At 36.4% G+C, this 144,179-nt stretch overlaps 5 protein-coding genes and 1 long non-coding RNA gene across 18 annotated transcripts; 3 read left to right on the top strand and 3 right to left on the bottom strand.

The window, feature by feature from the left end:
• Positions 1 to 17,588: 17,588 nt before the first annotated feature.
• Positions 17,589 to 27,100, bottom strand: LOC145069836 (uncharacterized). 4 transcript variants are annotated; one of them, XR_013689695.1, is made up of 4 exons: positions 26,811 to 27,100; positions 26,563 to 26,632; positions 18,088 to 18,181; positions 17,589 to 17,972 (listed from the first exon to the last, which is right to left on the bottom strand). It is a non-coding gene; the product is annotated as an uncharacterized LOC145069836 (long non-coding RNA). The 4 variants fall into 4 exon arrangements; XR_013689694.1 differs by lacking the exon at positions 18,088 to 18,181; XR_013689692.1 differs by lacking the exons at positions 17,589 to 17,972; positions 18,088 to 18,181 and adding an exon at positions 19,405 to 20,166.
• Positions 27,101 to 30,353: 3,253 nt separating this feature from the next.
• On the bottom strand, positions 30,354 to 32,663 carry LOC145070172 (Integral membrane Yip1 family protein). The gene is made up of 6 exons (XM_079017118.1): positions 32,392 to 32,663; positions 31,621 to 31,660; positions 31,432 to 31,512; positions 31,169 to 31,331; positions 30,825 to 31,098; positions 30,354 to 30,733 (listed from the first exon to the last, which is right to left on the bottom strand). Exons 1-6 carry the CDS (start codon positions 32,446 to 32,448, stop codon positions 30,542 to 30,544), a joined length of 807 nt encoding a protein of 268 aa, XP_078873244.1. The 5' UTR covers positions 32,449 to 32,663; the 3' UTR covers positions 30,354 to 30,541.
• Positions 32,664 to 40,311: 7,648 nt separating this feature from the next.
• LOC145069261 (folylpolyglutamate synthase-like) lies at positions 40,312 to 43,828 on the top strand. 3 transcript variants are annotated; one of them, XM_079016208.1, is made up of 15 exons: positions 40,312 to 40,630; positions 40,766 to 40,908; positions 41,128 to 41,253; positions 41,337 to 41,446; positions 41,533 to 41,593; positions 41,702 to 41,842; positions 41,989 to 42,049; positions 42,158 to 42,204; positions 42,295 to 42,372; positions 42,459 to 42,611; positions 42,707 to 42,913; positions 43,004 to 43,082; positions 43,156 to 43,317; positions 43,428 to 43,528; positions 43,634 to 43,828. In XM_079016208.1, the coding sequence occupies exons 3-15, from the start codon at positions 41,218 to 41,220 to the stop codon at positions 43,691 to 43,693; spliced, it is 1,296 nt and encodes a 431-aa protein (XP_078872334.1). In that variant the 5' UTR covers positions 40,312 to 40,630; positions 40,766 to 40,908; positions 41,128 to 41,217; the 3' UTR covers positions 43,694 to 43,828. The 3 variants fall into 3 exon arrangements, with proteins under 3 accessions (XP_078872334.1, XP_078872333.1, XP_078872335.1); XM_079016207.1 differs by having other exon boundaries at positions 40,748 to 40,908; positions 41,188 to 41,253; XM_079016209.1 differs by lacking the exons at positions 40,312 to 40,630; positions 40,766 to 40,908; positions 41,128 to 41,253 and having other exon boundaries at positions 41,432 to 41,446; positions 41,533 to 41,624.
• A 1,103-nt stretch (positions 43,829 to 44,931) lies between these two features.
• NEDD1 (Transducin/WD40 repeat-like superfamily protein) lies at positions 44,932 to 48,727 on the bottom strand. The gene is made up of 9 exons (XM_079013604.1): positions 48,271 to 48,727; positions 48,017 to 48,129; positions 47,629 to 47,889; positions 47,320 to 47,490; positions 47,018 to 47,239; positions 46,410 to 46,925; positions 45,812 to 46,333; positions 45,566 to 45,739; positions 44,932 to 45,479 (listed from the first exon to the last, which is right to left on the bottom strand). Exons 1-9 carry the CDS (start codon positions 48,425 to 48,427, stop codon positions 45,372 to 45,374), a joined length of 2,244 nt encoding a protein of 747 aa, XP_078869730.1. The 5' UTR covers positions 48,428 to 48,727; the 3' UTR covers positions 44,932 to 45,371.
• Positions 48,728 to 54,104: 5,377 nt separating this feature from the next.
• LOC145069718 (protein DA1-related 2-like) lies at positions 54,105 to 97,824 on the top strand. The gene is made up of 13 exons (XM_079016667.1): positions 54,105 to 54,395; positions 54,500 to 54,577; positions 54,711 to 54,800; positions 94,209 to 94,296; positions 94,397 to 94,493; positions 94,569 to 94,689; positions 94,838 to 94,921; positions 95,494 to 95,613; positions 95,695 to 95,907; positions 95,980 to 96,042; positions 96,156 to 96,268; positions 97,161 to 97,219; positions 97,302 to 97,824. The coding sequence occupies exons 1-13, from the start codon at positions 54,300 to 54,302 to the stop codon at positions 97,598 to 97,600; spliced, it is 1,521 nt and encodes a 506-aa protein (XP_078872793.1). The 5' UTR covers positions 54,105 to 54,299; the 3' UTR covers positions 97,601 to 97,824.
• A 4,460-nt stretch (positions 97,825 to 102,284) lies between these two features.
• Positions 102,285 to 106,757, top strand: LOC145068601 (protein DA1-related 2-like). 8 transcript variants are annotated; one of them, XM_079015591.1, is made up of 18 exons: positions 102,285 to 102,553; positions 102,642 to 102,731; positions 102,816 to 102,905; positions 102,982 to 103,071; positions 103,153 to 103,215; positions 103,353 to 103,442; positions 103,504 to 103,591; positions 103,710 to 103,756; positions 103,856 to 103,943; positions 104,048 to 104,144; positions 104,220 to 104,340; positions 104,422 to 104,505; positions 104,976 to 105,095; positions 105,167 to 105,379; positions 105,460 to 105,522; positions 105,610 to 105,725; positions 106,049 to 106,107; positions 106,212 to 106,757. In XM_079015591.1, exons 1-18 carry the CDS (start codon positions 102,458 to 102,460, stop codon positions 106,511 to 106,513), a joined length of 1,917 nt encoding a protein of 638 aa, XP_078871717.1. In that variant the 5' UTR covers positions 102,285 to 102,457; the 3' UTR covers positions 106,514 to 106,757. The 8 variants fall into 8 exon arrangements, with proteins under 8 accessions (XP_078871717.1, XP_078871718.1, XP_078871715.1 ...); XM_079015592.1 differs by having other exon boundaries at positions 102,286 to 102,553; positions 103,353 to 103,415; XM_079015589.1 differs by having other exon boundaries at positions 102,286 to 102,553; positions 103,153 to 103,242.
• Positions 106,758 to 144,179: the final 37,422 nt, after the last annotated feature.

The raw sequence follows: 144,179 nt of genomic DNA, 5'->3' as shown, positions 1-144,179 counted from the left end.
AATCAACTTTTTTGAAAAGTCAGGAAAACCTGACTTTTTGCAACTTTTCCAAAAAGGAATTTTGCCCTCTAAAAAGCTAAGCCAAACACCCCCTTAGTCCAAACCACGACTTATTTGGATTGGTGGTCCTTTTAAGATGATTTCGTCGTGTTTTTGGTCCTTCCAAATAGTAAAATGACTGTAATATCCTTGGGGTATTTATTTTCCATTTTCCTTTCATTTCTTTTAGGGATAATTTCGTATATGCCCTTACTAAAGATCTAAATATCGTATTTACCCGACCTAAACTCTAATTATCATATTTGCCCTTGTTAATGTTTTTTAATATCATATATACCAAAATCTAATTTTTTTGATAATTTTTATTGATTTATAATTTTTTATTTCATAATTTTTTAATCATTATAACTAAAAAAACATTGTAAATGGACAATAATGCCCTCATTTCTAATTTCCAATACAACACATGTTCACAGGAAATTTACCATCGTTGCTTCCATATCTCACGTTTTTGCCCCTGTTGATCATTTCTTCCAATCACAATCTTCATATTCAGCTCTGTTGTCGCACACGCTAGCATCACGCTAGCATAGGTGATTGATTGAACCATAATCCTATTTTCTATCTCTCCAATTTCGTTGTTGATTTCGTTGCTGTTGATCACGCTAGTTGCAATATTTTCAGCACATGAAGGTATGAATGAAGAAGATTCACTATCTTAAGATGTTTAGAATACTGGGTGTTCACATGTCTGTAAAACATTTGTACTCCTTACTTCTCCTTCAAATATCTGTAAAATACTTGTACTCATTCTTTCTCGATTACAAGGATTTTTTGGTATGTGGTTTGTCTTGAAATTATCATTTGTGTATCGACATTTTGGGTGCTCACAATTATGATGGCATCAGGTAACGAACACGTGTTTGTGTTGATTTTCTTTGATTCCACAACTGAGGGCAATTTTGGTATTTGTAGATGAAATGGGCTAGCCGTGGGTTCATTTGTTGCTTCCAAAAAACCCCTGTTTTTCTATTCTATCAAGGAATGGAACAATAAGATTGAAAATTGAAAATTTGTATTAAAGAAAGAAAATAAAATGAAAAATTGAATGCAAAGAGAAAACTTAACTGAATGAAACTCGATCTCCAAGCTCTATTGTTGTTTTTTGCTGGTATCATGTGTCTTGAGTAGGCTCTTAGTTGAAACCGCATGAAAGGGATAATCCATTCAAGTTTCTTATATGTCAATCGATCATCACAACAGCCAAAAGAGATTCTTGTGATGCATGATGAGTGTGTGCGACACCGGGGAAACAACGATCAGAAGCTTCGATCGAAAGTATAAGGGATAAGCTCGATCGTGATTTTGTGATGAGGGAAATGTGATTTGAGGAAGTAAGTACCAAGGGCAATATTGTCCATTCAAAGTTTTTTTGAATTATGATCCTTTAAGATTATGAAAATGAATTATAAATTGAATTATGATGCTTTAAGATTATGAAAATGAATTATAAATTAATAAAAATTATCAAAAAAATAGGTTTGGGTATATATGATATTACAAAACATTAAGAAGGGCAAATACGATATTTCAAATTTAGGTCGGGCATATATGATATTTAGATGTTTAATAAGGAGATATACGAAATTCTCCATTAAATCTAATACTAATTTATTTATTTTAATAGTTAAAAAAAATAATAAGGGGCCCACCTCTCTCTCTCTCTCTCTCTCTCTCTCTCTCTCCCTCTCCACACAACCTCATCCCTCTAGTCCTTGATTCATCGACGATCACAGTGACTGTCGACCCTCATTCGTCTTTGCTTCGGTCAGACTCCACCACCTTCCACTGCCCTACACCGCCTTCCTTTCCTTCACCTTGCAAGTTGCAACTACTGCTTGCGATCCCACCCTCGACGACAAAACCTATTTCATCAATTCACCACCCTCCACAACCTTCCTCTCGTCATTTGCAACTCGCTACAACCCCCTCGACGATACTATCGCCAACAACAACGAGCGAATATGGGAGAAAACGATTGAAGCAAGAAAAACCCAGCAGTAGGGCCGCCACCCACTGCCGACGCAAACCACCACCACCCACCGCTGCTACTACTGTCGAAATCTTTTCCTCCGACTATTTGCCACCTTCCTCATCCCTATCTCGTCAATATCGCCGACCGAAACGCAAAAGAGGAGCAACGGAGCTGCCACTGTGTGCCACCCATCACCACTCGCTACCATTTTTTTTGGTTATTGCCACCGTGAGGACTTCGACTAGCCACCACAGGCCATTGTGAATATTCGACCAGCACCACCATCGTTTCCTTATATTTATTTTGTGGTTCTCGTATCTTGATCATTTGACACAAGAGACTTTCCAAAAACTTTCATTTGATTTAAATACATTCAGTACCTCACTTAATTTCCAAACCCATATTAAGTACCCTATTTATTTAAAATAAATCATGAGGCCTCTCCATGGATAATTGTTTACAATGTTAACTTCATTGTAATCTACAGATGTAAAACGAGATGGAAGAGAGAGAGAGAGAGAGAGAGAGCCCTTCTTATTTTTTAATTATTAAAATAAATAAATTAGTATTAGATTTAAAAAGAAATGAAAGAAAAATAGAAAATAAATTCCCAAGGGTATTATAGTCATTTCACTATTTGGAGAGACCAAAAACACAACGAAGTTAGCTCAAAATGACCATCAATCCAAAAAAATTCATGGTTTGGACTAAAACCTCAAAAAACTGCATACCACATGAACCATTTTTGCAATTTTGTCTAAAATAAACAAAGATTGTTAAAATAGGCGCTTCATGTTGGCTAAGCCTAATTTGAGAAGTAAAAAAGAAAATCCAATTTGTGAAATTTTGAACATAATTGAAAGATCTAATCTTAAAACATCGACTTAATTCATAAAGCTCCCACCTTTATGACTTTCCATGGCTAAAAAAGGTGCAAAAGCTAAAACTTTAACTTATTAATTCATTAAGGCATCATAACTCTTGCACGGAAGGGATATAAAGACCAATATCACATTTTTATGGTTCCTAATAGCTCCATAATGGATAAAGTTTCCAACTTTATCCATTATGATGGTCCAAATAACCAAGATCTAGTCTTTAAGTATCAAAGGGACCAAAAATACATCTTTCTCAACTTATTCCATTAAGTCTAAGTCTCTAATCTTCAGATCTGAATCAATATGACGATTAGATGGATAAAGTTTCCAACTTTATCCATAACAAGGTCACAACTTTCAAGATCTAACCTTTATGAACTAAAGTGACCAAAAGCTCACAATACTCAGAACTAGCTAGATCTAACAAATGCATCATCAAGATTCAAACTTTATACCTCCAAAAGAAAGATCAAGGTGAACAAGGTCTGGATGTACAAGCTCCAATGCAACCAACATCTCTCCAATGAGCTCCTTCTCCAAGATGCACCAAGAACACTCCAAAGCACTCAAAAACTCCAGGACCTCACAAATGGGGCTAGAGTTTTGAAATGAGATTTAGAAAGGATGGAGGTTGAATGTAATAAGGGTTTGGAATGAGTTAAGGTCTTTAAATAGGGCCAAAAACCCAAATATTAGGTCTTGTATCAGGCTTGCGTACACCTAACATACACCTGGTACGCCCATCGTACTAGGTTGGGCCTCCGTGCTTAGCCATGCCTAATACGCCCAACGTACACCCTGTATGTCGAACGTACTAGGCTAAACCCAAAATCTTCCTAACTCCGTTCTAAACAGTCATAACTTCTTCGTTCTAACTCCGATTTCGAAAATCTTTATATCCACAAAAAGGTATTGAAGATCCCCATAATATTTTCTATATATCTTGTACTAAAAACTTCTTGAATAAAAATCCATATTTCATGTAGGAACTCGCCCTATGAATTTCCCCTTTCTATCTTCCGGCCCAATATACAGTTCAAGGGTTAAATCTCTTAACCATAATTACCTCTTTCCATAAGGACTAAACTTTACCTCCTTAAGGCCCAAAGTCTTTACACATTCGACTTCCAACCTACGATCCTTAAATAAGAAATGTTAGGAAATAAGATGTTACACATTGGTCTTGGGCATTGTGCCCCAATGCATGGCGTGGTCAATACATGTAAGGCGATCATAGAGAGTCGACGGTTGTTGTAGAACCATTCTCATCACATGATCTTTAGATATGACATGCATTCTTTCATCCAACTAGCGTAAAAACAACATGAATGATCTCTACTAGTCGTTGGTATTCAACGGCATCTACCTTGGAAAGTCGCACAATGTACTGTTTGAAGCAAATGAGGTAGCATATAAGCGTGGGTACTATCTTACTGATGATAAAAGGAAAAATTTTACGTGGACATAAGAGTCAGCTAGAAAGTGCGTGGAGCGAACATTTGGTGTACTCAAGAGGCATTGACAAGAACTACAAGTCGGGGGCACGATCATATGAAGTGAAAAGGTTGCCACACGTAATGTACGCATCCATCATATTACATAGTATGAGTCTAGAAGACGAAGGAATAGTGATGTGTCACTACAACGAAAACAAAGTCCTGTCAAACGTCGAAGGAGTAGTTGTTGGTACATAAGAGTATAGGGAAAATATAAGAGAAGTACATGATCGCGACATTCATCACTCCCTTCGTGCAGATTTGGTGGAACACGTTTACAGGGTTCACATACGAGGCCGAGTATCGACATGATGATTTGTTTGATTAATCAGATGAAGATCCGAGTATGTTCGTTGAGGACTCAGGCGAGGATTCGGATAACTAGGATGACGATTCCGAGTGACGTACTTATTTAATAATGGTTTATTCTTTTTATTGTATAATTTTTAATTATGCTTTTAAGGGTTTATTATGTCATTTTTTATTTCCAAGTAATTTAAATTTTGTGTTTATTAATCATTTTTAATTAGTTTTATTTATTTTTTTGAATTATAAACTTTAAGATTAAGTTATTATTATTTTAAAAAAAATAAAAGTGAAGGTAGTGAAAGGTGACCATTTCCTGTCTTTTGGCGAGTGAGTGAAAAGCTGACATAGTACTGAAAAAGTAAGTGGTGGGGTGTGAGTACAGCCTCCAGTTTAATTGGCAACTTGGAGACATCGGGCTTCATCATTGTTCGACTCTTAGTCCTTATGAATGAAATATATTGCAAGATTATAGATGAAATCTATTGCAAGATCCAAGAAGGGGGATATAGCGGCTAGAACCAAAAATCTATTGCAAGATCCAAGAAGGGGGATATAGTGGCTAGAACCGAAAATTGGGATTCATTTTCTTTCTATCAAGCCAAAACATCAAAATTCTCAAACTCTTGCACACTTATATATGCCAAAAAATCAAAACCAATGTACCTTCCGAGGTCGCTACTACAGGTGTTAAACCGAGCTCGTTTGGTATTTTTATTCCTCAAAGCATTATAGAGTCGAATTGTTTCGTCATTTTCGTGAGAAGTGGATCCGGATGCCCCATATTTCATATTATATCATTGAATATTTTTTGAACCATACTTTAATAAATAAACTTCAAACAAACTTTGGAAAACTTTGTTAAATTTTAAAATTTCCTTTGATGCAAAATCTATGTCATCTTCCCGTAAAACCCAAATCGTAAGAAATATTTTCAAATAAAATCTCAACCCCCCAACATTTAAAGTCGGGTTCAAAGCAACTACACAAGTTACAACGAGGCATATTGTAGCACCCGGTTCCTGGTATGTAAATCTTATTTGAGTATTTCCCTTCTTTTAGCCTTGGACTCGGCGAGTCATAGGTCCGACTCGCCGAGTGGATGCGGGACCCGGGACAAGTTTAAGTTGGCGACTCGACGAGTCCATATCCTGGACTCGGCGAGTCACAGCTGTTGGATGAAACCCTAAGTTTCAGTGGTTTGCACCCTATTTAAACGACTTATTTGCCCCAAGCCAGCCCCCATTCACCCTCAGAGCCCTGTATCTCTCTCTAGCCTTGTTTTCTTGTGAGTTTGAAGTGTTTTGTGGTGTTATTGAAGTTTCTTTGAAGGAAAAGAAGAGGGAATCAAGAAGAGGAGAAGGAGGCCAAGCATCTCTGTATCATTCCCACGTTTCCCCTAAGGTATAGCTCGTTTCCCCTCTGTTTTTAAGCTTATAGCTCCATAAAAGTCCTTTTTGAGCCATTTCCAAGATTGTGTATGCTTGAGGGTTTGTATTAAGTTGATTGGCCTCTAGATCTAGGCAAGATTGAGCTCCAGGAGCTCAGATCTGTTAGCTTTATGGCCCCATGTTGCTTGTCCACCCTAGATCTACCCTTTTGAGGCATTTTGAGCCCTAAAATCAATATTGGTGAATATCTACATGTAAAGTTGGAAACTTTACGTGTGATTCATGTCCTAGAAGTCCAGATCTGTGAATGGCATGGACTGGAATCGAGCAAATCTGTGTATTTGGTGGGTGCATGGCAACGACTCGGCGAGTCGTTCATGTGACTCGGCGAGTCTGTTCGCAAGTCTCTGAGTTTGTCCTCTTTTCGTAGTTTCGAGTGAGCAGTGAGTCACGGGGTGTGACTCAGTGAGTCTAAAGCTGAACTTATCTATGGAGGTGCTCAGCGAGTCAATGCCCTGACTCGGCGAGTTCAAGGCAATCTCCTTAGATCAAGAACAGACTCGACGAGTTGTTCATACAACTCGGCGAGTCTTAGCATAAGTGTTCATCGGATGAAGATGAACTCGACGAGTTGTTAATACAACTCGGCGAGTAGGATGAAGGACTTGAGTATCTATTAAGAAGGAGAACTCGTCGAGTCGTCGCCTAACTCGACGAGTAGGAACGGGATTCAGGGCAAACGTTTGGGTAGGGACTCGGCGAGTTGGAAAGCCAACTCGGCGAGTCGGGTCAACTGAAAGTTGACTCTGACTTGGACTTATGGCATGACCAGGGGTAAAATGGTCATTTTACCCAATGGACAGTTAGCAGTGATTGACTGAGTGTGTGGTGGGATTTGCAGCCGGAGGATTTCCGGAGCAGCAGAAGGCAGTCAGTTCTCAACCAAATTAGCAGCTATTTCGAGGTGAGTTTCCTTTCCAGTAGGAACGGGTCAAAGGCACCAAGGCCGACCCGTGTATACGAGATGTTAGTTCTAGAGTGTGGGCCAAGCTCGTATCTCTGGGTTTAGTCAAGTATGATATATGGGTCTCTATGATAGAGTTTCTTATACTTGTTGTCTGTGTGATACTTGTATGTTATGGGTTAGCGGTTGAGTGTGAGCAGGGCCCGTATCTCTCCGAGGTTGGAGTGTGGGTTGGGCCCGTATCTCCCAGATAGTAGAGTGTGGGCGAGGCCCGTATCTCCCGGCTAGCGAAGTGTGGGCAGGGCCCGTATCTTCACAAGTGTGGGCGAGGCCCGTATCTCCCGGCTAGCGAAGTGTGGGCAGGGCCCGTATCTTCCCGAGTGTGGGCGAGGCCCGTAACTCCTAGCTGAACGTTGTTTGTTATATGCTTGCATGGTATGAGGTATCATGGGGGAACTCACTAAGCTTCGTGCTTACGGTTTTCAGTTTTGGTTTCAGGTACCTCCTCAGCTAGGGGAAAGGAGTCGGCGCGGTAGCAGCATGTCACACACACACACACACTCTCTGGTTTCCGCATTTACGAGATTCTCTGGGATTTATACTCTGATATTTTGATTGGTTGTATGATCTGGCTTTTAGACGTGGTTTATGTTGTGATCAAACAATGTTTTAATTATTAATGTTTTCTAAAGTAATGTTTTTAAAACGAAATTTTTGGACGTGAAAATTGGGTCGTTACAAGTTGGTATCAGAGCCCTGGTTTGAGGGATTCGGACACACCTTTGGGGGTGTCTGAACTCAAATCAAGGGATTAAAAGGTTTTCTAAAAGAAAATGTTTTCTAAAAACTGAGAGAAGAGTTTCGAGAAAGAACGAAGTGTGTGATGTGCGCGACCGGCCGAGCTCAAGTAAGTATTCCCCAAAGTACCCATATAAGTTTATGTTATGTTTACCAGCTTTTGTAGAACAGCATGCTAGAATAGGACTAAGGATCTAGGAGTGATGCCTTATGTGCCTGCTTTATGTGCTTCAGCTGTATGAGAATTGCATGCTAGTATTGAGTAGACAGCAAGTAGGATAGCCTGATTAGGTTATGCCTGATGGTATGAGCTTAGCATTATATGCTAGTACAGTTCCTGTAAGCCGATAGAGTTGAATGAGATTGTTCCCTTAGTTCGAATGTTGCTTGTTTTGTGCTTTGTGGGACTCTGAGTGGTGGGAGTTAGCCATTAGGTGAATACGTCATGTCACATGTGATCAGGGTTGAATAATCTTAGAGTGCTGGATTTGGCCCTATTGCGCAACTCTTATTTGAGTCTAACCGTTGTAGGGGTGAACCTGTTACTCGAAGGATTATCCGAGCCTCACCGCATGTGATAGTGTTCAGGTAATGGTTAATTGGCACTACTAAGAGGCCTTCAGCAGTTGAGGACCTGGTAGGGTGGAGTCTGAGATTTCCCTAGGGCAAGCCTAGGATGAGTATAGTAGTGATCAGCCGTAGTGGAAGGGATCTGGTGGAGTCGAGGCAGTCCTTGAAGAAGGTACGGATAGATGTGGAAGGTAGTATGGGCCCGTACTACTGAAAGCAGAGGATCCGTACCCGAACCAAGGAAGGCCAAGATAAGACCAGGGAACTTATAAGTAGTTGTGATCCCTCAGGAAATATCAGTATCACTAATGTGCGTTATTATGTATTGCAGAATGGTGGTACTTCGATCAAGGACGGTAGATGGCGGTTCAGGAGAGGGGTCAGGTTCGGGATCAGGTTCCGAGCCGGTAGATAAGGGACTACGCGAGTTCATCGCGTCGGAGATCACCAGGGGTATCCTTGAGTCGACTCCCGTTATCTTCGGGTCGATCAAGGAAGGGATCATCGAGTTGATGGAGGATCGCCTCAGGGCGTTCAGGAGCGACATGGCATCTGGCCAGTCAAGATCTCGCACACTGTCCTTTAAGGACTTCAGGGGCAGTGGTGCGCCGGATTTCCACGGGGTGAAAGACCCCATTGCTGCCAGGCGATGGATTGCAGACATCGAGTCTGTACAGTTGACTAGCTTCTGCCCCGAGGGGTCGAAGGTGAGGTATGCAGCAAGGTGCTTACGAGACCGAGCCCGGGATTGGTGGGAGTCAGTGGGTGACTCATTGGGAGCCTCAGCTATCGAGGCTATGACCTGGTCGGACTTTGTGACCAGGTTCAGGGCAGAGTTTGCACCGGCTGTCGAGCTTCAGCAGCTGGCCAGGGAGTTTTTGGACATGAGACAGATGACGGAGACTGTGGCGGAGATCACCGCCAAGTTCCGGGAGAGGGCTTTGTTGGTGCCCCAGTATGCTGGTGACGAGGATATGAGGAGGACCCGTTATCATGATATGCTACGATCTGACATCCGGGAGCATGTTAGCTTTTCAGCTTGCCATACCCTGGAGTCCATGATCGCCAGGCAAGGGAAAGGGAGATTGATTTAGAGCACATTCGGAAGAGGAAGGCAGAGGCGGGGCAGGTGGTTGGGGCTTCAGGAAAGAAGCCCAGAGGATCAGATGGGAGGCCGAAAGGCCAAGGAGGACCCGGCCGCTGCGGGAAATGCGGCAGGACGCATGAGGGAGCATGTAGGATGGGATCAGTAGGCTGCTACAAGTGCGGAAAGGCGGGGCACTTTAGCAGGGATTGTACTACTCCAGTTTCGGCTATTCAGACGTCTGAGTTGCTGTGTTTCCACTGCAACCAGAGGTGCTACAAGAAGGCCAATTGCCCCCAGTTGACAGTTTCAGCGCCAGTGAAGGCGCCAGCTCCAGCGACCCTGCGGATCACAGATGGCCGGCAGGGCAAGGCAGAGGCTCCGGTGGTGAGGAGCCGAGCATTCCAGTTGACTACCGAGGAGGCACGCGCCGCACCCGATGTGGTGACGGGTATGATTCTTTCCATCTATCTTATTTTTATGATGTTATGTTATTGATATGTGCTCCGTATGTATATGTATGCATTAGGATCGTTCCATGTGAACGGCCTTCCAGTTCAGGTGTTGTTCGACTCGGGTGCGTCCCGATCATTTGTTTCTCTTGCGCTTAGCAAGAAGTTTCATGAGTCATCGGGCGAGTTAGACTGCCCTTTGGATGTGGAGATTGCTGACGATCGATCGGTACGAGCATCGATGGTATTTCGAGATTACGTGATGCGTTTGTTTGAGGAGCGCTACTTGGTAGACTTGGTTCCCATTCCGTTGCGCGGGAACAAGGTGATTATTGGCATGGATTGGTTGAGCCCTAATGGGACGGTGATAGATTGCGCGCAGCAGCTAGTGCGAGTCAGGACCCCAAGCGGGGGAGAGTTAGTGATTCATGGCGAGAGGTCATAGGGTGGACCCACTGTGTGTTCAGCAGCGAGGGCTAGGCGCTATCTTCAGCAGGGATGCGCATGATATGTCGCGTATGTGATGGATACCCGGGAGGCGGGTAAGGCGACAGTGAGCGAGGTTCCGGTGGTTTGAGATTTTGCAGATGTTTTCCCGGAGGAGCTACCTGGGATACCTCCGGAGTGACAGGTGGAGTTCAGGATTGACCTTGTTCCTGGTGCGGCTCCGATAGCCAAAGCACCGTATCGGTTGGCTCCTCCCGAGATGCAGGAGTTGTCTACGCAGCTGCAGGAGCTGTTAGACAAGGGATTTATTCGTCCGAGCAGTTCGCCTTGGGGAGCCCCGATCCTATTTGTGAAAAAGAAGGATGGGTCGCATCGGATGTGTATAGATTACCGGGAGCTGAACAAGGTAACGGTGAACCGTTACCCACTCCCGATGATTGATGACCTCTTTGACCAGCTTTAGGGAGCATCTTGGTTCTCCAAGATTGACTTGCGTTCGGGTTATCATCAGATGAGGGTCAGGGAGGAGGATACACAGAAGACCGCGTTTCGGACGCGCTACGGCCACTATGAGTTCGTGGTGATGCCGTTTGGGCTCACCAATGCTCCTGCCGCGTTCATGGACCTCATGAACCGCGTGTGCAGACCGATGCTGGATCGGTCTGTGATAGTCTTTATCGATGACATCTTGGTCTATTCCAAGACCCGGGAGGAACATGAGGAGCATCTGAGAGAGGTGTTGGAGACCCTGAGGAGGGAGAGCTTGTATGCCAAGTTCTCCAAGTGTGAGTTTTGGTTGCGCGAGGTGCAATTTCTTGGACACCTCGTCAACCAGAACGGGATTCTGGTCGATCCGGCCAAGGTCGAGGCCGTGATGAGATGGGAGGTTCCGAAGTCTCCATCTGAGATTCGGAGTTTCCTGGGATTAGCGGGTTACTATCGGAGATTTATTCAGGATTTCTCCAAGATAGTTGTACCCCTGACGCGGCTGATGAAGAAAGTCGTGGTCTTTTGGTGGGGACCCGAGCAGCAGGCTGCATTTGAGACGCTGAGACAGAGATTGTGCGAGGCGCCGATCTTAGCCCTGCCAGAGGGCGTAGAGGATTTCGTGGTTTACTGCGACGCGTCCATTTCAGGGTTGGGCGCGGTATTGATGTAGAGGGGGCATGTCATTGCCTACGCTTCGAGGCAGCTCAAGCCTCACGAGGCGAACTACCCGACGCATGATTTGGAGCTGGGGGCGGTGGTTTTTGCCCTCAAGATTTGGCGACATTACCTCTATGGGGTTTGATGTACCATCTACACGGACCACAAGAGTTTGAGGTACCTCATGGATCAGCCGAATCTGAACATGAGGCAGCGTCGGTGGTTGGATGTGGTGAAGGATTATGATTGCGAGATCCTTTACCACCCGGGGAAGGCCAACGTGGTGGCCGATGCGCTTAGCCGCAAGGCGGCGCCGATCAGGGACGTTTGCATGAGGATGACCGTGGTGACTCCCCTGTTGGAGCAAATTCGGGAAGCTCAACAGGAGGCTATCAAGGAGGAACATCGGAAGAGCGAGTGTGTAGTGGGCCAGGTTTCCTCATTCGATTATGATAGTCGAGGACTTTTGACCTTACACCGTAGGGTGTGGGTGCCGTATCATGGAGGCGTGCGCCAGATCTTGATGGAGGAGGCGCACAAGTCCCAATTCTCTATTCATCCTGGGGCAACGAAGATGTATAGGGATCTTCGTCTAGATTATTGGTGGCCCTGCATGAAGCGGGATGTGGCATGGTTCGTCGAGCGGTGTTTGACCTGCAGGAGGGTCAAGGCCGAACATCAGAGACCGCATGGCAAGATGCAGCCGTTGGATATTCCACTGTGGAAATAGGAAGATATCACGATGGATTTTATCACGAAGCTTCCCAGGACCGCGCGTGGAGTGGATTCGATTTGGGTCATCGTGGATAGATTGACCAAGAGTGCTCATTTTATTCCGATTCAGGAGAGCATATCGGCCGAGAAGTTGGCCGACATTTATATCAGGAAGATTGTGGCACGGCATGGGGTGCCAGTATCGGTTATCTCGGACAGGGATGTGCGCTTTACTTCCAGATTTTGGAAGAGATTTCATGACGAGTTGGGCACTCGTTTGCATTTTAGCACCGCCTTTCACCCGCAGACGGATGGTCAGAGCGAGCGGACCATCCAGACTCTGGAGGATATGTTGTGGGCGTGCGTGCTAGAATTCGGTGGTAGCTGGGATACCTATCTTCCCCTGGCCGAGTTCTCATACAACAACAGCTACCATGCAAGTATCGACCGTTCCCCATTTGAGATGTTGTACGGAAGGAGGTGCAGGACCCCGATATGTTGGGGTGAAGTTGGCCAGAGAGTCTTGGGGAGCACCGAACTGGTGCTCAAGACGACCGAGAGGATCCAGCAGGTCCGGAGCAGGCTTCAGACTGCTCAGAGTCGGCAGAAAAGTTATGCCGACAAGCGTCGATCCGACTTGGAGTTCCAAGTCGGGGATATGGTTCTCCTGAAGGTGTCGCCTTGGAAAGGCGTCATTCGATTCAGGAAGCGGGGCAAGTTGGGCCCACGATTCATCGGACCGTTCAGGGTCGTAGCCCGGGTGGGCAAGGTGGCGTATAGACTGGATCTGCCAGTCGAGCTCAACCAAATCCACAACATCTTCCATGTTTCCCAGTTGCGGAAGTGCTTAGTGGACGATTCAGCTGTAGTGCCTTTGGAGGATATTCAGGTTGATGACAGCCTGAATTACATTGAGCGCCCAGTCGCAATCCTCAACAGGAAGTCGAAGGATTTGAGGAACAAGAGGGTGGAACTAGTGAAGGTGCAATGGCAGCACCGCAAGGGTTCGGAATGGACTTGGGAGCCGGTGGACGAGATGATGGAGCATTATCCTGAGCTGTTTCGGGATCGAGCAGCAGACTTCGAGGACGAAGTCTAAAATAAGTGGGGGAGATTTGTAGAACCCGGTTCCTGGTATGTAAATCTTATTTGAGTATTTCCCTTCTTTTAGCCTTGGACTCGGCGAGTTATAGGTCCGACTCGCTGAGTGGATGCGGGACCCGAGACAAGTTTAAGTTGGCGACTCGATGAATTCTATCATAGAGACCCATATATCATACTTGACTAAACCCAGAGATTCGGGCTCGGCCCACACTCTAAAACTAACATCTCGTATACACGGGTCGGCCTTGGTGCCTTTGACCCGTTCCTACTGGAAAGGAAACTCACCTCGAAATAGCTGCTAATCTGGTCGAGAACTGACTGCCTTCTGCTGCTCCGGAAATCCTCCGGCTGCAAATCCCACCACACACTCAGTCAATCACTGCTAACTGTCCATTGGGTAAAATGACCATTTTACCCCTGGTCATGCCATAAGTCCAAGTTAGAGTCAACTTTCAGTTGACCCGACTCGCCGAGTTGGCTTTCCAACTCGCCGAGTCCCTACCCAAACGTTTGCCCTGAATCCTGTTCCTACTCGTCGAGTTAGGCGACGACTCGACGAGTTCTCCTTCTTAACAGATACTCAAGTCCTTCATCCTACTCGCCGAGTTGTATGAACAACTCGTCGAGTTCATCTTCATCCGATGAACACTTATGCTAAGACTCACCGAGTTGTATGAACAACTCGCCGAGTCTGTTCTTGATCTAAGGAGATTGCCTTGAACTCGCCGAGTCAGGGCATTGACTCGCCGAGCACCTCCATAGATGAGTTCAGCTTCAGACTCACTGAGTCACACCCCGTGACTCACTGCTCACTCGAAACTACGAAAAGAGGACAAACTCAGAGACTTGCGAACAGACTCGCCGAGTCACATGAACGACTCGCCGAGTCGTTGCCATGCACCCACCAAATACACAGATTTGCTCGATTCCAGTCCATGCCATTCACAGATCTGGACTTCTAGGACATGAATCACACGTAAAGTTTCCAACTTTACATGTAGATATTCACCAATATTGATTTTAGGGCTCAAAATGCCTCAAAAGGGTAGATCTAGGGTGGACAAGCAACATGGGGCCATAAAGCTAACAGATCTGAGCTCCTGGAGCTCAATCTTGCCTAGATCTAGAGGCCAATCGACTTAATACAAACCCTCAAGCATACACAATCTTGGAAATGGCTCAAAAAGGACTTTTATGGAGCTATAAGCTTAAAAACAGAGGGGAAACGAGCTATACCTTAGGGGAAACGTGGGAATGACACAGAGATGCTTGGCCTCCTTCTCCTCTTCTTGATTTCCTCTTCTTTTCCTTCAAAGAAACTTCAATAACACCACAAAACACTTCAAACTCACAAGAAAACAAGGCTAGAGAGAGATACAGGGCCCTGAGGGTGAATGGGGGCTGGCTTGGGGCAGATAAGTTGTTTAAATAGGGTGCAAACCCCTGAAACTTAGGGTTTCATCCAACAGCTGTGACTCGCCGAGTCCAGGATATGGACTCTGATTATACTTGTTGTCTGTGTGATACTTGTATGTTATGGGTTAGCGGTTGAGTGTGAGCAGGGCCCGTATCTCTTCGAGGTTGGAGTGTGGGCTGGGCCCGTATCTCCCAGATAGTAGAGTGTGGGCGAGGCCCGTATCTCCCGGCTAGCGAAGTGTGGGCAGGGCCCGTATCTTCACAAGTGTGGGTGAGGCCCGTATCTCCCGGCTAGCGAAGTGTGGGCGAGACCCGTAACTCCTAGCTGAACGTTGTTTGTTATATGCTTGCATGGTATGAGGTATTACGGGGGAACTCACTAAGCTTCGTGCTTACGGTTTTCAGTTTTGGTTTCAGGTACCTCCTCAGCTAGGGGAAAGGAGCCGGCGCGGTAGCAGCATGTCATACACACACACACTCTCTGGTTTCCGCATTTACGAGATTCTCTGGGATTTATACTCTGATATTTTGATTGGTTGTATGATCTGGCTTTTAGACGTGGTTTATGTTGTGATCAAACAATGTTTTAATTATTAATGTTTTCTAAAGTAATGTTTTTAAAACGAAATGTTTGGACGTGAAAATTGGGTCGTTACACATATATTCATAATATTTTTAAACTTTGCTATCATTGGTTTCACCATATTAGCAAACATCGCGCCTCTAATTTCAAACTCATTTGTTTTCGAACACATTAAAAAGATTTGATTAAAACCAAACAAATTGTATGACAATAAAACCCTAAATAAAAAAAGTTGTTTTTTTTAAACTCCAAACATTTCCAAAACATGTTTGATAATATCCCAACTCGACCCAGAATAAGCCGTAACCCGATTACATTCCGCAAGGTTGTCATGAAAATTTTTCAAAGTGTCTTTTTGACGTAAGACACATTCAAACATGTTGCAAGTAGAGTTTCATCGAGTAGGTACGTCCCAATTCAGACCTAACCTAAGGGCATTCATATCGGCGCAAAACTTCATATAATTATGACATTGGGCATTACTAGAACTATAAATATCTTTTAGCATTTGTTTGAAAGTATCTTTTACAAGTTCAATACTAGATAGTCAATCTTGAACAACCAAATTAATGATATATGCAACACATCAACTATGAAGAAAAAAAACACCGTCGCAAACCGATTTATATTTTACTTTTAGTTGTCCAACCGTGAAGGTGTTATTTGATGCATTATCAAAAAATACAGAACAAAACTCTTACTTTAAGGTTATAAGTTTTGATCACATAATCTAAAATTTTATATAAATTTACACCGGTGTGCAGGTATTTAAACAATTCAAAAGTAATCGTACGCTACATCATTACCCAAGTTTTGGGATTTACCCAATGAATGGTAACACAAAGGTACACATCCGGTGAATTGTGAGGAGTCGTCCAAACATCACAAGTTAAATTTACACCGGTTTCTAGAACTTAGAATCCTAAAATCATTTCATTTTTTTTGTAAGTTTCTATATTTCGATATTTTTGCGTCTTAGAGAAATACGACTTAAATGACAATATCGTGGTTGGAGAGTTTATTGGATGAGTAAAGTCGATCTTTTGTTTTCGAAGTGGTCAAAAGGCAAGCATTTTTGAATCAAAAACTTTGTCATCCTATCTCGAACTTTAGCCGTCTCGTAATTCCACAATGTAGTATCTTTCGTCATTGTTGTTTAATTATACCTCGGCCCAAATTTTACCGATGGACATCTCTTGTTTAATTGATTTTTCAATGTTGAATTCCCTTCTTACTTAAAAAAAGCACCACATTTTTTGCATCACGCTTTATTCGGACTGCTCGATGTTATACACAAATCATAATTGCATCGAATCTTTGGGTCTCAATTTGTTTTTTTGATGGCAACAACAATAATATTGCTCGATGAATCTCCAACACTAATCCGAATCTATTTCTTGAAATGAAAGCATTTTTTTATTAAGAGAGTTTTTTAGTAGTTTGCTATAATAACGTTAGAATAAAACAAAAACGGTAATGAAAGTACAGTTTTAAAATCATACAAACCGGCGGATGGGTTCCTCTTGGATTAGTTTACGTTGAACCCATTTTTTGTGCACATCCAATCAAGAGTGGTCGCCACTTGGCCACTCAAAAAATACACTTACGTCATCGTCACATTAGTAGTACTTCCTACCATTTTCTTATCACAATCTTATAGAAGTGGAAAATGGTCACCACTCCACCTAAATAATATCAATTAAATTTTTATTAAATTTAGTATAACATTTAATAAACTAATATGTAATTTCATAATATAAAATTAAATAAACATAAAAATTACATAATTAAAAATACAAATGACAATTAAAAAAAATAGTGATTTCTAATCATTGTCGTCCTCATCATCATCATTCATATATTGTTGTTTTCTGTATATATGTTTCGTCAAATCATGACAAAGTTTGTGTTGTGTATTTAAGTGCATTCCATTTATCTTTTATGACCTTCTTCGCTGTTTCTTGTGTTATTTTGAACAATTTTCTTTTTTCATCTTGTGGATATGAATATAATTTGGAAAATATAGCGTACTCAGGATATATCTCATCATCAAAATAATAACAATACTTGTAGTCATTTCTTTTCACAATAAAAGATAACTAGGTGCTTTGTCGTGCAAAATTTGGTTAAATATCGACAATGTACCAAGAACATTTCGGTTGTTATTTAACATGGCATACCAAACTATGCATGTCAAAATCATAGATCGTGTAACACCATTGCCTTTAACATTATCATAGGATATCCATGATCATCGTGTCTGCATTGACCTCGCTATGCATTCATGCAACTTTCTCATACCCAATACATACAATCAATGCTTCTAGTCATTCATACGAAAGCATATTTATCACTATGTACCACATATAATTTTGTAATATCACTTCTCATCGGTTGTCGCATAAAGCTCTATCACGTATTCACAAAATAAATACATATATTCTCATGTTGATCTCCCTGACATCTTCACATATTCATTTATGACATTCAGAGTCATGCCATATGCCAAATGCCAAAGTTTCATCATACATTTTTGTATCGTTGTAAACCATCGTCTACCTCTAGCATCCCATCTAAATTCAAAGATCCTGCAATTCTTGTTAAAAGCATTAGCGATAAGCATAAACGAATTTCTACTCAAACGATACTGATGCTGGAATATATCGTTATCATACAAACAATTAGTGACAAGTATTCACATACAAAATGTTCATTTGCAGCTTCACGTTCCATATTTAGATATCTCCTACTTCTCTTGGGGCATTCGAACTTGCATCTAATGCATTGGAACTTTCACCTAGTACATTAAACATTGTATCTAGTAGTAACTTGAAGGAAGGCATGGAAAAAAAATATCGTCCTCATCTGAAGATGATGTTGAAAAATTTTTCATAGTGTTTGTGCAAAGTATGGAGTAAAAAAAGTGAATTTTATGAAATTGGTAGTTGGAATTTATAGATATTTAAAAAAAATACAATAAATAAATAAATTTTAAACGTTCATATAAACATTGAAAAAAAAAAAAAAAAAAAAACCTCGGATACAATGGTTTGAACAACAACTCTTCACAATGATGACATCATCAATAGGTGGCATTTACTCCGATAACAGGCATGTTGTGCATTCCTCCATCACCCACTCCCCATAGCATGTACAAATCATAATTTTTTGAGATTTTTATCAACTTTTTTTCTATTTTTATCATTGCTTTTTTTATTTTTTCGATATTATTGAAATGATTGTTTATCGGTTTTTCTAAAATAAATAATAATAATTATTATTATTATAATCATAAATATCAATAATAATATAATAAGAATACCATAACATTAAATATCAATAATAATGATAACATAATAATAATAAATATAAAAGTTTCTCAAATTACAATGGCTTTGTCCAAAAAGAAAGAGAAAATTTGGGTTTTACAAAGAAGTTGGCTAAAAGTAGGGGTGTAAACGAGCCGAGCCGAGCCCGACCAAGCTCGAGCTCGAGCTCGATTCGAGCCTTAAAATGAAGCTCGAGGTCGGCTCGTGAACAATTCAGTGGGCCCGCGAGCCTAATCGAGCCTAAACGAGCCTCCATATATATATATATATATATATATATATATATATATATATATATATATATATATATATATATATATATATATATATATATATAAGCTCGTTTAGGCTCGCAAGCCCATTAATTGAAGCTCGGCTCGAGCTCGGCTCAGGCTCGTTTAATTCGATCTCGAGTCGAGCTTTTAACGAGTCGATCCCGAATAGTTCACGAGTAGCTCGGCTCACTTACACCCCTAGCTAAAAAGAGCACACTATTTTACCATATAGACATCTTTGCTCGGCTATTAAAATTATTTTTATTGATTGGATTTGTATTGTTTTTCAAAAAAGATAGTTATAAATAGTTAATTAGAGATTGATTTTTGGTAAAGAATGTTTATTTAGCAACACCTTTGCAAATGCATTCATGAATTGTTATGGCATGTGGGTTATATCAAGTCACTATATAAGCTTTCATGCAAAAAAAATCCGCTTTTCAGGAAATAATAACCCATCAAAAAGGCAATTGTTTCTTTTTTGTAACAAGGCTACATAATACCCAAAGATTATCATTAGTATGCCCTTATTGTCCGGTTTTCTTGTAGTGAGCATTAATATGCCCCTATTGTCCGGTTTACTCGACGTTGTTGTCCTAAATCCTAATTAAGAGGTCGCCACAAGATCTTAATAGATGACTTTGAACCATGTTTAATCGCAAAAATGGGACTAGATTTATCTTTCTCGTCCCCAAATTCTGAGGAATCTTTTGCTGTTTTCACTGGATCATCTTTACGTTTTGTTTTAGGAACGAGTGAAACTCCTATTCGATTTGCAGCTTGAGAAGCAGTACTCCAACTCTGACGCAAGGAAACTAAAATCACACTGTATATTGAATTCAAGTTCAAGCACGCAATGAGCCTCAATGAATTAAAGGAAACATATCCCACATATGTGGATATTATTCGGCAACGGTCCATTGCATTATAATTAGACTCATGCGAAAACCTAAATGGAAGATCTTCATCTGGCTTCTCCTCCTTAATGGTTATTTTAATATCCGGACATCCATCGTGGGTAACGTGTATTAAGAACCCATAAAAGTCATTGTGTCAATCATGTGGAAGACACAATCTGAATGTGTTCCCCTTACACAACCTACCTACAAGTACATACTCCTTTGGAATCTCATAATCAAGAATCACACTGATAAGGTGATCTCTTCAATAGCATGCCCCTGCCATTGAAATAAAGAATGATTGAATTGCAAATATGCGTAAGTAGAGCAATTTATTTACCCACATTCTCTCAACATTGTTGTATGGATGCGAATGTTAGCCGATCAAGAAGGAACAAGAGGATGATAGAGGTCGCATACATGAGAATGTTGTGGTTGACATGTGGTAGAACATTGTTACACATAATATCAAACACGACTATTAGATAAATCATTAGGACTGGCGACGATCATCGAAAAAATGAGGAAAGGAAAATTATGGTGGTTTAGACATATCTATAGCAGACAACTGATTGTTGTTAGGAGGGTGGAGTCGATTATAGTCACGGGTACGAGGAAAAAAGGACAACCAAGCAGAAAGTGAGAAGATAGCGTGGAGTTACACTTAGAGGAGTTAGCCTTTACCAGAGACATGATCTCAAATAGAAAAAGTATAGACTTAGAATCAAGATAGAATAGTACTAATAATATAATTTAGGGTCTAGCTTCCACCATTTGTAGTGCATGTGGGCTAGTTTACACATTCTTCTTTTGTTTGACTATTTTATTTTCAACATGTATATCGATCTAGTATATGTCTATCTGCTTCCACTACTTGTGTGTTTAACCATGTTTTACTTGCCGACCTTGCCACTCTTCATGTGAAAATGTTCTTTCTTGTTTGTAGGTTGCTTTGCTAACACTTATTTTACTTTATAATTCATCACGGGTTGTATATCTAGTATACGTTTTCTATGTAGATATCTTATGCCTAGACTACTTCAATTAGGATATGACTACAAAAAAGTTCAATACTTTAATTAGGTTGACTAGTTATAAAGTAAAGTCCTCATATTTCTAAAGAGAAATATGCTTATGATAAGTATATTGAAAGTGAATGCTATAATTAGAAGATTGATAAGTATCTTTTCAAAAAATACAAAGTTGTAATAAACAGAAAACGAAAAGTGCAATACTTTAACTGGGTTGATTTTTCAAAAAGAAATGAAGTATATCATAAGAAAACTGAAAAAAAAATGCTATAGTTGGTAGAATTTTCAAAGTATGATGCATAGATAAGAAAAAAATTGGAACTATTTTTTGAAGTAAAATGTATTGAAAAGAAAAAATATGAAAAATACAAAGTTGAAACTAAAAGAAAACAAAAATGTGCAATAAACATAATAAGAATCAAAATGAAAAACAAGACCGTATAATACTAAGTATTACTATTTATAACGAAAGAGACATATTTTAGACTACCCACTTTCTGACAAGAAAATACAGTTAGATAATACATTATATCAAATAAAGAGACATATTAATATAGTGAGATAATATCCCTTTGATTGCCCTAGAAAAAAAAAACAGTTTAAAGCGAAAAGAAACCCCAAAACTAATTACGATGATACCTCAAGAAACTCGAGCAATAAACATAATAAGAATCAAGAATAAGATCAATCAACAAGCAAAAGAATCACAAATGAATAAAGGCAAAGGGTTCCAAGACTATTTTAGTTGTAAGCAAAGGACAAAATGAAAAACAAGAAACTCAAAGACCCTAATTTTCAAAGTAAGAAAAAAACCATATATGGAACCTTTGGCTTTCAAAAACTAAATCCCTGGGAAAGTTCAATCTAAAGAAGAATCAAGAACAAGACCAATTGACAAACCAAAGCATGATGTGCACAGACATGTAATATCATAAAAGATAAAATCTGTAAATTGAATATGCGAATATAATAGTTGAAAATAAACCAAAACTATGAAAATCAGGATTTTTTAGGTCAAATTAAAATGTAGATCCACATATATATTCCACTCAATAACTAAATTATAAAGCCATGACATTTAACAGAAAACAAATAAAATGTAGAGAAACATAAAAGGGAATACAGAAATTCCTGATCACATTAAGTGTAGGGTGATCATGATAACCATAATAATTTAATTGAAAGATGATTTGTAGTGTCTTGATATATCAAGTAAGTTTTTTGTGGCTTAACCCATTAAGTCATTATTATGTACAGACTAAGTGCTAAACTCATAAAGTGTATTAAGTCAAGTTGTAATAAAAGGAAAACAAAAAGTACAATGCTTTAACTGGGTTGAATTTTCAAAGAGGAATTTTTATAAATGGTACATTTGTCAAAGTAAAATGCCTAGATTAGAAGAAAAAAAGTAAGTGATTTTTATAGTAAAATATGTTGATAAGAAAAAAAATACAAAAGATGTATCCGAAAACAAACGGAAAATGCAATGCTTTAATTGGATTGATTTTTAAAAAGAGAAATGTGCACATAACAAGAAAATTAAAAGTACAATGCTAAAATTTGTAGAATTTTCAAAGTAAAGAACGTTGATACGAAAAAAAAAAAAAGTATACTTATCTTAACGTAAAATTTCTTGATAAGAAAAAATTTGAAAAATACAAATTCGTAATAGACTGCAAACGAAAAAGTGCAAATGCTTTAATTGGTTGTTTTTTCATAAAGAAATGTGCTTATAATATGAAAACTAAAAGTACAAAGCTATAATTGGTAGATTTTTCAAAGTAAAATCACTTGAAAAGAAAAAAAAATTAAAAATACAAAGTTGTAACTAAGTTGTAATACAAAGAAAACAAAAACGTGCAATGCTTTAATTGGTTTGATTTTTCAAAGAGAAATGTTCTTATAATACGAAAACTAAAAGTATAGTGTTATAATCGGTAGATTTTTCAAAATAAAATGTTTAAAAAAATATATGTAAAATGCCATGAATGAAAAAAAACAAAGTTGTAACAAAAAGTGAGAAATTACAATGTTAGAAATGATTAAATGGTAGATTCTTTAAAGTAAAATGTAAAGATTTTTTGTAAGATGTCATGATAAAAATCTTTATGAAAAATACAAAGTTACAACACAAAGTAAATGAAAAACTGCAATGTTTTAATTAGGTTAATTTTTTATAGGGGACTGTGCTTAAAAGAATAAAACTAAAAGTACAATGCTATAATTGGTAGATTTTTCAAAATAAAATGTTAAGATAAGAAATAAATGTAAGGTGTTTTTACAGTAAAATGTTTTGAAAAAGAGAAATTTGTAATAGAAAGTAAACAAAAAAGTTCAATACTTTAATTACGTCGACTATTTATAAAGAAAAGTCCTCATATAAAAAAAATAAAATAAACAAATAAAACAGAAAGTACAATGCTATAAACAGTACATTTTTCATATTAAATGCCTGAAAAAAGTGCAATGCTTTAAATGGATTGAGAGTTCATAGAGAAATATGCTTATAATAAGAAAACTAAAACTACAATGCTATAAATGGTATATTTTTCAAAGTAAAAAGCATTGATAATAATCAAAAGTAAGAATTTTTTAATGTAAAATGTCTTGATAAGAAACGCTTTATTGAGTTGAAATTTTAAAAAGATATATGCTTTATAACAAGAAAACTGAAAGTACAATGCTATATTTGGAAAAAAAATTCAGAGTAAAATGTCTTGATAAGAAAAATACAAAGTTGTAATAAAAAGACAAAAGAAAAGTTGCAATGCTTTAATTTAACTGGGTTGATTTTTCAAAGAGCAATGTTCTTACACTAAGAAAACTTATAATTGATAGATTTCTCAAGTAAAATACCTAGATAAGGAAAAAGTGCAATGCTTTAATTGGAATGAATTTACAAAAAGAAATATGCTTATAACAAGAAAACTGAAAGTGCAATACTATAATTGGTACATTTTTCAAAGTACAATGTTTAGAGAATAAAAACAAAATGTAAAGATTTTTCAAAGTACAATGCAATAATTGGTAGATTTTTCAAAGTAAATTGTTAAGATAAGAAAAAAAATGTTAGGTGTTTTTAAAGTAAAATGTTTTGAAAAATAGAAACTTGTAATAGAAAGGAAACAAAAAATTTCAATACTTAAACTGTGTTGACTATTTATAAAGAAAAGTCCTCATATTAAAAAAACAGAAAGTACAATGCTATAAACAGTATATTTTTCAAATTAAATGCGTGAAAAAGTGCAATGCTTTAAATGGATTGAGTTTTCAAAAAGAAATATGCTTATAATAAGAAAACTAAAACTACAATGCTATAACTGGTATATTTTTCAAAGTGGAAACCATTAATAAGAATAAAAAGTAAAGATTTTTTAATGTAAAATGTCTTAATAAGAAATGCTTTATTGGGTTGAAATTTTAGAAGAAATATGCTTTATAATAAGAAAACTGAAAGTACAATGCTATATTTGGAAAAAACTTCAAAGTTAAATGTCTTGATAAGAAAATACAAACTTGTAATAAATACAAAAAGAAAAGGTGCAATGCTTTAATTTAATTGGTAGATTCTTCAAAGTAAAATACCTAGATAAGGAAAAAAATGTATAGATTTTTTAAGGTAAAATGTCTTGATAAGGAAAAAAAATTTGAAAAATACAAAGTTGTAGAAAAAAAAAAACTGAAAGAACAGTGGTATAGTTCGTAGAATTTTTAAAGCGATTAGTGTATATAAGAAAAAAATAGAGATTTTTTAGAGTAAAATGTATTGAAAAGAAAAAAATATGAAAAATACAAAGTTGTAACAGAAAGAAAACAAAAAAAATGTAATGCTTTAATTTGGTTGTTTTTTCATAGAGAAATGTGCTGAAAAAAGGTGATGCTACAATTGGTAGTTTTTTCAGAGTAAAATGCTTAGATTAGAAAGAAAAAAAAATGCAAAGTTATTTTAAAGTAAGAAAGTCTTGATAAGAAAATATTTAAAAAATACATAAGTTGTAGCAGAAGTAAAACAGAAAAGTGCAATGCCTTAACTTTTTATAAACAAATATGCTTAAAATAAGAAACTGATAGTAGAATGCTATAGATGGTAAATGTTTCAAAGTAAAATGCCTTGATTACATTGGATTAATTTTTCAAAAAGAAATGTACTTATCATAAGAAAACTACAAGTACAATGCTATATTTACAAAGAGAAATGTTCTTATAATAAGAAAACTGAAATTACAAAGCTATAGTTTGTTGATTTTACAAAGTAAAATATCTTGAAAAAAAAGTAAATATTTTTTAAAGTAAATTGCCTTGATAAGGAAAATTTTGAAAAATAAAAAGTTCTAATAAAAACAAAAAGGAAAAGTACAATGCTTTAACCGATTGATTTTTCATAGAGAAATGTGCTTATATTAAAAAGATACTGAAAGTACAATGCTATAATTGATAGAATTTTTAAAGTAAAATGCCTAGAGAAGAATAAAATGTAAAGAATGTTTGAAGTAGAATGTCTGATATGAAATAAATAAAAAAAAAACAAAAAAAAAGTTTAACAGAAAAAAGTTGAAAAGGTGCAATGCTTTAATTGGGTTGATTTTTCATAAAGAAATGTGCTTATAAAAGAAAACTAAAAGTATAATACTAAAAATGCTCGAATTTTCAAACTAAAAGTACAATGCTAAGAATGTCTTGATAACAAAAAAAAATTTAAAAATACAAAGTTGTAACAAAAAAAAACGGAAACACACAGTACTATAATTAGGTTGATTTCTTAAATAGAATTAAATCGTAGATTTTTCAGATTAAATGCCTTGTAAAGATTTTTTAAAGTACAATGTTGGGAAAAGAATTAACATTTAAATACAAGAAAACGGAAAAACAAAATGCTTTAATTGGATTGATTTTTACATAGAGAAAAGTGCTTATAAAAAAAGTAAAAGTGATGAATTTTACATTAAAATGTTTTGATAAGAAAATTTGATATAGAAAAAAAAAGTAAATATTTTTTAGATTAAAATGTGTTGATAAGAAAATTTTGAAAAATACAAAGATGCAACCAAAAGAAAACAGAAAAGTACAATGCTTTAAGTGGGTTGATTTTTCATAGAAAAATGTGCTTATAATAAGAAAATTAGAAGTACAGTGCAAAAATTGGTAGATTTTTCAAAATAAAATGTCTTGATACGAACAAAAAAAAAATTATAATGTAAAATTTCTTAATAAGAAAAAGAAAAAATAAGATCATACAACAAAATATACAGATGTTTAGTATCACTCAGTTGTGTCTTACATTGTCAATGAGAGCAAAAATAAATACAAATGGGCAAAAAGGTAAATTTGGATTTATACCTTCCTTCACATAGTCTACTGAAGTTTGGGCAAAAATAAAACCCTCCCTCCCCATTGACAAAATAGTAACAATTAAACAATACTGAGCAAAAAAACAATGATCGTTTCAAAGCCACTTTGATTGGATCCATGGAAGCATCTTTGTCTATACTATTCATAAAATAGACGAAGTAATATAAGCCAAAATCAAACTAAGTAGAAACAAAACACTCGATAGGTATAACCAGTATGATAAACCAAATCAATATACGCAAGGGATCAAAATTGATTTTATTCAAAAAAGAAGATGAATGACGAAATTAATTACCTTCTTAACTCAATATGCCCCTTCTCCCTCTGTAGCTTTTTGATGGAAGCCCCAAGCCATGGGAGAAAACCTAAAAAAATCGAAATCAATAAAATACTTGAGGATTTAACTAATAGAACACGAACCAAAACCATTCAGAAATTAGTATTTAACAAAGTTCAGTGACAAACTAGGCTAAAGACCTTAAAACAACTATTAGAATGGAAAAAATGAAGAGCGTGAGAAGGAGAACAGCCAAGAATTCTTACTCTTCGACATCATCGGCTTCTTCCACTGTCGCCAATTTCTACAAATTAGTTTGCTTTGGAAACCGGAGAAAACATCTAATAACCATGGAAAGAACATCAACGTATAACGTGTTTGAAACCCTATAGAAAGGCATGTGTATAGAGGAGGACGAACACCGATCAAGAAAACAAAGGTTGATGCGATAGCCGAGAGATAGAGGAGGACGAAGAAATATGAAGAGTGGCGCTCTTTTGTAGTCAAACGAACCGTTTCTGAAAGAATCAAGGATCTTACGCATTAAATGTGACAAGAAAATGGAAATTCTAGTTAAACCGACGTTACCAAATTTTGATTCAATTTATTATTATACGGATGGAGTGATATTTTTCGATAATAAAAGTTGACAAAATAAACTTTTTTAAACTTTCCAAGTTGAAAAAGTTGAAAAAAAATAGTTAAAAACTCTCCAATTTGACAAAAGAAAATGTTCTAACCTGATAGAGAAGGGGGAAAATGTTGATATTAAAATTTATTTTTTTTGTTTTTATTTATGGTGTTAAGGATAGTTTTTTATATTAAAATTTGAAGCAAAAATTTTATTTTTCCAAAATAATTAGTTGGATCTTATTAGAAACTAACAAAATATTATTAAGGAAACAGCAAAAAAGTGTTTTGGAGCCGTGGCTCCAAAAAGCTCAGGTTATTGTTTCTATTATGTATCACATAAAGAAACAATCAATTATAACTTTATTATCGAGCAACATTTTTGTAATAGTGATTTATCATAAAAAATGACCTCATTTCAAAACAACCACACCCATGATAAACTCCAAAACCAATCTATTTGAAACCGGAAGCCAAAGAACATCCAACCGACCAAAAACATCAACCAAATTATCTATCATCGTAGGAACTACATCGACCCATGATAGCTTCATTTTGTTACTTCTTTTCCTAGTTTATTTTGGTTCATTCCATCTCATTTTAGTTAATCTTCATACATATTTTCTCTTTTTGTTATTTTTCATCTTTATTGGGTATTTTCTAGTCTTTTGAGCTTAATTGCAGGATTTATCGATGACTATTCAACATGGAGGGAATATGGGACCTTTGGAAGCTTGCGGTTTACTTATGGGCTTGAAGTGGTGCAGTTGGGCTTATTGTCAACATGATGATGGAGCAAGTTGAGATTAATCTTTGTTGAAGAATGATGATGATGTGAAGAGAATTTAAACTATAAAAGATCAAAGGAGCAATGGACCATCTTGGAAGAGTTTAGAATGGATATTTGGGCTATCAAGAATATTGCAATTGGGATGGATCAAGATTTGAAGCATCGGAGAAAGAGGCCCATTTAAATAAATGATGGACCATCTTGTTATAATTTTATTGTTATGGTTTTGCATCGGTAATGGTAATGGTATTTTCGGAATTTGGTGACCAGCTTGTGATTGAGTTGTATACCATCTGCATACCCTGGATTTTAGAATGATAGTTAGAGGTCGTTCCCTTTTAGAGCAGGTTACTCAAGATGCAGTAACTATAGCATGAACGTGTGGGACTCGGGAGTGTCTCGCTAGTTTCGGGGGTGGTATCGTTTAGGAACAGGTCGGTTAGATCACCAGCAGTGGTAGTGTGGGTTGTCAGCTGAGTGTCCGATAACATGTACAAATCATAGTTTTTTGAGATTTTTATCGGCTTTTTTTTTCTATTTTTATCATTGTTTTTTTTTTGGTATTTTTGAAATGATTGTTTATCGATTTTTCTAAAATAAATAATAATAATTATAATTATAATCATAAATATTAATAATAATATAATAAGAATACCATAACATTAAATATCAATAATAATGATAACATAATAATAATAAATATAAAAGTTTCTCAAATTACAATGGCTTTGTCCAAAAAGAAATAGAAATTTTAGGTTTTACAAATAAGTTGGCTAAAAGGAGCACACCATTTTACCATATAGACAGCTTTCCTCGGCTATTAAATTATTTTTATTGATTGAATTTGTATTGTTTTTCAAATAAGATAGTTACAAAAAGTTAATCAAATATTGGTTTTTGGTAAAGAATGTTTATTTAGCAACACCCTTTGCAAATGCATTCATGAATTGTTATGGCATGTGGGTTATAGCAAGTCACTATATAAGCTTTCATGCAAAAAAAAAAGATCGGCTTTTTTGGAAATAATAACCCATCAAAAAGCAATTTTTTCTTTTTTGTAACAAGGCTACATAATACCAAAGATTATCATTAGTATGCCCTTATTGTCTGGTTTTCTTATAGTGAGCATTAATATGTCCCTATTGTCCAATTTTCTCGAGGTTGTTGTCCTAAATCCTAATTAAGAGGTCGCCACAAGATTTTAATAGATGACTTTGAACCATGTTTGATCGCAAAAATCGGACTAGATTTATCTTTCTCATCCCCAAATTCTGAGGAATCTTTTGCTGTTTTCATCGGATCACCTTTATGTTTTGTTTTAGGAACGAGTGAAACTCCTATTCGATTTGCAGCTGGAGAAGCATTACACATTCAAAAACATAAATGCCCACAAAAGAACATATAAACACAGAAAGAAGAATTATCATGTACCGATTCAATATGAACACAGAAAGAACAGTGGTCGCTAACCAATTTATCACAAAATCAGAATTATCTCATATAATCATTCATTCATATACATTAAATGATAATATGATAGAAGGAATATCGTCATAATATGATCTCATGTAATCATTCATTCATAGACAACCAAGAAGGAAGTGAGAAGATAGCATGAAGTTAGACTTAGAGGAGTTGGCCATTATCGGAGACACGATCTCAAATAGAAAAGTATGGAGACTTAGGATCGACATAGAAGAGTAGTGCTAATATAATTTAGGGTCTAGCATTTTAGTGCATGTGGGCTAGTTTGCACATTCTTCTCTTGTTTGTCTATTTTACTTCCAACATGTATATTTAGAATCTGTTTTTAACTTCATCAATCTGTTTCCACTGCTTGTGTATTTATCCATGTTTTACTTGTTGACCCTACCACTCTTCATGTATAAATGTTCTTTCTCGTTTGTAGGTTGCTTTACTAAAACTTATTCCACTTTTATAATTCATCACAAACTGGCGTTTTCTATGCAGAGCTCTTATGCATGGTTAATTTCAATTGGGTACAATTACAAAAATTTTATTTTATTATATTTATTTGTTTTTCCTTTTTATACATATTCTTTTGGAACCTAATTTTACAGATTTAGTTTTTTTTTTTTTCTTTTTGCACGGGTCAAATCAAGATCCGATTATCTGTTACGCCTTTGGCCATATTTAGTGGATTGATGGCTATAAGATGAGTCATCGGGTTTAAATTAAACTACAAGTTAGAGAAATTACTAGGATTGTATTAGGCACCATGTTATTATCCAATTTTCCAAACGTTGTTTTATAGAGTAAAAATGTTCATTTTATACACATAATAGATCCCGTTAATCTTTATCAGATATAAAGTTATGAGTTTAAACGTTGATACAAATTTCATTAAACCAACTTAACACGTATACGCTACAAAATCACATAATGTCCAACTCCAAAAGCATCATTCTATTTTACACACAAATCCAAATCAAAAACACATTCTTCCATTTCTATAAGATGCCTATAAAACTATCACAATCTCTACAATCACCAACTTCCAAAATTCACTTGCAATAAGCAAAAAAAAAAAGCAAAAAAAATTATATGGTAACTCCCTCATTGAAAGAACCATGACTTGATAAAAATAGCAAGACCAAACTGCAACACACATGCAGCAACTAACACAAGGGTCAACTCAGTCAACTCCACATGAGACCTCAGATTCAAACCAACAAAAGCTGCAGACGCGACACCTGTTATGATCGTGATGCTCCATCTCACAAATTCCACAGGTATAACCAACAAAACCTACCAAACATGTTTGTTAGAATGTAAGGGTAAAATAGTCATTTAGTCTCATTCAAACAGTTTATTCAGCAGGTTAAAAATGGATACTTACAGAACTGAGAATGAAAATGAAGAGAGAGTATCCCCACATGCACCACAAGTGAACAAGCCCAACTTTTGAACCAAAATACTGAAGCAACAAGTAAAAACCAAGTGGAACTAGAAATGCATAACCATACACTACAATGGCTGACACCTGGAAGTAGTTCACATCAAAGCTCCATGCAACACTAGAATCGCCTTTTTTAATCATTAAATACGTGGCAAGATTACCCACTGAAGCTATCACAAATACCAATGTGGTAGCAATCCAGATGAGCCCATATCTAAATATGTATAAAGAAAAAGGTTAATATTTCAAGATTCTTAGCTAGAGTTCATAATCATGAAACTTACAGATCTGGGTTAGCTTCAATTTTCCTGAAAAAGTCACCAGTGGGGTATAAAGAACTTGTTAATCTGTTCACAACATCATCTGTATCAACATTAAAGTATTGTGTGTAGGATGAGATGCTGAATGCTCCATTCCAACTGTTGGCAGATTGTTGTCCATTTCCATCTGTATATATATAGAAATACAGGAAATTAGGTTATACTTATTGGGTATCTGTCACTTGATCATCTTATGAAAATTTATAGAGAGTGTGATGTAACAATACCACTTGGGCCTGTGAGAGTCTGGTAACCCCTACCACCAGCATTACTGTTAGGAGGAAATATTTGCAGGTTTGCTTCAGGATCTACAGAAGATTTGAATAACAGGTAAATAGGGTACATGCTTTTAATTCAATTATAGTTGGAAAGAGACATTAACAAGCTATAAAACAATATCTTAAAGAATTTCATACCCTGTTGTATGACTGGAGCCTTTACTTCTGTGATGACAGCCTGAATATAATGGAGAAATCACATAATTATCTAGATGTTAATCATGAATAAGTCTTTCATGTGTTTACATCTAACACATATATTGACATATTGAACCTAGTAAAAGCATACAGATTAACACAGTAACAGACTAACAGGACACATGATACGTTAACCCTAAACACAGACTGATATTTCACAAATTAACCAAAATTCGTGATACATTTTTAGTTCATAATCAATTTGAATTTGACAAATGGCTTTTAGGAAATCATTTGGCAGATCAAACCATCCAAATGTTCACCTAGAAAGAAGCTAGTGTTTTGTCTTTGGATATAGATGGGATTAGTTTCAACATCAAATTGGTAATGAATGTTACACTTTGAGAAAAGTGGATAACTACTTAAACCGTATAACGATTAACAAGTCATGTAAATCTGCAATAGCGTAATGTCGGTAGAAGATTTTAAAACGGAAGTAGTGCATTGGTATTTCCGCCAACGTAACACGGTTCAATAGAAAACAATTTTCCAATAAAACACAGTTCAAAAGCATATGTCTACAGCTACAACACAAATCAAAACGAAAAACGAACAAAATAGTGAAAGATCATAAACTTTCACCCTCCGATCACTTCACATCCCCGACTTGAGATCAATTTTACAACATCAAGCGATGGCAAAGAATTGTAACAGTGATTATAAATTAGGGCAAATTTACAGTATAAAAACATGATATTAAAGACTGCATACCGGAACCGAACCAGGCAAGTGACTAGTAGGAAGGCTGGTGTAGGAAGATTCCGCCATGGAATAGTGTTTGTCGGTGAGGGGAAGAAGAAGAAATGGAGGTTTTCAACAAGTCATATTAATGCAGTCGGGATGAAATTCGATCGAGATTGGAGTTTTCTTTTGGTGGAATTGATGAACAAAATGGAGCCCTAATTACGAGAACAAAACTATAGAATTAAATAAAGCGACACTCCTCAACTAGGCTTGTCGTTTACTAACTGGTCGACCTGATAACGTGTTCGGAGGAAACTGAATTTGTGAAACGAAATTAAAATTGAGATACTTACGAAAATATCAATAATCAATGCTTTTCTAAGTCACATTAAAAAAACCAACATACAAATTCAACGTTTTACATCTTCGATTATTTCAGCGTCAAGTCGAAGCCATCACTAAATTTTCACGAAGAAAGTTTTCATTTTTTTTTAACGAGAAAATGATACAAATGCCCTACGAACTTTTTATGATTTACTCGTGAGTAGGGATGTGCAAAAGGACCGAACCGGCCCGAACCGGACCGGACCGGGGAACCGGCTTCGGCCAAAATCAAGAACCGAACCGGCCCGGCGGTTCTACCGGTTCCCGGTTCTATCGGTTCTTGTCGTGTCTTCAAATGTTGGAACCGCTCCTTGAAATATAGCATCATACGGTTCCGGTTTTTGCCGGTTCTACCGGTTCCGGTTAAATCGGTTCCGGTTCCTACCGGTTCCCGGTTCCAAAAATCCACAAAAATAACGTCCCGGTCCCGGCCCGATCGGTTCCATCGGGTTCCGGTTCCGGTGCCGGTTCCGGTTCCGGCCGGTTCCCCGGTCCATATGCTCATCCCTACTCGTGAGTTTCTAAAGGTTTTTGTCGGGCTTTATGGGTAGACATGGCAAACGTGTCGTGTCGTGTCGGGTTCGTATCGTGTCAATACATTAAACGGGTTGAAAGGATTTGACTTTAACCCGACCCGTTTAATTATCGTGTTGTGCTGTGTCAACCCGTTTATTTTCGTGTCGGGTTTCGGGTTAAAGTTTAGACCTTGTAAATATGTTGTGTCATGTCGGGTTGAAATATTTTAAAGGTTGGAAAGTAGAAGTTGTGGACGCAAAAAGAAAAAAGTGAAACACTAGAGTTATGAGATGGAATGAAGAAATTTATAGTAAGTTTAGAAAGAAAAATGAAAAGAGTTAAAGTTGGGAAGCAAAAGGGATATGTGGCGAAGATGACTAAAATTAAGTAACTTTGAAAATTTGAATATTACTTCTAATTATTGAGTTTGGCTCACTACAAGTCTATAACATATAATATATTTATAAAAATATGAAATTTATAATAAATAATATATAATTAAACGAGTCATATTCGAGTCATCTTCGAGTTGAAAGTTTTGACCCTAACCCTACCCATTTAAGTATCGTATCGTGTCGTGTTGTGTCAACCCGTTTACATAAACGTGTCGAAATCTCTGACCCTAACCCGCTATTTTTGTGTCGGGTTTTCGTGTCGGGTTTTCGTGTCGTATCATGTTTTGTCAGGTCTATTTATGGGTCCCTAAACTAGCATATGATCTGCTCTTTCAGTCCATGTCAACTTGTAATAGTCAGTTCAGTGACATTTTAGACCACAAAAACTCACATTATACCCCTATAAAGCCAAAAAAATAAGTTCGGGGATCAATACGAATTGAGTGTTAATCGGATTTAGAAGAAAAGGAAAGTCTTTTTTTGTACGAATTGATCCCCGAACTTAATTTTTTGGCTTTATAAGCGCACAATATGAGTTTTTTTTATCTCAAAGGTATTGAACCGGCTATTACAAGTTGACAATGACTAAAAGAGCAAATCATATCCTAGTTTAGGGACCCATAAAGTCCGACAAAAAGCTTTAGGGACTCAACGGATAAACCCTAGAAAGTTCGTAGGGCATTTATGTCATTTTCCCTTTTTTATATCAAGAAAAGACATCACATCACAACATTTAGGAGTAAGTAAAGCCGATAAAACACAAAACCAATAACACACAAAACATAATATTTATGTGTATGAGTTATCCAACATAGTTCATAATAATTATTCTATGAGTTATTAAACAGAGGTTACAACTATAATTCAACAGAGATTCGTTTACTCAACTAGACAGGTTACAGCTACAATTCAACAAAGATTCATTTACTCAACTAGGGATCAGACCTAAAATTCTAATGGGTCAAATCCATTAAATTATAGGCCCATAAAAGGTCAACCAATCACAATCCGTTATGGATGTTATTCGTACCGGAACCGGACCGAACTTGAATAAACCGAAAACCGAATAAGATTAATTAGAGGAACCGAAAACCGAACCGATTAAACCAATATGGGTCTGGTTCGGTAATGGATATTACCTTAATCATCCAAATACAATACGATTAAGGATCGAAAAGAACTGAATAAACCGTATTGTTTGGTACTTTTTTTTAACTTAGGGGGTTGTTTTTGTAATTATTTAAGATATTAGAAATGTAATAAAATATATTTTCGGATGTATTAAACTATTTCTATCATGGGGTTTCACAAGTTTTAAAATAATATTTTTATTTTATATTTTTAACATGATATGATGTTACAGTTAAATGTTAATTCATATCATTTCATTTATAAAAAAATTAAAATAAAAAAATAAACACGATTGATTATAGGTGATTATAAATTATATGCATCAAAATCTTTAGATATAGTTATAAAAACAATATATTTAACACTAATCATTAAACACCAAAAAATTCATATATAAATATATAAGTTGAACATTAAACATTAAACACCCTAACGAAAATATGAATAAGCCTAAAATACATACCCGAGAATCGAACCAGATAGCTTATTCGGTCCAAATTTGGTCTTGTTCCTTTAGAAACGATTAAGCAGTTATTCGGGTAACCCATACTGAAATACCTGAGAACCGAATAAGTCTAACATACGTACCAGAGAACCGAAGCAGATAGCTTATTTGTTCGGTTCGGTTCTAGTTCCAGTATGCAATCCAAACACTCATCCCTACAATTCGTCATGCAGTCGCTTCTGAAACTTTCATCATTGATAAACATTTCATTTGTCACCAACAATGCACCATTGGCACATCAAGTGTCAATAAGTGGCAACCCTTGTCACTTGGTGGAACCTCCCGTGCATGACACTTAGTGGAGGCTCCATGACAATACATCATGTGCCATTTCCTTGAGCATATTCAACTTCTGAGTATCCTTGGACAATCTTGAGCATCATAGTGTACACATCATAGCATATGTGGCACATCAACTAATATCATGGCTCATCAGGGAGGTTTGTGGCACACCCTTGCACCAAGATGGCACATCTTATACAAGGGTGGTGCATCCACTTCAAGTGTGGCGCATAAAGCTTCAAGGATGGCACATCATCCTCCTAGCTGGCACATCCTCCTCAATTGTGGTGTATATTCCGCTAAGTTGGTGCATTCTCCTCACGATGGCATTTGCTTCTTCTAGATGGAACATCTTGATTCCAAAGTGGCACATTGTGACATCCCCAAAATCACGGCCAGAAAATACCGATTTTGTTTATGCTTTGTTTAAAAATCATAGTAACATTTTAAATAAAAGTGTTGCGGAATTTGTCCCAAAACAAAATATGATAAAGATTTATCAAAAGCATTTCCATAGAAATGTATTTCATTAAAAGACTTGGGATGTCATGTTCCTACAGATCAAAAGCATAAACAGTACAATATAAGTCTTACTACATTATTTCATATCTACAGGCCTATATCCGTAATCCCTCGTCCAAACATTATATCTATGCTCAAGTGCCACTACCTGTAATACATAAGGTTTTCAACCCACAATAAATAAGTTTATTAATTTCATCAATCAACAATAACCCGATTACCCGTTCCCGTTATCCTCACTTTACGTCCCTAAACACCTATCATGAGGGACCTAGCCTAAGGATCATTATCGGGACGGACACTACTGCTAAGGGGATTCCTCAGCAATAAATGTCCTAAAGGCAACCATGTGGGGGATGGAGTACACCGGTGAACACATCGTTCACAAACACCTACAGGTTGCGAGCCTGCTAGTGTTCCAATGGACTGTCTAGAAGAGTCCGTGGTCGTCATCCATACTCCGTTGGATGACAGAATCAACAACACCAACATCGAGGCCTCTCATCATTTTATCACACATCACCTATTACATCTACCCATGTTTTACCCCAACATTTTCGTAGATATAAAATACATATACAGTTTAAATCATTGAAAACATGTATAACAATGTTCATCCGACATAGATAGCAAGTATTCAGATAATATGCACACATAGCACGTAATTTATATAAAATACTTCATATCTATGTGTAAGCTGAAAGTAACTATGCACTCACTTGTTAAAGTGATGATTCCAAAATCGGGCAGCGCTTGCTTCTAACGATTCTATTTTCCTTCGACGAAACATAGCATTATTATCGCAAAATTTTAGTCTAATATTTACCGTGACCAACTATTAGTCTTAGTATTATTATTATTATTATTATTATTATTATATAAGCGTTAAACAATATTTTCCAACCACTATGTACAGACAGGGGCCAGACATAAAACACCGGAGGGCATGACCATTTTGGCATATAGCACTTCTGAAATCCAACAATCCTATGCGGCCCTTTAAACTAGATTTCTCGTACCGCGAGTAGTTTATATATATATATATATATATATATATATATATATATATATATATATATTATAACGACACTTATATAAGTTATAATAATAGCTCAAATATTTATTATAAGTTCATAATAACAATACTAATTTTAAATATAAGCTATATTAAAATAAGGTAAGCATAACTTACTTACAATGGGGTTTTAGCTAGGAGTCGGGCTCTGCAGGGGCAGAACTTCGTCGCTGAATCTTTCTAAGAAAGATTCGTGCAGCGCTTCAGCGCTCACCTTACTATACTAAACTACAGAAAGAGAAGTCGAATCACGAGGGACCGAAATGCTCGGGGGATAAGGAGAGAAAGACTCTTGAATCAAGAGAATGGTGCAAAAAATATGAGAGCCCAAGGCTCTTATTTATACTAATTGAATTTTCAAAAACTACCCTCCATAATTAGTTAATGACCTTTTAGTTATATAAACAACTAAACACCCCTCTATAATAATACTATTTTAAATGGATTTAATGATATTTGTACTAAACTAATGTTGAAAGAAGTCAACATTAGTCTTATAATGACCGCATCGTCGATACCTTTCTAATGATATATACATATGTATATATATGTGTACGTATACATGATTTATACTTTATTTTAATACGTAAATATGCTATTATAATTTGTAACTCGTTCATACGAACTCCGTTTTTTACGTTCTTTATATCCACGCGTAGGTGGAGACGTACTCTACAACTTTCGTTTAGACTCCGTCGGCTAATTTTGACTTTATTTTTAAAGTTATATTTTTAACAGGCTGGGACAGGATTGGTCTGTTTAAAATCTCATAACTTCTTCATACGAAGTCAGATTTGGGCGTTCTTTTTATGGACACTCTCAGTTTAACATATTCTACGACTTTCATTTAGATTTCTAAGGCTAAAAGTCGCTCTATCGTAAGTTCACTATTTACGCTTCCCGGTGTCGCGCCGGTTCCGTCGTGAAACTTCGACAGGTCATAACTTCTTCGTTATAACTCGGATTTCGGCATTCCTTATATCCCCGGAATCCTTGTTTCGACCACTACAACTTTATGTAAAGATATCGGGCTTATCTTACACTTTAATTTTGACGCTTATTTTTATTCTTTATTAATTATACATTTATAATCAAACAATAAACACATAAACACACATAATTCACATAATACTCAAATATTTCATCTTTATTACTTCAAAAAGAGTTACAATAGTTGACCTAGACTATTACATTGACAAATATGCTTAGCCCTGAAACCCAGGCGTTACACACACCTTGTCTATAGGTGGCACGCCATCTTCCCAAATGGCACATCCAATATTCTAAGTGGCAAATCCACTCTTAAAGTGGCTCATCTTCATCATGGAGCATCATCAAATGCTTTATTCCTTTCTCAGATGTTTCATTCCTTTTTTAAAATGTTCCATTGAACTCCAAATGCTCCATGTGAATGCTCCAAATGCTCAAGTCACATTTACACAAGTAAGTATTTATTAAATATAATTTAGAATAACTAGAAAATTTTTCTTGTATCTATATATATGTTAGGCTAGTTTGTTACTTTATATGTTGTATCTTTGTACTATATATATTGGTCAATGTACAAGATACCCACTCAAGGCAAAATACTCTTATATGGTATCAGCCAAAATTATAGTCCAACCCTAAAATCCCCCCTCCCCCCCGACTATTTCTTCTGTCCATGTCGATCATCTCTACATCAGAGGCTTCTTTTCCTCTTGCCACCATCCTTCATTTGTTCACGATTAAACTCAATGCAACTAATTATCTCTTATGGCGTAATAAGGTATTACCACTCCTTTATTTTCAAATTTTGATTGATCATGTCGATGGTACTCTTCTTCCTCCTACTGCAATCATCGAATTAGAGGACAAATCTGCCCCCAATCTTTCCTTCTCTACCTAGACAAAAACTGATCATAAAATCTTTCCTTGTCTTGCAATCTTCTTTGTCTGAGACTCTGAGGAAGCTATACCTGAGACTATAGGTCTTCAAACCACCATATATGTTTAGGGAAGTCTTGAGCTTGGGAAGAAACCATTTGCGAATTGCAGTTTCCATGTTATTACAATGAATAATGGTTGTTTCCATGGCACGTGAAGTTTCAAATGTAGCCTGCAAAAACAACTATCCTTCGTGAATGATTAAAATGTTTCTTTTATAAGTCATAACACATTATACGACATAACACTATTGATGATGTTAGTTCTATTAGTTAGACGAAACATTTTCCCCGATGTCACCACCATGACTATACCACTTATATGAGGCCACTATCAAGACTTTACCTCTTCATTGTTCATTAGGACCTGTAACCATTAGTCAGACATGAAAACCTTCTGTCTTCATCCTATGATGAAGAAGATAAGTAGAGCACACTTTCTTTCCTTCAAGATTATTAAACCACCTATGTTTTACGATGATAATATAAGCACCTTATGAGAAATAAAATACAAAGAACATGTGCAAAGTGAAAAGGTGACAAAACATGACAGACAAAAAAAAAATCTAAAAACAATGATTTAAGTATATTAGTTTTTGTTTGTAAACTTATAGTAGTGTGTTGTCAAGTTATTCGACAAGGCTTTAAGGAGTGAGGATCTCCAACTGATTGGTTCTTGGATATTGTTTTTCTTTTTTCCTTTTTTTTCCCTCAAAAAGCATTTGTATTAAATTATCACGTTATCATTCTCTATATTTTTTATGATATACATGCTAAGCTTACTTGACTTTTAAAAAAACTAAAAAAATCATATATGTCATTTATAATACACCTATGATATTTTGAAGAACTATTCTTTAATCAGATCTAAAGTATTTTTGAAACATAATCCCTTATTCGATTTTCTTAAAACACCCCATACAAAAAAGAATTGAATTAATATAGTTATTAGTTTAGTTATTGATTGGTAATCTCATTTGCAAAAGTAAGCTTGTAAAACGTCTTTAACATCTTGTAGATCCAAGTACCATTACTTATTAATCTCTTATCTCTTAAGTAATTAACAAACACAGGTTATTTATTTATTTTGGCTAAACAAGCCTTCAAACAAAATATATTTTTAATTATAAAATAAAAATGCTATATTATTAAAAGGAAAGAAAGATCTACTTGGATGAAAAAGCCAAAAGAATATTTTTTATTCACCCACCCCAAGAAAAAATAGAGAATTCAAAAGGCATTTTTCCAACGAAATCGATGCTAGACGAAGAAGTGTGTTCCCTCCATCACCACTCCCCTTTCATCTCTTCTTCTTCTTCACCCACACTTCAGCTCTTACCTTCTTCCGCCGCCGTTAATTGCATACATTCAGATCTCCGGATATCTTCATCTTCACTTCCTTTAGCTACTTCCTGCTTTATGAAGAGGTGAAGACACGCACATACATAAACCGAGTTTTAGCATTTACTATTAATCGAACCGATTCAGGTTCTGGAAACTCAGACACTAACTCAATTAAACATGGCAAAAGGTAATTTATTTGATTCACTTCATGCGTTGTATGATGACATTTGTATTTCAGTTTTGAATCCGTGTTTTTTTAACATCATTTTAATTTGAAGTAATTGAACTGAAACTGATTTGTTAGATGTTGTTGGTGGAGAAGGAGAACCTGGATTCAGAAAACCTAGTAGTGTTTCGTCTTATGATGAAGCGATGGATGCTTTGTCTTCTCTCATCACCAAAAAGAATCGTGCTGATAAGATCGTCGTCGACCATAGATATGAGCTGATGTTTGAGTATGTTAAGGTAGCATTAACAACTTTGATTTTATACTGCAATTTGATTTTTGAATTATAGTATCAAACCTGGTACCTTTACTAAATTGAAAATCCGAGTAGATTTTGTCATTAATAGTTTTTATATTGATGTTATAGGTGTAAAATTCAGCTTAATAGTACTTATTTCTGTAAAGTTCATCATGTTGTACATCATATCTTGTAACTCAATATGATTATTCTTTCTTAGGGTGTGAGTGATAACAAAATCTATGATGATTTATGGTTCCCCCACTCACTGTTCTTGTAGATTTTGGAATTAGAGGAACCAATTTCCCAGATGAAGATCATCCATGTTGCAGGCACAAAAGGAAAGGTAAAGATGTTAGTTATTAGCTTAGATCAGCACCATTTAATGTAGGAGTTTTGTATTTATATCCAAATTTGGATTGTTTACAGGGATCAACATGCGTGTTCACTGAAGCTATCTTACGCAATTGTGGCTTTCGCACTGGACTCTTCACATCTCCTCACCTCATTGATGTTAGAGAAAGATTTCAATTGGATGGGTGAGTTTTCCAGGTTTATAACTCTAATTTGCTCAACTTTTAACTGTAGAAGGTTGTTTAATTTCCCCAATTTTGGTCTGTTTCAGTAAGGACATAAGCAAAGAGAAGTTTTTGGCATACTTCTGGTGGTGTTGGGATAGACTGAAGGCATGATTTCTGATCTGTGTACTATATGAATGTAATTCACCCATAACCACAACAAGAAAATATATAGTATTATAATAAATTCTTACTTTTTTGTGTTTCCATATACAGAAAAAATGCGGTGATGATATTCCAATGCCAACTTTATTCCGCTTCCTTGCTTTACTTGCTTTCAAAATATTTGCAACAGAGCAAGTAGATGTTGCTGTTATGGAGGTGGGATTAGGTGGAAAGACTGATGCAACCAATGTGGTATGCAAATATATATATATATATATATATATATATATATATATATATATATATATATACACGCTTATCATATGTCCTCTCTTACATAGTAGTTACACAATAGTTACATACAAGAAATCAATCTAATATGAAGAACAACTTTTCAGGTTCAGACACCTGTAGTATGTGGAATCACACCACTAGGGTATGACCATACTGAAGTTCTTGGTTAGTGTTTGCATATTTTTAATCTTATTTTATGTTCCTTGTTAAAATTCAACATAGGGTGTTACAAATCTTGAACCATTTAAAATTTATTTCAATATTGATGAGCAGGAAATACTCTTGGAGAAATTGCTGGTGAGAAAGCTGGTATCTTTAAGGTGCTTCTTCACATCACAATTCACATGCCCTTCTAAATATGTGATTTTGATAAGATCAATACACATGTCATTTGTACTTTGTTTTTGCAGAAAGGTGTTCCAGCATTTAGTGTTTCACAACCAGAAGAAGCCATGCAAGTGCTTAAAGAAAAAGCCTCCCAGTTAGATGTAATTTACAATTCTGTAACATTTTTAAATCCCAAAATATCACAAAATATTCATATTACACTTTAATTTAAATTACACTATGACAGGTGAATCTTGAAGTGGCAAACATGTTGGATAGTAAATTGCTAAATGGATTACATTTAGGGCTTGCAGGGGAACACCAATATATAAATGCAGGGCTAGCCATCATGTTAAGCTCCACATGGCTCCAAAGGACAGGTCATTTGGAACTTGAGACTGTAAGCTTATGTTAAAAGTGAAACATTTGTCAGCATATGTTTATTAAATCTTTCAAAAAGAAAATTTTCCATTTTTTTTTTGTTGTTCGATACAGAGTTATTTGTCTGAGAGATTCATCAAAGGGCTAACAAGTGCAAAATTACAAGGAAGGGCTCAGATTATTCCTGACAATGTATGTGAAGGTGATGTGGTGTTTTATTTGGATGGAGCACATAGTCCTGAAAGCATGGAAGTCTGTGCAAATTGGTTTTCCATAGCAATTGGTGGTGATAGTGATAACTCCAGGAAGGACTCTGCACAGGTTAGAGTTTTACTATTTGTCTAAAACTTTATATGAATATTTAAAACAGTGTAAGATGAATTTTGACATTTTGTAGTTTTTTATTTGAAGATATTATTGTTCAATTGTATGTCGGTGAGGGACCCACAGTTGCTGTTTCCGCGGTTGGTGGACACATGTGGTGGTCATGGTAAGTATTATGAATTATGCATTTTATTTATAATAATATTTGGTTACATGAACATTTGATATTAATATTTCAGGTGTAAAGTTTAAAAAGGCGATATTTGTGCCAAATATGTCGGTTTACAACAAAGTTGGATCATCTTTGCCACAAACTGATTTACAAGAAGTTGATAATTCATGGCAGCTGACACTTGGAAGAGTATGGGAGAATATTACATGCTGCAGTAAAAGTGAAACAGGTACATTACATAAAATTAATTTCCTAGTAAAATAGACAGACATACAGAGTTGAGTTGAGAGTGATTTTGTTATATTTTATTTTTATAATAATAATAATAATAATTATCAGGAAGTTGTGAAAGTAAAAACAGTATGGTGTTTTCATCACTTCCATTGGCCATAAAATGGTTGAGAGACACTGCCAAACAAAATAAGTCTGTTCGGCTGCAGGTATATCCATCCCCTTCCTTTCATTTTTACTAATAAGTTATAATGATAATTATTTGCTTTTGCTTAATATATTATAATTATTTTTGGAAAAAAATATATTATTAGGTCCTGGTTACTGGTTCGTTGCATTTGGTGGGTGATGTTATGAAATTAGTGAACAAATAACTCAACAAACTCAAAATTCTTACATGTTACAACAACAAAGATGGATTTAACATTTATTCTAGTTTATGTTTCATTGTATTTGTATCAAAAATATATCTAATGTTGATATTAGTGTTATTGTATCTGTTTGTGATACTTGGCTTGGTTTTTTGTAAAATATTACTACCATTGATTACTATTATTTTTATTAAAATTACTATTACTACATAACCAATCTCCCTGGGGAGCTTTTTCAATAAGATTTTTTGGTATTATATCGACAAAGTAAAAACCTTGTAAACCTTTTCACACTGCTTGTTCAAGGATCCTACCAATATCAATTAATGTATAGAGCAAATGTAAAAGCTTTGTGGAATACATTGTCGATTTGCAAAAGATGCTGACGGTTATGAAATGAAAAACTAAGATTTTTTGACAATTGAGTAAATTAACCATTATAAATGAGTTTTTTTAATGAAATAACATTTTCTTTTTAGTTTTTGGAAAATGATTGCTTACTCCTGAATGCGACATTCCGTTCAAGTTTTGCGGTTCTTTTTTGTTTTTCTCATATTTATGTTTGAAATATCCATTTTTTAAGTATTAAATTTTAGTGATTCAACAAAATGTTTGATTTTATGTATCCTAAATAGTTCACATTTACTATATTTGTTTAACTTTTAATTAATTTAAGTAAAAAATAACCTTTTTTTTCAAAATTCAAAAATTGTTCCTCAGATTTTGGACTTGTTTTGAAATTCCGATTTTTTTTTGAACTCCGAATTTAGTAATCCCAAAATATCAATCCAAAATATACTTTTTTTGTCAAAAAAAAATTATTTTTTTCTCGTTTCCATTCTAGCCTTAGTGGTTATTTTGCTGAAAATAATTCTTTTGGTTATTTTATTCGAAAATATTTTCTTCAAAAATACACATTACATTATCATAGATTACTCAATTTCCCTTTCTAAACATTACATAGCTTATTGATTAAATTAATTATTTTTAAAACTGTGTGCCTTTGAGGGAGGTATTTATGTATTATTGGCATGGTGATGTTATAATTATAAATTATTATTTTTTCAAATTAAATGAACTTTAAGAAAACTAAAAATAAATTCATTGCAAAATATTAATTTCAAAACATAATTTTTCATTTAAAAAAAAAAAAAAAAAAAAAAAAAAAAACAAACAAACAAACTATGATTGAAATTTCAAAACTAAATATAATTTGAATAACTGCAAGACATTAATAGCGATTAGAAAACATTCCAAAATTACCTAAAAGTAACAATAAACAACATGAATCATTTATGTTCATCAACTTTAGATAAATCAAAGATTCCATCACATCCTATATACATAACATGTTCTACCACTCACTCAGCTCTTAAAAGTCAAAACATTGACTTTTCCATTTTCTTTCCTTCTTTCCCAAGACCAAAATCATCATTCATCACCCACAGCCCACAACTAGAAACCTCAATACAACAACCAACAAAAACCCTCCTTCCACATCAAGTAACTTTTCAATTTTTCAAACCATAATACTTGATTTCTCATTGCAAAATCACACAATTTGTTCATTTTCATAACAGTGGTTAATTGCAATGAAAAGTCAAACATAATGGTTCAAAAAGTCAACTCAATTTATAAACACAGTAACACACACACACACGAGTAAATTGTTAAATAATGCTCACAAAAGCTGTCGCAGTTCCTGATTCTCTTTACGCAACAACTGTATTTCCTTCATAAGCTCCGCCTGATTTTCCAAAATCGCCCTCATTGCATTCGACGTTTGCATCTACAAAAAAAAAGACACATAATGAGTGAAACATATTATATAAAAGATAAAAAAAAAAAAAAAAAACAAAAAACAAAAAAACAAACCTCTTGCATATGAAATTGTCTTAGAACTTCAATATGAAGATTTCTAACATCTTCATGAATGGATTTCTGAAAAGAACCAAGAGCTTCATCAAGAGTCCCTTGAAACAATTGCAGAGAAAACGAAGATCCCTGTTGTGAACTATTTGTTTTCTGTGCTTGTGTCTCCAATGCACCCTGTCTCACAAAAACCACAATTTACAAAAACACCCTCCAAAAAAAACAAAAACTTAATTTAAATCCACTCACATTCATTGATTCCATGGCAGCCGATGACATGTCATGCCTAGGTGTCAAGCTATTCAAAAGCTCTTCTCTCGTTTCACCTCCTGTTTTCTTCATCATTTTCGGGGACCCCACACCCACAGCTGTTGAAGTCCCATCACTAAAAGACGGATTAGTGCTTATCCTCTCAGCATAACTTGAAAATCTTCGTGTTGGAGTTGAAGATTCTAAGCTCCCTTTTATGCCAACTGAAAGAGATGCTAAAGGGCTATCTTGATTAGATGTTGATGAGCTCTCATACACACGAAGATTAGCTAATGGTGGCAACCCTGAACTAAGATCCTCAAGTCCAGTCAGCATAGACCCCGTGGAAGATGATGTCATCGCTGCAAATCGTGAAGGTAGTGACACTTGTTGACGTGGCGGACGGATGAACTTATCGGATAATCTCTCACCACCCCATGCTTCTGGAGGTGTAATGGATGATGGTTCTTCACTTTTTGGAGAAGAAGATGGTGGCTGAGAGATTGGAGTCTGGTTATCATCCTGTGTAAATTTTGTAGTTTTGTAATTTTATTTTTGTTTTAAAAAAATGTTACATATTGTTGTTTACATTGATTACCTGTGTTAAAGTTGAGCTAGGTTTCCAGTCAAAAATGGAGTGAGGATCACTGCCTACATCAGAAGATGAAACAAATCTTTTTGATGAAGGAAACAAAAGAGAAGTCTTTTTGTCAAAATCTTTTTTAGTTCCTTCCCATAGCTTATCAAAAGAGGGAGTAATTGGTTGAACTTCCACAAGTGGAGAAAAAACCTCCATGTCATCTTTGTAATTATAACTTCTTGGAGCATGTAATCTTGCTAACCCACCAGCCCTTAATGTGCTTCTCAGTGGCGTTTCTTCACTTGTAGATGATTCAGACATTGATGGGGTAACTAGCTCTGGAGAGGGTCCGGATCCTGCCCGGGAAATTCGGGCAGCAGAGATTAAATGGGCAGATGTTGTTGCTGATGGAAGAGGGTCAGGCATCACAATTGAATCATCCACAGTGCCTCCCATTAAAGCTGTATCTGGTGTGCAAGTTTTTTCATTTACATATATTGGTTTTGATCTTTGCCAACATAAACTTGTCACAGCCTGATGTAAATAAGCAAGATTAAAAAAAAAAAAAAAAAAAAAAGAAAAAAAAGGAAACATAATTTAAATAAGATATATGAAGACGGGTTTACCTCAGAATTTGCATATGCGCGAAGAACAGTAAAAGGTTGAGGCTTTGCACGAACATCATAAAACACCACCTGTCCAGTTGTTGTTCCAGCTGCTAAAGTATGTCCATCATCACGAAAAGCCACTGAAGAAAAAGGGGATTCATAGGGTATGCAATATGAAGGTCGTCTTGATCCTGAGTCAAAAGTGTATAGCTTTTTATCCAGTCCCACACTAGCAATCATCTGTCAAATACCAAAAAAAACTTATAACAGAAAGAACAATATAAATGTACAAAAATGATGATTCAGGTTGAAAGAGAGACCTTGTCATTTGAAGGTGAAAAACTAACACCAGCAGTTGGTGCAGAATGCTGCTTTAACCAAGAAACTTTTGGGTTGCGACCAGTTGTATCCCATAAATGAACAGAGCCATCATCGCCAGCTGTCACTAAAAGGTGTCTGCTAATCCGTGAATAATCAAGCACCCTCAAGACCTGAGAGCTCGAACCATCAGACAAACATCTAGCACAATCAGGAAAACAAAGGTACATGAATTACAAACACCAATAAGAACTAAGATTCTTAATGGTTTTGTGATGGATAGAAAGTTGGAGAAGATTTAGAAGACACACCTGTCCATTTGGATCCTTGAGTTCAGTAGCCCTTGCACCTGATGCAAGGTTGTGAATTATAAGATCACCACTAAGACTAATGGAAGCTAGATGTTCGTCTTTGCAATTGTATTTCACATCTGTTATTGTGTCTGTGTGACCTTTTAACCACTTTATACACTTTCTTCTCTGTAAATCCCATATTCTCACAGTTTGACCACTTCCACCGGAACAAATGTAACGAGATGCTTTGGAACTGAAGTTGATAGTGAAAATAGACTCCTGCAACATGAGAAATCGATCAAAAGAAGGTACAATACAAAGAGGATTACCTATTGATTGTCTTGTGAAATTTGAGAGGCAATTTAAATCATATGAAAGATATATGTCGTACTGAAGATCAGCTCACCTCAGCATTGTCACCACTGTCGCTGCCGGCCGTAGGAATAGTTCCCATGCTTTGACCATTCTTTCGCCATAACGATATCCTTTTATCATCACCAGCACTAGCCACCACCAAATCTAATCACAATCCCATCTTAAAACTTCAGGATGGTTTTTGCAATTTAGAAGCTCACAATCACGGCATTATATGAAAAACGGAAACATCGATTCTTTTAATCAAATTAAACCAACAAAAGGAGAAGAAAAGAAGGAACTTACTCGTATGATTCCACTTTACGGAGTTAACTTGAGAACCGGGTGAAGGCGTGTGGCTGAGAATACAAGGATCGCCAGGATCCATCGAGACATCGAAAAGTTTAACGGTGTCGCCGCCGCTAGCGGCCAAAAGCGACATTGCTGGATCGGCGAAGTTCATTAGTTATTAGGGCTTGATCTTGATGAGATATGGAGGAAGGTCTAATCACGTCGGAGAGTCGACTGATACGAATTATAACATCGGATCGAAGTGAATACAATCAAAATTAAACCAAAAAGGAGTGATGCAATTAGAATTTACAAATGATGAAATGTGATGGATTGAGGGTAAAAGTGGGATGAATTTGATGTGATATATCTTCTTTTCTCGTGATGATTTTGAAACCCTAGAGAGAGAAATTTTCAAAAATAGTGTGAGGGCTCGGCGCCCTTGTAACTTTGGGAAAATGGCCCCAATCACTTTTGTCATCTAATTTGAAAAATACTCAAAATTCAAAGAGCACGTCGACTCAAATATCAACTATGATATTGTATATTTCTCTCAACATGTTTGACATGTGCCTAGAGTATATTTCTCTCTAATTAGGGATGTTATATTATAGTTGGAATCGGACAAAACCGAAACCAAATACACCAAAAACCGAATAAGAATAATCTGAAAAATCGAAAACCGAACCAATCAAACCAATATGGGTTCGATTTGGTTTGGATATAATTAAAAACCAAAAAAAATAAATGTTAGTTAAAAAAAAACTTTTAATACCCTCTAATACCCTCGGGAGAAATCGAAAACCTAACCAAGCAAAGTCATGTGGTTCAGAAGTTTTACATTCCGAATCTGGTGTGTCAAATGATTAATCTCAAAATAAATTTCCTGAAAATTATATAACGTCTGTAAATTCGAGCTAGACAATTAAGATATAATAAGTAATAGTAATTTTTATAATTAAAATCTTTGATTAGGATAATCTATAGTCATGTGTGTTGTAGACAATATAAGTTTCGTAGTAAGAAAAATAGGGAAGATCAACTGAATCGTCCGTAAATCGTAAAAATAAGTGCGATAATATATATATATATATATATATATATATATATATATATATATATATATATATATATATATATATATATATATAAAGTACACATTGTCCAGATTCCGAAATTATAAATTTTGTAAAAATCCGACTTTATATGAATTGGATATGATTTTTATAAAGATATAAAAGTCAGTCACGCACAAAGAATGTGTGACGTTAAAAGAAAATGGTTGATTTTTTGGATAAAGTCAGTCACGCACGAAGAGAATGGTTGATTTTTTGGATAAAGTCACCAAAATAAAAGTCGTACTACTCTTAAAGATATGAATTTTGGTAAAAATAACACCAAAATCAGAGTTTGTACGAGAGAGTTATAATTTTTGCAAAATCATTAAATCATATAAAAATAAGGGCTAAAAGTAATGTCATATTTAATCGATGGAGCCTAAAGAAAAGTTGCAGTACTCGTCGAGGGCAACACATGGAAAAAAAGAAGAACGTCAAAAACGGAGTTCGTATGAAGAAGTTATGGAATTTACAAAATCTAGGATTTGCGTCCCGCGTAGTGCACGTCGGGTACGCGATGCATGCTTCTAGAAAGTGAAAACGCGGACCACAGAGAGCCTGACACGTGGCACAAAGTTGTTAGGGGGGAGGGGGTGTCAAGCGTTTCAGCAAAGTCATGTGGTTCAGAAGTTTTACACTCCGAATTTGGTGTGTCAAATGATGAATCTCAAAATAAAATTCCTGAAAATTGTGTAACGTCTGTAAATTCGAGCTAGACAATTAAGATATACTAAGTAGTAGTAATTATTATAATTAAAATCTTTGATTAGGATAATCTATAGTCATGAGTGTTGTAGACTTTATAATATACGTTTCATAGTAAGAAAGATAGGGAAAATCAACTGAATCGTCCGTAAATCGTAAAAATAAGTGTGACAATATATATATATATATATATATATATATATATATATATATATATATATATATATATATAGAAAGTACATGTTGTCCAGATCCTGAAATTATAAATTTTGTAGAAATCCAACTCTATATGAATTAGATATGATTTTTATAAAGATATAAAAGTCAGTCACGCACAAAGAATGTGTGACGTTAAAATATACGAAGAGAATGGTTGACTTTTTGGTAAAAAGAACACAAAAATTGAAGTTTATATGAGAAAGTTATGATTTTTACAAAATCATTAAATCATATAAAAATAAGGGCTAAAAGTAAAATCATATGTAGTCAATGGAGCCTAAAGAAAAGTTGCAGTACTCGTCGAGGGCAACGTGTGGAAAAAAAGAACGTCAAAAACGGAGTTCGTATGAAGAAGTTATGGAATTTACAAAATCTAGGATTTGCACCCCGCATAATGCACGTCGGGTACGCGATACGCGCTTCTAGAAGGTGAAGACGCGGACCACAGAGAGCCTGACACGTGGCACAAAGTTGTCGGGGGAGACGTAGCCTTAAAAATGTGCGACATGCACCCCTTTTGCACGTTGTGCACCTCAAATTTGGCTATAAATAGAGCTTCATTCCCCATTTCATTCTTCACACTCTCCCATTTCATTTCTCTCGAGTCCCTATGACTTTTAGCCCATTTCCCTTAGTTTTAGTCTGCGGCAAATCCATGCGATCCCTGAAGTAGTAATAGCTAGCAAGTAGAAGCTCTGCGAGTGCAATTTCTGGACTTTTGTTTAGGGAATCTCTATAAGTTAAATTACACTCTATTTTATTCTAGTGTAATTTATATTTAAATTCATAGTCGTTGTATGAACTTTTAAATAAGATTGTCAGTAATTCCAATGTTACATTACTAATTGATCTACTTACGGGGATGATGTTTAGGCTGGATTTAATGAGGTGTTTAAAGTGAGATATCCAAACAGTATACTATGTATACCAAACGGACCCTAGATACGATATGATCCTACTTGGTTGTCTTTTATCAGCTATAGATCAATAGACATTGGGATTATCGTAAAATATCTACTATAATTATTATAGTCTCCAGGATCACGAAACTAGACTAAGGCTTAATACTCTATACGTCTATGTCTTTTCAAAGTATGAAGCGAAGCGCTACCAAAATCGTCAGTCATCCACTTTATCAAGTGAGTGAATAGTTACTTTCATCTTACTCATAGATATGAAGTATCTAGAAAATTATCTACTTTATTTGCTTATAATCTATGCTGAAAATGTTGTGATAGATAAAATAGTATGAGATGACATTTAAATTGATTTAATAATAAGTGATGACTCGAAATTTGGGCAGCGCTTCGCTTCTAACAGTTTTCTTTTCCTTCGAAGAAACCTAGTATCATTATTACTATATTTTAGTCTAATATTTATTACGAATAAGTATTAATTTAGATTCATCATTAACTTAAAGTCTACTTCATGATCTATCAAGTAAGGGACAACCAGGTAGGATTATATCGGAGGTAGGGTCCGATATATACACATCATTCCTTATATCCCTGAAATCCTTGTTACGACTACTTCAAATTTCTTTAAAGATATTGGGTCAAATATTGATTCTATTTTTGACACATATTATTATTGTTATTTATTATATCGTTATAAACATGTATATTGCACATAAATCACATAATACTCAAATAATTCATCTTCATTACTTCAAAATAAGTTACAATTGTTGACTCTAACTATTACATTATAATAATAATGCTTAGCCCGAAATGTAGGTGTTACAGATTAACTGTTATCATAAAGATTCGGGCCTTGGGGAAGAGAGAATTAGCCCTTTTTGGATGTCGGTATTATAGATTAGGTGATCCGAGTGTTTGATTTTGTATTTCAGAGCCCAAGGGTATAACCGTAAATTGGTAGTTCGGGCCTTTATAAATTTTGGGTTTTTGTTCGGAAAGTCTTAAGGCGAGGATGAGTTGATAAAAATGGACTTTTACCCTGGGTATTGGGCAGTTAGACTAGGTTTTCAACTATGGGTTGAGGACCAATCATTTATTTGGTGTTATTTGATGTTGTTAGCACGAGGATTTACGGATCGGCAGTTCGAGCTTTTTTCTGTGATATTCAGTAGCTTGAGGTGATTCTCTTCACTGTACTATAGGTTGAAGGCACCAATGTCATCCCATTGGCTTAAGAGATATATCATTCTCCATTGTATGTATGTATGTGGTATTTGGGGAACTCACTAGGCTTTGTACTTACGACTTATTGTTTATGGTTTCAGGTACTTTCGGTTCAAAAGGAAAGGACCAGACGTGACCGCACTGCATCCACCCATGTTTCCGTAATGTGATGATTTTAAGATTGTATTTTGATAACTGTTGTTTATAAGATACTTTTTTATATTTAGTAAAAAGATAATGAATGTTAACTTAATGATAATTAATGTTTTGGTTGAATTAAAAATAAAATTTTTACCTAATAACTCTTGGAATGTTACAAAATGAGCATAATTATAGCTAAAAATATTAAGATAATATACAAAATATATGAATAAATATGCAAATATCACCTATCAAATTATAGAAAAGGCCCATTAATACACGTGTAGTGCACCTCATCCTTATGTTTGAATGACCCATCTAACTTCAAGAAAATGGTCTTCTTTGCGCAAAATTTAAAAGCTACACACTTACGGTTAACAAAATTTTTTTAGGGGTCATTTAAAACCAACCCCAATGATTCGTTGGCTAATAATGACAAAATTGTTTATTAGTTATTTGGACTAATATGACCTGTTTTACTAAACATAACCAATTTGGAATCAAAACTAATAATTTGGTTTTGTTAAAAGGCAATCCAAAATTTAAATATATAAAAACCATGTAGTACAATCAAAATGATCCAATTGTTGAATTCTATTTTTTTCACATAGTCAATGACATTTTATTTAAAAGAGCAAAAATAAAGAACACTTGAAACACCGTTTACACAAGCTAGTTGAAAATCATTCAAAGAAAACGATTTCAATGTTTAAAATCTCACATTTACGGAAAAAATAAGGTCCCAATACTTTTAAAGTATTTTATATTATCAAATATGCTAGGTAATATTCAATCTTTATAGACCAGAAATATAAGTAACTATCACATGTTAATAGCCTTCAAAAAGTCCATACAGCTAACCATATGCGCTCCTAGCCATGATGTCAAACACAATGTTCACGAAATGATGCGATGTAGGTGTACTTTGTACTTGTTGAAGCTTCTAGAAGCCTCCACAATTGATTGAGGTTTGATGCGATGTGTAATATCAACAAAAAAACGAACTTAAGAGTAAATTAAAAAAAAATTTTAAAATAAAACAATACAAAACTACAAAAATAAGGGCTTTCTTGTGAGTTGAACTTTAAGGTAACCTAAAATTCTGTTATGTATGATAACAGGTAAAAAGGAGAAAATTAGAAAATTTAATGAAATAAATAAGGTAAAATTAGGAAAAAAAAAAAAAGTCAAATGTGGCAAATTTATGGGATTTGTAACATTATCCCTTCCAAATATGAAGGGGTTGCTATGATATTTATATCTTTCCTTTCTGGTGGAAAATTTCTTTTTTCAAAATTTACTTTCCTTATTCAAAGTCTTATTAAACTTGGTTCTTTTAGAGGTTAATCTTCAACCATAGATTTCTCTATTTGAATTATTGATTTTCTTTTATAGGTTGTCCACATAAACCGTTTATTTTATCTTTGTCAAATATTCTTTTCTTATCTTTCTTTTTTTGATATCTACCACTATCTCTTTGTTGCTTTACACAAGAATCTATCTATTTTTCGTTTTCGTTGTGAAAAATATACCCTATGTTACCCTTTCAAATATTCCCCTTTTCTTTTCTTCCTGAAAACAATTAGCATTTTATCTACAATGATGCCATTGTCATTGTTCTTCTCCCCATCTCTCATTTCCCGTTTCAGAGTTCATCTTTTCACATTCTTGAGATCACGGTGCCCAAAGTATACATACTTTCCACAACCTACTACTCATGTCTTATTCAAAGAAGCCCTCATTCTATTGGAAACGAAATACTCAATTTATTGGATATGAAAGTAAGCTATCGCGCCCCCCTTCTAGATCCCTGGTAAATACCATCTCCCCTTTTAAATTATATATATATATATATATATATATATATATATATATATATATATATATATATATTACTAATTTAATAAATTCATTTAGTACAACCGCACAAGGAGTGATAACCAAAAGGAAGAAATAAACGGAGAAATTATATCACGCGCCCCTTCTCGATCCTTTGTAAATATCATCTTCATTTTTTTATGACATATATATATATATATATATATATATATATATATATATATATATATATATATATATATATTCATTAATTATAACTATTAATAAAAAATACAATAAATTCATTCAGGATAACCGCACAAGGAGTGATAGACACAATGAAAAGTTAGATGGAGCAATTCCACTTTCTTTAGTATCGCGGGTGCCTTCAAAATCCTTGGTAAATACTTATATATATTGTTGAAGTCCGTTAATAACTTATATATTAATGAGAACCCGATAACTAAAAGTTGAACGTTAGATTAAAATTAATTCATTAAGAACATGATCGTCATCTTACGAATATCATTTAATGTTTAATTTTTTTATTTTATTGGAAACATTAATAAAAATGTGTAAAAAGTAACGTAACAAATCTAATTTTCAGATTTTTTTTGTAAAATTAATAACATCATAATTTTTTAAAAAAATGCAAAATTTTAAATATTTTTTAAAATATGTATTTTTTTTTAAAAAGCCTTAATTTAAAAAAAAAATAGTAATTTATTTAAAAAACTGGATCAATTCGGTACAAGATAAAATATAAAAAATAAAAAATGCTATAAAATCTCAAAGTGTTTTCATTTCTTTGTCAAGATTGTCAGATTTTCTTCGGTTTATTACTTTTCACCTATTTAATTTTCCATAAATTCTTCCAAATCTATAAGAAGATTAAAAAAATGATTAATGCAAGAGCACTTACAAAAATGAATATGTATATATCATGTAAGATTCAGATATAATTATATCATGTAAGATTCACATGTGATTTTATCATGAAGATTCAAATATACAATTCATATGTGATTATATCATTTAAGATTTACCTGTGATTATATAATAAAAGATTCATATGTGAGATTCACATGTGATTATATCATATAAGATTCACATTTGATTATATGATGCGATATCCACATGTGATTTTATTATGAATGTGAAATTCACATGCGATTATATCATTTAAGATTCATCTATATTATATAATGTAATATTGACATGTGAGATTCACGTTTGATTATATAATATAAGATTCACATATGATTATATCATGTGATATTCACATGTGATTATATCATGAAAAATTCACATGTGAATATACCATGTGATATTCACATTTAATTATATCATGAAAGATTCACATCTTGTTATATCAAGTGCATATCAACATATGTATATATCATGTGATATTCACATGTGATTCTATGGTGAAAGATTCACATATGAATATACCTTGAATAGCACATAAGATTCACATGTGGTTATATTATATAAGATTCACATGTGATTATATCATTAAAGATTCAAATGTAATTATACCATATAAACGTAATACATATATAATATTACTATGTGAATATACAAAGTAACATTCACATGTAATATTCACATATATAATATTACTATGTGTATATACAAAGTAAGATATAAATGTAATTATACCATATAAACGTAATACATATGCCATGTAATATTCGGATATGGATATATTATGTAATATTCAAATGAGAATATATTATGTAATATTCACATGTGAATATACAAAGTACCATTCACATATGAACAATTGACCAAATCATAACGAAATTCCAAATGCTTATATCCAAACCTGTTATATTTGACCAAAGTTACAACTCATTTTCTCGGCCTGTTGGAAGCAACTAAACCCGAAAATAGAATAATTAAGATTGAAACAAAAATTAGAATAATAAGGAAAAGAAGGAAAAAATATTAATAAGTATATGTAAAATGACCTACCTAGTATTAAACAATCTATATGCAATAACAATGTACGAGGAGGTACAATCAATTAATACATACCAAAAGTAGGGCATCCTTCATTCAAGTCTAGTGTTGTTGAATCCCCAATCAACAACATCCTAAGAAAATAATCAAGTTCTACATTAGAAGACAGATCCATTGATATACTATAGTAAACAATCGATGCCACAATAGAGATCGATAATTGGTGATTTGGATTTTAGGAAGAATGGAGACGATGATTGTGATTTGGATCTTATAAATCGAGCACAACTAGAAAATCCCATCAATTAGAAGAAAATTATGTCACAAAGATCCACATATGAATAAATTTCATATCCGTATAATATCGAATAATACGAATAGATAGTGATAAATGATACCTTATGATTGTAGACGAGTAAATCGACAAGGCCAGTTTGATTGATGTTCTATTCCAGATCTAAAATAACGGCCAAGGAATGAGAGACATCGACGATGTGTTAGGTCATATCGACAACAACAAGACTGGTAACTCAAGACGACAGTGAGAATGAGGAGGCGACTGTAGATGACCACTATTCACGATCTATGATGGTGGCTAAGGAAGGAGATATCTCTGATGTTTTAAGGAAATTCAACAACGAGATAGTGGTCATTCATGAGGATTGAGGAGTAAGAATGTGGCATCGCTGACGTCGTACATGAGATAAAGAAACAAATATAAATAAACATTGATTAAAGTAATTTGGCAAATTTGTAGATGATATTTCTTATGACTTATTTACCCTTAACTTTTTTTAAACCCTAAGATACCACTAATGTTCTCAATAATTACAAAAATATCACCTTTGATCCAAGCCATCTATTTTTTCAATCTAACACTCCACTTTTTGTTATTGGATTCTCAGGAAATTATGAGTTCTCAAATATTCTTACCATCTCTCTCTCTCTCTCTCTCTCTTTATATATATATATATATGTATATATATATATATATATGTATATATGGTTCAGATCTGGTAGAAACCCAAAAAATGGTAGGAACCGCGATGACAATCCTCAACCACCATTTTGTTATGGGCAAGAATGCCAAACATCGTCCTTGGATGTGATGGGATCAAGTGAGACACATGTCCATGGAATATACAAATATTCTTTGGGCTGGAACCGACCTGAACCAGACCAGACCTAAATAAACCGTAAACCAAAAAAATCGGTCATAAACTATAAGGACATACTATATCTAATTCAAGAAAAAAATATAATATTGTTTGTTTGAAGCATCAATATTTTCAAATATGCCGAAAACCATTTATTAAACATTGATAATTCATATTCCAAAAATCTATAATTTATATGTAAACAATAAACATTTGTGCCAACCCATAAAATACGTCCTCAACCGCCATTAAAATTCTAACACTACCAGCAACATTTAATTTAACAACTCTGAAATCACACAATGTATAATAAGCATATCCAAATTTGATCTTAGTTACGACTCAAAAGTTAGTTCATGAATACCATGTCATCTTATGAGTAGATTAACATTTTTAGAACACACATGTTACCGCAAACCAAAAAATATAAACTTCAGAAAGACCTAACTCGGTATGGAAAAGATATAATTTTTATCGGAAATAAAAATCTACCGCATACTAAACTTTACAACGTCGGAAAACTACGAAGAGAATGGTTGATCTTTTTCAGAAATCATCAAAAGACGAAACATAGCACTGCTCAAAGTAGGATTTAAGACACAAAGAACACCTAAAACGGAACCTGTATGAGAGAGTTATGGTTTTTATAAAATCATAAATGTTATATAATACATGCTAAAAACGAGAGTCAAAGTTAGCCAAAAACGACCAAAAGGAAAGTTGTAGTGTACGTCGATACCTACGCATATATACAAGAGTCGTTAAAACGGAGTTCGTATGTGATAGTTACGAATTTTCAAACATTATAAAATAACCTTGTGCGCATCCGCGCGCTTCGTGCACTCTGACACCCCGATTCATCAGGATATGGATGGTGTGGCACCATGAGAAAAGGACATGTGTTAACACTTGGGTGGTTCACGCACAAGTGGTGCGGCGTGCACCTCAAAATTTCCTATAAATAGCAAACTCAGGATGATCCTTTCTCACACCTCAACACACATCCCACTCTTTCTCGATTTCTGTGCCACTGACTCCTGAAACGCTCTTGGATCCCAGACTCCCCAATTCTACCCTACATCAATGGTTTTACACTTCACAGGTGAGTTCACGACCCCATTTTCTAAACCTTTTCTGCATGGGGGGGATACATGTTAAAATCTAACTATCACATAATTATTACTAATTGTATAGTATCAGTTAGATAGTTATACTCATAACGTTAGGATGATATTATGCAGCTAGATACTCTGCCCAACTTTTAAAGTTAATATTATGCCTAGTTGTTATACAGATTCGTAATGATAGAAAATATCAAATCTAGTTGTTATGTTGGCCAGTTGCCGGGAAACGTCGATACTCCAGTCATTATTATAACCACCATTTGGATAAGTTTAGTACCTAGTGATTACTCTGCCCAAATACTCGGCTATGTAAATCACATTAACTTGATTATATATATGTATAATACGAATAATATATATAATAAGTAACTCTCATAAATACAATAAGGAATAACAACACGATCGACCAAGGGAGTCCCCTATAACAAGAGTTAGATGAGACATGATTCATCAACACACTGAAAGATTTTTAGCTAGCCCCTGACTGCTAGCGTATCCCTCTTGGTCAAAGATAACAAGACGGTTATGTAAAGACGACCTAGATAATGGTCACTACCTATCATAAGTGTTAGGCTCGGGTCCTCGCCCTTGCGGCCTCGCACCTAGAACCCTACGTTCTAGCGGCAAGGTCTAACTCAGAACAAGAGGGTCCGGTCTACAACAAGCCAAAACAGCACCAACCGCTCCCCAAAGCGACAAGTGTAGTGCTCAGAGCGCTGCTCCTCAATAGTTCTGCACCAATAGCAGATAACCACTAGTGGTGCACGACCTGCTAATGGGACGCCTCCATGTCCTGACGGTCCAGACAAGACAAAAAGTACTGTCAGGGACATGCTCTTCCGATGCCACGTATAAAGGAAGTCCTTCTTCTCCAAAAGAAGGGATCACCTCATGCTATCTCTCTTAAGCTAAACCCTAATTCTCTCATCCAATTACTGACTAGACCGTCAGAGTCTCATTCCGGGACCTCCTCCCGGACGACAACTTACATTGGTTCTTTCTTTGTTGTGATTCTTAGGCTTAACTCATACGAAACTACAACAAACGACGTTAAGCTCAAAGCAGATATCACAACACTGGCCTCTAATCAATAAATATTAAGTGAGCGGGAGATTGACACTCCCACCATTTGGTTGCTAGGTACAACCTGATGGCAACTCGAAGCAGGCATAACTTTCTAAACACATTTGCGACGTCCGATGAAGTGTTATGGTTTTTCGGGGAACACTCAACAATCATAGATCGATTATAGGAACTCATCGTAACATTGTTAAACTAAAGCTGAGTACCAAAGACTGCTATTTAAACAAGTAGTGACAGTACACTCAAACTCGAGGAAACAAGTTCAGATTTATCCTCGTTAAACTTAATCCACTATTCTTTAAGGGGAGCCTCTAGAATAGTAGTAGTACGCGAAACACGATAAAAGTATACTAGAATAATACTTCTCTCATAAAGACAAAGGATTTCAGAGATTTTAACAAAAATTAAAGAAATTAATATGATACATCTTTCTATCCAAAAAGACAAGATCGTTAGATCTAGTTACTAAATTATCTGAATCCCATTACCAGAATATTTATGAAACCGTTTAATACATACTGACATAATTTTAGAGTACAACAAGTGCTAACCTAACAAACTCGACAAAGTATTTTTTTAATACAAAACTTATGAACTCACCAACATTATGTTGACCTTTCAAAACTCACATGTATTCCTAGGTCACCAATAGAGGCAAAAGATTTTTCAGCAAAAGATTATGAAGCGAATCGCAGTCTACCAAAGAGTATAGTTAACAAGATAAAACTCAATGTAATAAAACAAAAGTCTTCATGTAAGTTATTGATTGTTAAATGGAAGTGATATTTATGTCATGAATGACATGTGAAATTCTTCTCTGTCATCCAAGATCCTAACTATACGCCGCCCGACGTTTCCACCACCAGATTGGGGGTGTGACAACATTAAATATCCTAATTTAAATATGAATCTTAAGTTTTTTTTCCCAAAATAACAATGAACGATACAAATTAACTATTCGGGAATATTGATTGGTTGTTTTCCCTTTCCACCTCCATTGTTTATCGCATTTTCCAACTCTTTTGTGACCTCATCATCTTTCAAAACTCCATCAATGTTGTCCATAATTGTTTTTCTTGATTTCCTTACCCAATCTTGTGTGCAAACCAAGGCCTCCACTATTTTTGCGGACAAATTTGTTCGGTATGGGTCTAATATCCACCAACTTGTACTAAAAGCCGCCTTGGACGCCATGGTAGAAATTTGTAGTCCCAAAATATCTATCAACATAAACAAACAAAGTGTCAAAATACAATTATAAAAATTATACAAAGAAATAAAGTTATACCTTTCATCATACGAGATAAAATAGGGTAAAGAGATGCTTTTGTTTCCACCAAAGTAGAATATCAAAATCTTGATTGTATTTAAGTGACCGCTTGTTTAGGTATCATGTCGACTTCGTTTTTGTTGATGTCGATGCGTAATCTGTTTGTATTATTAAATCACCCATGAATTCATTCTCGTCATCAATCATAACTACATCTTCATGAGCACGTGTTTGACTTTGAGAAGAGTCGGTATTGTCGAATTTTGCTTTGTAGAATTAAAAATTTTCTCAGATATTTTTTCAATATCCCGTGTTAAGGCCTTAGCCTTCATAGTAACTTCTGAGTTAAACATGAGAGTTTTTTTCGGTATTCTTCAACTTAATCAACTTCTTAAAGGCTTATTGAAGAAACTCAAAATTCAACCGTGGATCTAATATTACCGCAAAGTACAAAAAGTCATTTAATTTTTCAAGGTCACCCCAATGCTTATCGTAATTCTTAATCATATCCTTCCCGATCAAGCAAAATTGGGTACTTCTGCCCAATTCCTTATGTGTTTGTACACATCCCATATTTCTGTAAAAAAAAACGATGTGTCATAGGTTTTGTTGACGTCGATATTATGTCAGTTTTCACCTTGAATTTCTTGAGAAATCCAAATATAGCTATACAAATTTTGAAATCTTCTTCTATGGGGGACACAACATCTCGAACATATGTAGGATCTATTACAATAAGTGTTAGTTAAAAAAAACATAGTTTCAATACCTCCTGTTTAGAGGTTTGTATCTCATTCAATATACAACCAAAAATAGCATATAAATAGTGTAAATAGTAGGTTAAATTGTGAAATACATGCTGGAAAAAAAATCAGGCAAATCAGACATATATCGAAGAAGTTATGATAGTTCAAAGTGGACATAAAAATATGCAAACACGTTGAATAAGAAAACACATCTTTAGTATCCCGTGTTTAGGGGCCTATATCTTATTGAATATACAACCAAAAATAGCATATAAATAGTGTAAATAGTAGGGTAAATTGTTAACAACATGCCGGAAAATAAACAGGGAAATTGGACAAATAATGAAAAAGCTATGATAGTTCAAAGTTGTAATAAAAATCCACAAACATAGCTTCAATACCCCATGTTTAGGCGCATGTATCACATTGAAAATACAACAAAAAATAGCATATAAATATATTAAATAGTAGGTTAAATGGTGAACTACATTCTGAAAAAAAAATCAGGCAAATCGGGCAAATAACTTCAAACTTTCCAAAATCATTCTCCAACTCCACCTTAATCTTCAATAACTCGTATGTGAAGTTCCATCGGGTTCGACTATCATTACACAAAAACTTCTTGGATTCCACTTTTACTTTTTTCATGCATTTTTATAAACACTTGAATTTGGTGAGTGGAGTTCATAATATATCTAATGCCCATTTGCATGCAATTAATACTAGATTGGTGTACATCAAACCCATCATTAACAATAAGGTTTAGGATGTGAGTCATACACCTTACGTGTAATTGTTTCCCCCCATCGTACAAGTTTGATAGTTTTTTCATTATAAATTTGAATGCTTTATCATTTAAACTAGCATTGTCTACAGTTATGGTTATTACATTATTGATAAATAATCAAGCAAATCAGACATAAAAATCTGCAAACACGTTGAATCGGAAAACACAACTTTAGTACCCCATGTTTAAGGGCATGTATATCATTGAATATACAACAAAAAATAGCATATAAATAGTGTAAACAATAGGGTAAATTGTTAACTACATGCCAAAAAAAAACCAGGCAAATTCGACAAATAATGAAGAAGCTATGACAGTTCAAAGCTGACATAAAAATTCGCAAACATGTTGAATCAGAAAACATAGCTTCAATACCCCATGTTTAGATGCATGTATCTCAATGAGTATACAACCAAAAATAGCATGTAAATATTGTAAATAGTAGGTTAAATGGTGAACTACATGCTAGAAAAATAATCGGGCTAATTGGGAAAATAACGAAGAAGCTACGACAGTTCAAAGTTGGCATAAAAATATGCAAACATGTTGAAATAAAAAAAACACTGGAATGGAATATGGAGTTACCTTTAACTTCAAACTTTCCAAAAACCTTCTCCAACTCCACCACAATCTTAAATAACTCGTATGTGGAGTTCCATCGGGTTTGGCTATCACTGCACAAAAACTTCTTCGATTCCACATTTAGTTCTTTCATGCATTTTTTTAAAAACTTGAATCCATTGAATGGAGTTCATAATATATCTAATGGCCCTTTACATGAACTTAATACTAGATTGGTGTAAATCAAACCCATCCTTAATAATAAGGTGTAGGACGTGGGCCATACACCTGACGTGTAGTTGTAACATCCATAAAATTCATGAAAAATTTTGAACTTTTAAAACAACCCATAATCATCATTGTTTACAAATAGTTTTCAAAACAGGTTTAATATCAGAGTTTTCCCAAAATCATAAAATCAAAACTCAAGGAGCATGCAATGGTTCCACATCTAAATCACACATATACCAATATTGTAAGCCCAAAGCTTAGTGAGTTCCCCCAAAATACCAATACAAATATACAATAACAACATGCAATGGACCCAGAACTTATGTCTGGCTTGCTCCCTTAAACGTCCCAAAAAATACGGTCTAAAAATTTCATTTTTTAAATCATAAGTAAAACCATAAGTAACATTCATCATATAAAAATCATAAATCGTGTATCTCATAAATGTTATAAACAACTGTCAATATATCAAAATAATGTGTCAAACATCAGAGTAAATCATCCCAGGCTAAAGTTGTGGTGTGTGTCATGCAGTCATTCCGAGCTCTTCCCTTGCTAGCAGAAGTACTGAAACCAAAACTGAAAACTGTAAGCACGAAGCTTAGTGAGTCTCCCCAAATTACCACATACCATACACATAATCACATAATAACATACATTAGGCCTTGCCCACTACATCGGGCCCCGCTCGGCATCGGACTGAAGTCCAGCATCAACCCCGCCCGACATCGGATCGAAGTCTTGTATACATATAACATATCAACAAGCATATAATATAAAACATAACATAAACATATAAACATTCCTCGGGCTTGCCTCGGCATCAAACCGAAGCCCGGAACACATAACACATAACATATAAGCTAAACATTCCTCAGGATTGCCCCGACATCAGACCGAAGCCCGGAACATATAAACATACACATGCAAGAATTACGAAGACATCAAGCATACTAACATTCCTCGGGCTTGCTCGGACATAGGACTGAAGTCCGGAAACATATAATCTACACTCGGCTAACCCTGGCATCAGAACTAAGTCTGACATACACTAACATACATAAATGGGCCAGCATTAGTGCCTTCGACCCGTTCCTATAGGAGGAAAACTCACCTCACACTGCTGAAGTCCCCGGGACAAAACTCTAGCTGCTAGATGATAGATTCCCGAACTATCAACATCAAAATAACACCCAATTAATAATTGTGTTCCAACACATAACCATAAGTCCATGCTTGGGGTAAAAGAATACCTTACCCCCAACTTAGCTTGATTCAAGCCCAAGGCCCAATCCAAAGGCCCACAAGTCAAACAATGAACCAAAGCCCAACATGTGGCCCAATTTTATAAATTGGGCCCAAACCTCTACATGGTCTTAACCTAAGGCTCAACCATTTATTCCAGTCCAAACATTTGGCATTCCAATGGTCCAACCTCTCATAATCCTCAAGGCCTAGTTATGCCCATCTATGGCCCTATTTTCTAAATTAGGCCCAAACCCCTCACTTGGGCTTTACCCTAAAGCCTATCCAAATATTCTAGTTCATATGCTTGTTCTTGGATGGCCCATAATTAGCCCAATCACCAAAGCCCACTAGAAAGGCCTAACTCAAGGCCTAAGCAAAAGTAGGGTTTTCACATAAAATGATAATTAGGGTTAAGTGTTCCTACTTAACCCATTAAGGACTTAATCCATTAAGTCCATCACCCCACAAGGTCAAACATACAATATGGTCAGGATTAATTCATAATTCCAATCCAGTGGTCCAAACATGCGGGTCTTGACAATTCCAAATTAACATATCTAAAATTAGGGTCTTCTAAACCCTAATTAGGGTTTCTAACCCCATCACTCCCAATTAATCCATTTGTTAAGTTTTTAGGTTAATTAATTGTTAATTAAGTTGGGTGCCACCCACTATCACCTTGGGTAGTGGTGGTCAATGGCGGCTCCCGGCAGCGGCCACCACCTTATGGTGGTGGTGACGGATTTCCTAAATTATTTCGGTCAAAATAATATATTATAACGCAATATCCAAATGAACACACACACACAAATAACACATACACACACCCAGCCACCATTATGGCAGTAGGCGGTGGTTGGAGGTGGCAGCCACCACCTTACGGTGGTGGTGATGGATTTTCTTGTGAAATCTGGCCAAGCAACACCCAAAAACCACTTCAAATGAGATAGACATGCACATAGCACCATTTCACACACACACACATACACATCCACCTCTCACGGTGGCTGGTGGCAGCAACCACCATGGCTAGCGACCATGGTGGTTATCTTCTCAGTTTTCGGCCAACAAACGACCACACACACATGCTTTCTGTTAGCAAATTTGACTCAGCTAGGGATGAGCATATGGACCGGGGAACCGGCCGGAACTGGTACCGGAACCGGAACCGGCACCAGAACCGGAACCCGATAGAACCGGTCGGGTCGGGCCGGGACCGGGATGTTATTTTTGTGGATTTTTGGAACTGGTAGGAACCGGAACCGGTAGAACCAACAAAAACCGGAACCGTATGATGCTATTTTTCGAGGACCGGTTCCAATATTTGAAGACCAGACAAGAACCGGTAGGAACTGGGAACCGGTAGAACCGTCGGGCCGGTTCGGTTCTTGATTTTGACCGAAGCCGATTCCCGGGTTCCGGCCGGTTCGGTCCTTTTGCTCATCCCTAGACTCAGCCACCCACCTAGTGGTGTATGGCGACGACAGCGGCCTGAGATAGTGGCAACAACGGCGCTTACGGCGGCAACAATGTAACAGTGGAAGAAAAAGTGGCAGACAACGACGGGAACATAACAATCGACGTTGTTGACTGGTTGATGGCTCACCACCACGACCAATATGTTGGCTGGAAACGGTAGTCGTGGCGTCCGTCGATGGTGTCGACTTCGCGGAAGCGGTTTAGCGGCGACAACGACTCCAGTCGTTCACGACCCACTCATCGGTGTTCACAGATTCCATTCGGTCTTCAACGGTTCTCTCTCAGCCTTTCACAATGTCCGACAGTGGTGATGGCATTCTGATGGCGAAGAGGCAGGTGGTATGGTGGCGGCGGATGGAAACACACCGAGATGGTGGCAACTGGGTGTTTGAGATAAGGTTAGGGTTACCGGGGGTGACAGGTTATATACCCTGACCCCCATAAAACTTCACTCCATAATGACAACATTGGTCCCTCCTTTCTGAAATAATTTCGAATTAGCTCCAATAGTTACCCATTATACCCCTGCTCCCATAATTCCTTTCATAATAAGTCCAACAGTTACCAAACAGCTCCTCCTCTACAAATTACTTTCAACTAAAGTCCATATATTACCATTCAATCCCTTAGCCTCCAAAACCTCATCAAATTAAGTCCCAATAATTTACCAAGCAGTCCCTGCCTTCATAAATATTTACAAAACCAATCCAGAACTTACACTTTTAACCCCCAACTTCTAAAATTATGAAAGTTAACTCCTCGAAACCAACACCTTGCTAAATTATTATTGATTTTAGGGCTACTATTCATTCCTTAATTTGTCTATTTATTTATTTAATAAACGGGGTGTTACAACTCTCCTCCACTTAAATTAGATTTCGTCCTCAAAATCATTCCTTACCATTCGCGAGACAACTTGAACGACATGGCCACAAACCCGAGCATAACCTAGCCTTCCCAAGGCAACCAAAACCATCCCTCGCAGGGTTCTAAAATCAGAAGATAAACAAATTCCTTGCATTATGATCACATTACTCAATCTGAAATCTGTAGTCTCGAGATGGTCGAACTTCCTGACAGACCACCCATACTGAATCATAATTGTTGAACCCAGTCCACTTATCTCTCAACTGACTACTCAACTTCTGATAACTCGAGGTTCCCACTAGAAAACAGAATCATAGACCTAATTATCCCTGAAGATCACTTATACTTGGCCAAGGCTCAGATAATCTCGCTATGAGTGACTTAGGATAACCCAAGAAAGCTATTACCCATCCACACCTGAAATTCTAAAACAATAATACTAATACTGCCAAAACACGGAAACTGCCTGAAAAAGCATTCTGCCACATGGTTGCTTTCCAAAATCTACCAAGACCTCCCTGGTCTCAATTCGTTGACCAGTTATCTGAAATACCGGGTTCCGACCCGGTTGCGGAGCCAAAAGACTCACACGTAGTCGCTCCACACGACTTTCGAATAAAATCCCTGTCTGTCAATAGTTGCCACTAGTTATCTTGCCACTGTGGCTCTAACGGCCTTCTGATTTAACTGATTGGGTCCATACGTTGAGTCTTAACATCACTAAATCTAAGGCTAAAAGTGGTTGCCACATGAGTAAGGGTAGTCTTATATCACAAACGACCTTAAACTGTCCATCGCTTCCTACAGTCTTATCACTAGCCCAACCAGGTCTAATTCATCTGGGGAAATCCATAAACTAATCAGTGGATTTTCCACTCTCTCACTACTGCACCCAAACCGGTGGTTCCTACTGTTCCATCCGCGATCTAGCAACACTCCCATGCTATCTACCAACCTAGTGAATGATACGGTGACACTCGCAGTCTTACAACAATATAACACTATCTATCAACCTTATGAATGCTACGGCTACACCCGCAGACTTACAACACTCTAACACTATCTGTCAACCTTGTGAATGCTACGGCTACACTCTCAAACATACAACACTCTAACAATATTTGTCAACCTTGTGAATGCTACAGCTACACTCACAGACTTACATCACTCTAACACTATTTGTCAACCTTGTGAATGCTACGGCTACACCCGCAGACTTGAAACAATTTCTCACACTATCTGGCTGCTAGTGAATGCTACGGCTATCCCACAGTCTCATAACACTTTCCATTCGGTCTCAATCGCTGATTACCAATTCAAACACATCCAACGTCGAACACACACACGATCTAACATCCCAACTGAACTCATGTCCTGACTGGAATCCCCATCCTGGTTCCCTATGGCATGCTATCAAGCATTCCGAGAACGCGATCTCATCATTGGCAAGTTTTTCGAATTTCCAACTCACACTATCCTCAATCCATACAGCAGCTTGGACTGTCTTCCTTCCTGACGAGAATGCAAAACTTATCCCAGTTTCAAAATTGCTCATGTTTCTGAATCCCCGGACGATATGTCGACATATAACAAATAATATTATATAAAGATAAACAGACAGTATCACAGGTAGTCCTATAGATCTACCAGACTAGCATATCAACACTAGCACGCATATCTATTCCATACTCATCATATCAACAATATCAAGTTATCAAACGAATGGGCTAGCCTTGTGCCATCGACCCGAAAGTATAGTGAGGAAAGCTCACCTCACAAGCTGAACATAATTGATAAGGCCCGACTCTGAATCTGAGCTCTCTACTCAATGCCTACATCCACTAAGTGACCAATTCCATCAAAATCCCAATAATACCCAAAATACCCTCAAAAGTCAAACTTGGTCAAACATGGTCAAATTTGGTCAAACTCAAAGTCAACTGGTCAAAGTCCATAAACCCTCTGAGTCAACCCAACCGAGTTAACTCAACATGGACTGATCTATGCAAGTCGCAAGGCGTACTCTGGAGGTACGCTCAGCATACATGAGGCTTCGTAGAGAACCACCATCGGAGTGGCTGACTGGGTATGTGATGCGTACACCAGGCTACGCGGGGTGTACCCTTGCATATCTAACTTCTTTATTAAGTGCTTAAAGGCTTTAGCCGTTGATCTCACACTTCAGATCCAAGGTCTAGAAGCATACCAGGGTCATAAAGTTCCCAACTTTATGACTTTTGACGTCCAAAAAGTCCTTAATGCAAGATCTTAATCCATTAAGACCTTCTACAAGAAACATGGAGCCAAACTAGCTAAAGGGACCTCGTTTTTATGGCTTAAGACCCTTCCTAGGTTCTGAAAGGACAACCCAAAACATCAAAAACCAAACATGTGTAGAAATGGGACTTTTGAGACAAGAAAAACAACATAAAGCTACCAAAACGAGATTGAAGAAAACAAAGCATCAAGGTGAAGACTTTTTACCTTCTAGAGCTTCCCAATGAGATAATGATCCCAGATCCACGAGCTTCCACATCTATCCGTACTTTCCTTGATTCGAGTACGAATCCTCTGCTTTCAGTAGTATGTGCCTATACTACCTTCCACATCTATCCCTACTTTCCTCAAGAACTGCCTTGACTCCACCAAGTCCTTTCTATTTCTACTGTTGTTCTCACGCAAATCTCATCCTAGGCTTTCCCTGGGGAAATCACCATCCCATTCTCCTTCATCACCTGCATAAGAAGTCCCTGTTATCTCCCCCTAACTAGCTCGCGAATACCATTACATATCACTAATACTAGATAATTCTTTGAAAGAGACGTCCTACCCTACACCGGTTAGACTCAAACAAGAGATGTGAAATATAGCTAAACCTAACCTTCTGAAACTATTTAGTCCTCACAATATGTAACTTAACATATTCGTTTACTAGTTAGTTAAAGATAACTAGAACTCCTAAAAGCACACAACAACATTTGAGCATTTAGTAAACATAATCAAGCATGTCCTAATCAGGCTATCCTATCACTGACTAATCAGTACTAGCATGTAGTTCATAAAGCTCATACACATATAACAGACACATAAGGCATCCTTACTAGATCCTTATTCCTAATCTAGCATGCAACTCTCTTAAACTTATCATAACATAAACTTGTATGGGTAATTTGGGAGTACTTACTTAAGCTCGGCTGATTGCATGCACCACACTCTTTTCTCTTTTCAAAATTCTTTTCTCTTTTCGAAATTCTTTTCTCTTTTCAAAGTTCCTTTTTATAAAAATGATTTTCTTTTGAAAATTTTCATACCAAGTCCTCAATTTGAGTTCAGACACACCTGAGAGTGTGCCTGATTCCCTCAAACCAATGCTTTGATACGAACTTGAAACGTCCCAAAATACTGTCCAAAATTTTAATTTTTTAAATCATAATCAAAACCATAAGTATCATTCATCATATAAAAATCATAAATCGTGTATCTCATAAATGTTATAAACAACTGTCAATATATCAAAATCATGTGTCAAACATCAGAGTAAATCATTCCAGCCTAAAAGTTGTGGTGTGTGCCATGCAGTCTTCCCAAGCTTTTCCCCTTGCTAGCAGAAGTACCTGAAACCATAAATGAAAAATGTAAGCACGAAGCTTAGTGAGTCTCCCCACACTACAACATACCGTACACATAACCACATAATAGCATACATTAGGCCTTGCCCACTACATCGGGTCCCGCCCTGCATCGTGTCTCGCCCGACATCGGACCGAAGTCCAGCATCGGGCCCCGCCTGACATTGGATCGAAGTTCGGTATACATATAACATATCAACAAGCATATGACATAAACACATAACATAAACATATAAACATTCCTTGGGCTTTCCCTGACATCAGACCGAAGCCCGGAACATATAACACATAACATATAAGCTAAACATTCCTCGAGCTTGCCCCGACATCGAACTGAAACCCGGAACATATAAACATACACATGCAAGAATTACGAAGTCATCAAGCATACTAACATTCCTCGGGCTTGCCCCGACATCGAACCGAAGTCCGGAAACATATAATCTACATCGGGCTAACCCCGACATTAGACCAAAGTCCAGCATACACTAACATCGACCTGTTCCTACTGGGGGAAAACTCACCTCACACTGTTGAAGTCCCGCGGACAAAACTCTAGCTGATGGATGACAGATTTCCGAACTGTCAACATCAAAATAACACCCAATTAATAATTGGGTTCCAACACATAACCATAAGTCCATGCTTGGGGTAAAAGAATACCTTACCCCCAACTTAGCTTGCTTCAAGCCCAAGGCCCAATCCAAAGGCCCACAAGTCAAACAATGAACCAAAGCCCTACATGTGGCCTAATTTTCCAAATTGGGCCCAAACCTCTACATGTTCTTACCCTAAGGCCCAACCATTTATTCAAATCCAAACATTTGGCATTCCAATGGTCCAACCTCTCATAATCCTCAAGGCCCAATTATGGCCCATCTATCGCCCAATTTTCCAAACTGGGCCCAAACTCCTCACATGGGCCTTACCCTAAAGCCCATCCAAATATTCTAGTCCATATACTTGTTCTTGGATGACCCATCATTAGCCCAATCACCAAAGTCCACTAGAAAGGCCTAAGGCGTAACTCAAGGCCTAAGCAAAATTAGGGTTTTCACTTAAAATGACAATTAGGGTTAAGTGTTCCTACTTAACCCATTAAGGACTTAATCCACTAAGTCCACCACCCCACAAGGTCAAACATACAATGTGGTCAGGATTAATTAATAATTCCAATCCAGTGGTCCAAACATGCGGGTCTCGATAATTCCAAATTAACATATCTAAAATTAGGGTTTTCTAAACCCTAATTAGGGTTACCAACCCCATCACTCCCAATTAGTCCATTTGTTAAGTTTTTAGGTTATTTAATTGTTAATTAAGTTGGGCACCACCCACTATCACCACGGGTAGTGGTGGTCATTGGCGGCTCATGGCGGCGGCCACCACCTCACGGTGGTAGTGACGGATTTCCTTAATTATTCCGGTCAAAATACAATATTACAACGCAATATCCAAATGAAAGCACACACAAATAACACATACACACACCCAACCACCATTGGTGGCAGCACGCGGTGGTTGGTAGTGGTGGTGGCTTTTCTCATGAAATCCGGCCAAGCAACACCCAAACACCACTTCGACTGAGATAGACACGCACATAGCACCATTTCACACACACACACATCCACCTCTCACGGTGATTGGTGGCGGCACAAGGCGGCAACCACCATGTCTAGCAGCCATGGTGGTTATCTTCTCAGTTTCCGGCTAACAAACGACCACACACACATGATTTTCGTTTGCAAAATGGACTCAGCCACCTACCTGGTAGCATATGGCGACGACAGTGACCTGAGATGGCAGCAACAACGAAGCTTACGACGATAGCAATATAACAGTGGAAGAAAAAGTGGCGAACAACGACGAGAAGAGAAACAGTTGACGTCGCTGACTGGTTGATGGCTCACCATGACGATCAAGACGTCGGCTAGAAACGGTAGTCGTCGCGTCCGACGATGGTGTCGACTTCGCGGAAGCGGTTTAGCGGCGACAACGACTCCAGTCGTTCACGACCCATTCATCGGTGTTCAACGCTTCCATGACGGTTCTCTCTCGTCCTTTCACGATGTCCGATAGTGGTGATGACGTTCTGATGGCGAAGAGGCAGGTGGTATGGTGGCAGTGGCTAGAAATACTCCGAGATGGTGGCGACTGGGTGTTTGAGATAGGGTTAGGTATAGTAATACTTAATCCTATATGGCCCCAAACCTGTGAGAGTAAATAAAACACTTCTATTTAACCACCATATTGATTACTCATTATTATCGTTTACTGTTTCAGAAAATCAACTTATTACTCGAATTACAACAATAGCTATCCCATGCATAAAGCATGCGCACTATGTTTCCTATGGTCCTTACTTTGTGAAATAGATCAATTGAAAAACCTTTTTAATGATGCTCATTTCACAATTCCCAATCCTTATCATTAGTGTAAGGACACAAGGTTCTTTGCTACTATTAGAATATGCTAGATTCTAACATTTTACGCAACGATCCTTTCGTAAAGTCATAGCACAAAAGTCACCAAGACTTGACCAATGAAGTTACAAAGTACTCTATCGGAAATTGTTACAAGACAATTCCATAGACGTGAAGTCTCACATTCAAAGTACATTCATTTGAACATCCTTCCTGCATAAAGTTTTCTAATCTAGGCATAGACTCTCAATATCCAACTCCCAATATGGAAACATTTCCACATTTGCCATATGACAACTCATTCTTAATAGAATCTTATCTATTCATAATAATGTTGATATGGTCCACCCAATACCATACTTCCAACTACTCACAAGCGACCAATCCTCAGCGAACTTTGAATCGTCCTTTGATAGTTGTTTAATTATTTTAGTCAAAACCAATTCTAGTCCTTTTCCCTCTTAATGCACTAGACATTTGGAAAAATTTTAGAATGGTAAAATATTATAGCATTTGCAGTCGATCCTATACCCGAAGCATATGGGACACGATGCATAATGTCTTACATAAGGATATGATACTTTATCAATCTTCTGCCATAATATTTTATGTGTCACATTCTCACAATTCGAACTATGAAGAGGGATGCCGTAATCATAATCGAAATTTGAGAACACACAATGTATCCTTTGACTGAAAATATTAAAATTTCTCAATCTAAGCTTTAGATATCGAAATGAAGTATAATATTCTCTCCCTTAATTATAGCGAAACAATTTTTCAACCCATGCAACTTTGCAAATTGAATCTTTGTTTTTCTATAATTAATATTGCTAACTTGCAATACTTGCCATAATAATCATACAAGCATAACACTTATGCTCCCACTAGCATAACACTTATGCTCCCACTAGCTTTGACATGTATTCAGAAAACAAATGAACTTCCAGAAAACAATGCCTATTGAATTTCTGAAATTCATATTTCTAATACCAGATGCTTCGATAAACCTTTATCTAAGCTTCTTGAACTTATACACCTTTGCCTTAGATAGCTCATATGTGTGTTTAAGCAATTTAGAATTTATGTTACTAAGTTCCAAATGTTCAAACTAATTGCCAAATCTCATAATTCGAACTATGGAAAGGGATGCCGTAACCATAATCGAATGTGAGAATACAATTTTCACAATTGCTATCTTCTTAAAACCTCTCTTAGTGAAAGTATTTCCTCACAGTCATTTTCATGAAGGAGGGAATCTTATGACACTTAGGTTTTATGGTGTATGTGTTCCTATCCATGTGAATTTGCCAAAACCAAAGTTTGCGACAAATCCAAACTCATATGGACTGAACTTTCTTAATCTTGATTTCTTGCCTTATGGTAACACGAGTGCCCACCATGTCTTCCAAGTAGTTTAGTAACTTGTCCTTACATATCAATGCACTTTCCATCGACTAAGGCTCTAGTATGCATTCAAATGAGAACTCATAGAACTCACATACACAATTAACTCAATTGGAATGGCACAGAAACAAGATAATGTCAGTACGACAGGTTGTAAACCTCAAGTCGTGTGCTAGTGATGATCTATAAGGTTTATTCTTGATTTGTTCTTGAAATTTTTCAAGACCATTAAGACTCCCACTGACTCCTTGACATATAAGATTCTCTTGTCAAGAAACATTTCTTGACAAAGCAAATATTCAAGAGTTAGTGTAGTTCTTATCAAGACAAAACACTTCACACAATTGGTCCTAGTTGGTCTTTGTCTTATCCAAGACAGCACAAGTTACCAATTTCAAATGTGTAAGAATAAGGAAACCTTTTTTCTAAATTCCACATTTGATGAGTGTTATAAACCTACTTAAAACTTGTCACAATCTTGACTCTAAGACTTGATATTGGAACGCAGCATGATTAATTTCTTGATTTAACCATTTCTACAATTCTCGATTCCTCTTCTTAGACATGCAATTGCACTAAGACTCACTTAGAGGATCAATTGAGATATGGTTCTTAATCATTAAGACTTCATCATAAAACACAATAAAAGGTACTCTCCCTTCTTCTTAGAATGGAGAAACTTTTATCTTTCTGCCTACTTGATTCTTCTTTATTCGTTCTACTATTCATTGAAACTCTTTCAATCAACTTAGAATTATACTTAATCTTATAAGTATAATCATATTTACTAATCTTTAGTAAATCATGACGAATATCTTAGTCACTCTTGTGGTGGACTTGATCAACGCACAACTTAGTGTACTTGATCTCCTAGTCCTTCAATTGACACTTTGTCGAAAAATTAGTCTAAGTTTCCCAAATGTGAAAGTTTTTCATTCATCATACAATACACATTGCATGATTCCAAGTTTCTGTCCAATTGAAACTTGAGCGATGAGAAACTCTCCCTATTTGGTAAACTTTTGACATTTCCACAAATAACATAATTAAGAATCAAATCCATTTTGCTAATAATAGAAGTACACAAACATCAATTTTTCATATATTTCATTGCAAGGATAAACAAATAAGATAAAAACCAAAATTTATTTTATTCATAAAACAGCGGAAAACATGTCCTTACAATGCAAAATTCAAATGAAAAACTATGTAATCATATATTCCTAACAAATCTATCATAACTTCCTAAGCTCAAAATCTGATCTTCGAATTCATGCGATCGAAATCCATTTCTTCGTGATCAGACTCATCTTGCTCTTCCATCAAACTTCCTCTCTTTTCTCTAAACCTGCAAAACATGCAAATGTAATCTTATCACATTATGAATAAAGAATAGGAATTTAAATGGAGTTAGATAGTGGATTTTATACCTGAAGTAGAGTCATACTTATCGACTCTCCCATCTCTTAGATTCTTCAGGTCCTTCAAGCAGCTTCGTATCCATTTCCCCTTTCCTTAGCAGCAGAAACAGGTGGATTCTCCTAGATTGTCCACGGAAGCATGGTTGGTTGATTTATCAGACAAATATGCTCCCTTACTTCGCCAAATCATTTCTGATTCAATAGCAATAAGCATATAAGTCAAATCAATGAGGGTTGCGTCAAGTTTCATCATATGATACTCTCTAATGAACTTATCATATGATTCAGGGAGTGACTGAAGAACCCAGTCCACAGCCAACTTATTTGAGATAGACGCACCCAACATGATCAACCTATCAATGTGTGATTTCATCCCTAGGATGTGAGCACACACAGGTTTGCCATCTTGATGTTCCATTTCCAATAGGGATTCGGTGATCTTGAACCTTTCAAGTCTTCGATCATTAGGGCTAGGGAGAACAACGGGAGGAAGAGGAGGAAGTGAAATTAAGCTAGTCCACATTGATCTCTCACTTTGAATCAAGCTTTCACTTTCATTAGGAACACTTTTTCCTTGGGATTCGGGAATACCACGGTTAGACATCTACAAAACGGGAGAAAATTCAAGTTAAGTTGATTAGAGTCCTTAATAAAACACCCAAATGAGTTATTAAGGCTAGGATCCAACACAATATTCTACAACCTAGAAAAGGGATGTCGTAATCTAGATGCAAAATATTTGAAGGTAGGTAAATGACGATTTACCAATTTCCACCATGAAAAACGAAAGGAAGTTTAAGTTTTAAATGAATTGAAACTCCTAGATCTTTTGAGATTCATTGAACCTTTCAATGGCATGTTTAATCTCGATTATGCCCTACTATTTGTGACTAGGATGCCGAGGATCACAAACAAGGTGTGAATAACCATACGAATCACGCGGTGCACCCAATGCTACAATCACCTAATCAATGTGCCGGTTAGCCACACACGCTCCATTGATCTATGACAAACATCGAGTCACCCTTCGCTACCAATGTCATCCCCAAATTAGTGTGCCGGTTAACCACACACGCTCCACTAACGTTTGACAGGGGTACGAAGTGTAATTCTATGGATTAGCATACAATTTCACATTTTTCTTAAAGTAACTATGATTTGGGAATTTGAAAAAGCATTTAGTTACTTTGTACTTCATTATACTTATAATGGAAGGATTCTGTCCTATCCTTCCCGTTCGGCTAACGACCCTCCACTAGTCAAGAGTGCGGTGGGTAAGAGTGGATACCCATTCAATCGCCATTTTATAGGCAATTTCCTTAAACACCCCTTATAGACCAGCTTCGTGAATGAGGCCTACTAACGGTAAGACTGACTGTTTACTCATACATATATAATACTACACTTTTAATGTTATATATAGTATAGGGTGTATTTTACACTTTTAAAATACTAGGTGGTTTAACTTAGTAAATTATACTTTTAATTTAATTAAATGTAAACCAAAACTTTATGGGTTTATTAAATCACTTTTTATTATGCACTTTAATTTATTAATAAAACCATAAGGGTGTGATTTGAACTTTTCAAATTACTAGGGTTTTAGAATTTAACATTTCAAAATTAAACTTTTAGTCAAATTTTAAATTCCAAAACTTGAGGGCAAGTTTTGAAACATTTCAAAACATTAGGGATCAAATAACAAATAACATAAATTAAACAATTAATTTCATAATTATCTATATTTGACCTAATCTTATTTTAGACTTAAGATAATTACCAAAAAATTTAAATAATCCATATTTATCATATAAAGGAACTATTATTCAAAAGATTTGAAATTATCTTTTGTTTTATGAAGGATAATCACCCAAATATAATAAAAATCGGATTTTATCATCAAAATACGTTTTAGGTATTAATCCTTCAGCAAAACAGCAATAAAACTCGATATTCCCTCTGTCTGACCCCTGGACTCGCCGAGTCAGGGACAGACTCGCCGAGTTCATCCACTGACTCGCCGAGTCAGGTCGGGCAGAGGCCAAAAATCGATTTTTCAGTAAATAAAACAGTTAAGCATCACATACAACTGAAACCAATCAAGGCTCTGATACCACTGATGGGTTTTAAGCATAAGAACAATCCTATGTGCTCATACAAACCCTAATGCTTGGATCTAGGTTTCTCTATTGTACATGCTTTGGATCCAAGACTAATAAACTTAGATCTAACATATTATGAACTGAATTAGGGCTTAGAGAATTACCTTTGATTGTTATATAGCAATAACAATCAATTCCTTGCTTGAATTGGCTTCAAAAGCTTAGTGCCTCAAGTGTTGCACCTCTAATGGAGTCACAAACACCTTATGCAACTTGGATGAAGAAGAGAAGAGAGGGGAGGCACCAAAAACGGCTGGAAACCCTAGAGAATCAGTTGTCCACGTTTTTGGAGCCTAAGGGGTCCTTTATATACTTGTGTGGGCTGCTAGGGTTTCAGTCAAAACCCTAATGGACAGCTTAAACTCTAAGCAGCCCATGGAACCTTCTGGATAAGGCGATGGACGAAAATATGATGGGCTTCCTTCATAATTTCGGTCACCCCTTGATCCTTTAGCACTCCTTAGCCCAATAACTCAATTATCCAATAATTGCAGTCCAGTCCCCTGAGTTTAATTAATCTCTTTTAGCCACAAAATTAATTATCAATTAATTCTTGACTAACATTAATTAAACAATATGATTTCTCCTTTAATATATTATTCTTATAATATATTAATAAATCATATTTAAACCTTTCTCTCCTTAAATCATCCTACATATTGCTATGGTGAAGGCAACCCAAAAGGACCATGCTCATAATCGGGTCAAGTACATACCAAAATAGTTATGGACTTAGACACTAATCCAACAGTCCGATAGTGGTGATGACGTTCTGATGGCGAAGAGGCAGGTGGTATGGTGGCAGTGGCTAGAAATACTCCGAGATGGTGGCGACTGGGTGTTTGAGATAGGGTTAGGGTTACCGGGGGTGACAGGTTATATACCCTGACCCCCATAAAACTTCACTCCATAATGAGAAAATTGGTCCATCCTTTCTGAAATAATTTCGAATTAGCTCAAATATTTACCCATTATACCCCTGCTCCTATAATTCGTTTCATAATAAGTCCAACAGTTACCAACAACCCCTCCTCTACAAATTACTTTCAACTGAGATAGACACGCACATAGCACCATTTCACACACCCAAACACCACTTTGATTGAGATAGACACGCACATAGCACCATTTCACACACACACACACACAACCACCTCTCACGGTGATTGGTGGCGGCACAAGGCGGCAACCACCATGGCTAGCAGCCATGGTAGTTATCTTCTCAGTTTCCGGCTAACAAACAACCACACACACATGCTTTCTGTTTGCAAAATGGACTCAGCCACCTACCTGGTAGCATATGGCGACGACAGCGACCTGAGATGGCGGCAACAACGACGCTTACGACGATAGCAATCTAACAGTGGAAGAAAAAGTGGCGAACAACGACGAGAATAGAAATAGTTGACGTCGCTAACTGGTTGATGGCTCACCATGACGACCAAGACGTCGGCTAGAAACGACAGTCGTCGCGTCCGACGATGGTGTCGACTTCGCGGAAGCGGTTTAGCGGCGACAACGACTCCAGTCGTTCACGACCCACTCATTGGTGTTCAACGCTTCCATGACGGTTCTTTCTCGTCCTTTCACGATGTCCGACAGTGGTGATGACGTTCTGATGGCGAAGAGGCAGGTGGTATGGTGGCAGCGGCTAGAAATACTCCAAGATGGTGGCGGATGGGTGTTTGAGATAGGGTTAGGGTTACCGGGGGTGACAGGTTATATACCCTGACCCCCATAAAACTTCACTCCATAATGAGAACATTGGTCCCTCCTTTCTGAAATAATTTCGAATTAGCTCAAATATTTACCCATTATACCCCTGCTCCTATAATTCGTTTCATAATAAGTCCAACAGTTACCAACAACCCCTCCTCTACAAATTACTTTCAACTGAAGTCCATATATTACCATTTAGCCCCTTAGCCTCCAAAATCTCTTCAAATCAAGACCCAATAATTTACCAAGCAGTCCCTGCCTTTATAAATATTTCCAAAACTAATCCGGAAGTTACACTTTTAACCCCCAACTTATAAAATTATGACAGTTAACTCCTCGAAACCAACACCTTGCTAAATTATTATTGATTTTAGGGATACTATTCATTCATTAATTTATCTATTTATTTATTTAATAAACAGGGTGTTACAACTCTCCTCCACTTAAATTAGATTTTGTCCTCGAAATCATTCCTTACACGCCTGACAACTTGAATGACATGGCCACAAACCCGAGTATAACCTAGCCTTTCCAAGGCAACCAAAACCATACCTCACAGGGTTCTAAAATCCGGCCCGGTTGCTAAGCCAAAAGACTCACACACTGTCGCTCCACACGACTTTCGAACGAAATCCTTGTCTGTCAATAGTTGCCACTAGTTATCTTGCCACTGTGGCTCTAATGACCTTTTGATCTAACTGATCGGGTCCATATGTCGAGTCCTGACGCCACCAAATCTAAGGCTAAAAGTGGTTGCTACACGACTAAGGGTAGTCTTATATCACAAACGACCTTAAACGCTCCATCGCTTCCTACGGTCTTATCACTGGCCCAACCAGGTCTAATTCATTTAGGGAAATCCTAAACAGGTGGTTACTACAATTCCTTCCGCGATCTAGCAACACTCCCATGCTATTTACCAACCTAGTGAATGCTACGGCTACACCCGCAATCTTATAACACTCTAACACTATCTGTCAACATTATGAGTGCTACGGCTACACCTGCAGACTTACAACACTCTAACACTATCTGCCGACCTTGTGAATGCTACGGCTACACCCGCAAACTTACTACACTCTTAACACTATCTGAAAACCTTGTGAATGCTACGACTACAACCGCTGACCTACAACACTCTAACACTATCTGTCAACCTTGTGAATGCTATGGTTGTAGCCGCTGACTTGCGACACTTCCTCACACTATTTGGATGCTAGTGAATGCTATGGCTATCCCGCAGTCTCAAAACACTTTCCACGCTGCCTCAATCGCCGATTAACAACCCGAACACATCCATCTTTGAACACACACGATCTAACATCCCAAATGAACTCATGTCCTGACTGGAATCCCCATCCTGGTTCCCTAAGGCATGCTATCAAGCATTCCGAGAATGCGTTCTCAACATTGGCATGTTTTTCGAACTTCTAACTCACACTATCCTCAATCCATACAGCCGCTTGGACTGTCTTCCTTTCTGACTAGAATGCAAAACTTATCCCAGTTTCAAAACTGCTCATGTTTCTGAATCCCCAGACGATATGTCGACATATAACAAATAATATTATATAAAGATAAACAGACAGTATCACAGGTAGTCCTACAGATCTACCAGACTAGCATATCAACAATAACATGCATATCTATTCCATACTCAGCATATGAATAATATCAGGTTATCAAACGAATGGGCTAGCCTTGGTGCCATCGACCCGAAAGTATAGTGAAGAAAACTCACCTCACAAGCTGAACATAATTGATAAGGCCCGACTATGAATCTGAGCTCTCTACTCAATGCCTACATCCACCAAGTGACCAATTCCATCAAAATCCCAATAATACCGAAAATACCCTCAAGTGTAAAACTTGGTCAAACTCAAAGTCAACTGGTCAAAGTCCATAAACCCACTGAGTCAACCCAACCGAGTTAACTCAACATGGGCTGATCCATGCGAGTACGCGGGGCGTACTCTGGAGGTACGCTCTACATACACGAGGCTTCACAAAGAACCACCATCGGGGTGGCTGACTGGGTATGCGAGAAGTACACTAAGCTACGCGAGGTGTACCCTTGCATATCTAACTTCTTCATTAAGTGCTTAAAGGTTTTAGCACTTGATCTCACACTTCAGATCCAATGTCTAGAAGCATACCAGGGACATAAATTTCCCAACTTTATGACTTTTCACATCCAAAAAGTCCTTAATGCAAGGTCTTTATCCATTAAGACGTTCTACAAGAAACATGGAGCCAAACTAGCTAAAGGGACCTCATTTTTTTGGATTAGGACCCTACCTAGGGTCTAAAAGGACAGGCCAAAATGTCAAAAACCAAACATGCATAGAAATGGGACTTTTGAGACAAGAAAAACAGCATAAAGCTACCAAAATGAGATCCAAGAAAATAAAGCATCAAGGTGAAGACTTTTACCTTATGGAGCTTCCCAAGGGGGTAATGATCTAAGATCCACGAGCGTGCTTCAACTTCTAAGCTCCTTGATGCAACTCCTTATTCTTTATGCACACCAAGAACACACTTTTAGCTCAAAAACACTCTTAAAGGACTAGGGTTTCCAAAACCGACTCAAGGGATTTAGAGGTTGAAGAGGTGTGGGTAAATGAGCCATAAGGATGCTTAAATACCCTGAAATCCTAAAACATAGGGTTTCATTCGGACAAGAGTACGCTCATCGTACATATGTGTACGCCTAGCGTACTAGGGCACACCCTAGTACGCTTAGCGTACTCCTCCTACATCAAAATTAAAATCTTGGTACTAGGGCTTCTCATGGATACTTCCAATATAAGGACCAAAATGACATAATTTAAAACTAAAGGAAGAATTTGAAAATACTTGAAAACCGGGGTGTTACAAATCTCCCCCACTTGAACTAGAATTCGTCCTCGAAGTTTGCTCCAGAGAACAAATCTGGATAACACTCCCGCATCTCAGCCTCCGGTTCCCAGGTCCACTCGGAGCCCCTCCGGTGCTGCCATCGTATCTTTACCAAAGGTACTTCCTTGTTACGCAATCTATCTGACCCACCATACATAGGAACCCATACCCGACCACAATGGGTCAACAATCCACGACTATCCAGAACAAATCTGGTGATCTCACCCCTGATCCTCTCTGTCCTCCAGTTCTCTTCCCGAACACCCTCGGCTTGAGCCTACCTATTCAACCCCAAAAGCGGAGAGTCCACTAATATCCTCATACACGATACCCCATCTGAAGACCCATTTGGAGAACCAAGATGCACCCTGCAACTGATAAAAGAGGTCATAAATCTGTGGAAAGGGATAACGGTTCTTCACCATTAGCTTGTTTAACTCTCGGTAATCAATACACATCTGGTGTGAACCATCCTTCTTCTTGACGAACAATATCGGCGCTCCTAACGGAGAACTACTCGGTCTGATGAACTACTTGCCTAGCAGCTCCTGCAACTAAGATGACAACTCCTGCATCTCAGGAGGTGCTAAGCAGTATGAAACCTTGGCAATCTGGGCTACACGTGGCACGAAGTCAATCCTAAACTCGACCTGCCTTTCAGGAGGCACACAGGGTAACTCCTCCGGAAACACATCGGCAAACTCCTTGACAATCGGGACCTCTGAAACTGAAACCTGGCCCCTAACATGTGTGTCCACCACATAAGCCAGATAACCCACACACCCGTGGTGAATATACTGTCGAGCTCTGGCTGCAGAACAAAACCCTGAACTAATTCTGGTGCCCTCTCCATAGATAACTAGTTACCCCCTACTTGGGGTTCGAACTATCACATATTGGCCCTCACAATCAATCATAGCACCAAAAAGGCTCAGCCAATCCTTTCCCATAATCACGCGGACATCCCCCTTGGGGATAAGGATCAAATTGATCGGATAAGGCACCCCGAAGATCTCTAGAATACAACCCCTGATATACTGATAATGCAGAAACCCCGTGTTCGTTGGCGATAGAAACTTGTAACGGATACTCTAGTTCCCCAATGGTCATATCAAACTCTCTACTGAACGATCGAGACACAAACGACCGACTCGCACCTGAGTCAAACAACACTAGAGCAGGCAAAGAGTTCACTAGAAACGTACCAGTCACAACATTCTGGAGCTGCTCTGGCCTCCTCGACAGTAAGCTGGAAAGCACGAACTCGAGCCCTTGGGGGCTCTGCCCTGCCTGACTCCCATCAGTGATCCTCAAAGTAGCCGGTGCTGAAACCTGCGCCGACCTAGCCGCAAGCAATAGGCAATTGGCCTTCACATACCCAACCTGGTCGCAATGATAACAAATCATGGAACTGAGTGATGGGGCCTGTTGGCAGAAATCCTTTGCCATATGGACCTGCCAGCCATAATTTTGGCACCCAGAAGACGATCAACAAGTACCCTCATGCACCTTTCCGCACTTCCCACAACTGTGGCCCTTCCACCCCCAAAATTTGACATCAACGGTCTTAAACCGCTTTGGTGTAGGCTGCCACTGCACCAGGGCCGACCTCTACTCCTTCTTCTGCAAATCACTCTTGATCTCATGCCGCCTGGCGGCCTCCTGCATCTCCGACAAAGTACCATAGCGCTGGGTGGAAACAAACTGTCTGATCTCCGTCTTGAGCATTCTCAAGTAACGAGTCATCTAAGCCTGCTCAGATATAGCAAACTCATGGAAAAACATATCCCTCTCCGTGAACATCTTGGTGATCTCTGTCACCGTCTCAGAACCCTGCCTCAAATCCAGGTACTCCTGGGCCAACCTCTCACGCTCCACCAATGGCACATATCGGGAGCAGAAAATCTCATAGAACTGCTCCCATGACACAACAACTCTCTACTCAGCAGAATATGAAATAGTAGCAAACCTCCACCAATCCTTCGCTATGGTCCTCAGAAGGTTCAGAGCGCACATGACCTTCTGGTCAGCTGGACAAGAACAAGTGAAGAAACACCCCTACACATCAGATAGCCACCTCACGACGATGATCAGGTCCTACACTCCATCGAAAGTAGAGGGCTTCAAATTTTCGAAGTCCCGATACTGAAAAACCCGACCCAATCCAACCCTACAGCCGCTACGACTGTAGTGGCAGCAACAACAGTCTTAGACAAAGCAACATATCGCTCATCAAAGTACTCAATCATGGTGGTCTTGATAGACCCAAACATCTCTGACAACTGATCTAAGAAGTAAGCAACAACCTCCTCCTGTCGGATGTCCCTAATCCTGTCATCCAACGCAACCGACTCACCCTGACGGCCAGCTCCTGATCCCGAACCGGACCCAGCCTCAACTCGACGTATAGTCACCTTACTAGAAATAAATCAGGAGGATATCTGATAACACACATATCATATTAGGGGAACCAACTCCCAACAAAGCCCTAGGGGTTATGACTTCCTTGATATGCGTACAGGTCCTGTGCTTTTGGTAGTACAGGCCCATACTACCTTCCACACCTACTCATATTTGTCTTAGAGGATCACCATAACAACCTAACAATACTCACTAGCATACTCATACACTCAATTCTTACTCCCTAGAGGATACACATCATGCAACTGGTCGGCTGACCCCATACAACTCATCCATGAAACTTCCACCAACCCTGCAGCACTCGTGTATGCTAGCCATACATAACACTAGATCCTATCGATAGTCGAATATCTGATCCTACCCTAAGCCCTTCATCAAACAAGAGTAGGAAATAAGGCCATACTAAACATTCTCAGGATATAAAATCTTAGCTATGTATAACCATGATGCATACGCTAAGCAACTACAGTAATGATGTCAATTCCATTAGAGAAGAACCCTAAACTATCAGGCATCATATAATCAAGCAATCCTATCATTCAAAATCATGCAGATCCCTAACCTAACGCTAACATCCTGTTCTAACATATCACAATATCAAATAATAGTATGGTATTTTAGGGTTTACTTACTGGCTCCGACTGATCATACACATCGCATCCTCCTTAATTTTTTGAAAACCATTTGAAAAATCATTTTAAAAATCTTTTTCCTTAGTTCTCCAATTCACTCAAACCAAGGCTCTGATACCAACTTGTAACATCCATAAAATTCATGAAAAATTTTAAACTTTTAAAAACCCATAATCATCATTTTTTACAAATAATTTTTAAAACGGGTTTAATATCAGAGTTTTCCCAAAATCATAAAATAAAAACTCGAGGAGGTGCAGGATCATGCCTTCGCCTTCTCGTGATCCTCTGAGGTACTTGAAACATAATCCAAAATTGTAAGCCCAAAGCTTAGTGAGTTCCCCTGAAATACCAATACACATACCAATAGCACATATATAATAACAACATGCAATGGGTCCACAACTAACAACTTGGATTACCCCTGAGCCCACAACATAAGTCTGCTTGCCCTATGGGCCTACAACTTATGTCTGGCTTGCTCCCTGACCTGATCATTCCTTGGACTGAATACCACTAAACCCTTAGTACGAGTATGGCATGCCTTTCCCGACCGTTAGCTCGTATCTGGAATGCTCATGAGTCCACAGTATGAGTTTGGCATGCCTTCCCCGACACTCAGCTCATATCTGGTTTGCTCTAGGGTTTGTTGGCTACAACACGGAGCAGTACAACCTCAACCCAACCCACACAATATGTCGAAATATAACATATAATATCATATATACAGATAAACATATAGTGTTACATGTAGTCCTACAGATCTACCAGACTAGCATATCAAAACTAGCATGCATATCTATTTCATACTCAACATATCAACAATATCAGGTTATCAAACCAATGGGCTAGCCTTGGTGCCTTTGACCCGAAAGTATAGCGAGGAAAACTCACCTCACAAGTTGAACAGAACTGATAAGGCCCGACTCCGAATATGAGCTCTCTACTCAATGCCTACATCCACCAAGTGACCAATTCCATCAAAATCCCAATAATACCCAAAATACCCTCAAAAGTCAAACTTGGTCAAACATGGCCAAACTTGGTCAAACTCAAAGTCAACTGGTCAAAACCCACTGAGTCAACCCAACCAAGTTAACTCAACATGGGCTGATCTATGCAAGTACGCTGGGCGTACTCCGTAGGTACGCTCAACATACACGAGGCGTGTAGAGAACTACCATTGGGATGGCTGACTGGGTACACAAGGCATACACCAGGCTACACGGGGTGTACCTTCGCATATCCAACTTCTTCATTAAGTGCTTAAAGGCTTTAGCACTTGATCTCACACTTCAGATCCAAGGTCCCGAAGCATACCAGGGTCATAAAGTTCCCAACTTTATGACTTTTGACGTCCAAAAAGTCCTTAATGAAAGGTCTTAATCCATTAAGATCTTCGACAAGAAACATGGAGCCAAACTAGCTAAAGGGACCTTGGTTTTATGGCTTAAGACCCTTCCTAGGGTCTTAAAGGACAGCCCAAAATGTCTAAAACCAAACATGTATGGAAATGGGACTTTTGAGACAATAAAAACAACATAAAGCTACCAAAATGAGATCCAAGCAAACAAAGCATCAAGGTGAAGACTTTTTACCTTTTGGAGCTTCCTAAGGAGGTAATGATCCAAGATCCACGAGCTTGCTTCAAATTTTATGCTCCTTGATGCAAATCCTTCTTCTTTATGCACACCAAGAACACACTTTTAGCTCAAAAACACTCTTAAAGGACTAGGGTTTCCAAAAACGACTCAAGGGCTTTGGAGGCTGAAGAGATGTGGGTAAATGAGCCATAAGGATGCATAAATACCCCTAAAACCCTAAAACATAGGGTTTCATGCGGACATGAGTTCGCTTAGCGTACATATGTGTACGTCGAAAATACTAGGGCACACCCTAGTACACTTAGCGTACTCACATGTACGCTTAGCGTACTCCTCCTGCATCAAAATTACAATCTTTCCACTAGGGCTTCTCATGGATACTTCCTTCCAATCCAAATACCAAAATGATATAATTTAAATCCAAGTGATGAATTTGAAAATACCTGAAAACCAAGGTGTTACAGTAATTGTTTCCCCCCATCATACAAGTTTGATAGTTTTTTCATTAGAAATTCGATTGCTTTATCATTTAAACTAGCATTGTCTACGATTATGGTCATTACATTATTGATACCCCACTCTTCAAGACAATTCAACAACGTGCGTGTTAGGCGTGTCAAACCCGACAAATAATAGGGGTACAACAGACTCCAAATACACTACTTTAATGCACTAAAGAGTTGTACAAGGCAAGTATGGTCGAACCACAGAGACACAAGATAGAAGTCTATACCTATTTGTGTAAGGTACTTTGGTCACAAAGTGGGATTTGTTTGCAAAAGTCAAATAATGAAAATAACAATCAACTTTGAAACATGCAGAAAATGAAATAGATTTGTAAACAAGTTGTAAAAGTGCTTCCAATTCTAATTCTCAATGTTGTTATTTAACCTGATTATGACTTGATGTAACTTGTGATTGCTATTCTAAGTAGGTACTCAAAGATATTAACATGCTCTAATACCTCTCTCTTGCCAAATTATCTAACCAAAACACGCTCATTAACTAGACCTAGCTTTACTAATTCAACCTAAACACACTCTTAGATTATATTGAAAAACTGCATTAAGTTTTGTACAAGCTTCCCAACAATGTTCATTTCTTCTCATACGCTCGGAAGTGTGAAAACATGTGATATATGTTTTACAATAAGAAAACTTATTGTTTGTTACCAATCATTAACTTTACAGAACGATTAGTTGCCCTAAAAGTTAATTAACTGCACCAAATTTCAATTCATGAAAATGCCAAATCAAACACAAATCAAATTCAAGGATTCTAGTTTGAACAAAAACATAATCACTAGAATGGAATCACAAATCAACCATCAAATCATATGTTTCAAGTCAAGCAATCAACATGTTTTGAACAAGAACTAGAAACTAGGGTTTCTTAGCCACACATGGATAAGAACAAATCAAACAAGAATAAAGATGGAATTGGAATGTTTAATGCTTACAAAAATGAAATCAAAAGTGTTTGCAATGATTAGGTCGTCTCAAAAACTCCAAGAAATCTCCCAAAATCGCCCAAAGTTGCTCCAGAAACCGTCTCTCCCTCAAAAATGATGTCTTCTCCTGTTTTAATTAATGTTCACGTCCATGTCATAAGGCCATGCGTTTTTAGCATGGCCATGCCTTTTGCCCATGTGTTTTGGCATGGCCATTTGTCTTAACCATGTATTTTTGGCATGGCCCATGCTTTTTGCTAAAAAATCAAATAAGTCTTCAGTGTTGGCTCCATCTTCAATCTAGCTACACCACGAGTCATGTTGCTCAAATATAAGATGAGAAAGGACAAAAACGACCAGTATCGGTGTGACATGAACTGTGTTTCAAACGTAGTCCTTTGCTATGATGATAATGCAACAATGACTCGGGTTATGTCTTCATGTTTTCTTCCATGGCATGACTGGTACATCTTCTTTTCATGCTCCAGAGCTCCATGCTCCATGCTCCAAGCCTCAAGTTCCATAATGCCTGCAAAACAATTCAAAAATAGTGAAGTATCAGGCATTCTCTATAAAATATGCAATTGCCAAAATAATTGACTAAATGCAAGAATTATGAAGTAGAATGCTATGAAATGACGAAAATAAACATGCAAAATAGGTGCATAAAATGCACCTATCAGTGTGCCCAATGTATTCTCCCGTATAACTATCTAAAGATTTAAAGTTGATAACTCTTTTGTGCATGACCCAATCTTTATCAATAAAGTGGGTCGTGACCGCCATATAGCTCAATCGTTAACATGAACTTGTCCAAAAATTGGTGGACAAATGAACATTAGTTAGGGGATTACTAAAGAACTTATTCAATTTAGGTTTTTCTTCAACAAAGTAATCGACGACTCTTTTGGAAATTATGTTTCTACATGGAAAAACCATTTTCCCGTTTAATGCATTAGTATACTCAATAAATGATTAATTCTCTACAAACTTGAACGATAATTATCCAACTACAAATAAGTTTAACAAAACCTTTTTTTATTTCCTCATCATGCTTCCACGTATCAATACTACTCTCCCCGTTATTTTTTAATTTAAAGTAGCTTGCTTTTCTAATTTTTTTTCTAAAATTTTGGGTTCTTTTTACATCTGTTCGAATGTCTAATCATACTAGAATTACGATTTCATTGGAGTTGGTTTTAAGCAAAGTGAAACACCATTTGCATTTGCTATGTTTAAAGTTGTCAATATTAACTTCATCATTATCGGCCAAACAAGCTACCCTTATGGCATATTTCCATTTTTCATGTTTTTTGTTTGACTTGTTCCGTCTTCATTGTCATTTTAAGTGTTATCAACAAAGAATTCTTCATCAACAATCTAAAACACAATAACACAATGATTTTAATATAATAAAATATCAATATATATTCTTTAACATCGAAATATATTTATTAATCTAAATTACAATAAGATAATGATTTACAATCACATAATACATTGAAATAGATTAACAATTTTAACATAACATATTGTATTTAATATGATATAATAGCAATGAAATTTTATACATCAATATAAAACATTCAAATTTTAATGAGTAACATCACATAATAACACATTGAAAGAATAATATTCGAATAATAGATTAAGATACGATGCTTACTTGAGTTTCTTGACTTGGAACCTAATTTTCCATGACTTGAATGATTCCTTGGAGATGAAGAATGAAGTTTGATTTCTTGAAACTAGAATGGAGTCCAATTTCACAATAGATGGTTTTTTGTGTTAGATCATAGTATGAAGCAAGAAGGAGGAGAAGTGTTTTTTTTTTTTTTTTTTTTTTTTTTTTTTTTTTTTTGTGAATCAATCAAGCAAGGCTGATGGTGAATCAATCAATCCGATTAGGTATCCATGTGTTCGATTATGGACCACTAGGGTAAAGATGGAGTTCAATTTTAGTAGTTTTTTTTGAAACTCTAATTGATATTGGGTGGGTACAACAATATGCAACTAATGCAAACAAGAGCCAAAAGGTGATTGATCAAGTGAATATTCAATTTCCAGGTCGGTCCTTTTGACCGGTTAAACGGTTATTCAAGTAACCCGCACCGAATAACCCGAGAGTCGAATAAGGCTAATATAAATACCCGAGAACCGACCCAGGTAACTTATTCGGTCCTAATTTGGTTCGTGTCATTTAGGTTTCGATTTCGGTTCTGGTTTTCGGTCCAAACGTTCATCCATAATGGAATGTGATATGAATTCGATGATATAATCTTTTTTTTTTAAAAATATTAATAAAACTAAACTTGGTAATTTATGATTTTTTTCATTGATTTATTATTTTTTAATGTTTTCAATAAACCTCTGAAGTTTCTTATGTTTTTTTTATAACCAAGGATCATAACATTTTATATTATATTATTTTGAATCTTAGTATTTGGATAATATTTTTGGATCATCTACTTTTGCATAAAATAATTTTGGATCATAATATATTCACTTAAATCAAGTTTTTGATCATAATAAATGTTAGATAATTACAAAATTTAAATCATTTAATATCTAATCATAAACATATGATTAAAGATCATAATATATATAATATATGTGGATCATAGTAATTTTAGATTATAACAAATTAAGCATCATAAACATATTGAATCATAATTTTGAAGGATCATAATATTTTGACTCATCTCTTTTTGAATCATATAATTTTTAATATTATTATTTTTAAATAAAAACTTGTAATCTTGTAAAATAAAATGTGATAGCTAAACATTCTTATTTTTTAAAAATTTCTTTTTAAAAAGTTATTATGATATATGACAACATTTTAAAAGAATTTTTGATTTAGAGAAGCATCCCTCAAAATTTCACGATTCTTTAGAGATTGTTTGGTTTTTAAAATAAAAAAAAGTTTATATATATATATATATATATATATATATATATATATATATATATATATATATATATAACAAATTAAGCATCATAAACATATTGAATCATAATTTTGAAGGATCATAATATTTTGACTCATCTCATTTTGAATCATATAATTTTTAATATTATTATTTTTAAATAAAAACTTGTAATCTTGTAAAATAAAATGTGATAGCTAAACAACCTTATTTTTTAAAAATTTCTTTTTAAAAAGTTATTATGATATATGACAAGATTTTAAAAGAATTTTTGATTTAGAGAAGCATCCCTCAAAATTTCATGATTTTTTAGAGATTGTTTGGTTTTTAAAATAAAAAAAAGTTTATATATATATATATATATATATATATATATATATATATATATATATATATATATATTCATCACTATGCTCATTTTCTAGAAAATTAAAATTTAAAAACTTTGTATTTTTTTTTAAGTTACAAAAGAGAAAAATAATATGGTCGAAAAATAAAAATAATGATAAAAAGACCAATGATACTTGGTGCAACCAAAGAAGGCCATGTGTAGATACTAGAAGAGCCTTTAGGCAATTTTCCTTTTTTTACCTATTAAACATTCAATCTCTTTTAGCAATTTTCAAAACCTTGCAAATAGTTACCAAAATGTCATATTATCTAATGAGATTTTGATAATAAATAAAATTGAATATCGACCTCTAATTTCTTCAATCATAAAGACAATATTAGTCATCGCGGTTCCTATAAGTTTTTTTGTCTATTCAAACGTACTTATACATATATGCATATTTGAAAAACACAAAAAATGCATATATGCACATTTAAAAAATATGAATTTTGTTTGTTTGTTTGTTTTTGTTTTTCTTTTTCGTGATTTTAGAACTACGATTGGCCTAGACGAGGTGTTTAGGTGCCGATGGAGGTGTTTTGAGAGAATTTTTTTTTTTTTTGAAAAATTAATTCCCAAGTTCTCACACAAATATTGGTTCTGAATTTTTTTTGCTCTCTCTCTCTCTCTCTCTCTCTCTATATATATATATATATATATATATATATATATATATATATATATATATATAAGAAATCAAATGTAGAACTCAAAAACACTTAGAATCCCACTTAAAATGAGATTTTTTTCTACACAACATGTAAATAAATACATACTATTTAACTCCTCTCCTAATGATTAAGAGATCAACTGAACGTTTTTTTTATATACGTATAACGTATGGCATATGCACATACATTATATACATATGAAAAAAATTTGCCAAAAAAATTAAACGAAACATATATGTATGTTTGATGTTGAGCTTTTGGTACATATGACGTATATGTATTGAGAGATGGATATGCATATGCACATATGTTTTATGTATATGAAAAAAAAACATTTTTTTTGTAAAAATAAAATAAAATTCAAGGAATCTCTTAATTGCTAGGAGTGGAGTGGAATGATGTGTATTTTTTTTTATTATAATAAATGTTGTTTAGGAAGAAAGCTCTTAAGTTCTTCGGGTTCTTTTATTTCATATTGATCAACACTCTTTCTTTATATATATATATATATATATATATATATATATATATATATATATATATATATATATATATATATATATATATATATATATATATATTAACAATTAATGCAAGAAATTCTTTAAGACAACCGGGCAAGAAGTGATAAACAGAAGGAAGAATTAGGTCGAATAATTGCAATTTCTTTATTATCACGTGCCCCTTGTATGTCTTTGGTAAATACTCCATCCGTCCCAAACTTATTATCCATAGACAAAAAGCATATAAATTGAGAAAACATTAATTACCAATAACTTTATTAAATGAAATAACAATTGTATCTTTTTGTTGCATTTAATTTCATGGTAGTTTAATTAATAATTAAGAGTATTTGAGTAAAAAAGATATTTATTTTTGGAAATAGACTATTATTTTAGAACAAACCAAAAAGAAAACATGAACTATTAATATGGGTCAGAGGGAATATCATCTTTCATTTTTTTTTATAACATATATACTTATTGATCATAAATATTATTAGTTCAAGCCAGAAATTCATTTAGTATAACCGTGTAAGGAGTGATAAATCCATAAAAGTTTAGATCGAGCAATTGTATCACTGGCACCTTTTAGATCCTTGGTAAATACCATTTCCCTTTTTCATTTCTTTAACCTATATAGTGTTGTAGAAACCAAACTAGCGATGATTAATATACAATTAGTCCTTGGGTATTACGTGGCCAAATAGAATGTGTCTAGCAATTAATCTCAACCTAAACAGTGAATGGAATTGTAGAAATCGATAATTTTGAAACACTTTGAAACAGATGTATAATGCTGTATTAATCATATTAACCTATTTTGTTATGATATTAGTGATATTTACTTATTTTGTTATGATCTTAGTCATATTTATTTTCTTAAAAATTTAATGAATTTACAATTTTGGGTCTCCGACTAGTCGCAGACTAATCCCTAACTATGCTGACTAATATCTAGTCACAACCCGACCGACTTAATGCCATCTATCCATTTTTACGATTAATAATTAATGCAAGAAATTCCTTTAGGACAATCACAAAAAGAGTGATAAACAAAAGGAAGAACTAGATGAAGCAATTGAAATTTCTTTTGCTGAACCTTTAAGGAAACCGGATGGTAAGCTTCTACTAATTTGAACATCTACAACCTCATCCATTTCATTTTTAATCTTTATCAATATCACTGATAAATATTTTGTGTGTTTGAATTACTTTAGCATATAAGTGGCAATCAGGTAATGATAATGATCTTGCAAAATCACATCAAAATGACTTTCATCCATCAAACCCTCCATATGTACCCAAGGGATATAGGTATTTATTATCTTTTTGTTACTAAAAACATGATATAACCATGATTTAATCTTTGTATGCATATCTTAATTTCAGGGTATGTGGTGGCTGCAACCGTAACATTAATTACGGCAATTACTTAGGTTGCATGGGGAAGTATTTTCATCCAGAGTGCTTCCGTTGTCATGCTTGTAGTTACCCGATCACCGAAAACGAGGTAATATATATATATATATATATATATATATATATATATATATATATATATATATATATATATATATATATATATATATATATATATAAATCAACATTCAAATGCATTTCTTCAAGTACTTATTAGTGTTTTTTTTTCTTGATTCAAGTTCTCTTTATCAGGAAAAGATACATACCATAAGACTTGCTTTAAAGAGTTGACTCATCCCAAATGTGAAGTGTGCTTTCAATATGTAAGGGAAACTTTTAGCTTAAATGTGGTATTAACTAACTTTTAGGCTATGTTTCTTGCTTCCCATTAAGTCCTTGTCGGAGAAAGTGGCTAAATGGGTAGGATTATGTCTACATGGATAACATAATGTATATAAAAAGGGTTTGTTTTGTTTCTTTTTTAACTGAGTAAATTGTCTAAATGTAACGAGATGATCATTTTATCCTTACACTCATATTGATTTGAAATAAAAAAACCTTAATCAAATCCAACAATTTTGCAATGATTTGGGTCCGAATGTATTAAGTAAAATAAAATAAAATAAAACCTTATATATATATATATATATATATATATATATATATATATATATATATATATATATATATATATATATATATATATATATATATATATATATATATATATATAAAAGAGCTGAACCCGTGAGGTCCATTAAGTAAAAAGGAAATAAAACGTTAGCTATCGTAATTCTTATAAAATAAAAAATAAAAACGAATTGCATAAACGTTGATATTCTTTTAAAAGAGACAATTACATCAAGTGTAACGTTATCTTTTGCCTTTTAATTAGATTCCCTTAAATGGAGATGGATTAATCGAGTATCGATTACACCCATTTTGGTCCCAAAAATATTGCCCAGCACATGAGCTTGATAATACAGCTCGATGTTGTAGTTGTGAACGACTTGAGGTAAAGTTCCCATTTCATTTTTACACCATTTTTATAACATTCTCATAATTAAATAATTATGATGTTTGGAAATATTTGAAGCCGGTGAATGTAAGATACATCTCATTGGGAGATGGAAGGAGTTTATGTTTAGAGTGCATGGAGTCTGCAATAATGGATACAGGAGATTGTCAACCACTTTATCATTCCATTAGAGACTATTATGAAGGAATGAACATGAGAATTGATCAACAAATTCCCATGCTTCTTGTTGAAAGACACGCCCTCAATGATGCTACCACAAGGGATAAAAACGTAATTAACTAAATCATTTTTATTTTATTTATTGGTTGTTAAATTCTTGTGATTTACAATCTTATCTTTCAGGGGTTCCATCGTTTGCCTGAGACAAGGGGTATTTGCCTTTCTGAAGAGCAGACTGTTGCAAGTGTATGTTTGCCTTTGAGTAAATTGATACATTTTATTTTGCAACAAATCAATGATTAATATATTTTTTATGTTATTGATTATTCATCATCATGTTTCTTGAATTCTTGTTGCAGATTCAAAGAAGGAGCGTTAGTGGTCATCGGTTGGTGGGAATGAGAACTCAACCTCAGAAGCTCACTCGCAGATATGAAGTTACTGCCATTCTTGTTTTGTACGGCCTTCCAAGGTGAAATTTGAATCAAAAAAATAAAAAATTAATAAAACGCTTGGTACACTTTTGAGAACTTTTAATCAAGGTTGTCAACATCGGGATCCTACCTAGGATCGTTTTTGGGTTTGCAAGATCGAGATCGTAAGATCGGGATCCTAAGATCTTACAAAATAAAATATAATTTTAATTTATAATTTTTAATCATGAAAAATATTTCAAACATTCAATTTTTCATTCAAAAGTTATAAAAATTTCAAAATATTAGCCATAAGATACAATACAAAATGATAAATGGTAAATTGGTAAAAAAATTTAATTTGAAAAAAAAAAAAATCAAAGGAAGGTAGGATCGGATCGGATCGGATCTCGACCCTACGATCCTACTTGCGATCCTACCCCAAATACGATCCTTTTACGATCTGGATCGTTTTTCATACCTAGGATCGTAGGATCGTACGATCCTACGATCAGGATCGCGATTTTGACAACAATGCTTTTAATTCATTTATTCAATTTCATCTTTTTTATGTAATCTATTTTAAAAATAGATGGTGAATTAAAAAATGGTCCGGTTTGATTTAGTCTAAAATTGAAACTCATTCAATTTTATTCCCGTAGATTTTTTGATTTTGATCCTTATTTCATGGTTTCATATGGAGATTATGGTTCTTATATTAAGGTTCCGACTTCCAAGGACCAAAATCAGTATGAAACTAAAGATCAAAGTGGAAAAGTGTTTCAACTTTGGACTAAACATGGTAAAAATCAGAAAGCATATGGATCAATTTTGTAACTTACTATAAAATACGACCAGAATTGAGCCTTTTTTTAATTAAATGTATAAAAATTTCCCCCTTTTCTATTTCAAGAGTTCAAATTATTTAATTTTGGTAACTAAACGTTGTAGATTACTAACTGGAGCCATTCTTGCTCACCACTTGATGAATGCCTGGTTACGTCTTAAAGGTAACAACTAACATAGTTTCTCGAATGAATTTAAATTTTCTGTACTAGTGAAGTTGTGTTAAAAGTTTTTTGATTTTGATAGGTTACAGGAACCTAAATCCTGAGGTAGAAGCAGGTATCTGTCAAGTGCTTTCATATATGTGGCTCGAATCAGAGATCATGTCTGGATTAAAAAACATGCCATCATCATCATCAACATCAAAGAAAGGTGGGAAATCAGGATGTGAGAATAAATTAGGTGAATTTTTCATGTATCATATAGCTCATGATGCATCACCAGTATATGGAGGAGGGTTTAGAGCTGCAAATGCAGCTGTTAATACATATGGCTTACGAAGAACACTGGATCATATTCGCCTTACTGGAAACTTCCCTCTTTGAGGTTTTGCACAAATAGCTCTTGAGGATCTAAAGGATTGACAATGTGAAAGAAAATGAAAATGAGAGAGTTGGCCTTGATTGCTTTTTAATTAATAAACCTGAAAAGGGATTTGTTTCTGCCATTGTTATCGTGGTTTTCTGTTTTTGAAAATTTTTATGAACGTGTGGGTGACCTCAAACTATTAGCTATGGTGTGGCATAAAAAATGGATTTGTTTCTCTAAAGATAGTTTCTTTTTTGATTTGTTTCTGCAAAATGAGAGAGTTGGCCTTGATGCAACCGGTTTACTAAACTGGTTGCTGGAATCCATAGATAAAGTTACTGGCGGTGAAGACTATTGAGTAAACCTAACAATGATCATACATCTTAGGAATATAAAAAGATAATCGATTGGGCATAATGAAGTGGTGGGTATATTTGCTAGTTAGTATGCATCTTCAAATTTTCTTGAATTAAACTACATCTCAAATTTTTAACCAAACACCTAGAAGGTTTTAAATTCGTTAAAGTCAAAATCCATTGGATTCCATTACTATGAAAAATTCAAATCCATATAAACAACTTGTGAACCAAACGCCCATTAAGAGTTTATATATATTAACACAAAAAAACCGTTTTAAGTCCATAATAACACATTGAAAGAATAATATTCGAATAATAGATTAAGATACGATGCTTACTTGAGTTTCTTGACTTGGAACCTAATTTTCCATGACTTGAATGATTCCTTGGAGATGAAGAATGAAGTTCGATTTCTTGAAACTAGAATGGAGTCCAATTTTACAATAGATGTTTTTTTGTGTTAGATCATAGTAGGAAGCAAGAAGGAGGAGAAGTGTGTTTTTTTTTTTTTTTTTTTTTTTTGTGAATCAATCAAGCAAGGCTGATGGTGAATCAATCAATCCGATTAGGTATCCATGTGTTCGATTATGGACCACTAGGGTAAAGATGAAGTTCAATTTTAGTAGTTTTTTTTGAAACTCTAATTGGTATTGGGTGGGTACAACAATATGCAACTAATGCAAACAAGAGCCAAAAGGTGATTGATCAAGTGGCTATTCAATTTCCAGGTCGGTCCTTTTGGCCGGTTAAACAGTTATTCAAGTAACCCGCACCGAATAACCCGAGAGTCGAATAAGGCTAATATAAATACCCGAGAACCGACCCAGGTAACTTATTCGGTCCTAATTTGGTTCGTGTCATTTAGGTTTCGATTTCGGTTCTGGTTTTCGATCCAAACGTTCATCCATAATGGAATGTGATATGAATTCGATGATATAATCTTTTTTTTTTAAATATTATAAAACTAAACTTGGTAATTTATGATTTTTTTCATTGATTTATTATTTTTTAATGTTTTCAATAAACCTCTGAAGTTTCTTATGTTTTTTTTATAACCAAGGATCATAACATTTTATATTATATTATTTTGAATCTTAGTATTTGGATAATATTTTTGGATCATCTACTTTTGCATAAAATAATTTTGGATCATAATATATTCACTTAAATCAAGTTTTTGATCATAATAAATGTTAGATAATTACAAAATTTAAATCATTTAATATCTAATCATAAACATATGATTAAAGATCATAATATATATAATATATGTGGATCATAGTAATTTTAGATTATAACAAATTAAGCATCATAAACATATTGAATCATAATTTTGAAGGATCATAATATTTTGACTCATCTCTTTTTGAATCATATAATTTTTAATATTATTATTTTTAAATAAAAACTTGTAATCTTGTAAAATAAAATGTGATAGCTAAACAACCTTATTTTTTAAAAATTTCTTTTTAAAAAGTTACTATGATATATGACAACATTTTAAAAGAATTTTTGATTTAGAGAAGCATCTCTCAAAATTTCACGATTATTTAGAGATTGTTTGGTTTTTAAAATAAAAAAAAGTTTATATATATATATATATATATATATATATATATATATATATATATATATATATATATATATATATATATATATATATGAATGAGTTATATGGAAAACAAATAACTAGGGCAACATCTACCGGAACCAATAATTAAATGACACGTGTCCATTTCTTTCTTCACAAGTAATGTATTGTGGAAATGATGTGTTGTCATGTTTTCATTGGTTCAAATATGTGTTGCCCTAATCATTCATTTTCCATATAACTCTTCCCTATATATATATATATATATATATATATATATATATATATATATATATATATATATATATATATATATATATATATATATATATATTCATCACTATGCTCATTTTCTAGAAAATTAAAATTTAAAAACGTTGTATTTTTTTTTTAAAAAGTTACAAAAGAGAAAAATAATATGGTCGAAAAATAAAAATAATGATAAAAAGACCAATGATACTTGGTGCAACCAAAGAATGCCATGTGTAGATACTAGAAGAGCCTTTAGGCAATTTTCCTTTTTTTACATACCAAATTTTACCTATTAAACATTCAATATCTTTTAGCAATTTTCAAAACCTTGCAAATAGTTACCAAAATGTCATATTATCTAATGAGATTTTGATAATAAATAAAATTGAATATCGACCTCTAATTTCTTCAATCATAAAGACAAGATTAGTCATCGCGGTTCCTATAAGTTTTTTTTGTCTATTCAAACGTACTTATACATATATGCATATTTGAAAAACACAAAAAATGCATATATGCACATTTAAAAAATATGAATTTTGTTTGTTTGTTTGTTTTTGTTTTTCTTTTTCGTGATTTTAGAACTACGATTGGCCTAGACGAGGTGTTTAGGTGCCGATGGAGGTGTTTTGAGAGATTTTTTTTTTTGAAAAATTGATTCCCAAGTTCTCACACAAATATTGGTTCTCAATTTTTTTTGCTCTCTCTCTCTCTCTCTCTCTCTCTCTATATATATATATATATATATATATATATATATATATATATATATATATATATATATATATATATAAGAAATCAAATGTAGAACTCAAAAACACTTAGAATCCCACTTAAAATGAGATTTTTTTCTACACAACATGTAAATAAATACACACTATTTAACTCCTCTCCTAACGATTAAGAGATCAACTGAACGTTTTTTTTTTTGTCAAAAACGTTTTTTATATATGTATAACGTATGATATATGCACATACATTATATACGTATGAAAAAAATTTGCCAAAAAAATTAAACTACATCTCAAATTTTTAACCAAACACCTAGAAGGTTTTAAATTCGTTAAAGTCAAAATCCATTGGATTCCATTGCTATGAAAAATTCAAATCCATATAAACAACTTGTGAACCAAACGCCCATTAAGAGTTTATATATATTAACACAAAAAAACCGTTTTAAGTCCATTTGACCCGCCTATTTTAATTGTCTCAAAAGACAACTCTCTTGGATCCATTTGCTTAGTTTTTGTTTCTAATGGAGAAACGGATTTCAAACTAAACATATGGAAAATATGAGGGGGCTACTATGATCTATTGATCTAGGGGTGAGTAAAAGTTCAGATGGTACCAAACCAAATCGATATTGTTGTATAGACACATACATTCCGGTACTAGGTTCCTCAAAATCAAGCAAATCAATCCTCAAGACTTTCAATAGTTGGTACTTCGGGTTCAAGAATTTCACAGAATTGAACCAAAATTTTTCAACGCTCATAAATCTCTCATGTGAACTCGAATTAGGCTGATTGCATCTTCTTCTATGTCTTTGCTACATGTTAGGATCAAGAATCAACTAGTTTTGATAAGTATAGCATGAGTTACATATCCCTAAACATGGGTACTTGAAAACTTATATTTTCTAGACATAGTCTTTTTTTTTTCTTACAAGAATATGTGCAAAAAAAATTCTACAAAATTGAACACTGTAATTTTCTCATATGAACTTAGATTGGGCAGATTCTTTTTCCTATATGTTCTTTGTTGTCTTGATATATGTTAGACTCAAGAACCACATGTTTTTTGTATTTAAGCTTGATTTCTCTAACCTCAAGCATGGTATCATTGTATATAGAAAAACAATATTAAGGGGGTGTTTGGATTAGCTTTTTAGCTTATTGTTTATAGCTTATTTGTGGTGGGAATAAGCAATAAGCATGGGAGGGATGCTTATTAAAATTAGCTTAATAAGCTGAATTTTATCCAAACACTCAAATTAGCTTATTGTGGAAATAAGCAATAAGCACCTCTTTTTTTTTTCCTATCCAAACACCCCCTAAAATGAGATTGGTACTAAAATACATGTAACGGAACCGAACCGGTAACATATAGCATCCATCTTCATACTTGGTGCCAGCAAATTCAGAATTTTTGTTTTGGTATTGGTTCACGTCCTGTTATCGATCTTACCAATACCGTGTTCTCTATGCTGTTCGTTTTTTGCTGGAAAATTTCTCTTTCAAAAGTTGGTTTCCTTATATAAAATCCGATCAAACTCGATTCTACTAGATGCCAATCTTACCGTAGATTTATTTGTGTGAATTTTTGATCTTCTTTTATCGATTGTCCAGAAACAATTTATTTTATCTTTGTCAAAGATTCTCAGCTTATCTTTATTTCTCTAGTCTTTCCCACTTTCTCTTGTTTGCTCTACATAAAAATCTATCTATTTTTCTGTTAGAAAATTATACCTTTCGCTACCCTTTTATAGATTCCCCCTTTCTTTTTTCTTCAAAACATCTTTTCTTCTTCAAAACAGTTAGCTTTTTTTTTAATCTAAAATGATGCCATTGTTCTTCTCCCCATCTCTCTCTTTTCCATTTCACCATTCGTCTTTTTCAACTTCTTGAGATCATGGTGACCAAACTATACATACGTCTCACAACCTACTAATCATGTCTTTTTCAGAGAAATCCTTAATTTATTGGAGAGGAAATCCTCAGTTTATTGGAGACGAAAGTAAAGTATCACGCCCCCCTTCTATATCATTGGTAAATATAATCTTCCTATTTATATATTTCATAACATATATATTTAATAGTCATAACTATCATTAAGTAGTACATTAAATCCATTTAGGACAACCGCATAAGCAGTGATAAACATGTAGAAGAATTAGATGGAGCAACTGCACTTTCTTTAGTAGCGCGTGCCCCTTCTAGATCCTTCGTAAATACCTCCTTTTTTTATTATTTTATAGCATATATATTGTTAATCATAAATATTTTTAATTAATGAAAGAAAGTCATTTAGGACAACCGCACAAGGAGTGATGAACAAAATGAAGAATTAGATCGAGCATCTGCACTTTCTTTAGTATCGCGTACCCCTTCTAGATCCTTGGTAAATACCATCTTTTATTATAACATATATATTATTAATCAAAACAATTAATAATTAATGCAAAAAATTCATTTAGGACAACCGCATAAGGGGTGATAAACACAATGAAGAATTAGATCGAGCATCTGCATTTTCTTTAATATCACGTGCCCCTTCAAGATCCTTGGTAAATATCATATTCCTTTTTTATAACATATATATATTATTAATCAAAATTATTAATAAATAATGCAAAATTTTGATTCAGAACAACCGCGCAAGGAGTGACAAACGCAATGAAGAATTAGATCGAGCATTTGCACTTTCTTCAGTACTGCGTGCCCCTTCTGGATCATTTGTAAATACAATCTTCCTTTTATATATATATATATATATATATATATATATATATATATATATATATTATTAATGAAAACTATTAATAATTAATGAAAGAAATTCATTTAGGACAACCGTACAACGAACAATAAACAGAAGGAAAAATTAGATGGTCCGGTTGCACTTTCTTCGGTATTGCATGCCTCTTCTAAATCCTTGGTAAATACGACCTCATTTTTTTATAACTTATTTATTATTAATCATAACTATTATTAATTAGGACATCCGTACAAGGAGTAATAAACAAAAAGAAGAATTAAAGCGAGCAACTGCACTTTCTTTAGCCGAAGGTTTAAAGAAACCGATTGGTAAGCTATTACTAATTTGAACATCGACACCATCATCCATTTCATTTTTAATCTTCATATGGATCACATATAAACATTTTGTGTGTTTGAATTACTTTATGATATCGGTGGAAACCAGGCAATAATAATGAAAGTATGGTATTGCGTGCTCCTGTAAGATCCTTGGTAAATTCCATCTTTTTTTTTTCTTCTATTTTTTTTTTTCATTTTACATGCCATATATATGTATTTTATTATAGCTATTAATACAAGAAATTCATATAGGACAACCACACAAGGAGTGATAAAGAAAAGGAAGAATTAGATCGAGCAATTGCACTTTCTTTGGCTGAAGGTTTAAGGAAACCAAATGGTAAACTTTAACTAAATCAAACATCATCACCTTCTTTTGTAACCCTCATTTTAAATCTTTATCAAGATCACAGATGAACATTTTGTGTGTTTGAATTACTTTAGGATATGGGTGGAAACCAAGCAATAATAATGATCTTGCTAAATCATTTCAAGATGACTTTCATCCATCATACCCTCCATATGTACCCAAGGGATATAGGTACTTATTATCTTTCTATTACTAAAAACATGATATAACTTTGATTTAATCTTTGTACGCATATCTTAATTTCAGGATATGTGGTGGGTGCAATCGTGACATTGGTTATGGCAACTACTTGAGTTGCATGGGGACATATTTTCATCCAGAGTGCTTTTGTTGTAGTGCTTGTCGTTACCCAATCACCGAAAACGAGGTAATTTGTTTTCTTTAATCATGCATTCAAATTCATTTCTTCAAGCTCTAATTATTTGTTCTTTTTCTCTGTTGATTCAAGTTCTCTTTATCAGGGAAAGATGCATACCATAAGTCATGCTTCAAAGAGTTGACTCATCCCAAGTGTGAAGTCTGCTTTCAATTTGTAAGGGAAACTTTACCTTAAATGTGGTACTATTAACTAACTTTTAGTCCATGTTTAGTGTTTCACATTAAGTCCTGTCTGAAGGAGTAAAATAAGTCTGTATGGATACGGAAATGTATGCAAAAAAAAAAAAGTTTGTTTCTTTTTTACTCAGTAAACTGTCTAAATGCAAGTAAACCATCATTTTACCCTTACACTCAGATTGACTCGAAATTAAGAGCCTTAATCAAATCCAAATTTTTTGTAACGATTTGGGGGGTCTGAATGTATTAAGTAAAAAAAAACAACAACAACCTTATATATATGTCCACATAAGAGCTGAAACCATATGAGGTACACTAAGTAAAAAACAAACAACACGTTGGCTATCTTGATTCTTAAAACTAAAAAATAAACACCAATTGCATAAAGGTTGATATTCTTTATAAAAAGACAATCACATCAAATGTGATATTATCTTTGCTTTTTAGATTCCCACAAATGGAGCTGGATTAATCGACTATCGACGCCACCCATTTTGGTCCCAAAAATATTGTCCCGCACATGATTATGATAATACAGCCAGATGTTGTAGTTGTGAACGACTTGAGGTAAAGTTCCCATTTGTATACCATTTTTATAATATTTTCATAATTATGATGTTAATTTGGAAATATTGAAGCCTGTGAATGTAAGATACATCTCATTGGGAGATGGAAGGAGTTTATGTTTAGAGTGCATGGAATCTGCAATAATGGATACAGGAGATTGTCAACCACTTTATCATTCCATTAGAGACTATTATGAAGGAATGAACATGAGAATTGATCAACAAATTCCAATGCTTCTTGTTGAAAGACACGCCCTTGAGGATGCTACTGCAAGGGAGAAAAACGTAATTAACTAAATCATTTTTATTTTATTTATTTATTTATTGGTAGTTGAATTCTTGTGATTTACAATCTTATCTTTCAGGGGTTCCATTATTCGCCAGATACAAGGGGTCTATGCCTCTCTGAAGAGCAGACTGTTGCAAGTGTATGTATGCCTTTGAGTAAATTGTTAAATTTTATTTTGTTTATATATTGATTATTCATCACCATGTTTCTTGAATTCTTGTTGCAGATTTTAAAAAGACCAAGAATTGGTGGTCAGCAGTTAGTGGGAATGAGAACTCAACATCAGAAGCTGACTCGTAGATGTGAAGTTACTGCCATTCTTGTTTTGTATGGTCTTCCAAGGTGACATTTTTATCATTTTCTTTTAATAACACACTTTTGAGTACTTTTAATCAATTCATTCCTTTTCATCTTTCGGTTAATCTATTTGGAAATATATGGTAAATTAGAAAAATGGTCATGTGCTATTTTGCTTTTAAAAGATTTAGTCTAAAATTGAAACAAAGGACCAAATTGAAAAATGTTTCAACTTTGGACTAAACATGGTAAAAATCAGAAAGTACGTGGACCATTTTTGTAATTTACATTAAAATATGACCCAGATCGACAGTTTTTTCTCTTTCTTTGAGATCAAATTATTCAGTTTTGGTAACAAAACGTTGCAGATTACTAACTGGAGCCATTCTTGCTCACCTGTTGATGCATGCCTGGTTACGTCTTAAAGGTAACAATTAGCATAGTTTCTCGAATCTTAAATTTAATATTTTTTAAGATTAAGTTTTTATTAGTAATAGTAAAGTTGTGTTAAAAGTTTTTGAAATCTGACAGGTTACAGGAACCTAAATCCTGAGGTTGAAGAAGGTATCTGTCAAGTGCTTTCATATATGTGGCTTGAATCAGAGATCATGCCCAACATCCCATCATCATCATCATCATCATCAACAACATCAAAGAAAGGTGGGAAATCAAGAAATGAGAACAAGTTAGGTGAATTTTTCATGCATCAAATAGCTCATGATTCATCACCAATATATGGAGGAGGGTTTAGAGCTGCAAATGCAGCTGTTAATACATATGGTTTACGAAGAACACTGGATCATATTCGCCTTACTGGAAGCTTCCCTCTGTGAGGTTTTGCACAAATAGCTCTTGAGGATCCAAATGCTCAAAAATGTGCAAGAAAATGAGAGAGATGGTCTTGATTGCTTTTTAATTAATAAACCTCAAAAGGGATTTGTTTCTTTCATTGGTATCGGTATCGTGGTTTTCTGTTTTTGAAAAATTTTATGAACGTGTGGGTGACCTCAAACTATTAGCTAGGGTGTGGCATAAAAAACAATGGATTTGTTTTGTAATGATAGTTTTTCTTGATTACCTTTTGAAGTTCTTATAATGTATTTTTATGCAAGGTTAACAAAAAAAATCAACATAACAAGCTTGAAATTGATATAAATGAGCCCCATGTGTCCATGACCACACTTTGAATAACAATTATGCGTTCTGCCTTTGGACCTGTGGTACATTGAACAACTAAGCCATAGCTAATTTTCAAATAATGTATGAAAAAGATGAATATCATTCTTTAAATAGTATACCATCTGTTTTAAGAAGCAAAAGGTAATGTTTGATTTCATACGCAATCTAATAAATATTTTTTGACAACCTCTTTCATTATGTTTATGAAAGCGAGGTCATGATCAAAGTTGAGTCAAAAAACTTTATATTGATTTGATTATTTTAGGTTTGACTTATATTAACTTTTTGGATATTAAAGATGACTATTATTTTTATGGATATTAACATAAAGAAGATATTAATGGACTTGAAATAATTTATGTTTTGGCCAATTACCTCGATATGTTATTGATGATAGTTAAAAAAAAAATATATTGTTTTTTTAAAGGGCCAAGTATTTAATAAGGTTGTAACAAAGAGCTTCTCGCCCGGTATCAATCGATACTATTGGGATATGGACATATGTGATCACACATCTATATGAGATGAAAAAAATGATGATTTAGAAATAAAGTAGTATGTATATATGTGAGTTAGTCCGTTCTATTTTTATATATTAACGTAGTAGTGGTAGTTGTGGATGTGGATATGAGTATGATCACTATAATTTCATAAAAAAAAAGTTACGATTTTAATCAAATTCACTAAAATTTTAAAAAATCGTTAAATAGTAATGTATACAACACTGAAAAGTGAAAAAAACAAAGAAAAAAAAATCAAAAGTTTAATAAAACCAACTATGTAAAGGTCTCCAAAATCCAAACGAAAACACTCTTCTCTACCACCACAATCATCATCGATCCACACTCGGCTTTCCTGATTAGTCCACCACAATTCAAAACCATCACAGCTTGCTCTTTTTCTACTACTCTCATCCTTTCCCTTTTGTATATGCAAGAACCCCTTTTCTTGATCACCATCTCAAATCAAGACCCTGACCATATTGACTAACACTACAGATTCCACAGATTCCACCACCATTGTACCTACCTTTTTAAACTCATGACTACCCATCTTCCATACAACAATAATGGACTCTAACATCAAAACCTTCGATTCTCGTCATTCTTGTGACAGAATGGGCCAATATACATCAGGTTCCGAATTGTTCAAACTCCATTATAGAGTTTATGATGTCTTAGACCACATCTTGTCACCCAAGGAACTGAAATCCTCTACCAAAATCAAACTTTGGTTGAGACTTAAAGGTTGTTTACCAAACAATCTCTAAATGTTATTGTCTTACAATGGATATATTATATATGCCACCATCTCAAACAATTTACTGTTGAAACTTTGCTCTATAAAATTACAATGTGGGACTTATCCCACATTGGTGGAAGAGAAAACATTTTCCCACCTTATAAGGCTTGTCCCACTCATTTATTTAAATTGACCAAGTAATGAGTTAAACAAATTGGGTTTGGGTTGTGGTGTTGAACTAGTCAAATTAGGCTAGTAATAGGCTTGGATTATTAAATATTAATGGTCAGAAATAGGGCCTTGGGGCTCTTGGGCTCTTCTTGACTAAATAATATTTTTAATATATAATCCGAAGTTAATTAGTCATTAATTAATTTTTTTTATTCAGTACAAAACAAATTCTGTTAAATAAAGGATTAACTGCAGACCGTTTTTTGGCAGTTAATTTCGGTTGGTGGTTTACAAACACCATTGGAAGCCTATAAATGAAGGTATACAAACAAGATTTGGAGGCTAATGATACACACACTTTCTCTCAAAAATCGTTTATTTTTCCAAGGGATCATGGTGAATTTCGGCAGATTGAAGATCTGTTCTTGAATTGGATTGTTGTATCCTTAAGACAGACCCATTCCAGGAAAATTTCTGTCTTAGGACACTGCAAGGTAGGCCTCAATCTTTACATTTTCTTGATTATATTTCTATGTAATCATCAAACAAGTATTGTTATCTGTAAATTGATTCTTGTATATTAAATATATCTGAATTTAGTTCGTTTTATTTCAATTACTTTGTTGATTGTATACTTCTATAATAACAATCTAAGACAGAAATCAAAGAGTGAAGAATAGATCAAAACTCCATCATCAAAACACATGTGGAAAAGCCTGAGAAATTCAAAGGCTCAGATTTTCGGAGATGGCAACAGAAGATGTTGTTTTATCTAACAACTCTTCATGTTTCCAATGTTCTCACTGGTGATTCTCCCTCTCCTCCCATTGGGGTAACTACTGCAGAATGAGTAACACCACCCACTGCAGCCCAATTGGCAGAACACCAAAGGGCAGTGGAAACTTGGAACACAAATGAATATAACTGCAAAAATTATATTCTAAATGCCTTGGATGATTCCCTCTATGATATCTACTCTACCACCACAACTGAAAGAGAGAGATATGGGAATCACTGGAAAAGAAATACAAAATCAAAGTGACATGTTCCAAGAAATTTGTGATTGGAAAATTCATGAATTTCAAGATGTTGGATACCAAATCTGTCCTTAAACAAGTGGAGGAAATTCAAGTCATTGCACATGATCTTGAAGTTGAAGGTATGGGTATAGACTCTAACTTTCTTGTTGGTTCAATCATTAAAAAACTTCCTCCTTCTTGGAAGAATTTCAAATTATATCTTAAGCACTTAATTGATGACATGAGTTTTGAGCAACTTGTGTTGAGAATTCGTGTGGAAGAAGATAACAAATTGAATGAGAAGGCAGATGCAAATTCCTTGGAACCAAGTGCAAACTTTGTTGGAGAAGCAAGTACTTCAAGGACAAAGTACAACAACAAGAAAGGGAAGCAAGGCTCTAAAAACTCTTCCAAAGATGGCAAAAATCATGGCCCTAACAAGAAGAATTTTGGTCCATGCTATGTTTGTGGCAAAATTAGACACAAGGCCAAAGATTGCAGATTCAGGAAGGGCCAAGGAGGAAACAATGGAGGAAATAATGGAAAAAATGGTGATAATTCTGGTGGAGGAAATTATGGTCAAGCCAACATGGTTGAATCACCAAATCAGTTTGTTGCTGTGATTCAAACCAACATGGTTAGCAATTGTGTGGATTGGTGGATTGATACTGGAGCCATAAGGCACATTTGCAACTCCCGAACCATGTTTTCTACATACCAGAAAGTCTCGGATTCTGAACCAATGTTTATGGGGAATGGCTCTACTGCAAAAGTTGATGGAAAGGGAAAAGTGAAGCTGCAACTGACTTCTGAAAAAAAACTCATTTTAAGTGATGTTTTGCATGTTCCTGAAATTACTAAGAATTTGATTTCTGGTCCTATTCTTATTAACAAAGGTTTCAAACTTGTATTTGAGTCTGATAATTTTGTTGTCCCCAAGGGTGGGGTGTATGTTGGAAAAGGATACCTTAGTGAGGGTCTCTTCAAAGTCAGTGTCTTACCTTTGTACTATGGTGTTGAAAAACCAAACAATGATGTAACCAATGTTAATGCTAATGCAATAATGGGCACTACTAGCCCCTTTTCTATGTATATGCATGATCCTTCAATTTTGTGGCATTTTCATTTGGGACATGTCAATTTTCGTTCTATTCAAAGAATGGCAAAATTTGGCATGTTACTAAAATGTTCATTAGATAAAAAAAATGCGAGGTTTGTGTAGAATCAAAATTTTCACAACATCCTCATAAATTAGTTGAAAAATCTAATGAGATAGTTGGCTTAATCCACTCTGATTTATGTGATTTTAAAGAAACACCTACAAGAGGAGGAAAGAATTATTATATATATTTTATTGATGATTGCAACAGCTATTGTTATATTTATTTGTTAAATACCAAAGATGAAGTCTTGAATTATTTTAAGAATTACAACGCTGAAGTTGAAAATCAACTTGACAAAAAGATCAAAATTCTAAGGTCTGATCGAGGAGGAGAATATGAATCCAAAGACTTTACTAAATTTTGTTCTTTAAATGGTATTATACATCAAACAACTGCACCTTAAATTCCTCAACAAAATGGAGTGGCAGATTGAAAAAATAAAACATTGAAAAACATGATTAATTCAATGTTAATTACTTCTGGAGCACCACATAATCTGTGGGGAGAAGCATGTCTTGCAGCAAATTCAATACTTAATAGAATTCCTCATAAAAAGAGTGATAAATCACCCTATCATCTGTGGAAAGGGAGGTTACCCTCTTATAAAAGGATGAAAGTGTGGGGTTGCCTTGCTAAGGTACAAGTACCTCTTCCTAAGAGGACTAAACTTGGACCAAAAACCATAGATTGCATCTATCTTGGCCCTGCCATGAATAGTGTAGCCTATTGGTTTCTTGTGTTTAAATCACATGTTGATGATATCCATAACCAAACCATCATGGAATCAGCAGAGGCTGAATTCTTTGAAAATATTTTTCCTTTTAAGGATAAAGGGAAAGAGGTTACCTGCTCTAGGAAAAGACCTCTAGATGGTGGACTAAATGATACCATTCCAGACCAAAGTTTACAATCAAATGAAGAGAGTTCTTCTAAGGTTCAAGAAGAGAACTTAGAACCCAAAAGAAGCAAACGGGGCAAAATAGCCAAAGATTTTGGACCTGATTACATGACCTATATAGTGAATAAGGAACCACAAACCTACAAGGATGCTATGGATTCATCTGAAGCTCCCTTTTGGAAAGAGGCAATCAAAAGTGAGATTGATTCCATTGTGTAGAATAACACTTGGAAATTGGTAGATTTGCCACCTAGCCAAAAACCAATTGGCCACAAATGGATATTCAAGAAGAAGTTTAGACATGACCGTGCCATTGAGAAATACAAAGCTCGTTTAGTAGCTAAAGGGTATCATCAAAAGGAAGGTCAAGACTTCTTTGACACCTACTCACTTGTTACAAGAATTACATCAATTTGCACATTAGTTGCAATTGCAGCCATTCACAATTTAGAAATACACCAAATGGATGTGAAAACTGCCTTCTTGTATGGTGAATTAGATGAAGAGATATATATGAATCAACCTGAAGGTTTTGTGGTTAAAGGTCAAGAAAACAAAGTCTGTAAGTTAGTTAGATCACTTTATGGACTAAAACAGGCTCCAAAGCAATAACATGAGAAGTTTGACAACACATTACTCTCTAATGGATTTAGAATAAATGAATGTGATAAATGTGTTTATGTCAAACAATACAAGAATGCTTGTGTCATCATATGCTTGTATGTGGATGATATGCTTATAATGGGTACTAATTTGGATGTGATCAATCAAACCAAGAAAATGCTACACTCCTCCTTTTCCATGAAGGACTTGGGAGTAGTATATGTGATCCTTGGTGTAAGAGTTCAAAGAAGACCAGATGGTTATACTCTTACTCAGTCACATTATATTGAAAGTGTACTCAAGAAGTTTGGACACTATGATGACAAGCTGGTTGTCATCCCATTTGATGCTTCTAGTCATCTAAAGAAGAATAAAGGTGATAGTGTAGCTCAGTTAGAATATACTTAAGTACTTGGTAGCTTAATGTATATTATGAATTGTACAAGACCAAACTTAGCATATAGTGTAAGTAGATTGAGTCGCTACTCCCACAATCCTGGAAAAGATCATTGGTATGCATTAGTGAGAGTGCTTAGATATTTAAAGCAGACAATGAATTATGGACTGCATTACATGAAATATCCTTCGGTTCTTGAAGGGTATTGTGATGCAAATTGGATTTCCAATACTTCAGAGGCAAAATCCACAAGTGGATATGTGTTCACTCTTGGTGGAGCTTCTATCTCTTGGAAATCATCTAAGCAAACTGTGAATACTCGTTCTACAATGTAAGCAAAGTTTGTTGCTTTAGATAAAGCTGTTGAAGAAGCTAAATGGCTTAAAAGCTTTCTAGAAGGTATTCCTCTGTGGCCTCAACCTATTACTGCCATTGCCATACATTGTGATAGTATGGATGCTCTTACTAGAGCACAAAGTCATATATACAATGGCAAGTCGAGACACATTAGGCGCAAACATATTACAATAAGAGACTTGCTGAAGAATGGAATCATTTCCATTAGTTACATAAAGCCAAAGGAAAATATAGTTGATCCCTTGATAAAAGGCCTTAGTAGAGAGCAAGGTCTCTTCACATCAAGGGGAATTGGCTTAAAGCCAACACAATGACTCACCAATTGGCAGAAATCTAACCTAGCAACATTGGAGATCCCATGGTCTAGGTTCAATAGGACAACTAGTTGGGGAAGACTCAAAGAACCACCAACACAAAGGTATGCTCACTCCTATGATATTTATTTTTTGTTTTCTGTTGATGATATATGGATGAATTCTTTATTCTTAATAATGTTGATAGCTTTTATAGTGGAATAGTACGGATTGTTCCAGATTAGCATTACCTATGTGAGATGGATGTGAGGTTGCATCTTTGGGAGCTGATATGGCTAAGCTCTCTAAAAGTCTCATGAAGAAAGGATTGTTCACGACTAAAAGAACACAACGGTAAGAAATGAACCATGCTTAGATATGATATGTGTGATACTTCTGCTGGGTTTAGAGCATTCTAACACTCCTAAGTGTACATGCAACCCTAAATACCTTGGATCTATGTTTTCTCTATTATACATATAAATATGAATATCTAAGGTATTATCCTAACTAACATATTAAAACATTGATACTAGGGTAATAAAATAGATAGAATACATACCTTGTTGTTGTTGCTTGACTCCATGAAGCTTGAGATCCTAGTGCCCCAAGTGTGACACCTCAAATGGTTCACACAACATCATGAACACTTGGAATAACCATGAGAAGAAGACACTCCAAGCTCAAATTGACTACCCCTCATATGTGTATTACTTGTCTCAATTTCTTGAGCTAAAAGGGTCCTTATATAGTGTGCACATTATGGTTACACCATGTAACCCATGACTTTACCCATTCCTTATGCTCCATGGGTTTTAACCTCCATGGAGTATCCATGGACCACCACATGGGTTAAACCCAACAAAAGGAATCTTGGATCATAAGCCCACATATATAAGAATGAACAATTTACACAATCAATCCCCATATATTTAATTAGTCTCTTTTGATCAATAAATTAAGTCCAAATTTATTCTTGATCAATACTAATTAAATAACATAGTTTTATATTAATATATTAGAACTTATAATATATTAATATGTCACAAATGTCCTCTTCTCACAAACGATCTATCCAAATGCCCCGATGTCATGCAACCCAAATGGACTATGCCGAGGCGGGTCAAGTCTTACCAATTATAGTTATGGACTTAGACACTAATCCAACAGTCTCCCGCTTGGATAAGTCTAAAACTATTATTGCGTATGACTTCAAACCTAACTGGAAATCGTAGCTCTCAAAAGCTGTTGTTGAACTCTGACCTTGTCGATGAACTCTGACCTTTGTCAATGACTTGTCCATTAGATAAGGGATCATATATTCCTCCATTCTAGATATCATATGGACTGAGACATGGATTATTAATCATTCTCTCTGTCCATTTGTTGTTTCCCGATTTCCGATTTATGATGACTGACTGATTGAACAAATCAAATCAGTCCTGGCTTGGCCAAGCACTCACATGTATCATCATTAAATCATCAAGGGGCCCACATATATCACTTTTATCCCGAAGGTAAAAGGAATGGATAATCTTCGACTCATATGGCTTGTTCTACTACTTGTTGAATCATACACAAAGGCACGTTTTATAACATCGAGTTACCAATGCGATTTTGTGCAATCAATGTACAACCAACTCATAGTAACAACTCATATCTCTAGGTTTGAAGAATATAAGATATTATCGTCTCATGATCACTCGTGATAAAATCAATGAAGTGATTCAAATGAGTGCGGGTTGAATCCAATACTCAGAACTTATGAGCACTCATGAGTGTTGTAGCACAACTTTGTCCACCAACTTGGACCTCTACAAGCCAACCCATGACAGTCTTGATTCATATCTACTTCCAACATATGAGTGACTGTGGATGGTTTGAATAACTTAGTCATTCCGGAAGAATAACCTAGTTATTGTGGAAGTCAAAACATGCAAAGTGAAACACAAGAATAAATGAATCAAATATGGTATCAAACCCTATGAATATAAATAGACCACTTTTATTTATCACCATATTGATTACTCATTATTCATTGTTTCGGTTTTATCGACTTTATACTTGAATTAAAAACACTAGTTGTCCCATGCTCCAAGCATGTACACTATGTTTTTCTAAACAATAGCTTTTCCATACAGCAAGTATGCACTCTATGTTTGTCTATGATCCTTACTTTGTGAAATAAACCAATTGACCGAACTTTCTATGATTCTAATTTCACACTTCCAAATCGAAACCTTGTTAGACTTTAAACTTAAATGCACTACCCTCTTGCAATGAATGTGTACAAAGTCACAAAGACTTGTCAACAACCATTACATGGTATTCCAATGAAGACCTACTCCGTGGACACAAAGCCTTATGTTCAAAATATGCATTGCTTTGAACATGCTTCTTGCACTAAGTTTTTTCTAATCTTACACAGATTGCTTCTATCTATGGAGACAACTCTATATTCCCATTTTGACTACCACTTCTGAACAAGAGTTGCCTCTTTTCAGACTATGTCAATATGTCCCTTCCAAAATTCACACTATACTTCCAACTGTCCTTGAGCAACCAATCTTTGGTAAACCTTAGATTGTTCTCGACAATTGCTTAATCACTTTAGTCATATCTAATTCTAGACATTTTCCTTCTTAATTCCCCAAGGCATTTGGAAAATTCAGAAAGGATAAATATTATATCACGTGTAATCGATCTTGTACCAAAAGTAAATGGGACACGATTCATGATGTTTCACATAAAGACATGGTTCTAGACCAGTCTTTTTCCATAATAATTTTTTGTTTGCCATATTCTCAAAATTTGACTATGAAAAGGGATGCCGTAATCATAATCGAATTTTGAGAACGCAATATATAGAATTTTCTCAAGTTGAACCAAACCAACATAAAATTCATATATATATATATATATATATATATATATATATATATATATATATATATATATATATATATATATATTCTTGACAAAGATGATTAAAATCTCAATCTAAGCCTTTTAGAATTGAAATGAAGTATAATTTCCTCTCCCTTAATTATAGCAAAACAACTTTTTCGACCCATGCAACCTCACGAATTGAAACTTTTGTTTTCTATAATTAACATTGCTAACTTGAAATACTTATCATAATTACCATGCTCCCACTAACATGATGATTATTAGCATAACACTTATGCTCCCACTAGCTTTGACATGTATCCAGAAAACAACTGGACTTCTAGAGGTCAATACTAGATTGCTTTGATAAGACTTTATCAAAATCATACACCTTATCCTAGATAGCTCACTGGTGTGTCTAAACAATTTCAGAAGTATGAAAAGGGATGTTGTAATCATAGTCTCAATTGTTTAGACCTTTTCTATCTGCTTCAAATCTACTTGGTGGAAGTGTTTCCTCACCATTATTCTCATGAATCGGAGAGAAACCTTATGACCCTTAGATTTTATGGTATATGTGTTCCTTTCCATGTGAATTTTTTTTGTCAAAACCATAATCACAAGACAAGATTAGTGACAATTCCAAATTCATATGGACTGAACTTGTGTAATCTTAAATTCTTGCCACCTGGCAGCTCAAGGGCCTGCCATTGCTTCCAAGTTGATATGCAACCAATTGAGAACTCTAAAACTCATATGCAAAGCCAACTTTAACTAAAATGGGCACAAAATAGAAATATTTCAACACGATAGGTTATAAACCTCACGTCGTGTGCTAGTGTTAAACTACAAGTTTTTTTTATTAGATCTAAAAATTCTTTTTGGGATCTTTAAGACTCCCACTGTCCTCTTGACATATTAGACTATCTTGCCAAATATTCAAGAGATAGTGCGGATTCTTTATCAAGACAAACACTTCACACAATTGGCCTAAGTTGGTCTTTGTTTTATCCAAAACATCACAACTTACCAATTTCAAATGTACAAGAGTAGGACACTTTTACTCTTACATTTGACAAGTGTTTTAAACCTTTCTTTAAAATATATCACTCAACTTACAGTCTTGGAGTATGACTCTAAGACTTGTTTTGGAACGAAGTATGACTCATCTTCCTGATTTAACCATTCCGGCAATTCAAGATTCCTCTTCTTAGCTATCAGAATGCACTTAGAGGATGAATTGTGATAAGGTCTATTAATCATTAAGATGATCATATAACATAATACTAAAGTACTCTCCCATCTTTTCAGATTTTAGAAACTTTTATCCTTTTGCCTAATTTGATTCTTCTCATTCGTTCTGCCATACATCGAAATTTTTCCAAAGTATCAGAATTACACTTAAGCCTGTAAGTATAACCATATTTACTAAACTTTAGTAAATCATGACGAATAGTCTTAACGATTATTTGTGGTGGGCTTGATCTGTGCACAAGAATGTGTACTCGATCCCTTAGTCCTTTACTTGACTCACACATCCATGTGAACAAGTAATTAGTTTTAATTTTCCAATGCTTGAAAGTTCTCATTCATCATACTATACAACTTGCATGATTCCAAGCTTCGGTCCAATTGAAACTTGGGTGATGAGAAACTTTCCTTATTTGGTAAATTTAGACACTACCACAAATGAAAGAATCAAAACCATTTTCCTATATTACTAGCAATGGAATCATATAAACAACATTTTTTTTTTCACAAATGCCATTGTAAGGATACTTAAAATAAATAAAATCAAAATTTCCTTTTATTTTAAAAACTTTGCGGAAAAACTTATCCTTAAAATCCATATGAAAACCTTGTTGTTATCTATTCCTAAGCAATGTGTCATAACTCCTAAGTAACAGCTCAAAAATTCTGATGCGATCGAAATCCATCTTCGCGATCAGAATCAGCATATACTTCCTTTAAGCTTTCTCTCTTTTCTTTGATTCTTATAACATCACTGTGTGACTCAATAACATTATGTAATAAGAATCTCCAAATAGGAGCTTAACAGAGTTAGACAATGGACTTTACCTGAAGTAGAGTTAAACTTATTGACTTTAACATCCTTAGGTAAATTTGGCAGTTTCGCAATCAACGTCCCTTCCTTTGGCAATTTGGTAATGGTACATGGGACTATCATAGACTTAGCTTTTCTCTTTACCATTTGGTCAACCGAGTTGACTATGGCCGATCCCTTTCCATTGGGAAGAGAATGCTTTTTCTGGATTTCCGGTGTCACCATTGTCAATGTCCATAAAGTTTTGGGAAGTCGATCTTCTAATCAAATTTGCTTTACTAACCTTCATTGCTGATTCAGCAACACCAAGCAAATAGATAAGATCATTAAGGGTCTTGTCATAGTCTGTTTCATAGGAATCCCAAAGGAACTCACTATGTGACTTAGAAAGTGATTGAACCACCAACTTTCTCAAGACTTTGACACCTAACTCTCCCGGCTTGTCAATATGTGACCTCATCTCCAAGATGTGATCACACCTAGAACTTGCCTTGCCAATAGGGCTTAAGTGACCTTGAACTTGTGGGTTAGGGAGAATAATTGGAGGAGGTGGAGGAAGTGAAGTTCCAAGAGATTTGGGAGGATCATAGATGTCTGAACTAGACATCTTTTGGAAGATATTCAAGATAGCTGATATAAAGCCCCTAATATAACACCCAATATGAAATATTAAGGCTAGGACCCAACAAACTATTTTATAACTTGGAAGAGGGATGCTGTAATCCAAGCTATAAAATATTTGAAGGTAGGTGAATGACGATTCACCAATTTCCACCAAGATAAACGAAACGTATTATTAGGTTTTAATTGGTTTTGAAAATCCTAGATTCTTTTGAGATTCATTGAACTTTTCAATGGCATGTTTCAATATCGAGTGTGCCCTTCAGGTTTTGTGACTGGGATGTCGAGGATCACAAAAAAAGGTGTGAATAACCATGCAAATATACTTGGTACCCTTAATATTTACCCCTCAATCGATGTCCCGGTTAACCACACACGCTCCATCGATACTATGATAAATATTAAGTTACCCTTTGCCTACCTTGTTAAATACGAGTTAGTGTGCCGGTTAACCACACACGCTCCACTAACTGACTTAAACAAAGTGCAAAGTGTAATTTCATGGATTAGCACCTTATTCACATTTTCCTAAAGTAACTAAGATTAGGAATTATAAAAAAACATTTAGTTACTTTATATTTATCATTAATACTTTTAATGAAGGGAGAATTATAGTCATTGTCCTACCTGTTCGGCTAACGACCCTCCACCAGTCAAGGAAGCGGTGGGTGGGAGTGGACACCCATTAAACTGCCATTTTATAGGCAGTAACCTTATACCTCCCTTATAGACCAGCTTCGTGAATGAGACCTACTAATGGTAAGACGACTTGCTCTTATACATATATATAGATATTATTAACTTATAATATTATAAAGTATAAGGGTTGAATTTTAACTTTTAAAATTCTAAGGGCTTAACTTGGAATTAAAGTATTAATGGGAAAACTTTACAAATTCCAAAACTCGAGGACAAGTTTTTGAAACTATTCAAAACTTTTCATTTCATAACTTATAAGTTTAATGGTTCATTAAAATGAAGACTCTTCATTTTTATGTAACCTCTTATTCTTTAATAACACTTTTAAAGAAGTGACTCTTAAACATCCATAACTTGAGGACAAGTTATGGAGTCATAATACTATTTAATGAAAAAGACTCTTCATTTTTTTTGTGTAACCTATGGAGTCATAATACTATGGAAGGTTCAAGTTTTCCAACACCTATTCAGATGCATGTCATATCTTACTTCCCTTATTTGAATATCAAAGTTCACTTATTTTCCATTCAAATGTGGGGTATTCTTGGAGTTTGAATAGAAAATGTGGGGTATTTTTGGAACTTTGGTCTATAAAATTACAATGTGGGACTTATCCCACGTTGGTGGAAGAGAAAACCTTTTCCCACCTTATAAGGCTTGTCCCACTCTTTTATTTAAATGGACTAAGTAATGGGTTAAGCAAATTGGGTTTGGGTTGTGGTGTTGGGCTAGTCAAATTGGGCTAGTAGTAGGCTTGGATTATTAAATATTAATGGTCAAAGATAGGGCCTTGGGCCTTGGGGCTCTTGGGCTCTTCTTGACTAAATAATATTTTTTAATATATAATCCGAAATTAATTAGTCATTAATTAAATTTTTTTATTCAGTGCAAAACAAATTCTATTAAATAAAGGATTAACTGCAGACCGTTTTTGGCAGTTAATTTCAGTTGGTGGTTTACAACCACCATTGGAAGCCTATAAATGAAGGTATTCAGACATAATGTGGAGGCTAATAATACACACACACTTTCTCTCAAAAATCGTTTATTTTTCCAAGGGATCATGGTGAATTTCGGCAGATTCAAAATCTATTTTTGAATTGGATTATTGTATCCTCAAGACAGACCCATTCTAGGGAAATTTATGTCTTAGGACACTGCAAGGCAGACCTCAATCTCTACATTTTCGTGATTATATTTATGTGTAATCATCAAACAAGTATGTTTTCTATAAATTGATTCCTGTATATTAAATATATCTTAATTTAGTTCGTTTTATTTCAATTACTTTGTTGATTGTATACTTCTGTAATAACATTTACTTCACACCATCTTAGAACCAAACACTAATAGAAAAACATAAATAGAATACAGTTGTTTTCCAAAATAGAATACAATTAACAAACTGTATTTTGTATTCCCATCAGGGATGCATTAGATTTGAAGACCCATACTTTATTTCTCACATATGCTACTCTATTTCTTACGCATAATACATGTAATACAACTACTATATACATTTTAGCAGTGCTCTATTCCATATTTTAGTTGCACTCCACTCCACAGTAGTCCTATATATATATATATATATATATATATATATATATATATATATATATATATATATATAGGTTATATTGTTTCTAGTAACTATTGTGTGCCAGAATGCACAAATCTGCATCACCGGATGGAATAGAATCAAAGGTCATGATCTGAGGGTCTATGATATTAAAATAGGATAACATGTACCATATAATCACACTAATTTCAGCATAAGGGAATTTTAGTCAATTCACCTATATTAAAAAGGGAAATTTTCAGATTTTTAGGGATAATTAATTCTTTTATTTTAAAAAATATGAATATTTTAAATTAATTCAAATTTAAAAATCCGATTTTATTCTGTCAGAATGATAGAATGCCAACCATAAACTAGTAAATATATTTTTCGATTTTATTATGTCAGAATGATAGAATGCTAACCATGAACTAGTAAATATATTTTCGATTTTATTCTGTCAAAATGACGTAATGCCAATCATAAACTACTAAATACATTATGAAAAATACACAAAATCGATTCTTAAACTAATAATATACCAAATAATTACATTGTATGATTGTGATTCATTGAATAATAACAACATTCTGAAAAAAAAAATAACAAGTGTAATTCCTAAAAAATAACAACAATCTTAGTTACATTGTATGAGTGTGATCACTCTTTAATGCATTCTTCAAGCCTTTACCATGAGGTCTTCAAGCCATTTTTCAAGCCATTTCTATCACAAATTTATTGCAAAATATTTTGTAGTGATACACTTGTAACAACTGCACATTAAACATATAAACAATTAACTACAATTCTATCAGAATACAACAATAAATATTCTTATAGAATAAACTATTCTTATAGAATGGTTTTGAATATTCTATCCGAATCGCTCTTTTACACCTGTTTATTGTTTTTTTACATTCTAAATCCAAACTTAATGACAATCATACTAACATGAAAACAAGCCTTGAGCAAGCTATATTTACTGATTTCAAAAACATATTACAACGCGTGTTTATTAAAAGACTATTCACAAATATCATATAAATCAATCATATGCTACTCCATTTACAACATTCTATGTAGAAAAAGAATCAATGAATAATAACAAAGACTTACATGTGCATCAGTAAAAGATATGTCAACATCTTCCCATTGCCGGATGCAATCGTGGGTTTACTTCAAGTTTTCTCTGCTCCTCTCACAAAAAGGTATAAAAGTCTGCATATTTCTCCAATTCAGGCTTTTACTGAGTCAACTTTCTTTTTGTTTCAGATTTACTCATGCCTCAAAGCTCGCGATAATGTTGCTTTGTAAAGGCTTCATATTCACATGATTTGAATAATGTTCCAAGAATGTAACCCCTTATAGAGTGCACTCATTGTCACTCTCATTCGTTGAGGACTTTTCACAAACACTTTAAAGGCAGGATTTTGAAGACCAAATTCTAAAGGTATACCTACAATATACAAGATCAGCAACATAAATAAGTTGACAAACATTTTATTATAAAAGATTTGGAATCGGGTTAACTTTATTTGGGAAATTACATCAAGCCTAACATGTTAAAGTTAATTATTGAGTACAAGCTAAAGATGCAAGAAAAAATGAACCTGAGAATTAATAGAAACTTAAAAAGCAAGAAAAATGTTTAGGTACCTGAGAAAAGTCCATTAAGTTCCTATGACTGATATAACCCCAAACCCTAGAAAAGTCCAGGAAGTTCCTATGGCTTCAGTTAACGATAAGAATGATTGAGCAACGATAAGATTTGAAATCTAGTTTGATGTAGCAGCGATTCCACCCCAAACACCTCGGAATCTTAATGGGTATATCTCGGAATTGATTATAGTTTTGTTCCTCAAAAGGGTTTTTTGTAGATTTTGAAAATATTGAATGATTGGTACGAGTTCTGGAGTTAAAGATTAGTTAGTTTGACTAAAAAAGTCAATAACAAGTATTGTTTTTACCTTATCAGTTTGTGAAGCACATAATCCACAATCAGAACCCTTTAAGCATCTCATACAACTCCAGGTAGCAGAAGGTCTGGCGGAAGTGAAAGCCGGGCAGGTGATGTTACCGAAGTGGGAGGACTCCGCCGCACTAACAGGATGTGAATGTGATGTCGTCTCATGAAACACGGCGGAAAGAATCCCTAACGAGAGCACACAAGCGAACCCCTTCCTCTTCAAGATTCGTGTTGAAGTTATCTCTAATCAAACATCCATCGATGTTCAAACTGAAACGAAAATCTGGAAGATGAAGGCTGACTGAAACGAAAATCTGGAAGATTGATGTTGAAGCTATCTCTAATAAATCATTCTCGCTGGTTGCTAAAGAAGGCTGCAAAAAAGAAAGAGATGTGCTAGGGTTGGAACGGAACAATATGCACGCCTATAAACGAGAACACAAATGACTAGGTCAAATATATTACTTTTATTTCCTTAATTGCAAGATTTAAATTAAATGATTTCCTTAATTAAAAGTACAAAATGTCCAAAATACCCTTTAATGATTTATTATTTCTTGAATTCTCATTGGTGCATTTAGGCACACAATACTTGCTAAAAACATTTGAACCTAGCTCTCTCTCTCTCTCTCTCTCTCTATATATATATATATATACATACATATATATATATATATATATATATATATATATATATATATATATATATATATATATATATGTGTGTGTGTGTGTGTGTGTGTGTGTGGCGGCAACAAATCACTCTCTTGGTGAATAGTTCTCTTATAAGAAACTAATTATTAGATTTTGTTATTAGTTATTAAATACAATAAAAAAAAATATATGAATTTAATATTTTAAAATTGTCATTTACTCCAAAATTAAATTTCTTAATAACCTTTTTTTTAATTCATGTCTTTATATTTTTTACAAGTATTAATGATTTATTTATACATAATTAATTGAATTTGTACAAAATGCTTTGTCACTCATACCTCTTAAAATTCAAGATATTATATACACATACACACACACACACACTATTGGCATACACGCGCGTTGCGGCGACAATGATTAGTTTAATTCGATGAACATACAATTGTTTTTTTAGCAAATAGTCTCGTTATGGTCGGCATTGTTTCATTTTATAACGAAAGTAAGTACGAGTACACATAAAATGAGGCAAGGTTAATAGTTTACTTAGATTAATAGTTTAGTTTCTATAACATGTTATATACCTAAGAACATACGAAACTCGTGTATTATTGTTGGTAAAGTTTGCAAATATTAAAAAGTTTATTTGTCAATCAAATTTCATCTCCAACGTCTTTTGAAGTTTTTCTCCAAACCACCAATATTAAAAATACTACATAAATATAAAAGTTTTGTTAAAATAAGATAAGAAATATTTTCCCCTCCTTGTGTAAGTAAAATTCAGAAGAGGTCTCATTTTCGGAAATTGTGTAACATCCCGACTCCCATGTATAATATTTAATTATTTACATTCTTTATTTCAGAGGAACTCGACGAGTTGGATGCCCCAACTCGCCGAGTAGAGGAGTTAATGGCCGTGTGATTTTTAGAGTCTATTCGACGAGTTGGAGGACCCCAACTCGACGAGTAGGTGCTGATTGAGAAAACCATAATTTTCAAGGTTTGTGTCCTATTTAAAGGACCTTAAGCCTTTATATCCGCCTCCCTTGTCACCTTAGAGCTCTGTGAGAAACCCTAGACTAGTTCCACTCGTTGTGTGTGTGTGTATGTGTGTGTGTGTGTGTGTGAGAGAGAGAGAGAGAGAAATTAATTTGAGTGTTCTTGTGCATTTTTGGAAGGAGATTTGGAGAGTAACATGGATTAGATCGAGGAGGGACTTTTGAATCCAACGTTCTTTAGTGATTAGCTTCTGTTTGGAGGTAAAAAGCTACCATCTTGACAATTTCTTTTGTTAGATCTCAGTCTATGGAGTTTTAGGGTTTTCTCCCATCCACCTTTTGGTTATTGAGTCACTTGAGCATGTCACCTCAGATTAGGATTGTAGGAGGTCCTTTGAGCCCAAAGATCAAAGCTTTATTAAGCTAGAGGCAAGCTTTTATGCATATAACCCTATGTAGAGCTTATGTTGGCATTTCGATCCCTAGATGCCAGCTTTATGTGGTATTTCAGTCTTGGGAGGCTAGATCTAGAGTTTAAGACCTTAATTCTGCCTAGAATCATCTGAATGAGAAGTTGGCTAGGGGACTCGGCGAGTGCATGAGCCAACTCGACGAGTCAGCTAGGGATTTCCCCGATGAACTGTACGCACTACAACTCGGCGAGTTGATGAGACAACTCGACGATTTGAGTTGGATGTTCCCGATATTCCAGAGAAAACGAAGGAACTCGATGAGTTGCATGAGTGCACTCAACGATTTTAGTCAACATGGACTGTTGACTGGAGCGTTAAATTTCGTTGACTTTTAAGGTTTGGTCACCTGTGGACCTTAGAGACCATGGAGGGGTAAAATGGTATTTTCACCCTTTGAGATTTAATGGAGGGTTTAGCTTAGCATAACAAGTGGTTATTACAATTTGCTTATTAGAGATAATTATATTATGTTGGCGGAGTCTAGATTGTTCGTGGGGTGCTAGATCTACTCGCTTACTTCCGAGGTGAGTTTTCTCACTATACTTACCTGAGTGGTAATATCGAGTGATCGGAGGGCCTTATTTGAGTTATCGACCCGAGGGTCCTATGTGCTTATATTGAGTTATGTGATATTATACATTTATTCTTTGTGATATATGCTACATTATTCTGTGTTTTACTGATATCGGACTGGAGCGTCCAAACCGAGTTGTGAGACTAGAGGTTATCACTGAGATATAGGACTGGAGGGTCCAACCCGAGCTGTGAGACCGGAGGGTCCTCACTGAGACACATGACCGGAGGGTCCACACCGAGCTGTGAGACTGGAGGGTCTTCACCGAGACGCATGAGACCAGAGGGTCCATGCCGAGTTATAGCCACGAGAGGATTATTATTTGTGTATATGGTATTTTGGGGAACTCATTAAGATTCATGCTTACCGTGTTGTGTGTTATGTATTTCAGGTACTTCTCAGGATCGCGAGAAGGCGCCGACTTGATTGTACACATCTGTTCGAGACTATGTTTGAGGATTCTTGGATAGTAACAATTGTTTTGTCGATTATATGTTTGACATTTGAGACAATTGTGGTTTTTGAGAAATATAACATGAGTTTTTATGTGTTTTAAAAATGAAAATTTTGGTTGAAATTTTAGAGTGTTACAAGTTAGTATCAGAGCCTTGGTTTGAGGGATTCGGATGCACTCTCGGGTACGTTCAGACTTAAACTGAGGATTTGAGAACGTTTTTCTAAAAAGAATTGATTTTTCTAAAATGAGTAAGAGCTTCATAGAGAAAACGAGATGGAGCAGTGTGTACAATCAGCCAGAGCCTGAACGGTGATTTCCCAAAATACCATTATTGTTTATATTATGAGATATTTATGAGGAACTAGAGTTGCATACTAGAGAATAGGCTAGGTACCTCAGAAATTAGGGCTAGAGTTGCCTGATTCATGATGCCTTAGCCTAGGGTGTGCTATTGATTGATTTTATCTACTATTTATTCTATATGTGTACTGAGTAGGGAGAAACATAGCAGGAACCTTTAGAGAGAATTTGAGTAATCTAGGAGAGATACCTAGATGAGCATTAAGGAATCTACCAAGAGAGTAGTTGAGATCCATGAGGAATAGAGTACTATGGATTAGGTTCCTGGGAGGAGGACTTGAGACGACTGCGGGTTGGTGTGGAAGGTAGTATTGGGCCCGTACTACTGAAAACACCGGATCTATATGCGACCCAAGTAAGAATCTTAGGATGCTAAGGAGCGTGTAGGGGTGGGTAATCGAGTGAGTATGAGTATTGAGCTAGTCTTTGATGATTTTGTGTTTGTGTTTCAGAGACACTGTGGTGATTACCCACAACAAACCCGGGGGTAGTGGTGCTAGCGACGAAGAGACCCGTAAGATCATTCATGAGCAGGTGGCCGCAGCTATCCGACAGACCATACCGAAGATGTTTGGGTCTATTAAGACCACGTTGATTAAGACATTCGATGAGCGATACGCCACTGTTACAAAGCATGCTGCTGCTGTAGCCACCGTGACCATAGCTGCACCTAGGCCACAGGGAGGTGACTCGTTGTTGTTTCGTGAGTTCAGCAACACAAAGCCACCAAAGTTTGATGGGATGCAGGATCCGATAGCTGTCATGAGATGGATCTCTGACATTGAGGGGTGTTTTTATATGTGTTCATGTCCAGAGCATCTGAGAGTCCGGTTCACGTTGAACCAGCTTCGCTTGGGAGCGAAGGATTGGTGGAAGTTTGTGACGACTGATTTTACCCCTGCATATCATGTTGTAGTGACTTGGGAGAGGTTCACCAAGTTGTTCCGAGACGCGTATGTTCCCTAGGTGGAGAGGGAACGTTTGGCACATGAGTTTCTGTCTCTCAAGCAGAAGACAGAGTCGGTGACTAAGATTACGAGAATGTTCCATGAGAGGGTGTTGTTTTGCCCTGAGCACGTGTCCACTAAGCAGGCACATGTGAGTCGGTATCTGAGCATCTTGAGGAGAGATATACGGAAGTTTTTGGCGAACTCATTGATGCGTGCAAATAGCTATACCTAATTTTAAATTTTAAACCTAACTAACTTAACTAATTAAATTGCACCTAGGTGGTGTACCTAGTCAAATTATAGAATAGTTTAGGTAAGTCGGGTGTTGATCACAGGGAACGGATTTAACTAATTAATTTACCTACTATTAAATTAACCTAATTTCCTAGCAAAGTTGTGGGTTTATCTAATTTTGCAAGTTTAGATGAACTTAATTCCTTAGCACAATTTAATCAATAAACAAAACACTAATGTTAGTTCGAATCCACTTTCCCTCAATGGTTTATAAATTAATAATGACTACTGCTGTTGATTACCAATTAAAACATTATTAGCAATTCAGTTTTAAATTTACTAATTTCAATTAATTCATGTAGATCTATGTAGGGTCACACATAAGTTAACATAGAATCAATTATTGAATAATATTGGAGTTATGTAAGATTGGGTTGACAAACACAAATTATGGTCATAATATGAGTTCTCTAGCACAACCTAATTTAATAATTCAATTCCTTAACAAAGATCGGTTCGATCTTAGCTCTAATAATCTAATGTTCATTAAATTACTAGGTGTTCAAATTCATGCAGAATAATGGTCACTAACTACACAGAATAAGAAGTTTAAGCAATCTAATTATCAAATCAAGCATGCTAGGTATACCAATCAAACACAAGACATAACCAACAAGCAAAGTCTAGATTAATAAAATAAAACCATGATTTTCAGCTTCATCTAGCTAACAGAAGCAGCTAGACTTAGGGGCTGTTTGTTTACCTCTTAATTGAAAAATTAAGAGGCTATCTCTTAAAAATTCAGATATACCATGTTTGGTAGCCTCTTATAAAAAACCTCTTAACTGAAAAATTAGCTCTTAAAAATTCATATTTATACTTATATATGAAAAAGAAAGAAATATCTATATGCACTGGATAAAACACGCCTCCTTTTTTTCTCATACGTACGCCTTCTATTTTCCTTGAACTTCCTCATCCTTCCCCCTCTCCACATAGATCGTCGTCTCCTTCTTCCCCTCGCACTTCGACCGCCTCCGTCGGAGGCTGCTCCTTCCTTGTTGTCATCTTCGATCAAGGCAACAAAGGTACATGATTTTCTCCTGTTACTCATCGAACCCCACCTCCGGCCACTTGCTTTCCTCCGACAGGGCCGCCACTCCAACGCCTCCCTCCACCAACGCCACCGGTAAGCTTTTCTTCTCTGCCTTTGAAATCGATTTCCATCACACAACACATCTTTGGCGCCATCGTCACAAATCACAGCTCCAGTTGCAGGTAAGTTTTTTTCCCCCTGATAATCGACGCTGACCTTTGATTGTTCTTTTTTCCCCTAAAAATCGATTCTCAGTAATACATTGATTTGTACTTCGTTTTTTGACCCATAACTCGATTATCAGTTCATCCGATTTTGATTTATTTAGTCCATGGAGTTAATATGCCATTTGAGATTGATCCCTGGTTTTGATTTTCTTTGTATTCGTTGTTCAGTCCAGTCATTTTTTGCCACGATTTTTGGCCTCATTTTGATCAAAAATCCTTGAAAAAACGATCCTTTCTAATCTGAAAGTTCATAAATCCTTCATAGGTATGTCTTTATTTTATTGTTTGAAAATTGATTCAAGTTTGAACCATATTCTGTCCTCTGTTACAATCAATTTTATAATTGATTCAATTTTGAAAAATCTATCCTTTCAAATCCTTTTAGGAAAACCTTTGGATTGTTGAATTATGCTTCATATGTTCTTATAATTGTTTAAGAACATGACATGATGCATTTTCTTGCAATCAATTTTGTGTGACAGGTCTATGATGCTGATGGACATGGGGATCAATTATAAGATGGAGTATAAGGGTATGATATTGAATTATTGAGAAATAAATGAAAAGCTCTAGTTTTTTATTCAATTATGATGTTGAATCTTAATTTCAGTCGTTAGTAATAAAAAGTGCAGCATTATATAGTGGTTGGATGTGCGTTAGAGATGAACAATTATGATGTTGAATCTTAATTCCAGTCGTTAGTTGTTAGGTTAGAGATGAAGTTAATTATTTTATTAACAGAAATATTGAATTTAGCAAAAAAATAATATAGAAGGGTAAAATGGTCATTTTTGTAATTCAGAACATTAATTCAGATGTTCCAACCAAACAGTCTGTTAAAAATTCAAATCTTAAAAATTCAGACCCTCTTAGAAATTCAGACCTCTTAAAAATTCAGAACTTAAAAATTCAGATCCTACCAAACAGCCCCTTAGCTAGACATTCTAACAAATAAACACAAACAATCCATAGTCAAAAACATATTAAAAGTACCAAACTAAATATCGAATTATGACTTCTTCTTCCACCTTGTTGTTAAGAACAATTTCCAGGCCTTCTTTTTCTGTGATTTTCGACTTCTGAAACCTTTCCAAGTTAGCCAACCTCCTTAAATCGTATGGATAATGTCTTATTTATATTTTCTGAATTATCAGCGCTCACGTCGTGAGCAAATAAGTCTCACGTCGTTAGCTCGGCATCTATCCGTGTTTGACAAGGATTCTTCTATGCGATGCTTATCTTCTGGAATGCCCCAGCTCACGTCATGAGCCTTCAATACTCACGTTGTGAGTGAGTGTTTTTTCTGGATTTTTATTCTTTCAAGTCTTCATCCTCCAAAGTTCCATTCTTTGATGCTTTTAGTCCTTTTTCTTCAATATGTCTTCTATTTGGCTGCAAAATACAATTTAACCTTATAAGTATCATTATTCCGTGCAAATGACCATAATATTAATTAAAATGTACTTAAATATTGCCTAAAACATGTATAAATATGGCAATATCACTCATCTTATCGGACATTGGTTGAGCTGCAAACCAATGCCAGGAGGAGAGAAATTGAACTAGAGATTCAGACCAGGGAGGAGGGAGAGCAGTAGGGGAGAGATAGGAGACCAGTACAGTCACAGTCGGCGGCTAAGATGCTAACCCCGCTGATTCGCGAGCTGGAGGCCAGAAGGGTCGCACTTGTAGCAAGTGCGGCAAGAGCCACGATGGGTCTTGCCTAGCAGGGATTTTCTCCAAATGTGGCAAGGAGGGGCACATGGCAAGGGACTACCCCAAGGGATTTTCTGTTTGCTTTTACTGCAACCAGACGGGCCATCGGAAGGCCAAGTGTCCCCGGTTCACTTAGGGAGCAGCCCAAGCTGTTGCTCCTGCTGCTTTACGTGTTACTGATAGCCGCCCGGGGAAGGCCGAGCCTCGAGGGCTCGTGGGAGAGCATTTTAGCTAACTGCGGAGGAGGTCCACGCCGCGCCTGATGTTGTTGCAGGTACGTATCTCCTTATTTTATGTTGTTTTGAGATTTATTTATGCTTATACTGTGTTGTGTATAGGTACTTTTTTGTGAGTTATGTGCCTGCTTTGGTGTTATTTTACTTGGATGTGAGTCGATCTTTTGTGTCATTATCCTTTAGTTGTCACATTAGTGTCAGACGCAAGGAGTTAAGTCGACCATTGAGGGTTTCTATAGCCGACGAGCATGCGGTTATTTCCACTGATGTATTCCAGGATGTGTATTATAGATTTTCGGTGTGGATTTCCCGATAGATCTGGTGCTGATAGTGATGGGTGATGTCTTTGTCATAGTGGGCATGGATTGGTTGAGCCGGTTTGGAGCTGTGATTGACTGTGAGCGTCATATGGTGAGCATACGAGACCCTAGTGGAGGAGTGCTTACTATGTATGATGAGGGGACTAGATTTGAATCAGCTTTCTGTTCAGTTACCAGGGCGACGTAGAGTTTACAGCAGGGATGTATGGGGTATTTGGCATATGTTACGAATATGAGAGTTGCAACTGAAAGACCGAGTTCTATCTCCCATGTCCCGATTGTGTGTGAGTTCCCGGATGTTTTACCCGAGGAGTTACCAGGTGTGCCTCCTGAGAGGCAGGTGGAGTTCCAAATCGATTTGGTTCCAGGAGCGGTGCCTATTGCCAAGGCACCTTATCGCCTTGTGCCGCCCGAGATGCAGGAGTTATCGTCGCAGCTCCAGGAGCTGCTGGGGAAGGGTTTTATGACTTTTATCAGACCGAGTAGCTCACCATGGGGAGCACCGATCCTTTTTGTCAAGAAAAAGGATGGTTCACACCGGATGTGCATCGATTACCGGGAATTGAAAAAGTTGATGGTCAAGAACCACATTATCCACTATCGAGGATTGATGATTTATTCGATCAGTTGCAAGAGGCGTCTTGGTTCTCCAAGATTGATTTGAGATCTGGGTATAATCAGATGAGAGTTTATGAGGAGGATTTCCAGAAGACGGCCTTTAGAACTCGTTGTGGGCACTATGAGTTTGTGGTGATGCCTTTGGAACTCACCAACGCACCGGAAACGTTCATGGATCACATGAACCGGGTGTACAGGCCCATGTTGGACAGGTCGGTGATGGTGTTCATCAACGACATTTTGGTATACTCGAGGACCAGAGAGTAGCATGAGGAGCATTTGCGGTAGATTCTTGGGGTGTTGAGGACGTAGAGGATTTATTCCAAATTCTCCAAGTGTGATTTCTGGTTGCGAGAGCTCCAATTTTTAGGACACCTCGTTAACCAGAATGGGATTTTGGTCGACCCGACCAAGATTGAGGCAATTATGCGATGAGAGGTGTCGAGATCCCCATCCAAGATCAAGAGTTTTCTTTGCCTGGCAGGATACTATCATAGATTTATCAGAAATTTCTCCAAGATCACCGTACTTCTTACTAGATTGATGAGGAAGGCTATTACTTTTCCTTGGGGGCCCGAGCAGCAGACCTCATTCGAGACACTTTGTCAGAGACTATGCGAAGCCCCGGTGTTAGACCTTCTGGAGGGAGTGGAGGACTTCATAGTCTATTCTGATGCATCTATATCGGGGATGGGTGTCGTGCTGATGCAGAGGGGACATGTGATAGCGTATGCATCGAGGCAGTTGAAGCCTCATGAGATGAGGTATCCCTCCCACGATTTATAGTTGGGGAGGTGGTGTTCGCCCTTAAGATTTGGCGCCATTATCTATCTGGTGTCCAGTGTACCATATACATGGACCATAAGAGTCTGAAGTACCTCATGGATCAGCCCAACCTGAATATGAGACAGAGAATGTGGTTGGATGTAGTTAAAGACTACGACTGCGAGATCTTGTATCACCCGAGCAAGGCTAATGTGGTAGCCGATGCCTTAAGCCGTAGAGCAGCGAGTGCTCTGATCCAAGACATGTGAATGAGGATGATGGTGTTGAATCCAATCTTAGATACCATCCGATAGGCTCAGGTGGTGGCCGTAAGACTAGAGAACCACAAGAGAAAGCGAGTGATCGGGCAGTTTTCTGAGTTTAAGACGGACAGTCAGGGGCTTATGACCTTCCGTGGACGGATATGGGCGCCATATACGGGTGGAGCTCGATGCATTTTGATGGAGGAGGCCCATAGGTCGAGATTCTCGATCCATCTGGGGGCCACAAAGATGTATTTGGATTTGAAAAGGGATTACTGGTGGCCCTGCATGAAGAGAGATGTGGCATGGGTAGTTGAGACATGCTTGACTTGTCGTCAGGTCAAGGCGGAGCACCAGCGACCGCATGGCCCGTTGCAGCCTCTAGAGATTCCCCAGTGGAAGTGGGATTAGATTTCCATGGATTTTATCACCAAATTACCAAGGACCGTGCGAGGTTTTGACGCGATATGGGTGATTGTAGATCGGTTGACGAAGAGTGCTCACTTCATGGCTATCAGAGAGAGCTCTTTTGCAAAGAAATTGGCCGAGATCTATGTGCGAGAGGTGGTGGCACGACATGGAGTGTCGACATCGATAGTATCAGATCAAGATGTGCGCTTTACTTCCAGGTTCTGGAAGAAATTTCATGAGGAGTTGGGTACCCGGTTGCACTTTAGTACCGCATATCACCCACAGACCGACAAGCAGAGCGAGCGGATGATTCAGACGCTCAAGGACATGCTACGAGCATGTGTTATGGACTTTGGAGGAAGTTGGGACACTTATTTGCCCTTGGCTGAGTTTTGATACAACAACAACCATCATTCTAGTATTGGTGTGCCTCCCTTTGAGCTCTTATATGGCAGGAGGTGTCAGAATCCCATCTGTTGGGGAGAGGTAGGGCAGAGAGTGATAGGGGGCACTGAGATAGTTCTCAAGACGAAGGAGCAGATCCAGTGGGTCAGATAGAGGTTACTGACGGCTCAGGGTCGTTAAAAGAGCTACGCCGATCGGCGCCGTTCAGAGCTAGAATTTTAGGTCAAAGATTTTGTCCTCCTGAAGGTATCCCCATGGAAAGGGGTGATTCGATTCAAGAAATGGGGCAATCTGGGCCCTAGATACAATGGTCCTTTCAGGGTAACCACACAGGTATGTAAGGTAGCTTATAGATTGGAGCTACCTGCAGAGTTGAGCCATATTCAAAACACATTCCATGTGTCCTAGCTTTGGAAGTGTGTAGCTGATGAGACGGTAGTGTTTCCTTTATAGGACATTTAGGTTGATGAAAGCATGAACTACATTGAGAGGCTGATAGTGATCTTGGATAGGAAGGTTAAGGTCTTAAGGAATAAAGAGCTGCCCTTGGTTCAGGTCCAGTGGCAACATCGGAAGGGATCCGAGTGGACTTGGGAGCCGGAGTCGGAGATGCGGGATTAGTACCCAAAGTTGTTTCCAGATGATGACTTCGAGGGCATAGTCTGATTCTAGTGGCGGAGAATTGTAACATCCCAACTCCCAGGTATAATATTTAATTATTTATATTCTTTAGTTCATAGGAACTCGACGAGTTGGATGCCCCAACTCGCCGAGTAGAGGAGTTAATGGCCGCATGATTTTTAGAGCCCCAACTCGACGAGTAGGTGCTGAGTGAGAAAACCCTAATTTTCAGGGTTTGTGTCCTATTTAAAGGACCTTTAGCCTTCATATCCGCCTCCATTGTCACCTTAGAGCTCTGTGAGAAACCCTAGACCAGTTCCAATCGTTGTGTGTGTGTGTGTGAGAGAGAGAGAGAGAGAGAGATTAATTTGAGTGTACTTGTGCATTTTTGGATGGAGATTTGGAGAGCAACACGGATTGGATCGAGGAGGGACTTTTGGATCTAGCGTTCTTCAATGATTAGCTTCTGTTTGGAGGTAAAAAGCTACCATCTTGACCATATCTTTTGTTAGATCTCATTCTAGGGAGTTTTAGGGTTTTCTCCCATCCATCTTTTGGTTATTGAGTCACTTGAGCATGTCGTGAGATTGAAACCTCAGATCTGGACTGTAGCAGGTCCTTTGAGCCCAAAGATCCAAGCTTTATTAAGCTAGAGGCAAGCTTTTATGTATCTAACCCTATCTAGAGCTTATGTTGGCATTTCGAGCCCTAGATGCCAAGCATGGACATAAATCTTGCAGCTTTACGTGGTATTTCAGTCTTAGGAGGCTAGATCTAGAGTTTGAGACCTTAATTCTACTTAGAATCATCTAAATGAGAAGTTGTCTAGGGGGACTCGGTGAGTGCATGAGCCAACGCGACGAGTCAGCTAGGGTTTTCCCCGATGAACTGTACGCACTACAACTCGGTGAGTTGATGAGACAACTCGACGAGTTGAGTTGGATTTTCCCAATAATCGAGAGAAAACAAAGGAACTCAACGAGTTGCATGAGTGCACTCAATGATTTTAGTCAACATGGACTTTTGACTGGAGCGTTCAATTTCATTGACTTTTAAGGTTTGGTCAACTATGGACCTTAGAGACCATGGATGGGTAAAATGGTCTTTTCACCCTTTGAGATTTAGTGGAGGGGTTAGCTTATCATAACAAGTGGTTATTGCAATTTGCTTATTAGAGATAATTATATTATGTAGGCGGACTCTAGACTATTCGTGGGGTGCTAGATCTACTCGCTTACTTCCGAGGTGATTCTTCTCACTATACTTACCAGAGTGGTAATATGAGTGGCCGGAGGGTCTTATATGAGTTATCGACCAGAGGGTCCTATGTGCTTATAGTGAGTTATGTGATATTATGCATTTTGTCTTTGTGATATATGCTATACTATTCTGTGTTTTACTGAGATTAGACCAGATGGTCCAAACTGAGTTGTGAGACTGGATGGTCTTCACTGAGATGTAGGACCGGAGGTGTAACATCCGGACTTCCAAGTATATTGTTTATTTAAGTTTTTGGGAAGGACTATTAAGCAACTCGATGAGTTGGTACTACAACTCGTCGAGTAGGGTCGTGATATGCCACGCGGATTAATGATCTACTTGACGAGTCCGAAGAGCCGACTCACCGAGTAGACGCTGTGAAGAGAAACCCTAAATCCCTAGGTTTAGGGCCTATTTAAGGGCACTTGTAGCCTCATTTGCGGCTCACCTTCACTGAGAGTAAACCCTAATCGGCCATTGAGCTTAGAGAGAGAGAGAGTTTTGAGCTAACTTTGAGTGTTTGGTGCATCTTTTGAAGAGAAGGGGAGGATTCCAAGCCAAGGGACAAGAAGGAGCTGTTAGATCTGTGGTTATTTCACCTTAGAGCTTCTAGGAAAGGTATAAAGCTTGCACATTTCTTATTTTGTTTAGTAGATCTCACGATATTGGGAGTTTAGGGCTTCTTATCCATCTAATATGAGGACCTTGAGTGTTTTGAGTTCATATAGAAGTTTGGACTTTAGATCTGGGCCATGTGAGGTCCCTAGAGTCCAAAAGTCCCTACTTTATTCAGCATGGACGTAAACTTTGTGACTTTACGTGATAAACGAGCCTTAAGATAATAGATCTAGAGTTTATGAAGGTTTTCTGCCTTGAAATTGTCTGAATGAGAAAAAAGTCAGAATGGACTCTCCAAGTCGAGGAGCCGACTCGACGAGTCGGTTAGGGTTTGTCCTGATGAGCTGGCTATGCTATAACTCAGCGAGTTAAGGGTTAACTCGATGAGCTGAACCTTCACGAAGATTCTGAGGGACAATTGGACTCGACGATTCACGTGAGTGCACTCGGAGAGTCAGGTCAAACTTGGACTGTTGACTCAAGTTGACTTCTATTGGCTTTAGGGTTGGCCAACATGAGTAATGGGGACCATGGAGGGGTAAAATGGTCTTTTTCCCATTCCAAGAATTTGAGAGAAAGAGAGAACAACCTTGGTGTAGTTGAGTCCGAATAGAGTATTAATTAGAGATGGTTATCCTATGTATTAGGCGGAGGCTAGTTCGAGATTTTTGAGCACGAGGATTGTACTTGCTGGCTTATGAGGTGAGTCTTCTGACTATACTTACCATGAGTGGTATCCTTGTGTGATTGAGATTCCTTATGTGCTTATTTGTGTTATTGTGCTACTTTGCATGTTGCTCGTATGATTTATGCTTATTGTTGTGAACTTATTGAGTTAGGGCCGGAGGGTCCTCCCGAGTAGTGGGACTGGAGGGCCTCCGGTGGAACACAATGACCAGAGGGTCGTATTGAGTTAGCCTTGAGTGGCTAATGTGATATGTGTGGTATTTTGGGGAACTCACTAAGCTTTATGCTTACCGTGTTATGTGTTATGTGTTTGAGGTACTTCTCCAAATCATGGAAAGGCGCCGACCTGATTGTACACACATCAACGATTGAGTTGTGATTTAGAGGATCCTGGAGTTTTGAAATATGAAAAACTTTTTGATATGGGATTTGATGATTTGACATTGTGACATTTTGTATTTTTTTTAGACAAATGTGTTTTTGAATTGAAAAAAATGGGTTTGAAATTTCACGTTTTTACAAGTTGGTTTCAGAGCCTTGGTTTGAGGGATTCGGATGCACCTCCGGGTGCGTTTGGACTCAAACTAAGGATTTGAGAGAATTTTTCAAAAGAAATGATTTTTCTAAAATGAGAAAGAGTTTTAAGAGAAAATGAGCTGGAGCGGTGTGTACAATCAGCCAAAGCCTGAACGATGATTTCCCAAAACGCCTTACTTTTTTGTTATGCAATACTTATGAGATAGTTTACTAGAACTGCATGCTAGAGGGTAGGATAGGTATTTCATATTCTAGGGCTAGAGTTGCCTGATTTATGATGCCTTAGCCCAGGGAATGCTTCTGATCAGTGTTATCTGTTATTTGCTTGAGTATGTGATGAGTTCTGAGTCAGGAGATCATCTAGCAAGATATGCTTAGATGAGTTTAATAGGGGTATTCTGAGAGAGTAATCTATGATCTATGAGACATAGAGTACTTGTGAATTAGAAACCTAGGAGGAGGACTTGGGGTGACTACAGATGGGGTGTGGAAGGTAGTATTAGGCCCGTACTACTGATAGCACCCGGTCTGCAGGCAATCCAAGTAAGAATCCTTTGGATGCTAAGGAGCAAGTAGGGATGAGTAGTCGAGTGTGTGTATGCTCAAGAGAGTCTCTGATGATTTTTGTGTTGTGTTTCAGAGACATCATGGTAGGTACGCGCCACACCCCAGGGAGCGTTGGAGTTAGCGATGATGAGATTCGTAGGATGATTCATGATGAGGTGGCTGCAGCCATACGAGAGGCTATTCCGGAGATATTTGGGTCTAGCAAGACCACTTTGATTGAGACATTTGATGAGCGATATGCTGTAGTTTCTGAGGCGGCTGCTGTCGCAGCCACTGCAGCGGTCGCTGCTGCGAGGCCACAGGGGGTGACTCGTTGTTGTACCGAGAGTTCAGCAACACGAAGACACCAGAGTTTGATGGGACACATGATCCGATTATTGTGATGAGATTGATTTCTAATATCGAGGGGTGTTTTTACACTTGTTCATACCTAGAGCATTTGAGGGTACGGTTTGCGCTGAACCGACTTCGCTTGGGAGCGAAGGACTGGTGGAAGTTTGTGACGACAAGTTTTACTCCTGCAGAGCACGCTGCATTGACTTGGGAGAGGTTCACTATGATGTTTTGAGATAAGTATGTTCCCCCGATGGAGAGGGAACGGTTAGCCCAGGAGTTTCTGTCCCTCAAGCAGAAGACATAGTCGGCGACTGAGATTACATGGATGTTTCATGAGAGGGAACTGTTTTGCCTCGAGCATGTGTTGACAGAACAGGCGCGTATGAGCCGGTATTTGAGCATTTTGATGAGGGATATTCGTGAGTTCGTGGTGAACTCATCTTATCGGACATTTGTTGAGCTTCAGGTAAATGCTAGGAGGAGGTAGATCGAGTTGGAGACTCAGGCTAGGGAGGATGCAGAGTCTCAGGGGAGAGATCGGAGGCTGGCACAGTCGCAACCAATAGCTATTCGGGCTAAGCCCTCTGATTCGAGGACTGGGGCCAGAAGGGCCACACTTATGGAAAGTGCAACAAGAGTCAAGAGGGGTCGTGTCGAGCGGGGATTTGCTACAAGTGTGGCAAGGAGGGGCATATGGCAAAGGATTGCCCCAAGGGGTTTGTAGTTTGCTTCCACTGCAACCAGACCGGCCACCGGAAGGTCGAGTGCCCTTAGCTTTATCAGGGACCAGCATAGGGATCAACACCTGCTGCTTTGCGTGCAACTGATAGTCGGCCAGTGAAGGCCGAGGTTCCGAGGGCTAGTAGTAGAGCTTTTCAGCTGACAGCGGAGGAGGTCCGTGCAACACCTGATGTCGCGGCTAGTACATATTTTTTCCTTTTATCTAATTATTTTGAAATTTATTGTGCTTATTTTGTGTTCTATTTAGGTACATTTCTTGAAGGTTTTGTACATGCTTTAGTGTTAGTCGACTCGTGTGTGAGTCGATCCTTTGTGTCCTTAGCTTTTAGTCGTCACATCAGTATCCAACATGAGGCATTGAGTCGACCTTTGAGGGTTTCTATAGCTAACGAGCATGCGGTTTTCTCTACTGATGTGTACCGAGGGTGTATATTGGAGATTTTTGGTGTCAAGTTTCTGATTGATCTGGTACCGATTGCGATGGGGAATGTCTGTGTCATTGTGGGCATGGATTGGTTGAGTCATTTTGGAGCCGTGATCGACTACGAGCGTCAGTTGGTGACTATACGAGACCCTAGTGAGGGAGTGCTGACAGTGTATGGTGAGGGTACTAGATTTGGGTCGACCTTCTACTCTATTGTCAGGGCGAGGTAGAGTCTTCAGCCGGGTTGTATGGGTTTTCTAGCATATGTTTCGGATACGCGGGTTGCTACTGAGAGGCCAAGTTCTTCTGCTGAGGTTCCGATAGTGAGAGAGCTTCTAGATATTTTTCCCAAGGAGTGACTAGGTGTGCCTCCTTAGAGGCAATTGGAGTTCCGGATTGATTTGGTTCCGGGAGCAGCGCCTATCGCCAGGGCACCTTATCGCCTTGCACCGCCAGAGATGCAGGAGTTTTCCTCGCAGCTCCAGGAGCTGCTGGGGAAGGGGTTTATCAGACCGAGTAGCTTGCTGCGAGGAGCGCCGATCCTTTTTGTCAAGAAAAAGGATGGTTCACACCCAATGTGCATTGTTTATCGGGAGTTGAACAAGGTGACAGTCAAGAACCGTTATCCCCTTCTGATGATCGACGATTTGTTCGATCAGTTGCAGGGGGCGTCTTGGTTCTCCAATATCGATTTGAGGTTGGGATTTCATCAGATGAGAGTCTATGAGGAGGATATCTAGAAGACGAACTTTAGGACTCGTTATAGGCACTACAAGTTCGTGGTGATGCCTTTTGGACTCACCAACGCACCGGCGACGTTCATGGATCTTATGAACCAGGCGTGCAACTCCATGTTGGATCGATATGTGATCATGTTCATCGATGATATCTTGGTGTATTCAAGATCCAGAGAGCAGCATTTGAGAGAGATTATTGGGATTTTGAGATCGGAGAGGCCATATGCCAAATTCTCCAAGTGTGAATTTTAGTTACGAGAGGTCCAGTTCCTAGGACACCTCGTTAACCATAATGGGATACTGGTCGACCCGGCCAAGATAGATGCAGTTATGCGATGGGAGGTGCTGAGATTCCCATCCGAGATCAGGAGTTTTTTTGGGATTGGCTGGCTACTATCGGAGATTTATCAAAGATTTCTCCAAGATTGTCGTCCCCCTCACCAAGTTGACTCGGAAGGGTGTTACTTTTATTTGGGGTCCCGAGCAGCAGACCTCATTTGAGACACTTCGCCAGAGATTGTGCGAAGCCCCGGTGTTAGCCCTTCATGAGGGGGTGGAGGACTTTGTGGTTTACTGTGATGCATCTATATCATGGATGGGCATGGTGTTGATGCAAAGGGGCACATGATAGCATACGCGTCAAGGCAGTTGAAGCCTCATGAGAAGAGATATCCAACCCATGATCTACAGTTGGGGCGGTGGTGTTCGCCCTCAAGATATGGGGCCATTATCTGTAAGGAGTTCGGTGCACCATATTCACAGACCACAAAATCTTGAAGTATCTCATGGATCAGCCCAACCTAAACATGAGACAGAGGAGATGGTTGGATGTGGTGAAAGACTATGACTGCGAGATCTTGTATCGTCAGGGCAAGGCTAATGTGGTAGTCGGCGCCCTAAGCCATAGATCCAAGGGTGCTCCGATCCATGATATGTGTATGAGGATCGCGGTGATGACTCCCGTATTAGACACCATTCGAGAGGTCCAACTAGAGGCCGTGAGACTAGAGAACCGCAAGAGGGAGCGGGTAACTGGGCAGGTGTCTGATTTTGTGACAAGCAGTCGTGGGCTTATGACTTTCTGAGGGCGGATTTGGGAGCCCTATACAGGCGGAGCTCGGCATATACTGACGTAGGAGGCGTATAGGTCGAGATTCTCGATCCATCATGGGGCCACCAAGATGTATTTGGACCTGAAAAAGGATTAACGGTGACCTTGTATGAAGAGGGATGTGACCTGGAGTTCCAGGTCAGAGATTTTGTACTCCTAAAGGTCTCCCCTTGGAAAGGGGTGATCCGATTCAGGAAACGGGGCAAGCTAGGGCCCCGATACATTGGTCCTTTCAGAGTGACCGCCAAAGTAGGTAGGGTAGCTTACCGGCTGGAGCTACCTACAAAGTTGAGTCAGATCCATAACACCTTCCAAGTGTCTCAGCTGAGGAAGTGTGTAGCCGATGAGATGATAGTGGTGCCATTAGAGGACATTCAGGTGGATGCGAGCCTGAATTACATTGAGAGACCAATTGTGATTGTTGATAGAAAGGTGAAGGTTCTAAGGAACAAAGAGATTCCACTGGTTCAGGTCCAATGGCAGCATCATAGAGGGTCCGAGTTGAATTGGGAGCCGGAATCCGAGATGCGGGAGCAATACCCTGAGTTATTTTCGGAGCATGACTTCGAGGGCAAAGTCTGATTCTGGGGAGGGAGAATTGTAACATCCATACTTCCTGGTATATTCTTTATTTAAGTTTTTGGGAAGGACTATTAAGCGACTCGACAAGTTGGTGCTACAACTTGTCGAGTAGGGTCATGATATGCCATGTGGATTAATAATCTACTCGACGAGTCCGAAGAGCCGACTCACCGAGTAGACGCTGTGAAGAGAAACCCTTAAGGCAGAGCATCAACGTCTGCATGGTCCATTGCAGCTTTTGGAGATTCCCCAGTGGAAGTGGGAATAGATTTCTATGGACTTGATCACCAAGTTACCGAGGACTGCGAGCGGAGTTGATGCGATTTAGGTGATTGTGGACCGGCTGACAAAAAGCGCCCATTTCCTCGCCATCAGTGAGAGTTCTTCTACAGATACATTAGCCGAGATTTATGTGAGGGAAGTGGTTACTCGGCATGGAGTGTCGAACTCGATAGTTTCATATCGAGACGTGCGCTTTACTTCCAGATTCTGGAAGAAATTTCATGAGGAGTTGGGTATCCGATTACACTTCAGTACCGCATACCATCCGCAGACCGACCGGCAGAGCGAGCGTACGATTCAGACTCTTGAGGACATGCTGCATGCATATGTTATGGATTTTGGAGGATGTTGAGACACTTATCTGCCTTTGGCTGAACTTTCTTACAACAACAACTATCATTCGAGCATTAGTATGCCTCCCTTTGAGCTTCCTTATGGGAGAAGATGTCGGACTCCCATATGTTGGGGAGAAGTGGGGCAGCGATTGATGGGTGGCACTGAGATAGTACTAAAGATGACTAAGCAGATTCAGCGGGTATGACGGAGGTTATTGACGACCCAGAGTCGCCAGAAGAGTTATGCGGACAGGAGACGATCCGAGCTGGAGTTCCAGGTCAGAGATTTTGTACTCCTAAAGGTCTCCCCTTGGAAAGGGGTGATCCGATTCAGGAAACGGGGCAAGCTAGGGCCCCGATACATTGGTCCTTTCAGAGTGACCGCCAAAGTAGGTAGGGTAGCTTACCGGCTGGAGCTACCTACAAAGTTGAGTCAGATCCATAACACATTCCAAGTGTCTCAGCTGAGGAAGTGTGTAGCCGATGTGATGACAGTGGTGCCATTAGAGGACATTCAGGTGGATGCGAGCCTGAATTACATTGAGAGACCAATTGTGATTGTTGATAGAAAGGTGAAGGTTCTAAGGAACAAAGACATTCCACTGGTTCAGGTCTAATGGCAACATCATAGAGGGTCCGAGTTGAATTGGGAGCCGGAATCCGAGATGCGGGAGCAATACCCTGAGTTATTTTCGGAGCATGACTTCGAGGGCAAAGTCTGATTCTGGTGAGGGAGAATTGTAACATCCGGACTTCCTGGTATATTCTTTATTTAAGTTTTTGGGAAGGACTATTAAGCGACTCCACAAGTTGGTGCTACAACTCGTCGAGTAGGGTCATGATATGCCATGTGGATTAATGATCTACTCGACGAGTCCGAAGAGCCGACTCACCGAGTAGACGCTGTGAAGAGAAACCCTAAATCCCCAGGTTTAGGGCCTATTTAAGGGCACTTATAGCCTCATTTGCGGCTCACCTTCACTGAGAGTAAACCGTAATCGGCCATTGAGCTTAAAGAGAGAGTTTTGAGATAACTTTGAGTGTTTGGTGCATCTTTTGAAGAGAAGGGAAGGATTCCAAGCCAAAGGGTGAGAAGGAGTTGTTAGATCCGTGGTTATTTCACCTTAGGGCTACTGGGAAAAGTATAAAGCCTACACCTTTCTTATTTTGTTGAGTAGATCTCATGATTTTGGGAGTTTAGGGATTTTTATCCATCTAATATGAGGACCTTGAGTGTTTTGAGTTCATATAGAGGTTTGGACTTTAGATCTGAATGATGTGAGGTCCCTAGAGTCCAAAAGTCCCTGCTTTATTCAGCCATAATAATGCTCTTGAGTGAAAACCCCCTATTAAGGTATGTTTTTTTTTGCATTTCAAGCCCTAAGTGCCATGCATGGACTTAAAGCTTGTGACTTAACATGATAAACGAGCCTTAAGAGTGTAGATCTAGAGTTTGGGAAGGTTTTCTGCCTTAAAATCGTCTGAATGAGAAAAGAGTCTGAATGGACTCGCCGAGTCGAGGAGCCGACTCGACGAGTCGGTTAGGGTTTGTCCCGATGATCTACCTATGCTATAACTCGGCGAGTTAGGGGTTAACTTGACCAGTTGAACCTTCATGAAGATTCTGAGGGACGACTGAACTCGACGAGTCAAATGAGTGCACTCGACAAGTCAGGTTAAACTTGGACTGTTGACTCGAGTTGACTTCTGTTGACTTTAGGGTTGGCCAACATGAGTAATAGGGACCATGGAGGGGTAAAATGGTCTTTTACCTATTCCAAGAA

The sequence above is a fragment of the Lactuca serriola genome, chromosome 8, assembly GCF_051521515.1.
Source record: "Lactuca serriola cultivar US96UC23 chromosome 8, Lser_US96UC23_V15, whole genome shotgun sequence".
NCBI lineage: Eukaryota > Viridiplantae > Streptophyta > Magnoliopsida > Asterales > Asteraceae > Lactuca > Lactuca serriola.
The sequence above is the reverse complement of the archived record's forward strand: the minus strand, read 5'-3'. Positions and strand labels throughout refer to the sequence as shown.

What these genes read in the sequence shown, in the direction of transcription:
- NEDD1 (XM_079013604.1), bottom strand. Translation starts at nt 48,427, where the DNA reads ATGAACTTCGCCGATCCAGCAATGTCGCTTTTGGCCGCTAGCGGCGGC. An exon ending in CTAGCTCAACTTTAACACAG is followed by an intron (nt 46,334 to 46,409) that starts GTAATCAATGTA and finishes AAATTTACACAG; the next exon opens with GATGATAACCAGACTCCAAT. An exon ending in GACAATTTCATATGCAAGAG is followed by an intron (nt 45,480 to 45,565) that starts GTTTGTTTTTTT and finishes TTTTTTTTGTAG; the next exon opens with ATGCAAACGTCGAATGCAAT.
- LOC145068601 (XM_079015589.1), top strand. Translation starts at nt 102,458, where the DNA reads ATGTCTTTTTCAGAGAAATCCTTAATTTATTGGAGAGGAAATCCTCAG. An exon ending in GTGCCCCTTCTGGATCATTT is followed by an intron (nt 103,243 to 103,352) that starts GTAAATACAATC and finishes AAATTCATTTAG; the next exon opens with GACAACCGTACAACGAACAA. An exon ending in CTACTGCAAGGGAGAAAAAC is followed by an intron (nt 105,380 to 105,459) that starts GTAATTAACTAA and finishes CTTATCTTTCAG; the next exon opens with GGGTTCCATTATTCGCCAGA.
- LOC145070172 (XM_079017118.1), bottom strand. Translation starts at nt 32,448, where the DNA reads ATGGCGGAATCTTCCTACACCAGCCTTCCTACTAGTCACTTGCCTGGT. An exon ending in GACTCTCACAGGCCCAAGTG is followed by an intron (nt 31,332 to 31,431) that starts GTATTGTTACAT and finishes ATATATATACAG; the next exon opens with ATGGAAATGGACAACAATCT. An exon ending in ATTGAAGCTAACCCAGATCT is followed by an intron (nt 31,099 to 31,168) that starts GTAAGTTTCATG and finishes ATACATATTTAG; the next exon opens with ATATGGGCTCATCTGGATTG.
- LOC145069261 (XM_079016207.1), top strand. An exon ending in TGACCATACTGAAGTTCTTG is followed by an intron (nt 42,050 to 42,157) that starts GTTAGTGTTTGC and finishes ATTGATGAGCAG; the next exon opens with GAAATACTCTTGGAGAAATT. An exon ending in CTGCAGTAAAAGTGAAACAG is followed by an intron (nt 43,318 to 43,427) that starts GTACATTACATA and finishes AATAATTATCAG; the next exon opens with GAAGTTGTGAAAGTAAAAAC.
- LOC145069718 (XM_079016667.1), top strand. Translation starts at nt 54,300, where the DNA reads ATGTCTTATTCAAAGAAGCCCTCATTCTATTGGAAACGAAATACTCAA. An exon ending in GTAGTTGTGAACGACTTGAG is followed by an intron (nt 95,614 to 95,694) that starts GTAAAGTTCCCA and finishes AAATATTTGAAG; the next exon opens with CCGGTGAATGTAAGATACAT. An exon ending in GTTTTGTACGGCCTTCCAAG is followed by an intron (nt 96,269 to 97,160) that starts GTGAAATTTGAA and finishes TAAACGTTGTAG; the next exon opens with ATTACTAACTGGAGCCATTC.